The sequence below is a fragment of the Lissotriton helveticus genome, chromosome 11 (genome assembly GCF_964261635.1).
Source record: "Lissotriton helveticus chromosome 11, aLisHel1.1, whole genome shotgun sequence".
NCBI classification, from domain to species: domain Eukaryota; kingdom Metazoa; phylum Chordata; class Amphibia; order Caudata; family Salamandridae; genus Lissotriton; species Lissotriton helveticus.
In genome coordinates this window covers 174,423,860-174,568,038 of record NC_136072.1, presented here as the reverse complement: position 1 = coordinate 174,568,038, position 144,179 = coordinate 174,423,860, and the positions used below count along the sequence as shown (strand labels likewise).

Genomic DNA, 144,179 nt, shown 5'->3' with positions numbered 1-144,179 from the left:
AGGGGGTGGTGATGAACAGAGTGTCTGAATTAAGCAGACCACTCTTACCCAGTCCAAAGATCAGGGCTTGATCCATCACCGTTATTTAGCTCACTGCCCCATCCCAGCTCAGAACCTGGCTATCTGCAAATTAGTCTGTCCCTGGCCCAGTGCATCATGGGAACAGGGCAGACCAAACTACCAAGCCAATTCTTCACCAGAAAGGAGACAAGCTTCCGGGGACCGGTTTCTGCCATTTCAGGCGTCGTCGGCCCGGCTTGCTTGAATCCTGATGGAGCAGTGAGCAAGGGACTCATGTCTGAGTATACCCTGCCACACCTATAGTGGCCAAAAACGATTCAGAAAAGGGGGTGGTGATGAACAGAGTGTCTGAATTAAGCAGACCACTCTTACCCAGTCCAAAGATCAGGGCTTGATCCATCACCGTTATTTAGCTCACTGCCCCATCCCAGCTCAGAACCTGGCTATATGCAAATTAGTCTGTCCCTGGCCCAGTGCATCATGGGAACAGGGCAGACCAAACTACCAAGCCAATTCTTCACCAGAAAGGAGACAAGCTTCCGGGGACCGGTTTCTGCCATTTCAGGCGTCGTCGGCCCGAATTGCTTGAATCCTGATGGAGCAGTGAGCAAGGGACTCATGTCTGAGTATACCCTGCCACACCTATAGTGGCCAAAACGATTCAGAAAAGGGGTGGTGATGAACAGAGTGTCTGAATTAAGCAGACCACTCTTACCCAGTCCAAAGATCAGGGCTTGATCCATCACCGTTATTTAGCTCACTGCCCCATCCCAGCTCAGAACCTGGCTATATGCAAATTAGTCTGTTCCTGGCCCAGTGCATCATGGGAACAGAGCAGACCAAACTACCAAGCCAATTCTTCACCAGGGTAAGAGTATTCTGCTTAATTCAGAAACTCTGTCCATCACCACCCCCTTTTCTGAATCGTTTTGTCCACCATAAGCGTGGAAGGGTATACTCATATGTGAGTCCCTTGCTCATTGCACCATCAGGATTCAAGCAAGCCGGGCCGATGACGGCTGTAATGCCAGAAACCGGTCCCCGGAAGCTTGTTTCCTTCCCAGTGAAAGAATTGGCTTGGTAGTTTGGTTTGCCCTGTTCCCATGATGCACTGGGACAGGGACAGACTAATTTGCATGTAGCCAGGTTCTGAGCTGGGATGGTGCAGTGAGCTAAAAAACGGTGATGGATCAAGCCCTGATCTGTTGACTGGGTAAGAGTATTCTGCTTAATTCAGAAACTCTGTCCATCACCACCCCCTTTTCTGAATCGTTTTGTTCACCATAAGCGTGGAAGGGTATACTTAGATGTGAGTCCCTTGCTCATTGCACCATCAGGATTCAAGCAAGCCGGGCCGATGACGGCTGTAATGCCAGAAACCGGTCCCCGGAAGCTTGTTTACTTCCCAGTGAAAGAATTGGCTTGGTAGTTTGGTTTGCCCTGTTCCCATGATGCACTGGGACAGGGACAGACTAATTTGCATGTAGCCAGGTTCTGAGCTGGGATGGTGCAGTGAGCTAAAAAACGGTGATGGATCAAGCCCTGATCTGTTGACTGGGTAAGAGTATTCTGCTTAATTCAGAAACTCTGTCCATCACCACCCCCTTTTCTGAATCGTTTTGTCCACCATAAGCGTGGAAGGGTATACTCAGATGTGAGTCCCTTGCTCATTGCACCATCGGGATTCAAGCAAGCCGGGCCGATGACGGCTGTAATGCCAGAAACCGGTCCCAGGAAGCTTGTTTCCTTCCCAGTGAAAGAATTGGCTTGGTAGTTTGGTTTGCCCTGTTCCCATGATGCACTGGGACAGGGACAGACTAATTTGCATGTAGCCAGGTTCTGAGCTGGGATGGTGCAGTGAGCTAAAAAACGGTGATGGATCAAGCCCTGATCTGTTGACTGGGTAAGAGTATTCTGCTTAATTCAGAAACTCTGTCCATCACCACCCCCTTTTCTGAATCGTTTTGTCCACCATAAGCGTGGAAGGGTATACTCAGATGTGAGTCCCTTGCTCATTGCACCATCAGGATTCAAGCAAGCCGGGCCGATGACGGCTGTAATGCCAGAAACCGGTCCCCGGAAGCTTGTTTCCTTCCCAGTGAAAGAATTGGCTTGGTAGTTTGGTTTGCCCTGTTCCCATGATGCACTGGGACAGGGACAGACTAATTTGCATGTAGCCAGGTTCTGAGCTGGGATGGTGCAGTGAGCTAAAAAACGGTGATGGATCAAGCCCTGATCTGTTGACTGGGTAAGAGTATTCTGCTTAATTCAGAAACTCTGTCCATCACCACCCCCTTTTCTGAATCGTTTTGTCCACCATAAGCGTGGAAGGGTATACTCAGATGTGAGTCCCTTGCTCATTGCACCATCAGGATTCAAGCAAGCCGGGCCGATGACGGCTGTAATGCCAGAAACCGGTCCCCGGAAGCTTGTTTCCTTCCCAGTGAAAGAATTGGCTTGGTAGTTTGGTTTGCCCTGTTCCCATGATGCACTGGGACAGGGACAGACTAATTTGCATGTAGCCAGGTTCTGAGCTGGGATGGTGCAGTGAGCTAAAAAACGGTGATGGATCAAGCCCTGATCTGTTGACTGGGTAAGAGTATTCTGCTTAATTCAGAAACTCTGTCCATCACCACCCCCTTTTCTGAATCGTTTTGTCCACCATAAGCGTGGAAGGGTATACTCAGATGTGAGTCCCTTGCTCATTGCACCATCAGGATTCAAGCAAGCCGGGCCGATGACGGCTGTAATGCCAGAAACCGGTCCCCGGAAGCTTGTTTCCTTCCCAGTGAAAGAATTGGCTTGGTAGTTTGGTTTGCCCTGTTCCCATGATGCACTGGGACAGGGACAGACTAATTTGCATGTAGCCAGGTTCTGAGCTGGGATGGTGCAGTGAGCTAAAAAACGGTGATGGATCAAGCCCTGATCTGTTGACTGGGTAAGAGTACTCTGTTTAATTCAGAGACTCTGTCCATCACCACCCCTTGTTGTAAATGACTGGGTAAGAGTATTCTGCTTAATTCAGAAACTCTGTCCATCACCACCCCCTTTTCTGAATCGTTTTGTCCACCATAAGCGTGGAAGGGTATACTCAGATGTGAGTCCCTTGCTCATTGCACCATCAGGATTCAAGCAAGCCGGGCCGATGACGGCTGTAATGCCAGAAACCGGTCCCCGGAAGCTTGTTTCCTTCCCAGTGAAAGAATTGGCTTGGTAGTTTGGTTTGCCCTGTTCCCATGATGCACTGGGACAGGGACAGACTAATTTGCATGTAGCCAGTTTCTGAGCTGGGATGGTGCAGTGAGCTAAAAAACGGTGATGGATCAAGCCCTAATCTGTTGACTGGGTAAGAGTATTCTGCTTAATTCAGAAACTCTGTCCATCACCACCCCCTTTTCTGAATCGTTTTGTCCACCATAAGCGTGGAAGGGTATACTCAGATGTGAGTCCCTTGCTCATTGCACCATCAGGATTCAAGCAAGCCGGGCCGATGACGGCTGTAATGCCAGAAACCGGTCCCCGGAAGCTTGTTTCCTTCCCAGTGAAAGAATTGGCTTGGTAGTTTGGTTTGCCCTGTTCCCATGATGCACTGGGACAGGGACAGACTAATTTGCATGTAGCCAGGTTCTGAACTGGGATGGTGCAGTGAGCTAAAAAACGGTGATGGATCAAGCCCTGATCTGTTGACTGGGTAAGAGTATTCTGCTTAATTCAGAAACTCTGTCCATCACCACCCCCTTTTCTGAATCGTTTTGTCCACCATAAGCGTGGAAGGGTATACTCAGATGTGAGTCCCTTGCTCATTGCACCATCAGGATTCAAGCAAGCCGGGCCGATGACGGCTGTAATGCCAGACACCGGTCCCCGGAAGCTTGTTTCCTTCCCAGTGAAAGAATTGGCTTGGTAGTTTGGTTTGCCCTGTTCCCATGATGCACTGGGACAGGGACAGACTAATTTGCATGTAGCCAGGTTCTGAGCTGGGATGGTGCGGTGAGCTAAAAAACGGTGATGGATCAAGCCCTGATCTGTTGACTGGGTAAGAGTATTCTGCTTAATTCAGAAACTCTGTCCATCACCACCCCCTTTTCTGAACCATAAGTAATCCAGGCAGGTCCAGTGACAGAAGAAGAGAATAGGCGTGTGGAGACAGTAACACATTAAATAGCAACAGCCCACTGCTCCAAATATGCTTTGTGTTTGTCACGCTTAGTCTAATGAAAAACTGTCATCCAAATACCCAAATAGCAAAGCTGTCTGGTCTTGATTCAGTCTCATGCCTTTTTTGCTACTTTACTACTTTTCGAGCCTCTTTATCTCAATCTTGCAGTTTGAAGTGAGAAAAGAAAGTAATATGAGTGCATGTATTAAGAAGAACGAGAGGGGGGCGGAGCTAGCCAGCAATGGAGATGGCCGCTTGAGCCATCGGCTCCTCCGCCGCATCTCACATCCTGCTAAAATATCCTGAATCGCCAGTGCCAACCTGCCTGCAAACACTGGCAAATCATGCCGGAACATTGGGGGCACACGAGGAACGATCCGTATTTCGAGCCGATGGCGGGAGGCCCTCCTGAGGGCCCGGGCAGGCTCCGGACCGGGATCGACTGCTACGCTCCTCCCCGGGCTCTGAAGCCGACGATAGGCCTGCGCTGGTGAGCCCCACGGCGCCGTCGCCCGGGGGTGCCTGAACGTTGGGATACCTGGCCTGGAGCTGTAAAGAGAGCAAGAGGCGCCCCTGGTGAGGAATTTTGGGAAAGGGGACCGGACTGTGTGCGCCACACGGGCCCGTTACACCAGATTGAGCGCAGCGCCTAATTCAGCCCCGAATCCATTTTGCCCTCTGGGCCTTCGACACACGGCGGCACCGGCGGAAGGGGACCCCAGAGGAGCCGCGGCGAAAACACTACGCCTGCATATATGGGCCCTGTCTGAACACTCAAGACCAAGTGGGGGGCGAAGTGGATACATCGGCCCTGCGCTGAAGGGAGGAGACGTGCTCCTCCCCGACCCCCGTCCTTAGCCCACAGATCCTGTCACCTGTCCTGATTTTCCGCCACACGTCATTGTCTGTGAACAGTTTTGCAACCCAATGGAGCAGTCCCGACAGTGTGGAGTGGGGTAATTTTGAGGTCTGATCTTGCAACCTGGGTACGGTCCGTTGACCTTTCGGCATCTTTTAGACCGCTTTGTAACCCATTTGCTGCCCGGTTTCGTACTGAGGGTGAGGAGAGGTGTGCCGCCCCGGGCGGCTTGGCGGAGGTCCCGGATCCGGAGACCTAGTGTTCGCCTCGCCGGTGCCCTTGGGTTGGTGCTCGTCGCACAACGACTGCACGTTGACGATCTATCCTTCGCGGTTCATCCCTGCTCCGCCTCACCATCCCCCCCGGAGTGAGAGGCTCTCCGTGGGGATTCCTATGCCGGCTGTTGTGCGAAACATGGCGGGGCGGATTGAGTGCGGCCTGACGCTACGAGCTGTGCTGGCAGCCCTCGAGGCACTTCTAGTGACGACGGATGCCTGGGCCTGTAAATTGATATCGGCGGCAGACGGCATTCGACAATTGGAACCGGACCCTGATTCCTCGCACGGGACTCGATGGCCTACCCTATTTCCGACAGACACCCCAGCGGCGCATTTAGACCCTGTGCACGGAGATGTTGTTACCCCCACAGAAGTGGAACCGCTTGATCATGCTGCGTTCTGTGTATCGACTGTGGGGTTTGATTCTTTGGTCTCGCTATCAGTGGACCCTCTAACTGCTATTCCCATTCTGGTGACTACGTATCGAGATTGTGGACTGAGTTGGATTTTGTCGCACCCCCTTCCCGGCTGGCTCACCAAGATGGCGGAGGAGGGGATGCCGGACCGTTCAGTCGTGGAGGAATTTCGTCGGCATCGGCCATGTACTTTGGGGTTTGCCATCTATCCTTCAACTAACAGACTGTATTTCGGCGCCTGCTATGTATCTTTTGACACTTTGTGGAGAGAGTCCTTCTTGTCAGGAGGGGACAACACGCTTGATCGAAGGGGACAAGGCTGAGACTGTTGTATTGGGTTTACTATAGTGGCTTGATCGGGGGCGGGATTTGCTTCCTCGGGTTGTCGGAGTGTGGGCGGGGTTTACTGTTTCCTCCAGTGAGATCTCCTCTTGTGTCTTGCATGATGGCACCTACCTATGGGGATTCTTGTTGCGGCGGGGGGGAGAGTCCGGGATTGCGTATAATACTATCCCCCTCCCTTCCTATTTTTAGGATCGGGACTTAATCGTCTCTTATATTTCTTTTCTCTCTATATTTCGGGTTTTAGTTACTTGGGGCGACAGGCACGCTGCTAGGGGGGTAGGCCGCAGTCACCTGCAGGGGTGCAGGGTGGGGGGTTGGGGGTGGGGATTTTTGTTTTGCCTTTATTCTTTTCTATGGCCTTTTTCTTTTTCGTTCTCTTCCTTTTCTTTCTCTTGTTTCCTATTTCTTGGGTCAGAGTTGTGGGTTCATTTTTGTGTTTATAATTGATCCTTCTTTCTCTGTGCCAACATTTCTATTGTACTATCTGTATCGTTGGGCGGGCGCTTAACCTGTGCGGACTGTGATTGAATGCTTTCTTATCCTGAATCATATGCCTTAGCGTCATTATTTTAACTGCGATCGTTCTCATTGTGGTTGTCTTTCTACTTGGCACGCCCTTCGTATGATGATGTATTAATGTATGGCACCTGATCCTTCATTTCTCATATTATAAAATGGAGCCTTTTGCATATTTTATTTCAGTTGGTGCACTCGATGGCATGTTCTTACTCGAATCTATGGGCTTCCGCTTCACGGGCTGCTGAGTCGTGCTAACTTACTGTGGCGGAACCTAATTAGCGGCCGGCCCTGGTGGTTGTAGGCCCATCTTTGTACTTGATTGACGTGACAATAAAGGCTTTATAAAAAAAAAAAAAAAAAAAGAAGAAGAAGGAGAAGGGAGAGATAACCAGCCACTCACCAGGGCTTGAAACTGGAGGTAAGCACTCTGGGTTTGAGCATATGAAAAGAAACAACTACTCTCTTCTTCATCCTCATTTACCCTCATGCCCTGCTTGAGGCGAAGTGCATTTTGTGACTCCCGACTCCGGAAGGAACAGAAACATGGCCAACCACTGTAAGACTTTAAGATAAAGCCACATGGGGGCGTGGCTATCAGCCAAACATGGCGGCTGCTTAATGTAGGAGCTCTGCAAGCGAAGCTGCATTTTTAAGCCATCCGATCAAAATATCCGACACAAGTCTGCCCCCAGTGGCAGACCCCGAGAGGAGGAAGCAGCCTGCACCATCCGGTCCAAACCCGACACGCGACCGACACCGGGAGCCGCAGTTACGGCGGAGCCAACCTGAGGCCTGCCGTGCAGAGAACGGCACCGATCTCCAGTGCTCCAGAGGCCGGGCGGAAGTGAGGGTAGGGTGGACGCAGATAGCGGAAGTGGACCCAGCCTCCGGAGGCCTCAAATAAAAACCCACCAGCGGACCTTTTGCGGGTGGACAGGGCGGTGAGAGGACGTCTTCGGCACCGTGCTTTCAGCTCCAGACAGGGCAGAACACAGCCGCGATCCCGGAGGGCACTGACGCAGGGAGCAGACGGACCAACAAAGCGCTCCCCGCGGTACATTGTGCACCGCGTGCACGCGTCCCTGAGAAAAGCGAGACACTGCCGCTCTGGGGGGGGGGGGATCGCCGTAGAAGTGGGGGTCGCCCGTTTGCCTCCATAAAACGGCTGCGCGACCAAGCGCTGCTGAAGTTGATCGTGCTGCTCGCCTTGGCCTCCATTGCCCGCGTGACTGCAATTAGGAAGGGTTCCGTCGAGCGTTGGGGACAGAATAGGATCCTGCACCTGACCAGAGTGTGGAGAGGAGCCGGCCGCGACTGTCGGAGTGACGAACGTCGGACCCCGCAACCACGGCACTATAGCACTGACCCGGAGGGAAGGGGAACCGAATCCTACATGTAAGCAGTGTGTGGAAAGGCGTGGGCAGAGGATCACAGCTGACAGAGGGCCGAACATCAGACACCACAGGCGGTGAGTCAAGCCACTATAGCACTGACCCTGAAGCACGGGGGAACAGTCAACCGCCCCCAACCCCCCTGGGAGTGTAATAAAGGCGAATCCCGTGGCACCTCCCCTATAACACCGCAGTACTCGTACAGCAGGGCACTGAAACGGAGGGACACACGGAAGGTACTAACCGGCAGCATAACACAACCTGCATTCGTCAGCAGCAATTTTTACTGGCGCCCCCCCCCTGTGACAGCCGCGTGGCAGTGACCCCCCGGTGGCCCTGGGACTACCATACCATCGCCCCGTCACAGACCACGTCCGTGTAACACCGCTCTCCAAGGGCATAAGCGTGGAGTGAGAAGGACAGTAGTGTCAGTGACGATAATCGCCATGTCGGGCAGAGGCCCACGAAACACATCGACGCAGTCAAAGCTGGAGAAATATGCTTACGACAAGCACAACCCGCCTTTGACGGAGGGGCGCACCCCCACGGGAAAAGGTCAGGATACAGACGGAACCAAGAAGGTGACGCTGGAGGACATCATGAAAACGTTATCCAACGTACAGACGACGGTGGGGTCAATCTCCACAGACGTGAATCTACTGCGGGCAGATTTTCACAAAATGTCTGAACGAGTGGCGCAGGTTGAAGTGGTGGCAAAATCCCTGGTGGAAGACACCTCGGAGCTACAACAGGCCATGGAACGGATGGAAGCAGTGACAAGAAAACTGCAGGAGAAGCTGGATGATCAGGAAGGGCGTTCGAGGAGGAACAATGTGCGCATTCTTGGAATACCAGAATCAGAAGGCAAGAGAGCAATTGACCTCTATGTAGAGGAGCTAATAAAAACTACCTTGCAGCCCAAAGGCCTGTCACAATTCTTCTCGGTAGAGAGAGCACATAGGGTGCCCGGGGGAGTTCCGAAACCAGGCGCTGCACCGCGCCCAGTACTAGCCCGCTTGTTCAATTTCAGGGATAGAGATGCAATACTTCAAGCTGCGAGAGTCTCACCGCCCATCAAAATCCAAAACTCAACGCTGGCCTTTTTCCCAGACTATATGGCTGAGGTTGCCCGACGCCGTAAAACATTCCTTGAAGTCAAAAAAGCGCTGCAAGCAAAAGAACTTCCGTACTCCATGCTGTTCCCGGCAAAACTGCGAGTCGTGGCTGACGTACGGGCATGGTTCTTTGATACACCTGAAGCAGCTCAGGACTGGCTAGAGGGCTGGCGACAGGTGGGGGCGCCTCGCCGCAACAAGGGACAGCGGAATCAACATGGAGGGACGCCCACAGAGACACAAACGTCAGGATCGGGACATCTGGAACAGACATCGGAAGCAGAGTCAGACGACGGCAGGCAACGGCAAGAATAACGTGGCCCGCGACTCTATAGCTCGGAAGGAAATCTTCTCCTGTAGCGAGCAGGCTGCCCTTGTACTCCACAGCGGGGGACGCTGGAAGGGACAGACATGACCGCCGCTGCATGAGACTCCAAACCCCCGCAAGCAAGTACAATGGGTTGGGGAAGGATAGAGCACTCTGCAAAGTTGGGGAGGCGGGCGGTTCTATGTCCGCTGAGCAGGGAGGCAGGGAGGGGGGTAGGGGGGGAAGTTTAATTGTTTTGGTTCAAGATCTACACGTGGAAACACACTATGTCAAAGAGAGCACACTCACATCTCAAAGGAACTCGACATGCAGGCAGGGAGCTACCACCACACTACCTTATGTCAGATCACCCACAACCCGCCGCCCTTGACGGCATGACACGCCACAATACGGTCCCCCCTTCTCAAATTACTCACTTGGAATGTGCGAGGTCTAAGAGACAAAATTAAGAGAGGGTTGGTGTTAAGAGCAATCAAGCGACAAGGCACTGGTTTTGCTCCAGGAATCGCACCTTACGGGGAAGGCGTGCCGAGCGCTTGATAGACGGGGCTATAAAATGATAGCACACTCAGAATTCACCTCTGGCTCAAGAGGGACAGGTATGCTGGTTAAAAAGACCTCTCCTTTCATTGTCCTACAACACAAATATAGACGACCAGGGTCGTTTCGCGGCGGTCCATGGGCAATGGGAAGGCCGACTTTTGAATGTAGTGTCAGTCTACATACCGCCAGCCCTCCACTCGACTGCGCTGTCAGCACTGGGAGAATTTCTGTTGACTCTCCCGCAGGGAGACACTATCATTGGGGGAGACTTCAATTCCATAATAGATCCGACACTTGACTCATTTCCCATACGGACACGTGCACCCGGACCCTCCAGAATCTCAGGATTTCTGGAGGCGATGGGACTAGCGGACCTCTGGAGATACAAACACCCCACAGCGAAACAATACACATACCATTCACCAGTCCATAATAGTCTATCTCGAATAGACTATTTCTTGGGGTTAGCAATGTACTGAGTTGCATCTACACCGTTGACATGCTACCCAGAGGCATATCTGATCACTCTCCAGTGGTAATGACCCTCTCCAGTTGGGAAAAGACACGAAAGCGAGTTTACCCCATATATCCCACATATTTCACGGTCCCTAAAATAAGAAAAAAGCTTAGGATAACAACCACCCATTACTGTACTGAGAACGAATCATCTGTAGAGTCTACCGCAACCTTATGGGATGCTTATAAAACAGTCTTGCGAGGACAGGCAATTGCTATCATTTCGGAACACAAACACATGTACCGACGGGAACTCTCAAAACTAGAACTGGCACTCCACTCAGCGAACACTGCACACATGACGGACCCCACACCAGACTCCGCACACGCGTTAAAACTATGTCAGCAGCAATATCAGGACCATCTCACAACGCAAGTCGTTGACAATATCAACAATACGGCCCATAGAATCTATGACATTGGCGACAAGGCAGGGAAAATGCTGGCATGGCTGGACAAGAGAGGAGGGAGTGCCAGGGGCATACAACAATTGCATGACCGGGATGGACAGCTGCGGTCACACCCTGAAGATATAGTAAACATATTAGCAGAACATTTCCAAGCAGTTTACACCCCAGAGAGGGAGGTAACAGAACAGGTGGCAAAGGATTCCCTAAATCACATAACATTGCCAACGCTTCCACCGGAAGCGGTGCTGGAGCTGGAGGCAGAGTTGACAATAGAAGAAATACAACCGGCGATCACGGCAATACAATCATGAAAGGCTCTGGGCCCGAACGGGATCCCCATAGAGTGGTACAAGTTAATGTCAGACAAACTCAGTGGACCATTGTTAACAATGTATACTGAGAGTTTAGAGAAGGCGGAACTACCGCTGGAGCAACGCACTGCAACAATCGTAGCCATACCGAAACCCAGTAAACCCCCGGCGGACTTTTCGTCCTATCGTCCAATCTCCCTTCTCAACGCAGAAGCTAAAATTCTTGCGAAATTATTGGCTAATAGACTAATGACTCATCTCCCCCTTCTGATTCACCCTGACCAATCGGGCTTTATGCCTAACAGAAGCACGGCACTAAATCTCAGACGGGTGCATGGGATCGTGGCGGGCGCTCCTTCTTTGTCGGAACCGGCCGTAATACTCTCTTTAGAGGCCAAAATGGCATTCGACATGGTGGAATGGGAGTACCTATTCGCAGTTCTATCACATATGAGATTTGGCCCCAAATACATTGCTTAGATCCGCCTTTTGTACACTAACCCGGTGGCGCAAGTGACCGCTAATGGTCACATATCACATGCATTCCCATTGGCGAGGGGCACCCGACAGGGCTGCCCCCTGTCCCCATTGCTATTTGCCTTGGTGCTGGAGCCACTGGCGATACTGCTTAGATCGACGCCGCTACTGAAAGGAATTGGCTGGCGTTAAGGCTGGAAAGACAGAGTTTCGCTCTACGCAGACGACATGTTGATCTATTTAACAGACCCGGACAGGGGCATCCCAGCACTTTTAACACTTTGTGACACACATGGGCACACATCTGGCTACACCTTGAATTGGTCAAAATCGGTGATCTATGTTCTAAAAGGGCCGCAGCCTTCGCTGACGGCGGATTGTCCACTAATGATAACTACAGACTCCTTCAAATACCTAGGCATATACATCACAAATAGTACGGTGGACTTCTTCGACAAAAATCTAAAACCTCCCCTGGAGCGGCTGCGTGCCGACGTAAAACATTGGGCGGCCTTGCCGTTGACCCTGCTTGGCCGAGCTGCTCTCTATATAATGATGGCTCTTCCTAGATTCTTATACGCCCTAGAGAACACCCCTTATCAGGTTCCACCGCGATACTTCCAACAGGTCACAGCGTTGCTCTCTAATTTACTGTGGAATACCAGACCGGCACGCATCGCTCATATCAAACTGAACAAAAGCTGGTATGAAGGGGGCATTGCACTGCCGAACCTGCAACTATATTACTGGGCCCCACAGCTCAAGATAATAAACCAGTGGGTGCACGCGTCACAGGAAGAACCAGCCTATAGGGCAGACAGGGCGCAATTAGGAACAGACAACATGCTGGCCGTTCTTTACAACAAACACCAGGTGACAAAGCTGATAGGACCCACGAGGCACACGACCGCGCTGTGGCACACAGCGCAGGCGAAACTGGGCTGGAGAGGAAAGATCACCAAACTCACACCACTCTGGGACACTAAGACGCTGGGGCGACTGCGCCGGAGTAAGGGGTTTACACAGTGGGACAACATCGGCATATCCACGGTGGAAGACCTATGGGACAAGGGTACTGTGATTCCATTCACCCTGTTACAACAACAATATGACCTGGGACCAAACGAAATTTACAGATATGTGCAAATCAGGCATGCATTACTCCAAGCAATACCGGTAGACACCGACGTACCGGAATCCTCACCACTGGAGGACAGACTACTCACTGATTACATACAACACAGCGCAACTTCACTTACATATCGGAAACTACTCAACAACATACCAGACCCTACACTGAAATTGAGAGAGCGATGGACAGAAGAGGCTGGAGAAATAGATGACTCAGAATGGAATGAGGCACTGGCATCCCCGAGGGAGGTGGGAATCTCAGCCAAATTTAGATTAGTGCAACTTAAGATCTTACACCGCATATACTATACTAGGCCCATGCTCAACAAATTACATAGAGCACCGCACCCGTATTGCCTACGTGGTTGTGACGAAGAGGGCACACTGCTCCACACACTCTGGGATTGCCCACTTATAGCTGAATACTGGCGTCAGGTGATGCGCACTCTGTCACAGGCTCTTAATATTTCCCTGGTACCAGAACCACACAAATGTTTATTAAATATATGGGACCCGACAGACTTGTCTAGACACGGACACATATGGGGCACACTAGCCATAATGGTGGCGAAACGGGACATCGCTCAGAAATGGGGCGCACCTGACCTTCCTACAGTGTCACAGTGGTGCAGAAACATGGACTCGCTTATGTTTACAGAACGGGCGGTGTACGTGCTAAGAGCATGCCCCCGTAAATGGAACAGAATTTGGTCTGCTTGGAATACCTATAGAGGAGACATATGTGACCCGTTGCCAGAAGATGAAAGTGTCAGCTCAGACGAAGGGGGGAGGGGGACTAGAAAAAGAATAGAAGGAGAATAGCTGAGGGAGGGAACATTGTGAGGCCGCATTTGAAATAGAATGTCTAACACCCCAGTCTTCCTGCACTTGTGTGTCAATATGTGTGTTATCAAGGACGTGGTGTTAATCAACGTAAAAGTTTGCTATCTTGAACCTAAGTTGCAAGTTGGATATAAAAATAAAAAACTAGACCTTCGACCTGACCGCATAGTGATTTGCATGCTACTGTGTAACATAGATATTATTACGCCGCCGGGCCCCAGGGTTGTCGGCTAAATGGCTGTGTACTTCCCCAGAGACATTGGAGAGCTAACGTAAACATCGCGACCGGCCCACGGGGTTGTAGGCCTCAAGCTGTGTTTTAACTGAATGCACAATAAAGGTCTTTTTAAAAATAAATAAATAAATAAATAAAGCCACACAGTGACTGGCCATGTTCTGTGGTAGTCCTACCCCACACTCCCTTTTGGTTGCGGGTCGGTGAAGAAAGGCCACCCTAAACTGTCATGAACACAACACAACCAGTCAGCGTGCTGCTCCCATGCTGTTTTGAGAAGTAAACAGCATAAGAGCAATGCAAGGGTTCGTTGGAGCAGTTAAAACCAGCACTCCAAAGGAGACAGGGGAAGCTGTGCTGTGTTCTCCCTGGTTCCTTATCAGCACTGGTTCAGGAGAGGTAATGTGACCATGTTGGGCAGGCCAAACTAAGGGATCTATTTACAAGTCCCAATCACCACCACAATGTCACTTTTTGTGATGTTGTGGTGGCGATAGGGGCTTAGCCTAATTTATAGGGCAGCATTAAGCCGCTTCACATGGCCTAACGCTGCCTTGTAAATATGCACCCTTTCACACTGTATTTAGCGTGAAAGAGGAGGGCAATGGGTGTTGCAGTGGGCCTACAACCGCAACACCCATTTATTTTGACGGTGCCCCTTATTTACAAGAGTGGCGTAAATAGGAAGCGGCGCCAAAATTAGGACCAGGGAAAACCTGGTCTTTAGCAGGTGAAACGAGAGAAATGCTTAATTACTCCTTGTTTTTACTGTTTCGATGTGTGCTGCACAAAGCAGCACACATAAAAACAGCAAAACACTAATGATTGTTTATGTGCAGCGCTTGTCCCTCCATGCACATAAACAATCCCCAGAAAATGACTTTTTGCAACTTCTATATGTGCTGCATTAAGCAGCACACATAAAGGTTACAAAACGCCATTTAAAGATTTTTTTATGTGCAGGAAGGGAGATCTTCCTGCACATAAACAATCTTATCCCCAATGCAGAAAGGGTGGCTGCGTTGGGACTAGGCTGATAAATTTAGCGCCAGCGCAGGTGAAATTGCAGGGCTGCACCATGTTGTTGTAAATATGGTGCAGCCCCTGCTTTTCTGAAGTGGCGGAGCGTGGCGTTAAGCCAAGGAGGTTAACACCACACTGCACCAATTAATTGTAAATATGCCCCTAAGAAACATGTCTAACCCAACATGCGAACTTCACATAATACCTGCTGTCTGCTAAGCAGCAGGATTACCCACGCCCCACCCTGCGCTTACACAAGAGCATCACAACTCCATGCTATGGTAAGTAAATGGTGACTTTTTTAATGAATCAGTCAGAGAGCACAAGCACTGTAGCTCTGGTTATCAGTGGTAAAGTGCAGAAAGTCCTAATGCCAACAAAAACAAATGTCAGCAAATAGCAGGGGAGAAAGCAAAATGTTTGGGCAAGGACGACACCAGAGGCTGACAGGTCTAACTCTCAGTACGATTGTATTATAGTGCTGCACCTGATGCTGTGCTTGTTTTACATTTGGTGTCTATTATTCTCCACTGTACCTATTGCTTTATGTTTTATTATGAGGTGTAATAAAGATAAGCCAAATATTTTAGTAGTTTTACCTGGAGAGTATTTCATGTTTTTCTAATCAGATGTAAACACAAGTAAAGCTTAACTCTCAACTAAAAATTATGGCCATGAAAAACAATTATTTGACCTTGCAAGCAAGATCCCATTTAAAAACAAAACGAAGAAAATGAAATCATTTTGAAAGTTGAAAGTATTAGATAAAGTGTTGCGAAATATTTGACAGCCTTTGGTTTTAAAGGGGATTTTGTTAAAATATGATAACTGAAATTCTTCTATTTTTTAAAGAACTACTTCAGTATGTTAAGGTTTTTAAAACAGTATGGAAAATGGTATGTAAAATATTCTACATATTTGTGAGGATTATGTAAATTTACAGAAAGTAGTTATAATGTTTATGTTTTGTAGGCGCTTAAGAAGTGAGGTAAAAGTTCCAAAAAGTTTGATAGACTTTTTCAAAAGTTGTACAGAGTTAAAAAATGTTCAGGATTACTGAAATTGCTCCATTCTCTAAGTAAAAAGTTCTTACATATTTTTAGATATTTCGTTACTAAAATAGAGATGGGCAATTATAATTTAGTTGGGTTTCTTTTAAGTCAGATTCCTTAATACGTTTTTACAAATTATGCAAAAGCTTAAAGCAAGATGGTGTTGATCATTTTTTCAGTTTTGTAAAATGATTTGGAATTTTTAATTGAAGTAGACAACCTTACGTAAATCCATAAATAAACAGAATTTTTAAGTTAACATTTCCATCATTGTTGTACGAGTATTCTCAGCTTGCATGAATTTATAGAGTTGATAGCAAAGACACACCACACAGACAATCTGCACATTATCTCAATTGTATAGGCCAAGAGAGTATTCTTATTACAGGATTTCTTGTAGCTGCCTTCCAACTAGTATTCCCTTTCGCCCCATCCATGAATTGGAAATGCTGTTCCTTTTTCTGACAACCAGTTTAACACATGCACATTCTTACACCTAACAACAAAAGAGACACAGGCTAGGCATTAGAAAGCACCCATTGGAGAAAAAAATATAAGTACCACAAGAAATATCTACTCCACTTCACCAGTTAGTGCCTAGCTCAAACCCTAACAAGATGTACTACGAGTAAGAGTAAAGATTAATATTTGGACCTTCTTTCAAACTGCAGAATAAATGTACAGTTTTGCCATTGAAAGAGACCCAGTAAGCTCTCATACCTACCTCAAAAGGCTACCAGTGATTGTTTTTAACCCATTGACTGCGGTGTGAATTCCGCCGTGGTGTGGGTGATTTAATGAGTTGGCGTGTTTCGGACTGCCCCCGGCTGTCTTCTGCACACGCCCACTGTGACGTCGGATGGCCGGGGGCCATCCGACGCACCAAACGGGATAACGGACAAGTTACTTACCTTTAGTAATGCCTAATGTGGTAGAGACCTGATCTAGCCGCTGATTCCTTACCTTAGAATATCCCAGGCGTGAGGCTGAATCTGGCAGACTTTTGCTAGGGCAGTACCCTTGCGTGCCGATAGGTGGCGTCGGTCAGCACCACATGACACTGTCGGCGGCGTCCATGCCGGAAGTGATGCCTGGGTCACGTATATGGGTGCCACCTCGGCGCGCTGATGTCAGTTACTTTTCAAGACTTTCCCCACTAGACGCGTGGAACCAAGAAGTACACTGACAGTGGTGTGTTTAGAACAACTAGGGCCCTGAAAGGGATCAGCCCTGACCCTAAAAATCTGTCCACAGTGCAGGGAAGATGGTTGGGCCGGTAAGTAATCTGCGGCTAGATCATGACTTTACCCGATAAGGCATTCCCAAAGGTAAGTAACTAGTCCATCTGATAGAGACATCTAGCCGCAGATTACTTACCTTAGAATAGATACCAAAGGAATGCCATCCCTGGAGGAGGAACTGTGGACACATTTAGACCAGGAAGTCCTGCAGGATGGAGCGGACTTGACTGTCCAGGCAGTTGTGCTTAGTGAACATGTGCTGTGATGCCCACATCGCTGCCTGACAAATGTCAAGGACTGGAGCACCACGTTGCAAAGCTGTGGTCGCAGCCTTAGCTCTGGTGGAATGAGCTATTAAGCCTTCAGAACCATGAACTCCAAATCAATCGTCTGTTTGAGATAGGAGTCAGAGGTACCACCCCTAAGCTCCTTAGATCCTTTCTCACAGACAGAGTTCAATTCTTGGAATGTAATGTTCATAGGTCAACATCCTTTACTCTACCCTGTGGTGTACCACAATGATCAGCACCGAGTTCAACTCTTTTTTATCTCTATGTTACTCCTTTAGCCTAACTGATCAAACGTTTTGGTTTCTCAGTTGTCTCATGCGCTGACGACACCCAGATTGTAGTGTCAGTCACAGAAGATCTTGACAGAACTGCAGAATGTTTTCACAACTGCATGTTACAGATCGGTAGTTGGATGTCCAACAATTGTCTGAAGTTAAGATCAGACAAAACCGAGGTGCTACTTTTTGGCAATCGCCCATCATTTTCGTCCCTCTATTGGTGGCCTCAGGAAATGGGTGCTCTTCCAACTCCTGTTCCCAAAGTGAAAAATTTGAGAATCCAATTTGATGAAAAGATTTCCTTTGTGGCACACGCTAATGCCATCACCTCCTCGTGTTTCTTTATGTTTCAATCACTTAGGAAGGTTTTCCCCTTCATTCCTTTGGACCTATTCAAAGCTGTGATTACTGCACTAGTCTTTCTAAAATAGACTATTGCAATGGGCTCTTTCTGACTGCTCAGTAGAAAGATCTGGACAAGCTCCAAATGGTTCAAAATGCAACAGCCAGACTGGTTCTAGAGATACTACATCAATCGGTCTTCAATTTTCTCCCCTTATTTTATTGGCTCCCGGTAAGAAAGCGGGTAATTTTCAAGTCTCTGTGCATAGTCTTTAAGGCCCTTCATCTTAAAGGTCCAGAATCCTTCAGACATCTCTTTCAACAGTACACCCCTTCCAGGACTCTACGATCTTCCTCCCAGGACAATTTGATCATACCTAAATTCAAAACAGCCACTTGTGTAGGTAAGAGCTGTGCAGTGGCTACTGTCAAAATTTGGAACTCGATGCCTCTGAAACTGAAAACCTCAAAAAATCTGTCTATCTTTCATAAGGTTCTTAAAACCTGGCTGTTTAATAATTAGCTCAGCACCTATTTTGTTTTCTCTACTCTACACCAGACGTTTATTCTATCCATCACCCTTTCCTACCCACTGAGAGTCAGAGCCTAAACAGATTCAGGTAGTAGTGTGCTTTAGAAATCCTAATTTAATTTCATTTCAGAAGTCTGTTTCTTGGCCAGAGCAGAGTACATTTTGATGCAAAGGATGACCCATCACGGGATAGTCCTTTTCTACAACACACAACCTTTCTATAATCCAATGTAACCCACGAAGATTTGGTCGTCCACCCAGAACTCTTTAGTGCGGTCAAAGTAGAATGGCAATGCCCCTTTTGGGTCCAGGCAGTGGAGTTGCTCCTCCTCTTTCGATGCAGAGGAGCATAGAAAGTGGGCAGGGTGACTGATTGCCCCACATAGAATGGTGTTACCACTTTTGGTAAGAAAGAGGCCCTAGCGCAAAGCACCACCTTATCAGGGAAGATGGTCAGGTAAGGAGGCTTGGATGACAGAGCCTGCAATTTGCTCACCCTCCGGACAGAAGTTATTGCCACCAAAAAGGCTGTTTTGATGGAAAGCAGCCAGAGGGGGCAGTTGTGCAGAGGTTTAATTGGCGCTCAGATCAGGAATGTGAGAACCAAATTAAGGTCCCACTGAGGCATGGTGACTGGGGCAAGTGGGAACATATGTACAAGCCCCTTAAGAAATCTGTTTACAATAGGGAATTTAAATATAGAGGGTTGGTCTGGCAGCCTCAAGAAGGCAGATGAGGCTGAAAGGTACCATTTAAGAGAGCCCAGATCAGAGCCCTGCTGGGCAAGGATCAAAATAAAGAGAAGGACTTGAGCGAGGGAAGCAGAAAGAAGGTCAATACACCTTTCTGTACAATATTTTACACATTTCTGCCATCGGCAGGCGTACAGGGTCTTGGTAGAGGAATGCCTGGCTGCCAAAATCATAGAAAAGACTTTGGGAGGAAGGTCGAATGCTGTCAACTGCCGCCACTCAAGCTCCACACAGGAAGGTGTGGAGTTGACAGGTTCAGGTGGAGGACCCCCCCCCCGCTGCTGCGACAGAAGTTCCTCCCGAAGGGGCAGCCGGATCAGAGAATCGATGCTCCATTTTAGAAGCCAGGGATACCAGACTCTTTGTGCCCAGTCCGGAGCCAAAAGAATGACTTGGGCCCGGTTGTTCCTGATCTTTTTGAGCATGCTGAACAAGAGTCGTATGGGCGGAAAGGCATACAGGAGGCTTCAGTTCCACTCAAGACGAAAAAGGGTTACTGAGCGAGTGCCGCCTTGGAAATTCCAGCACGCAAAACTGCTGACATTGCGAGTTGTCAGCGGCGGCAAACAGATCTAACCAAGGCTCTCTCCACTTCTGAAAGAGACTTTGCACCACATTGGATGGAGACATCATTCATGATCCGCTAGGCATCGATGGCTAAGTTTGTTTTCCCTGGCGTTTAGGGAACCTGCCAGGTGTTAAACCACCACGGATATGCCCTGCAGTTCGAGCTGTGTCCAAAGATGCAGGGCCTATTGACAAAGGGCCCAGGAGACCACCCCACCCTGTTTGTTGCAGTACCACATGGCAGTGGTGTTGTCTGTGAACACCTGAACCAGCTTTCCCTTGATGGAAGGGAGAAAAGCTTTCAGCAAGTTGATATGGCATCCGGATTCCGCCACAGACCAGAGTCCTCTGACCTCCACTTCTCCCATATGGTCATCCCATCCCAGGAGTGACGCATCTGTCACTAATGTGTTATATGGTTGGGGAAGAGAGAGGGGCCTGCCTCTGACTCAATCGCGGCTGGTTAGCTACCACTGCAGATCCTGTGCAGTCCCCTCAAGATCTGGACCATATCAGAGAGATTCCCCTGATGCTGTGCTTACTGGAACTTCAGGTCCCATTGTAGAGCTCACATGTGCCATCTGCCATGTGTCAGTAGCAGGATTCAGGAGGCCATGAGGCACAGCAGCAGTCAGTCTCACCAAAACCCAGGATAGAGGCTGAAACACTGTTATCATAGCCTGAATATCCTGGACTCTCCGCTCGGGAGGATAGGCCCAAAACTGCACTGTGTTCAGAACAGCTCCAATGAAAGTGAGCATTTGAGAAGGAGACAGGTGTGACTTCGGTATGTAGATGGTGAACCCCACCAAAAGCAGGAGATTTGCTGTAGTCTGAAGGTGGGAGAGGACAGTCTAGGGCGAACTCAACTTCAACAGTCATTTGTTGAGATAAGGGAAGACTGGCACCTCTGATCTGCAACCACCGCCATCACTTTGGTGAACATCCGAGGGGCACTAGTAAGGCCAAAGGGGAGCACTATGAACTGTAAATTCTTGTGGCTACCGTGTACCGCAGGTAGCGTTGACGGGCAGGCATGACAGGAATGTGAAAAATAGGCGTCTTGCAGGTCCAACGCTACAAAGAAGACCTGAGCCAGAGTGAGCATTTTGAACTTTTCCTTTTCAGTAAGTAGTTGAGGGCTTAGAGATCTAGAATAGGACAAATGCCCTTGTCCTTCTTTGGGACCAGAAAGTAGAGGGAATAGCAACCACAGCCTACTTCTGGTGCCAGGACCCTCTATGGCTCCCTTCACCAAGAGAGTCCTGGCTTCCTCCTGAAGTAAGTTCAGGTGGTCCTCCATCACTGGTCATAAGTCGGAGGCATGGAGAGGGGTAGTCTTGAAGGGGGGGGAGTCGCCCCATCGGATTATCTGAAGAAACCACTTGTCCAGTGTGATGTGTTGACAGTGGTGGAGGTGATGGCTGATCATGCCACCAACCGGCCCCCCATGATCTCGAAGGTTTAAAGGCTGCAAGGGGAGGAGTAGACTGAGTGGCCCTCTTGCCACCTGACTCACGCCTGAAAGGAGCTTTGCCCACAGCCGTGCAGAGGTTTCTGAACTTGTGCAGTCTTGTGTCTGGGATATTGCTGGCACGGCTGAAAGCCCTGTCTGTGTCCATAAAAGTGGCAAAAATCAGATGGGGTACGGGTGCGAACTGAGAGGCCCAAGGACTTGGCTAAAGCCTGCAAATACTTACAGCGCTCCACAGCCATGTCTGCCTGGTCGCCGAAGAGACGAATGCCATTAAAGGGCATGTCCATAAGGAAAACCTGTACATAGCCAGAAAAGCTAGAAGTTCTAAGCGGGGAATGGCGTCGAATGGCCACTGTCGATGACATTATTCTGCCCAGTAAGTCGGTGATGTCAAGCCCACAACAAATAGTGAACTTTGCCACATATCTGCCATCTGATACCGCTTGGGAGAGAATGGCCCGGGTCTCTTCCAGGGCCTGTGGCAGCATCCGTGCAACCGTTTCCCACAAGAACTGGGTGTAAAGGCTGAATAGGCATGCTTTGTTCATCAACCGAAATGGTGAAAGAAAAAATCTTCTAACCCCAACTATCCCATCTCTTGGATTCCCTGTTTGGGGTGCAGAAGGAAAAGCAACGTTGGTAAGGAATTTCAGGTCACCCAGGGCAGGGGAATGCTACTAGGCAACTATCCTATTCAAAGGGGGTCCCCATGCCTGGATTGGAACTGGTTCCCAGAGGGGCATCAGTCAAAGCTTTGTTGAAAGGCAGTAGGGGTTCCTAGGAGGAGACACCAGCTGCAGGACCTCTGTCAATATGTTCATCTTGACTTCCAACGAGAGGAGCTGAAGGTCCAGGACCCCGGCTACCCTTCTCAGTACCATAGCGTTTGAGGCTTCCTCCTCTGTAGCCACGGTTGGGGGAGAAAACAGGCCAGTATCTAGGGATGTATCCAGCCCACTGACCTCAACCAATTTCTTACAACTGTCTATTTAATGCTCAGGCTGGTCTTGTAAAGGGTCCAGTGACCCCTCTCAAACTTCCCCTTGGTGTATGTGGGTCATTTTTTGGGGGACCACCAGATTTTCCCTGGTGGTCCCAAATAGGAAAATAAGGATGTTTGACCGTCCACCCTCAATAAAAAAGACAAACGGTCTAAGCCACTTAAACTAACAGGCCAATGTTTTTGGAGCCATCTGTCTAATGGTTTAGCTGGAAGAACCAGCAGAGGCTCCGCAGCCAGAAACATGACAGTTCACCATAGAGTGGGAGAACCAAGAGTTTGGCGGACTGGGTACTGGTGGAGTACCCTGTCCAACAAACTCTCACCAAGGCCCTTTGTCTTTTCACCAATTTTGTCTAACTCTTATTTTTGCCTCTTCGCCGAAACAATTTGCAATTCTTTTTTATATTTAATCTGACAACACTTACAATATGGTTCTGGTCTGTGTTCCTTGCCTAGGATTAATATGGAAATGCTTGAATGCAGTTTTGCTCTTTAGCCTTTCCCTCAAGACTACGTATCTCGATGGATCTAGTTCAGAGTACAGCCATCTGATCAATCTTTAGACTATTGCTGTAATGTCATACTGGAATTTAAATGGTTGAGGCAGACGTTTTTAGTTGAAGGGCAGGTTTTTCACACAGGACTCTGCAGCTACTTTGATATGTGGTAATTGTTTTATTTCATGTTTTGAACTTAGGTTATAGCCACAGTCTCCCAGCTCCTGCTAGTGTTCCATCCTTTCTCCAACTGTAGTCAGTTGCCGGGCTTCACACAGCACACAGACGACATTCTGTTGATCATCACATTCTCACAGATGCACACTCAATCCATGAATCACATACACATACATTTATTACACCAGTCATGTAAATTTATGTTACTATTTCTTATGCGCTGTATCTGCTCCACATAAGTGAAAATACCGTAATGAATTTACTGAGGTTGGAGCTTCAGCTAACAACGTATGAATGAGCTACATGAATTATTGCTGAAGACCACTATCAGTCAACTACATTTTGTCAGCATGCAAGTGAGCCGCAAAATCTCAGTTGAAAGCTACTTTTCATCTAAGTGACATAGACAAATTTACAACAAAGAATTATTAAAAATACACAATCCATTGTTATATTCAGTGTCACTGCAAGATACTTGTGGATGGCATTATGTTGCATTGTTTGAATTTAGATAATCATAGTTTGGATTTAAAGCATCCTATAACTATTGTCATTTATGCAAAAACGACTCAGAGTTGGTGATGCACATTTTATGTCTCTACCTAAAGCTTTTAAAGCTTTTGATGAAACATCGCAAGACGTTGGCACTACTGTTCAAGGATGAAGGATGTCTTTAACTTTTGGCAACTTCTCAAATTTTCTTTGATCAGTGCAGACCTTCAAATGGCTTCTTGCATAGTGAAATTTATGGATATTGCGATGAATCATATTTCCTCAGTTTCCATCCAGTTTAAATAAATTGTAATAGCATTACGGGTACCATTTTTTAATACTCATAGACTCTTTCAGTCCTACTGAAATGATTTTTAGGAGAATTTTATGGTGTATGACCATGACATGTTTTTCCGTAAGCCCATTTCTCCGCGCAGCTGTCGGTTCACGTAGCACCATGCCTTTCTAAAACAAATCAGTTTTATTCATGCTTTATCCATGGTGTATTCCTCTATGGGTTTTCTGGTCTTTGTAATTGGCGGGCAGTGCTTAATTTGAGCCGGTGGTTTCCTGTGCTGGGCACCAACACTTAACTGTCAGCACTGGTATCTATAACAGTCTGCCACACGGTGGTGCTGTTTTTTTAATCCAGAGACGAGCACAACAACTGTTGTTGATTAATTCAGTATACATTAAGAATGACTAATACTTGCTGCCTAAGTCATTCTTTTAACTGTGGGTGCAAAAATTGTCAGAATTGTAACACTTGTAAGAGTGTGACTTATTAGTTATGCTGTTACTGTAATTAACAGCAGCAATGGGCAGTGCAAGCAGAAGTGGCCTGCTGACTAGACCTCTGGCACTTATATTTTTACAAAGTAAACACTGTTGGAGGTTAATTGATCTTGCACTTCAGCACTTTCCAGTTTTAATATATTTTACGTACCCTGTTGAGCTTTTCAGTAGAACGGCAAATTAGTTTGTTTTTTATTGTTGTATATTTTATTTTATTGTATGTATACTTTTAAGGTTGTTTGTCAACCGAAACAAAGTTTAATAAACTGAAATTGAACATCATTATTGCTCCCAATATTTTACAATTTAATTTTTAAGGATTTCCTTTGCTAATTATCAATATTTTTCCTTGTACATGTATGGTGAAAATGCTATAAAAGGACATAAAAGGCACATATTAGAAATTCAGGTCTAAATTCCTCGACCAGTGTAAACAAGAGTCTGCACAGGGAAGGATATTATATTATCATCACAGTCTGTCAGTTCTCACCCCGTAGACTGCAATAAGTAAACCTGTCTAAATTTCCTGGATAAAAGGCCCAGAAAAAATGCAAAACGTGCAGAATTCAATGTGTTAAAATTAATTGTGCATTTTATGTCTCATGTTCATGTTGAAAATTTAGAGCAGGAGGTATCTGCTTCACAATTGAGGAGTCAGTAACTGAACAATGTTTTGCGACCACGAAGCACTTATACAATCCTTTCCAACTCCTAAATAGAAGGGGATACCTTTCTCACACCCCTTCCTATTTGTAATTTTGAAATGGTCACAAGTGGCGTTTTACAAGTTGGGAAATCTTTTCTGATGCATAAAATGACATTGTATAATGTAAAAAGTCCTTTTGAGTTGATTCAACATCTGCTCCCAAGAACCACTATTTCACACACTTCTAGTAATATCCATCAATGTTTTACAAGACCATTGAAATAAAAAACTAATTCATGGTTTAAAAATAGGGGTATTTATTATTTTGTTACAAGTGATGGGCCTAAGAGTTTGTGGAACGCATTGTAAACATGATGTTGGTATTGTATCAACACACATCTCCATTTTAGACACTAGTTGTATTATTTTTCTGTATCTTGCTGGGTTGAACACGTTGCTTAACTGACAAAAACAACTCAAAGATGGTGTTGTTTATCGGCCTTCAGAAACATATATATCCTAATTGTGAGCCTAAGCATATGCGATCCCAAAAGCAAAGGTAAAATGAAATATTTTGATTAATCTTATTTTTAAAAACTTCAGCAGCTCAACTAAATTTGAGCACAACTGAGAAGACTCTTATTTTTCAAATGTCATTTTGTAGTGTCTCAAATAATGAGACTATGCAAACATGGATGTGCTGTATTTGGGGCACAACATTTTGTTCTCAATATGACAGTTTAATTTACTTAGGACCTGGAGCTACAGGAGCTGGAAGAGGCATTTCATTATCGTTTGATAACAAGGAATCAATGAGAGACACATAATTCTTGGCTTCTCCAGGGCAGAGATTCGATGCTGAAGATTTTTCAGGAAAAGGAAGAATAGTCGGCTCGCCAAATGGATTCTTTGGTACAGATGGCATTGGTTTTGGTTGCATTTTAGTTGGACCTGCTTTCTTGGGTAACCACGGACGAGCCACAGGCCTGACTTCACCTGCATGTCCTGGTTGATCTGGGAAGACTGGCAATACAACAGGCTTTCCTGCAGCAGAGGAATCATCCTTTCCAGAAGACTTGGCAGAACTGGAAGCGTCATCTATAGAGGGGAGAATTTTAACAACTCCAATAGTTTTAGGTGGTCCTGGGACATTTTGAGCATCAGGCGATGAGTGGTGGTGATGCTCATGCTCATGCAGATGTTGGTGGTGATGGTCATGTTCATGATCGTGTGTGTGGTTGTGATGATGATTGTGGTCATGGTGATGAGTGTGTTCATGGTGATGTGCATGGTCATGGTGATGTGGATGGTCATGGTGATGTGAACTGTCATGGTGATGCGTGTGGTTGTGAGCATGACCATGTTCATGGTCATGCGTGTTGTTGTGGTCATGCCCATGGTCATGTTGTTCATGACTGTGGTCATGGTGATGTGTATGTTGATGTGCATGCTCATGGTGATGTGCATGGTCATGGTGATGCGTGTGGTTGTGATCATGACCGTGGTCATGATGGTCATGACTGTGGCCATGGTGATGTGTGTGGTTATGATCATGACTGTGGTCATGTTGTTCATGGCTGTGGTCATGGTGATGTGTATGTTCATGGTGATGTGCATGGTCATGGTGATGTGCATGGTCATGGTGATGTGTATGGTCATGGTGATGCGTGTGGTTGTGATCATGACCGTGGTCATGTTGGTCATGACTGTGGCCATGGTGATGTGTGTGGTCATGATCATGACCGTGGTCATGTTGTTCATGGCTGTGGTCATGGTGATGTGCATGGTCATGGTGATGCGTGTGGTTGTGATCATCACCGTGGTCATGATGGTCATGACTGTGGCCATGGTGATGTGTGTGGTTATGATCATGACCGTGGTCATGTTGTTCATGGCTGTGGTCATGGTGATGTGTATGTTCATGGTGATGTGCATGCTCATGGTGATGTGCATGGTCATGGTGATGCGTGTGGTTGTGATCATGACCGTGGTCATGTTGGTCATGACCGTGGCCATGGTGATGTGTGTGGTCATGATCATGACCGTGGTCATGTTGTTCATGGCTGTGGTCATGGTGATGTGTGTTGTTATGATCATGTGCGTGGTCATGTCTGTGATCATGCTTGTGGCCATGGTCATGATGATGATGATGCTGTCCGTGAGAGTCCTTGTGATCATGATGATTATGCTCTTCTTCACTCTCTTTGTGTTTTTGCTCTTCAGTTACAGCAGCCTGAAAAGAGAACATTTTAATTTCAAACAAACATTTGATAAATACTACAACAATTAACTTCTTAACAAGTAAACAACTGAGTATTCCAGCTTTGTGTTAGTAGGGCACTATAACATTTATATAAATTGCACAAGCATATTTTGGTTGCTGGGCATGGTGGACATTAAAAAAATTCAATACAATTGGAATTGTGCTCAGGTGATTTGAGAAAGGTTAGGCAGAATGGTGCTCTTGCTGGTGAGACCTTCCCAATAGTGGTGAGAGTCATATCTAACCTGTTTCTTTCATATATTTTTTCCTCTTGAACACCAACATAACTGCATTGAAAATAGTCAGTCCACATGAAACTGGTCAGCATTGGCTCTATATGTTAAAGCCAAAATGCATCTTCTCACCCTCTGTCTCCTGATTACTTTAAAAATGTATGCTGAATGAAATACATCTTCATTGCCTAATTTTGTTAGCTTAGCCGCTTTGCAAAATCCAATTGCACAAAGATGCAGCTAACTATTGACTTGGGACTCCATTTCCCCAACACTAAGCATCCTCCCATTTAATCTTCTGATCGTAAAAAATAGATTACCTATAATTTAATATCTTGAATATAGTGAATAAGAACATGTGTCGAAGAGAAATATGCATCATTGATAAGATGGGAAAGGGAAAGAAGACTTGGGATTACATCTAATACACATGCAAACTTAATTCAATCAACTCTACTAAAGATGTTTACATTTTACGTGTTTATTGATTTCAGTGTCACCACAGATGAAGAATACCGCTGTCTTCTGATATTTCTGGACTTCTCAATTGCCTTCAACACCATCAACCATTCAAACCTCATCCGCACCTAGAGGTATCTAATGGGATTTACTGACAATGTCCCTTACTGGTTCTCATCCTATCTTTCCAATCAAAAGTAGTTTATTCACATGGGCACTTCTATGTTTCAAAACATTCCTATCATCTCTATCATCTGTGGAGTTCCACAGGGCTCCGTACTATTTACTGTCATCTTCAGAGTCTAAGTGGAGCCCCTTGGAGCTCTACTCACAGATAATAGCACCAAGATTCATAAATATGATGATACACAATGCTCCCAGCAAGTCTCCTCTGCTTCAGACAAACAGTTCCTCAAATACTGCCTACATCACTGCCTACACCCACCTGAAGTTCAGCTCAGCCAAGACAGAATTCCTGCTACTTGTCAAAAACAATAAGCAAGAAATAATACAAACCTGGTTTAATGACATGAACCTTGACAGCTTTGAACACCAAGTTTTACAGATTGGCCTGCCAAAAAAACAAAGATTGCCTTCTACCAGGTCTTTCTTCTAAATAAATGTAAACTGTTTCTTTCCGAAAAGATGCTTTGAGCTGCTGAACATAGCCATTAAGGCAAGCAACCTTGCTTATTTTGTGGGCAAGCTCACATACACTAGTGGCTCTCTGAAAAGCCAGGCCACCATCAGACTGGAAACTAAGAAGAATTAAAAAGAAAAAAAAACAAGGCATGTTGCCTTGTTTTTGTCTTTATTTTACACTTCTTAGTCCTCCATTTAGTATGCACCCACAATCTGAAACAACTTCTCTGTATCCATAAGGGACACCCAACATTGCCCCAATTAAGGAAAGAGTTGAAAACACTACATCACAATGAGGTAATAATGCAATAACCAGCTACATTCCGTATAACTCATTTGACCCTGTACATCACTCTGCTGCTTTTTGGCTGGGATCATGCTATACAAATTCCACAGACATAAATATAGTGTATGGAAACAGGTTGAAGTTAGAAAAGGATTAAATAAAATCATTTTAGAAAACAGGTTTTATTTTTCTGGAATTTCTTTCTCTCACTTCATGTGTGTGTGTGTATGTGTGTGTGTATATTATTATATTTGGCTATAGCACCGGAGTATTTATGGTTAGCTATGACTTTCCACTGAAAAAAGGTTTTTGAACCTTGGTGACAATTGACAAAACTGCATGTATTACCCAATGGTGTTTTCCACTGTGTAGTTATAGTCTGGTCAGACTTTCAATAAGAAGGGCATTTATATTTTTCTAATACCTTTGAGCTGTTTGACAAATCTTCACGAACTTAAAAATAATTGTTTATCCACCACGCCTACTTCCTATAAAGTCGGGGTGACCTATCTAGCAGGGGCCAAAAAAGTGTAGTCCTTAATCGCAATGTTCACATGCAACTTCCATAGGGATTTTTGGACAGTGATACAGAAAACAATTGCTAAACGGAATTAAACAAAATTTGACAGAAATTTTAAACTTGCTATAAATCTGTTCAGCCGTTTTTGAGAAATAATGATTAAAAACAGAGATATCTAGTGCTGCGGTACAACTGCGGGAGTCCAGCAGTACCGGAATTCAAAATAAAGCTTCCTTATTGGCTAGTCCCCCAGCACTGACACAGGTCTCACAGAGCTCTGATTGGATGGTTGGAACATGAAGAGAAATGTTGCAACCGCTATAATTTGAAAAACCATGTAACAGAGGAAGATTCCCTCACCCCCTAGACTCTGTGGCTGAGTCCCAAATTGAACCCCATTGGGGCGAAAATTGTTTTAAAAAATTTGGTAGTCACAGTCCAGCGGTACACCCATGGGAGCCAGGGTGGCTGCCTGTGGTCCTGCAAGAGTGTGGTGGTACTGGTGGAAAAAAAGCGAACGTGGGTTAGAAGTCCGTGGGGCATTATTGTAGTCTGCCCACTGGAGGTTGGCCCGCAGAGGGTTATACTTAACTGACCTAAGTATAACTTGCACTGCTAAGGTGCACAGCTTATGACCTCGCACATTACATCACTGATGACATCTGGAATCTATGGCTGTGTAATTTATATTTAGGTGGCTAATGTATAACTGTTTTTTTTATACTGCTTTTTATTACTAGAAAACCTAAGTATAACTACTTTAACCTTTGTGTTTTCACATTATGCTTGTCTTAAGTTCTTTTGACCAATCTCATTGTATCCTACATTAGCTATTTATTTTCTTCCCCTAACAGACCCTCCAATTTTCCCAGACCTGCTCAAAGCATTTTTGTTACTCAGCATTTACATCTGATATTGCACTTTCTATTATTTCCCCTTTGTTCCTATTAATTATGCTTAAATAGATTTGACTTTTGATGGTCTGGCTTCACAGTGCAGCTGTTGTCAGACAATTATGTGAGCATCATTAGAGAGGGGTTTGGGCTCTTCCCAGATGTTGGCAGTCAGGAGTACATGCTTTGATTGGACAGAAGCTATGTGCTCCTCCTTAAAAAAAAAGAGTAGACTTTCACACAGCTGTGATCATTTTGTTTATTTATACAGCTGTCTGAGCTTGAACTTTCAGGGGCACTCACATGAAATAGTTCCCCTATTAAAGTGTCTAAGATAACCAGATAATGTATTGCGTTTTCTCTGGCAGCAACATTGATGAGAGTAGGGCAGTCATTAACCTGCATAAATATTTTGGTCTGGCTTGACTGCATATGCCACCTGACCTTCTAACCTACACTAGTATTATTCTACAGTTCTTTGCTTCCAGAAAAATATATATAAATTCCCATACTATTTACTTGTAATGCTTCAAAATACCATACGTCACTTGAGCACAGAGTACAGAGCACTTATTTTTGGAAATTGTAGTATTACATGAATTCAATACAAATTTTATATAATGACCAGGTTTTGCTAAAAGTCTGTTCGCTGTGTTATTGGTATCATTCTTAATATTTAGCAACCTTCACTGGTTATCCTTAATCCTAAAGTCAATCTGGAATCTTTCTTTTTGTCATTGGTCATATTACCATATAGCACTCCTTTGAGGCAAGGCCTATTTGCATTGCCAATGCTTGTTGGAATGTGTAGCCAGATTCACAGAGACAGTATTTCCTTTCTATAAACTCTTTTTCCCAGTTCAAACAGTTGTCTGATTACAGGTACAGATAAGAGTGCAAAATGACAAATGTTTGTTAATAGCCACAAAGTTCCAACCAATAGTGTTCGTGTCATTTTGATTGCTTTTGTCGTCCCACCACTCTTACTTTCCCTGGAAATGCTTAGCACTATGGTGTAACTCACTGGAAAGCAATCAAAAGTTGCTGTCAGTAAAGCCAGGCATTATCCTAATCCAACATCACCCACAATATATTAGCGCAAAAATGAAAGAATGTGCCTGCACTGAGTTGCTGGTGCATCATAACGTAAACTGTAATGTAAGTGATTTGAAGGTAAACCCCCACAATATTTTGCAAGCAGAAACCAATAGCAAGGCTATAAAGTGTTTTATAAAATTTAAAATACTCCATTATAACAGAGAACATGCAAAATGCTTGGCCTTCAAGACTAACACTCAACAGACAGAGGTCTGAGACACCAGGAGTTAGAGGAGATTACAATGGAAAAGTGAATTAGGAGTGCACCGGGATTGTTTTTTGGTTGCTAAGGGCCCAGTAGACAGGCCTGATTCATCTGGATAGGGATTCCATAAACAGCTCTAAAACAATGTATGCCAGCTTTAGTAACGAGTGAGTGCATTTTTTATATAATATGCCTGCTTAGTCAGGGAACAGCAAAAACATTAATTTTCTTAGATCACAGTGTTAAAACTTGTGTCACCAGTTGGCAGAGGTATGCACCCAGTCCAAGTAGAGACCAAAAACCTAGTCAGGGTAAGTCACAGCACCATCCCAAATTATCCTGCTCTCGCCCTCTGGTAGCTTGGTGCAGAGTAGGCAGGCTTAACTTAGTACGGAATGTGTAAAGTGTTTGGGCAATAACTAATACAACAACACAGTAAATACACCACAAAAAGACTCCACAATGGTTTAGAAAAATAGAGAATATTTATCCAAGTAAAACAAGACAAATATGATCCTAATCCATCAAGTAGAAGTCGAGATAATAAATGTTGAAGAAATAAATGCAATAAACGCTTAGAAGCAGGCAGGCAAAAAACTTTTTCAAGCTGCAAGGGACTGTTGCAAATCCGAAGTTCAGGCCGACTGTGATGGAGCACAGGCTGGCTACAGGCACCCACTTGGGCCCGCTGAACACAGAACCTTGGATCCTGGGGCTCAGTCTGCATGGTGAGGCTTTGCATTGTCTGGCGTCGGTTACGGTGAGGCTTTGTGGGGCTTTGCACTGCTTCGTGTCGGATTTGGCAGCAACTCAGCTGCATAACCCACTTCTTAGGCCCAGAACATGGAGGGGGCACCTCAGGCAAGAGTAGGACTCACAGATGGCAGAGTCCAAAGGCACCAGCAGAACTGCAGGAAGTATTTTGGGTCCCTGAGGCTTCAGAAACCGGAGGCAAGCTAACAAGCCTTTGGAGATCACTTTGGAGGGAAGGCAGAGTTCAACTCTCCTTTCAGCAGAGTAAGGGAGCAGCAGGCAGCTGGGCAACTAGCCCGAAAACAGTCCTTCCAGAAAAGCATTCTTGTTGAGTCCTTTGAGGAGCCCGGCAATCCACTGACAGCAGTTCAGTTCAAGATCCAGGAGTGTCTTTCTTGATGGGGTCAGATGCCCAGTACCTATACCCAAATATGCATTTGATGTGAGGGAAACTTTAAAGAGTGAGTTTGAAGTGCACTAGTATCACTTTCAATCCAGCCTTCATTCCGGACTACCACTGGAGGATTATCTGTCCTTTGTTTTGGGTCAGGCCACTACCATTTGAATTAAAAGGGTGAGCCCCTTCCTCCCATATGCCCAGGAAGACCCATCAGAGTGCAAATGAATGTAGATGGGTGCTAAATCACATCCAGCCCTTCCGGTGTCTGTGACTATCTAGAAGGAATGCACAAAGGGAACTGTTGCCCAGACAGGTATTACAGACGGGCTCTAAGGCACACATAACAGTGGGACCAGAGAAATGTCCACTTAAAAGTGGCATTTCTAAAATAGTAATGCTAAATTCAACTTCACCAGGAAAGATAATTTATTATTACCATTCCAAATATATGAAACATGAAAAGGCTACTCCTTTTTGATGGGGAAATACAGCTTAAAGGAATTCCCAATGCTAGACTATGAGAAGAGTAGGCCTCACAGCAGTGAAACAATTTTAGATGTTTGTCACTACTAGGACAGTCCATACTAATATAATAAAGAGAGAGACCAAACCTTTGAGGCGGGTAAGCTCCGGAACCACTGCGCCAACCGGAACACCGAATGCAGCATTGGAAAGGTGAGGCAAAGCAGATGGACATAGGCTATACTCCAGCGCAAAATGTAGTTTGGAAGGGACAAAGCACGTTGTGGGACAAAGTAGTCCGTTGGATGTAGCACCACCTCTGAGGTGGGCGTGTGCGTTCAGCATTACGTTACGTTTGAAGCGTGAGAATAGCATCACACACGCTAAACTTCTGCGCCGAGCAGGTACACACGCTGAACGTCGGCACCTTAATCAGTGGATGCAGCGGGCAGAAACTAAGTGCGATGCCACAAAGGAGAAGCAAGGACGACTGAGTCACGGAACTGTGAGGTGCGCAGGACCCGAAAATGGAAAGCGTCCCCATGTGAGCCACCATTGCAGACACACGCTGAACGTCGGCCCATTAATCAGCGGATGCAGCAGGCAGAGACGTAGTGCGATGCCACAAAGGAGAAGCAAGGATGAGTGAGGCACGAAACTGTGAGGTGCGCAGGACCCGAAAATGGAAAACGTGCCCAGGTGAGCCACCATTGCAGACTTCTGTTTCATACCCGGACAACGTCGGGACGGGCCGCTAGTTAAGATATAAAAGTACTGCATGTCCTACCTTTTACTTACATAGCACCCTGCCTTATGGGTTACCAATGCCCTTCCCTAGGGGTGACGTATTTGTAATAAAAGGGAGATTTAGGCTTGGCAAGTAGTTCCAAATGGCAAGTCAAAGTGGCAGTAAACTGCACACACAGGCCCTGCAATGGGGTCCTGAGACATGGTTAAGGGGCTACTTATGTCAGTGGGACAATCAGTGCTGCAGGCCCACTCATAGTATTCAATTTATGGGCCCTGGGCACATGTAGTGCACTTTACTAGGGACTTATAAATACATTTAGTATGCCAATTGGGTATGAGCCAATGTTACCATGTTTAGGAGAGAGAGCACAAGCACGTATGCACTTGTTAGCAGTGGTAAAGGGTGCAGAGTCCTAAAGCCAGCAAAACGAGTACAGAAAAATGGAGGGAGGCAGGCAAAAAGTCAGAGGAAGACCACTCTAAGGCTGTCAGGTCTAACAGACAGGATTTTACTGCACCTTACTTCTTGCCTCCTTAAGCAGATTGTTGCCTGTGACAAGTTACTTGGCAAAACAACACAGATTTTTCAATCTGTTTGGTGATGCATGGGACTTGTACACGAGTAAAATGTGTTTAATTAGAATTAGAAATGGTACAAAGTACATGTCAAATATAGTCACTACAGACTACCCACCCCAGTCCTTATCACTGGTCCTCCTTGTATTGGCATTATCATGCTGTGCAGAGAATGCAAACTATTAACATACTCTGTTAAATAGGAGAGACACAAGTACACAAGCATTGGTGTCTCTTTCTGGATCAGGAAATTGCCATAGGGATGTGGGCTGTGTGTTTTTATTGTGCTTCACATAGTCTTGTAAAGTCGAAAAGCTTCAGACTACTACAAATGCCCCTGATGTACAAATGTAATGATTGCACAGAGGTTGAAAGCTGTCCTTCCAATTTATGTATCAGTTACCACCCCACCATGCCAGATCTGCCAGATCAATTGATACATACCTTGTTAACTCGCAATTTAGAAGGAAAGTCCTTAAGACGCCCCATAGAAACTGTTATATACAATTTGAAAAAGGTTTCCTGAATTGCAAAATGAGGTCAGGGCATCAGACAAAGTGATTTAGAAGTCACAAAAATCTATCATTCAAGATTTGCAACTGCTAAATCACTTGGTACAACAGGTCCTTAATGCTGTCTTGACAGTTTTAGTATCAGGTTTTCTATTTCTCATAAAGCATGCACAACTGAAAGGCTACTCTTGGTCTACTATATGTGTTGCTGCTCAACAGCACCCCTCAAGTGTTGTTATATTTACTAAAATAAGTAATGTGTATTCTATAAGGGCTGTTGAATTCATTATGCACATGGTTCTAATGTAATAGAATGCATCTGTGCCAAACATTCTGTGACTTTTGGGGCATTTATTGGTGTGGCAGTGCTTAATTTGTAAATAAAATACATTTTAAAAAGTGTGAGGGTTCCAAAGTTTTTGTGAGAAGACCACCAGCCACTGTCACTGCTGGCAAGGCCCACTTCCTCCAAGGTACCAGCCCACTGCTGGTGTGGGTGCTGCCCACAACCTTTGGCGTTAGGCCACCCTTGACTGCTAATGGTTAAAAGAGGAGGATAATATGAAGGGGTGATTTTGCTTCATTTTAGAGGCTCGCATTTTGTGCTTGTAGTTCACACAATAGATCAAACGTATTTGATTTAAAAAAAAAGTAGTTAAAATGCTGCCAATAGCGTAATCTGAGCAACAGGAAAATTGAGAAAAATCAAATACTTTTAATGGAAACATTTTAACGATGGGTGGAGACTTTTCCCAAAAATATTTTGCAAGAAGAGCAAATCAATGCACTTTAAAGGATTAGGATGATATGCGTGTTGGTCCATTAATTAGTGAGTGTTTGCTAACCAATTAGGGCTACACTGGGCTTGCATTTGTTGGAAGAAGGTGGATGCCTCTGTCATACAGTCTAACTGGTTAGTGGTAGGCACATAAACTCCTCTGAGCTTAATTGCTGCTACGTGACACCGGACCCCGCCTGGAAGGGATTGGCATTACCAGAGAATCACCTAGTGTAAGAAACTGGCCATTAAACAAACAAAAAAATGTCTGTTGTAAGGAACGTGTTGATCTTGAATACAGTGTAGGGAAAATTGTTATATAGGTGGGAAAATACCTCCCTGCCATACAATATAGGATATTGCAAGTCTCCTTGGAGTTTGTGACCATATAAACAAACCAAACACCGGTTTCCTTTATAAGGATATTCAACTCCGACTTTCAATATCCTTATAATACATTAGGGGGTATTTTATTCCTTAATACACATGCTCAAACTATAGCCCTTCCCACAAACCATTTATATCCTTGGTGTGGTGCTCTTTTATATGAAAGAGATAGAATGTTTTTAAACAAAGAATAAATTGGAATCTCTGACGTGAAAAGGAAACATGATACAAAATTAGTTAGATCTTTGAATGAGGTTGCTACAAGTCACATTAAAAAAATAAAAAACAATGTAGCTCAGGATGCACAGAAATATGAAGAGAGATTTTATCTTTACTATAACTATTCGATGCGTAGAAAAATAATGATATTGCCATAAACATCTTCTTTCATCTAGAAAAACCTGAGTGAGAGTAGGAAAAGCCAGGTTTTCTTTTCACTGTTCAAACTGCAGCTTTAATGATTCTGTATGACTCCCTTTCCCTTCAGCTGCTGGTTCTGGCAGCAGGCGCTGTGACATTAGAACTCAACTAAACTAAGGGGCTCATTATGATGGTTGTCGGACGAGCATCCAGCCGCCATCCAGTCAGGAAAGGGACCAGCCGCCAGGGAGTCGGCGGTCCCGCCAGGGAGATTATGATCCGACCGCTGTGGAGGCTGTCGAAACATGCCTCTTAGCATTGAGACGTGTTCTCACCGGAAAAAAGGGTGCAGCAGAAGCCTCACTGCTATGAGGCATGCGTGTGTACATCCCTGCACCATGTGGGAGGCACCATGCGGTGCCTGCCACATGGTGCATGGATGTTCAGGGGTGCTCTATAGGGGCCCCAAGGCACCATACCAGAGGTCTAGGGGGAAAGGGGTGCACTCTAGGGCCCCCACAAAGTCACTTTCCACCTGCTATTTCATGGCGGTAAAATCAATGTATAGATATGACAAGCAAAATACTTTCATGCACTGGGGATTTGCATCTAGCGTTTGCTTTCATCATCTATCCAATACTTTCCATGTCTTATAGAGGGGAACATATTATTTTGCCATGTTGGAAATCAAAAATGGTCTCCTCAACTTTAAGACAGAATATAAAAACATGTCATGCCTTTAGTCTTTCTGAAGGGAAGACCCACAGCAGACTTGTCAACATCTGGGCATCATTCTGCAATTTGCCTGCATTGAGTAGATATGCTCCAGTACTATGATTAAGCGTTTCTGTTTTCAGTTCTTATTTGTTGTGAATTCTAGTGAGTTTTTTTCAGTTTTTTCCAATGTTTTCAAAAACTGAATAAACAAGTGGTTGTCAGTGTTTATTCTTTTTTGCTCTGTACATAATCACTGGGATGGTGTTTTTCCAGTGTTAATAAATCAATTTGCTTTTATTTTCTTCTCTCTCCTCATTCAACCCTTTTTGTAAAATATTTTTACATTCTTAAGGCAACACATATATTATTCATTATCCCTCTGAGCTACAGTACAGGCTTGATCTGTGTTGTGTTAACTATCTAGCTCAATCTGATAAAAAAGAGTGCCTGCTGGCGAACACCGTACCGTAGGTTCAAAGATGTCACATGAGACGGACACATGCTGTATCCCAGGACCTTCCCTTTCAGCATTCATCACCGAGCCTTTGCAGAATCCAGTGTGCTGCAAAAAAAGAGTTACACTATTGGAGATAAGCACATAATACTTGCAGCATGACTTGTAGAATTAATAAACATTAATACATTAAAGAGGGCGTATGAGGGAAATATTTACTGACCTTGCATTGTTATAAGCCCCAAGCTCAGTGAAAAACAATGTATAACAACGGGTCAAGAAACAGAGAAAAAAGCCATCAAAACAACTATGTGCTATTATGAGGATACAATCCATGAATCCAAAGTATACATGGTGAAAAATATGTTCCCATCAGATACCCGTCCTGTACCACCCTACATCATTTGGGATCCTTCACCAGAAGGAAGTGGAATAAATTCCACTTTGGATTAGGTAGATTGTGTCCTAATCATGTTTGAAGGATGCAATGATGGAATAATGTAAACTATATTGGTATCAGGGGGTAAAAATTTAATTAGCAGTGCAGAAGATGCTATGTGCAGGCTACAGCTCAGGTACAAATGGAGCACCGCTCTGTCCGTCGGTACTCCTCGCCTCCGTCTTGGCTGACAGCCAAGACGGAGGCGAGGAGTACCGACGGACAGAGCGGTGCTCCATTTGTAACTGAGCTGTAGCCGGGTGAGGTGGAGAGTTCATTCCCCAGATTTTGGGTGATATGATTTAATCACTACAAACACTATTACCAGCAGTAGCATTTTATTGTGAAGGTCCTGATGAAGCAGACAGGCATCGTGTGAGCCTAAAAAATCTGCAGAAACATGTCGACCTAGATTACACCTAAGTAGTTATTTGTTAACACTACTTTGCACTGTTTTTTACCCTTGGGTGTGGGTAGGATCCTATTAAAAGTCTCTCTTTCCACTCCTACAACCCAATATTATTTCACTTATTCACATGCTGCACATAGCATCTTCTGCACTGCTAATTAAATTTTTACCCCCTGATACCAATATAGTTTACATTATTCCATCATTGCATCCTTCAAACATGATTAGGACACAATCTACCTAATCCAAAGTGGAATTTATTCCACTTCCTTCTGGTGAAGGATCCCAAATGATGTAGGGTGGTACAGGACGGGTATCTGATGGGAACATATTTTTCACCATGTATACTTTGGATTCATGGATTGTATCCTCATAATAGCACATAGTTGTTTTGATGGCTGAATTAATAAACATGCCATATCTTAAGAATTGATTTAGATGAAAAAAATTGCACTATCATGTCACAGAAAGGAGGAAAGGAGAGGACAGGGGTTTAACTTGTGTACTGTTGACTAATTTTACATGTTGTTCTTTCATGTTTAAAGTTGTGCAAATGCCCATGTGAGACTGTATCACCAGTTCCCTGTGGCAAATCTGTATTTTCCCACAATCCTTACATTTTTAGTAACCAAAAAACAAACACTATAATTTAGTAAAACAAGAATCATTTGCAAAATGCAATGAGGCAGTTATTTCTAAGAGTTTTGGCTTGTCGAAGGGGCGATTAAACTACGCAGGGCACACCAAATTCATCTACCTTGTGCTTCCTCTTTTATAAAGTACAAATCGCCCATCAGAAGAAATAGCATGACACATGCAGTCGAATCTGGCTCTGGGTAATGTAAATAATAATGTATTTATGTATATGAGGTAGTTTGCATAACCCAAACTAGGGCTGGAGGTACTTACGTTAGTTGTCACATACTTCTGAAGAATTGCACATTTGAATTGTACAAAAGGAAACATGCAACCTTTTATTATTTTAATTTTTGAATATTTTTATTAATATTTCGGGTTTATAAGCATTGAATTGTGTGTGGAAGTTATGGTTTGCATGGCTGTTGTGCAAATTATGGATTGTGATTGTAACCATGACTTGCACATTTCAGTATTTTTTCAGTTTCAATTCATAACTATAACGGTACTCTCACATGATTTTAAGTGAATTTCTAAGATTTTTTTAAACTATGTTAAGGTGTTATAATCAAAGTTAACCATAACTTCACGTTAACCTTTTTTTGTGTGATGCACACCATGCCCCAATTATGACTGACTCCCCGTGTTGAGTATTACAACCACGAAATTTGCTTTCCAGTTGCGTCCAGTCAATCACATTTAGGTCTGCGGTGCTGGCTTTGGTTTCACAGTCCCGAAATGGACAAAGAGACAAAAACCTATACTGTCAAATCAGAGTTGGATTTTTTTTTACATTTAGATCTGTGCATGGTCCACAAACTTATGTTTAAGTACCATTCACAGATTAAAGGTCCATTTATCTCTTACTTGTTAGACAGCTTGGCTCAAATTGAGTTCTATAGAATCACTTTTGCGAAGATAGTTACTCAAAAACTCTTGAACTGATTTAAATCAAACCAAGCACATGCATATATGCATAAACCTCTCCCTAAATCCCAGTCTATGTGATACTTGTTCAGAGGCGCATGCTCTTGCCACTGGTGCTTGTATGCACACAGAGGAGTCACTCTCTATTACAATATCAATACTTCCACTAACCATATTAAGGATGATTTGGGAGAAAAAGCAAAATAGCTATCTTGTCTCTTCTAGTAACGGTTAAGGAATTGGCATTGTAATCATGGTTCACAGTGAAAATAACTTATGTAAAAAGGAACCTTCCATATTCTGGTTTTCTGAACACCCATATTTTTTGTGGTATGGTGGATAATGCTCCTGTGATTTTTTTAAGACCTTGTTATCAATGCAGTCTCCTTTTTTACATGCATTCCTTATGTGGCGAATGTGCTTCTAAATATTCATTCAAATAAACTTTGTTTTCCAGGGACTTTATTACCTCACTTCTAAATAGTTCACTGAAATGAGAAGCAATTGGACACACATTTCCAAACTCCTGTCATACAAAGTAGTGACAGCACCGATTCTTTAGAAACTTCAGACTTTCAAGTGCGGTACGAGGAATGCCAGAGGTTCACGAGGGAGTTGGAAGCTCCATCCGTTACTTGGACCGCCTCCAAAGTGCGCCTCAAGCTGCTTCCACCTGGGGGTCGAATGAACTCTCCCAGGCTGTTCCAACCCTGACTGCCACCAACCTTATTAGTTCAGCAGCTGCAATATAGCTGATGATTCTGTCCTAAGGTATTTCAATAACCGTGCTTGACTGTACTTCCTTGAAGAGATTTAGCTTGCTAATTTTATGTCTTCGTGTACTTGCATGCTCCTCACTCCCTAAAAGACTCTTTCTGCCCTCCCATACATGAATCTTAAATAACATTTGGATGGACCTCTTGACACACTCCTTGGCAAGAGCACCATTCTGCAGAGAAAGACTTGCACTCCACAGTATTTAAAGTTTTTGAAGGGTCTTACCCCAGTTGGTTTTCACCTTCCAACCAGGAACAACTCCCACCTAGGATGCCTGCCTTTGATGAAATGAACTGGAAATCAGGTGTGCTACAGGCCAGATGATGGGCAAAGTACCCAGGGGCCACACATGATGTGAGGCAGGAGACAAGCAAGAGACAAGCAGGGAACAAGCATGTGGATGAAGAGCGAGGCGCTCACCACACTCACCATGTTTTGCCTCTTCTGCAGTCCTGTGATAGCGCGTCTCATTGGCCTGATCTGCCAAGTGAGTCGTCTAAAGAGTGGATAGCAGGATTGTGGAGACACAGCCCTGGGAAGCTTCCTTCTCATAGGATCACCAATAGCTTGAAGTACTAAGTTTCTAAAGAACAGGTACTGTTCTCCCTCTGACATCTAATGAAGCGACTCTCACGAAACACTTCAGCGAGAATGCAAATACCTGGCAAAACTGTAAGGGGCAATAAAGGCCATAACCATACAGCAACTATGTCAATGCAGAGGATTAGCACTTTGGAAGAAGTGCAACAGATCATCTCCCCAGACTATACACCTCAGGTGATGAAGTTTCAGGAACTGACGGCATCGTGAAACCAGGCAGCCACTGCCGAAGGATCTAATGGAGCAGAGCCATCTTGCCCCTCCACTCTGGAGCGGTCTCCCAATCTACTCGATCTTGGAAGTGAGGGACAGGCATTAGCTCTGGGTGATAGTCCAACAGTATACCCTAACCTGGAAAATGACCTTGATACAACCTGGCTTGATAATCCACTATCTACAAAGGGGCTACTATCGTACTCATATTCTTGTCTGATGGGCCTAGGGGATCGCAAATGTAAAGGTAGGCCTTAGATTCAGCATATGTGCATTGTAGGATATACAATATTAAAAAGGACTTGAAATGCCAGCACCATGTTTCAGTAGCTCAATCCAATACCCCAAACACTATAGCTCCTCAGGTGATGTCTGGTAATCCTCCAGAGACAAGCAAAAACCCGGCTAGCGACTTTCCAATCCTACGGTCTCCCAGTGCATCATCTCCAGTTCCATTAACACTTCCAGCCCGGAAACCACCAATCAAGGTGATACTGCATCAAATCCTAGGTGAACTCAGATAGATGAAAGTCTCAAAGGAGGAAGCCCACAAAAAAGACAAACAAGTAATTGGGCCTGATCAACACCAATATCCAGTTTCTTACTTCAAGTGTGTCTGAGGTGGAACACAGAGTCTCGGACTTGGAGGATTTTAGGCACAAACAAGACACTACAACTTCTAAGATCCAATTATAGCTGGCGGAACTTCAACTGAAGCTAGACAATGGCGAAAACAGATCTTGCCATTCTAATTTGAGATTTGTAGGAATTCCCGAGGGTCAAGAAAATGGTCAGGCAGTCATTAAGCTAATCTCAGCACTTATCAGCAATCAGGTGTGTAGAGAAATGGCAACAAAAGAAATGGACCTTACAATCACCCAGGCAAACCATATCCCAGAAGTTCAACCCTCCAATGCTGAATACCCATGTACTATTCTGGTGATCCTCTCCCTCACCAACGACCCCGCCACCGCCAGAACCAGCCTACACGAAGGGATGAAAGATGTCGCCGACTGGATGAAGAACAGCCGCCTGAAACTGAACTCAGACAAGACAGAAGTCCTCATCCTGGGATCATCACCCACCGCCTGGGACGACTCCTGGTGGCCCCCCGCCCTGGGCACCACTCCCAAGCCAACGGACCACGCACGCAACCTGGGCTTCATCCTGGACTCCTCCCTCTCGATGACCAGACAAGTCAACGCCGTAACATCATCATGCTTCAATACCCTGCGCATGCTACGCAAGATCTTCCGATGGATCCCCACCGATACCAGGAAGACGGTCACCCAGGCACTCGTCACCAGCCGACTCGACTACGGAAACACCCTCTACGCCGGAACCACAGCCAAACTTCAGAAAAGACTCCAACGCATCCAAAACGCCTCCGCACGTGTCATCCTGGACATTCGCCGACGCAGCCACATCTCCGACCACCTGAGAGACCTGTACTGGCTCCCCGTCAGCAAGAGGATCACGTTCAGACTCCTCACCCACGCACACAAAGCTCTACACGACCTGGGCCCCAAGTACCTCAACAACCGCCTGACTTTCTACACGCCCACCCGCCTGCTACGATCGACCAACCTCGCCCTCGCCACCGTTCCGCGCATCTGCAGAGCCACCACCGGAGGAAGATCCTTCTCCTACCTGGCAGCCAAGTCATGGAACTCCCTCCCCACCCACCTTCGGTGAACCCAGGACCATCTCGCCATCAGGAAGCAACTCAAGACCTGGCTTTTCGAGCAGTAATCGGACCCCTCCCCCCAGCGCCTTGAGACCCGCCCGAGTGAGTAGCGCGCTATACAAATGCTATGATTGATTGATTGATTGATTGATCTTTGGCTATTTTGTATCAAAGAATGGATCCTGTCTCAAGCTATCAAGAACAAATATGCAAATATTGGCTGTGTGGTGGTGCAGGGACTTTATAGGGTTGATTGATGTAAAATCAAGAAACCCAAAATGGAAGGATGCGCATTCTTGCATCTAGCCCCTCTCCACTGGAATCGGTTGCCGGATGAGTTGCCGCAGCCTGGAACAATTTAAGAAGCTATTAAAAACCTGGCTGTTCTAAAGCCGTAATTCCTGTCCTAGCCGCTTGCTCTGTGCCGCCAAAAACATTGAGAGATCCCTGTTGGGATGATTTGTTGTGTGATACAAGTCTTAAATATTAATAAATAATAATAATTGATGATTACAAGAGTCAAGGGGCACCTGCGGTCGTTCTTCAGCAGTCCAAGCTAAAAATCCTCCAGCGGGTCAATCACGTATTTTTCGTTCAGTTGACCAGACTAAAGATTTTTTTTCCGGAGATCTGGGGGGGGATGGGAGGCTTGGCGGTACAAATTGATGTAATATTTTTCTTTGGTACTGAACGGCAGCAGTCCACCCCGTTCCAGCAAAAGCCCATGTGATTTCATTATAGGTTAGTCAGCCTGCAACTACCCTTGTTTGTAGTCTCACGAGTGCCATGTAAGGGCACTCTTTCAGGGGGAAAGGGTGTGGGGGGTGAGTGGGCACCCAAGGGTTAGTAGGCCAATGCTTTTGAGGGAGCCTAGGATGCGTTGGGCTTCAGGACCAGCATGCGTGGTGGGGATTGGGTCACCCTTGGTGAGGAAAATTTAGGTAGAGATGTCCAGGTGTTCATCGTCTTTTTGCTTAGTATATGGTTACAATTTGCTGTTGCCCATCAGGGGTTGCAAGTGCCCAGGGTGGAAGCCATTTATGATCTTCCTCCTAAGATGGAGGAATCCAGTGGGATATCTTTAGGGCAGTACATTGGGAAGTGTTAGAGGGGGCAGGTTAAGCCAGTAGAAGCTACCTTTCCATAAATGTTTGGTCTCTTAGTTGTTTGGTAGTATTGTGTAACGCCAATGGTATCAACAATCAAGTTAAGTTTAAGTTTAGGTTCATACTGGATTGGTTTAAGGCTTCCACATTAGGCTCTTACTAGAGACGTATCTCAATACACTCGCTAAATTACCCAAGATTCCAAGATTTATTTTACACACATCCTACACGTCAGCCAGCACAGCAGCCAGGGGGGTTGGCAATTTTAATTTCACGAGATTTCCCAGTTAAAGTGCAGCAGGTGGTTAGAGATCCTAAAGCCAGGCGGATATCGGTAAGTTTGAGGGTTCAGAACCAACTGATTTGTCTTGTTAGCTTCTTTGGCCCAACTAAGGATGATGTAACCCCTCTTAGTGAAGTCTACAACATCCTACTCCCATTGAATTGGTTACTATTAGTAAATGGGGGCGACTTCAACATTACTCAGGATGTCAGTCTGGACTCTTCACGCAGTAACAAACAGAAAATTAAATCAAGGGCTTCACGTTTTTTAGCTAAAATAATTTGTGATTTTGCTTTAATTGACCCTTGGCAAGTAGGTGACTCACAGACGCAAGAATATACCTGTTTATCAAAATGTTTTAATTTGGCCTCAATAATTGATTTCTTCTTAGTATCCCACACTTTTCAGACCACTCAGTCCCTTTGATAGACAATAGTGAATGACAACCGCGCCGATCGACCATGATGGTCGCTTGATGAATCGCTGCTAACAAAGGATGGCTGGCTCATGGTTATGGGAACAGCCCTAGATGATTTCTTTTCAGGAAATATAGGTCCAGCTTCCACCTTGCAGTATGGGGGGTCAGTAAAGCCTATATTAGGGGTGAGGCGATTTCCTTCAAGGCCCAAATCAGTAAGCTAAGAAGTGAAAAGACACTAGCTTTGCAGCTTAAATTTGATCAAGCAATGCTTGCTCACTCTACACTCCAATCTCGAGCTTCATGGGCTAGAGTCGCACAAGCGAGCCAATGCTTCAGAGATCATTTAATGTTCCTGGAACTCGTCAACCAAAAAACATGTTTCCAGAAGTACTACGAAGAGAGTGAGCATGCCGGGTGGTTCTTGGCCTGGTCTGTTAAGGAATAATGGCACTGTTAAAACATTTTATGACGAGGCTAAGAACCAAATGGGGGATCAACCTGATCAAATTGACAGTGTATTGGAACATTACACTAACCTGTATACTTCCATTTGTAAAACCACAGAGGTACAAACAGGGGAGTATTTGTGATCAATTGAGTTGCCTTTGCTCAGTGGGTAGCTTCGAGATGTTGCTATAGCGCCTGTAAGGATTGCAGGTTGGTTCCACAGGAGCGTCAGGAATCCGAAGAATAGTCCGCAGCCTTCCCCCACGGTCTTCCGACTCTATCAAGCACTAGAGTACGAGAGACACGCCAGGGGAAAACAGGGAGACAAAACAAGGAAAGATGGGGGGGAAACAAAGATGGTCGATGGTGATCTCCAGTAGTGGATGCTGGGTGATTCAATGAAGGGAACCGGATAACAGGTAGGCTGTAATGAAAAGAGGGAATGAACACTCTAGCTATAACCCAATAACTGGAATACTCTAACATACAATTACATAAAACCTATCACATACCCCAGGTTCTTAACGTGTCGCTGATTTAACATATGAAGTCGTAAACAAGGATCAGCGTCTGGAGCTGGGATAGGGATGACACAATAGGTATATGAGCAATTGCAGACTAAATACTGTAAATAACAATATGGTCTAGTTAGTCCCCTTCTTACTTCAATGGTTATGTAACAGGCCTTGAAGAAACATTCACTACTGTATGGCAAGCAAAGAACCTTCAGCCCACTTCTTCTGCTGATGTTTATGACCATCTATGAAAATCAAAACGGAATATATAATATTTACATGAGAGCCAATAGTGATAAAAGGAGTGGTAGCGCATAAGCGCTCTTACCGTGATTCCCTGTAGCGTAGAATATATGCACCCACCCTGATCCACGCAAGTATACCACCAAATGCCAGGGAAGGGAAAATCCAGTATTCAAGTCAAGCGAATCGAAGAGAACCTGGTATCAGGGGACGTAGAAGGAAGAGAGGAAGGGGGCAGGAGTAACAAAGCACTAACTAACTAACTAAGCGGGAAACACAGGAGGAATAGTGGCAATACCTACACCGGACAGCGGAGCACAAGCCCGGCTGTCGGATGTAGCACACTTGAACAGGGAGAAAAGAAAAGATGAGTCCCACCGGATGGCGGAGCAAAACCCGGCCGCCGGGCAAGACTCAAGGGCCAGCGGGGATAAGGAAAGGTTCACGCTAAGTACCGTGAACGAACTACCTTAGCGGGGAGCAAGGCTGAGCCCAGCCGGATGGCGGAGCTAAACCCGGCCGCCGGGCGAGGCTCAAGGGCAAATGGAAAATAGGCGTCTAAAGTGTACGCCCGAAGGCAGCGAATAGCTGCGACTTGAATGCTTAGAAACGAAGCCCGCACAAGAGCGCGGGGGCCGAATACGCTAAGCACTAAACAAACAGGAAGATCCAACAGGAAAGGCGGAAGTCAGGCAACAGGATACAGACGGATCCGGAAACAAAGGGAGCTTGACGCAAGAACGTGAAGCGTCGCTCCTTGTTTCCCGGTGCATTAAATAGCCCACTTCTTAAAGGGACCGTGTAGGGGAGTCCCGAAGCATGACAGTACACTCCCTCCACAATGCTCCCCTCCTGGTTTGGGCTTGTCAGGATATTTTTGATTAAACACTCTCAACAATCTAGGTGCATGGATATTGGACTAGGGTTCCCACGTGCGTTCTTCCACACCATAACCCTTCCAATGAACCAAGTATTGCAATGTGTTTCTTACTCTCCGGGAATCTAGGATGGCCTCCACCTCATACTCTTCTGAATCCTGCGGAGTAACAGGGGCAGGTCTTATAGGAACTTTAGTCCCAGGCTAAACTGGTTTGAGTAGTGACACATGGAAGACTGGATGGATCTTAAATGAGGGAGGAAGGATGAGTCTTATGGCAACAGGATTGATCACCTTCTCCACCCTGTAGGGACTTATGTATTTGGGGTTAAACTTGCGTGGACCCCCCAGCGTAATGTATTTAGTGGAGAGCCAGACCTCATCTCCTGGTGTGTAAATAGGTTCCAATCTCCTGTGTAGGTTTGCCCCTTCGGTGTATCTCACCTTTGCCATTTCAAGACTCTCTAATGCTCTCTTCTGTACTTCGTGTAGTCTTTCTACCCTGTCTGAAGCAGCAGGGGTTTGACAATCAGTAGGAACACCGGAGGGTAACAACCTGGGATGATAACCATATGTGCAAAAGAAAGGAGAGATTTTGAGGGAGGAGTGTGTACTGTAGTTGTAAGAGATTTCAGCTAACCAGACTGACTCATCCCAATCCTCCAGAGTTTGCAACATCTGATTCCTTATGTACTGTTCAAAACACTGGTTAACCCTCTCTGTTTGCCCGTCTGACTGTGGATGGTGACTGGAAGACAAACGGACATCTATGTGGAGTAAGGAACATAAACTCCTCCAGAATCTTGATACAAATTGTGCCCCTCTATCGGACACCAGAACAGTAGGAAAACCATGCAGTCGAACTATTTGTTGCATGAATATGGATGCCAGTTCTACTGCAGTAGGTAGCCCCTTTAAAGGCACAAAATGAGCCATCTTAGTGAATAGGTCTACTACCACTAACAATGTATTGTTCTTCAGCTTTGTGAGCGGTAATTCCACTATAAAATCAAGGGACACTGTATGCCAAGGACCAGAAGGAGAGGGTAATGGCATGAGAAGGCCCACAGGATTGAGAAGTGACACCTTGGTCTGAGCACATACAAAACATGTCTTCACGAATTGTTCAATGTCTTTCAGCATAGTAGGCCACCAAAAACGGTCACGCACTGCCTCTGTGGTTCTTTTAATCCCTGGATGACCTGCTACCGGATGAGAATGGTACCACTTCAGAACTTTTTCCTGCAACTCCCTTGAAGGCAACACCACTCCCCCTTGTACCCGTACCAGTCCTCTTCTCAGAGACATTTCCTGTGCCCCTACCACTTGCATCATGTCTACCGAGGCTTGACTGGTTCTGACCTGTGTTAGGAAGTCATCCTCGTTCTGTATGGTTCCTATGATATTAGTTCTGGGAATGATATTGGTCTGCTCAATGGGGCCTGAAGGGATATCAAAACCCAATCGTGACAGGGCATCCGCCTTGCCATTTTTCCTCCCCGGTCTATATTGGACAGTGAAGTCGAATTCACTAAAATATTGTGACCAACGTAACTGTCTCATAGATAGTGCCTTGGCTGATTTGAGGTATTGGAGGTTGCGATGGTCCGTATATACTACAGCAGGATACCTAGCCCCCAAGAGATACTGCCTCCACTCCTCAAATGCTTTCTTGATGGCTAAAAGTTCCTTGTCCCCTACGGCATAGTTGTATTCAGCAGGGGTGAACTTATGTGAGTAGTAGGCAACTGGATGGCACTCGCCAGTCACTGCATCCGCTTGGGACAGCACACCTCCCACAGCCACTTGAGAAGCATCCACTTCCACTACAAAGGGCAATGCAGGATCTGGATAGCGCAAGACAGGAGCACTAGTGAACGCCTTCTTCAGGAGTCGAAAGGAAAGATCTGCCTCATTAGACCACACAAAGGGAACACCTTTCTTTAAAAGAGCTGTAACAGGTGATACCAATGCCGAGAAATCACGGATGAACCGTCGATAAAAGTTGGCTAGACCCAAAAAGCTCTGGATCTCCTTTACTGAACGAGGAGCAGGCCATGCTAGAACAGCCTCCACCTTGGAGGTATCCATACTAAGACCTCTAGGGGAAACAACATATCCCAAAAAGGGAACCTCCTTGGTGTGAAAAGTACACTTGTCTAGCTACAATACAGATGATTTTCAAACAAACGTTCCAATACGTTGCGTACATGTAGTTGGTGTTCAGTCAAGGTAGAAGAAAATATTAACAAATCATCTATGTAGGCTATTACGTAAACTTCAAGCATGTCTTTCAGTACTTCATTAATGAAGAATTGAAACGCCGCAGGGGCATTACATAGACCAAAGGGCATCACAAGATACTCAAAGAGACCGTATTTGGTGCAAAAGGCCGTCTTCCATTCGTCTCCCTCCTTGACCCGCACCAGATGGTAAGCCCCACGTAAGTCTAACTTAGTGAAATATTGGGCATTGCGTATCTTATCAAGGAGAGAGGCGATGAGAGGTAGAGGGTAACGGTTCTTTATGGTGACATCGTTTAACTTCCGATAATCAATGCAGCATCGCAGACCCCCTTCTCGTTTCGGAATAAAAAATAAAGAAGAGGAGGCCGGGGACCGAGATTGTCGGATAAACCCTTTTTTAAGCATGGAATCCAGATAGTCTCTTAGATAGACATTCTCCTTTTCCGTAAGGGCGTAGACTCTGCTGCAAGGAATCCTAGCTCCTGCCTCGAGGTCAATACGGCAGTCATAAACCCTGTGTGGGGGGAGAACCTCTGCTTCCTTGGCATCAAAGACTGCCTGTAGGTCTTGATAACAGGGTGGTAAGGCAGGACTAGACGTACCACTGTCGCTATCTATACGTAATTCTTCTGCGGCTTCCCCTACTATGGGTAGAGGAACGACAGAAGGAAACGTCACTGTAGAAGTTTCCCAATTGATAATAGGGTTTTGAGACCTCAACCACGGAATACCCAACAGCACCGGAAATTGAGGTGAACAGATTAAATCAAACATCACTTCTTCGTGGTGATCAGGAGCTATAGTCATGTGAAGTGGAGTGGTACGTTGGGTTACGGGGCCGGAAATAAGAGAACTGCCATCAATAGTGGTGACGGTACTGGCTATCTCCTTCCTTGTATAGGTTATCATATTCTCTTTTGCCCACTCTTGATCCATATAGTTTCCTGAAGCCCCAGAATCAATCATTACTAATACATGTAAACCAAGTGCACCTTGAGTCAAATGTGCTGAGATGTATAAATGATTTGTAGGAGTCGTGCTAAGGTCAGAGGAAGAGACTGTAAGACCGGATCTACCTGGGTTCCTCGTCTCACAAGAACCCAGGCTTCCTAGTTTCCCGAAAACTTGGATTGCGTGGGCTTGGGCTTTACCGGACACTCTCTCAAAAAATGACCTGCTTTACCACAATAGAGGCAAAGCCTAAGAGTTCTCCTCCTCTGTCTTTCTTCTGGAGTTAAAGGCCCTCTAACTATACCTATCTGCATAGGTTCACTGTCGTCACTAGGTTTCTCAGGAGCGCTCTTCTTCTCCTTAGTGACAGCATATCTGTACTCATGCTTCCCTCTCTCTTTCTTTCTTTCTTGGAAGCGATGATCTATCTTTACTACTAAATCAATCAATGCCGGACAGGAGGTGGGGAGGTCGACTATTTGGGATAGCGCGTCCTTCAACTCATCCCGCAAACCTCTGTAAAATATGGTACTCTGTTTTACTTCAGGCCAGTCGGATTCAACCACTAAGCTGCGGAATTTAGTTATATAAGACACTAAATCTTGAGTACCTTGTTTGAGGTCTAGTAACTCAGTATCCGCTGAATGAGTATACATATGTCTGTCGAACAGTTTGCGAAATTCTCGCAGAAAAGACGGGTAGCTATGTAATAAAGGGTCATCCCTGTCTACTAATGGAATAGCCCAGTCAGCTGCTGACCCACTGAGGTATGATATCACAAAAGCTATCTTGGCCTAGTCTGAGGGAAAACAGGCGGCTTTGCATAAAAAATGTAATTGGCATTGGCTAAGGAAGGCAGCGCATCGTGCTGCGTCTCCTGTAAACCTCTCAGGGGGTGCCAGAGGAATAATAGGGGGAGTGGTTACTTGTACCACTGGCGTTCCTCCACCTGTAGCCCCCGAAGGTTGGTGCCTCTGCATGGTGTCTACCCTTGCCATTAGAGTTTGTGTCTCTACCTGCAGACTACCTAACATACCCGCTAAATCTGCCAAAGTTACTGCTTCGAGATCCATGACGCTTGGGCAGAACGCACCACGTGGGCTTCACGTTCTGTAAGGATTGCAGGTTGGTTCCACAGGAGCGTCAGGAATCCGAAGAATAGTCCGCAGCCTTCCCCCACGGTCTTCCGACTCTATCAAGCACTAGAGTACGAGAGACACGCCAGGGGAAAACAGGGAGACAAAACAAGGAAAGATGGGGGGGAAACAAAGATGGTCGATGGTGATCTCCAGTAGTGGATGCTGGGTGATTCAATGAAGGGAACCGGATACCAGGTAGGCTGTAATGAAAAGAGGGAATAAACACTCTAGCTATAACCCAATAACTGGAATACTCTAACATACAATTACATAAAACCTATCACATACCCCAGGTTCTTAACGTGTCGCTGATTTAACATATGAAGTCGTAAACAAGGATCAGCGTCTGGAGCTGGGATAGGGATGACACAATAGGTATATGAGCAATTGCAGACTAAATACTGTAAATAACAATATGGTCTAGTTAGTCCCCTTCTTACTTCAATGGTTATGTAACAGGCCTTGAAGAAACATTCACTACTGTATGGCAAGCAAAGAACCTTCAGCCCACTTCTTCTGCTGATGTTTATGACCATCTATGAAAATCAAAACGGAATATATAATATTTACATGAGAGCCAATAGTGATAAAAGGAGTGGTAGCGCATAAGCGCTCTTACCGTGATTCCCTGTAGCGTAGAATATATGCACCCACCCTGATCCACGCAAGTATACCACCAAATGCCAGGGAAGGGAAAATCCAGTATTCAAGTCAAGCGAATCGAAGAGAACCTGGTATCAGGGGACGTAGAAGGAAGAGAGGAAGGGGGCAGGAGTAACAAAGCACTAACTAACTAACTAAGCGGGAAACACAGGAGGAATAGTGGCAATACCTACACCGGACAGCGGAGCACAAGCCCGGCTGTCGGATGCAGCACACTTGAACAGGGAGAAAAGAAAAGATGAGTCCCACCGGATGGCGGAGCAAAACCCGGCCGCCGGGCAAGACTCAAGGGCCAGCGGGGATAAGGAAAGGTTCACGCTAAGTACCGTGAACGAACTACCTTAGCGGGGAGCAAGGCTGAGCCCAGCCGGATGGCGGAGCTAAACCCGGCCGCCGGGCGAGGCTCAAGGGCAAATGGAAAATAGGCGTCTAAAGTGTACGCCCGAAGGCAGCGAATAGCTGCGACTTGAATGCTTAGAAACGAAGCCCGCACAAGAGCGCGGGGGCCGAATACGCTAAGCACTAAACAAACAGGAAGATCCAACAGGAAAGGCGGAAGTCAGGCAACAGGATACAGACGGATCCGGAAACAAAGGGAGCTTGACGCAAGAACGTGAAGCGTCGCTCCTTGTTTCCCGGTGCATTAAATAGCCCACTTCTTAAAGGGACCGTGTAGGGGAGTCCCGAAGCATGACAGCGCCCATTACAATTTCTGAAGTGAAAGAGGCTATCAAAACATTGGCAAAATGCAAAGCAAGCAGTAGTGATGTTCTACCTGCTGAAATTTATAAGCTGTTTATAGCCCAGAAAGCTGAATTTTGAGAACCTCTATTCAATGAACTCTGGATAGATATGAAAAGCCTAGCTCTTTTATGGAGGCAGTAATTATCAGCATACTAAAGAAGGATAAACCACCGGATAAGCCTGGCTCCTATTGTCCAATCAGTTTATTGAATTGTGACTACAAGCTCTTCGTGAAAATCATACCTTCCAGGATAGTTCACTTAGCACAAAGGATGGTCCACAGTGACCAAAGAGGATACCTACCTGCAAGAACCATCTCATCAAACACCAACTTACTGCTGCAGACAGTAGAATACTTTTCAAGCAACAAGATCAAGGCAGCCATCATCATGCCCGATGCCGAAAAGGCCATTGATCTAGTGCAATGGGAGGTACTGTCTGCTGTCATACTTCATTTTGGCTTCGCCTTGAAATTGGTTGGATTACTGGAAAGTCTACATAGTAAGGCAGAGGCAAAAGCTGTAGTCTACTAGAAAATGGTAGGCTCTGTGGCCACTAGAAGAGGCACACGGCAGGGATGCCCTATGTCCCCGGTCTATTTGCCCTTTCAATGAACTTTTGGCAGCTGCATTGCAGAAAGATGCTATGGTTAGGCTCCCCCTGCAAGGATCATCTAATATTAAGCTCTTCTCGGACGACATTAAACATTATTTGGCTGAAAAAGGAGCAGAACATTTCTAAAGCATTTGTCAAAATCCAGACTTTTATGGCCATCGGGGGCTATAAAATAAACCATACTAAATATCAGGCCCTTCTGTTTAATTGCCCCACCTCAAGTTCACTTGTAATGAGGCCACATTACTCTGACACTCACCCCATTAGGTATCTGGGCATCTATGTCTTTTTTAACTTTGCAGACTCATATTAATTAAACTATATTGCCCCCCCTTAACAAGGTACGTGATCTGCTACTGCAATGGCAATCCCTGCTCCTGACAAACATTGGCCGAACTTCATTAATTAAAATGTTGACTCCTCTGTTGTTTCTTTTTATTTTTTCTAATGTTATGATTAAAGTTCATTAATCCCATTTTAGTGAGCTAGATCAAGAACTACGCCACTTCCTGTGCCATGGGTAGAAGGCTTGCACTAGTTTGATGTCTATGCAACTTAGTATCGAAGATGGGTGCTGGCGCTCCCGCATATCATAAAATATTACCAAGCTGCTTTCCGCGATTGGATTAGTCAGGCTGTAACACCAAGTAAACTGCCAAATGGCTTCTACCTCCAGGAAATGCTCCGAGAAGCTGATAATCGGATCCCCATCTTTTTAAAAATTCCCAAGCTCCAGAAGCCTACTAGGTGTAAGTTTCCACATATGCCGATCATCAGATACACTAAACTTAAAGAGGAGTTCCACTCTCCCCAATTCCATACTTGTATGCGTATAAGAGAATGTGCCCTGTTAGGTCTACGGTTGGAGATTAGTGCTATAAGGGGTTCAGAAAAAATGGGCTTCATTAGATTTAGCGAGTTCATGTTGGCTGGGACAATGAATTCTTGGGAGCAGCTGATAGCAGGCAACCCCGTGATACCCTCCGAATTAACTTTCTCATTCCTCCATATCAATCACTCTACAAGGAATATTCAGTCGGCAACCAATTTGCTAGCAGCAAGTATCAGTCAAGTTTATTTCATCAGCGGGTTGTCAGGAGTTGGCAACTGGTAAAGTATGCTTCATCAGCAACTGCTGCTTTGACCAACATTGAGGTTGTAAGATTGAACAGCAAACCTGGGCATGTATAATCTAATGGCCCATAAAGCCACCAGGGGCGCAATTTACAAAAGAATAGCCTTTTATTCTAAGTGGGTGCTCTATTACACATCTTTTCGTATCCGAAAAATGCTTCCCTCTAGCTCAGTGGTGTCTTTTAGATATGATCACAAGAAAGGGGATTGGCTTCACATATATTCCAAGCCTAAGACCTCCCGGGCAAATTGGTAGCATATACGAGACGGTCTCTTAAGGTCAGATATTGGATTCAATGGGGGGTCCCAGTCGTGTTTTTATTAGCCCTGCATTTTGCGTCCGTGCATTATAATCATTGTGATAAATTCATGTAATTGTAACAAGGTATGAATATGCATAGGGAATCTGCTTGGCTTTTTCCACTCAGAAAAGCCGAGGGGAGGGGATATATTTAGTTAATCGAGGATGGAAGAATACATCTTAACGTGTTGCTGTATTTAATTTATTGTGTACTTGTTCGGATTGTAGTATGAAATCTGTATTTGTGGTAATGCTTTTTTAAGGGACTTTTCTCTACCTGATCAATAACATTTTTTTTTTTTAAGTAGTGACAGAAATTAAAATATTCATAAAATATGCACTTACCCCAAATTCACAGCTGAGGGGTTTACACTTGGAGATATCAGCAACAGGTGTATCTTTGGTGCAGTCTGTCTCCTTGACTGTAAATTCCACAAAGTAAGAGGCTCCCACAACCCACTGCAATGGGTAAATAAAAGTAATCAATTCAGAATAAGTACTAACTACCATCAAAATGTATATATGCGATGTTCACGTTCTCATTCAATCTAGTACTATAGGATATTTATTAGGGATTGGGTGATAGAATACAAAGCACAAGGCAAAATAAGGAGATGTGATTCCAAAGCATGATCCAAGGATGTAGCCCACAATTAGCTTATTGAGAGATGTAACTACAAAGCACAATTGCAAGGTTGTAGCTTGGGAGAAGCTTACTGGAAGAAATGACTTTAAAGCACATTACAAGTACATAGGTTGGGAGTTGAATAGGGAGAAGTGTCTACAAAGCACAGTGCAAAGATATAGCTCAATAGAAGCTTAATAGGAGGTGACTATGAAGCACAATGCAAGGATAGAACTCAGGAGAAATGTATTGAGAGAATGGACTACAAAGGCCAAAGCAAGAAGACAATTTGGGAGAAGCTTACTGAGAGAAGTAACTACAAGCCACAATGCAAGGATATATTTGCAACAACTTGCTGGGAGGTGTGACTTTTGATTCACTAGGTAATCAAAGACACTCAGGGCCCGATTCACAAAGGCAATCTGTGACAAATGTCTAACTTTACGACTTTTGGAATTCACAGAGGTCATTTACAAGTCGTATCTTTAGGTCTGCAGTTGGGCCAGAATCTCCGGCTTGGGCCATACTTGCCGCACCTGGGCCGTACTCTCTGGCTCAGGCGTACTCTCCGGCTCGGGCCGGATAAAAAGTTGTGCTCCCCTTAATGTTAACTGTACTGTTGACACAACAGTTAACACTGCGGGGAGTGCAAATTGTGGACTGCATGTACCATGATGGAAAATAGCAAACTTTTCTGGGATATGATGTAGTGTCCGGCCACACCCATTTCCCTGCCCAAACTGGATTTCAAGACCTCCTCTACCATTTATCACACGTTCCAAATGTTCCTTTTTGTAAAAATACCATTCTGGCCCATTTATTACACTTCATCTGGCCCGTGTTCCCATCTAATATTCAGGAATAGTGTCCAGTGTTTTTAGTATTGTACCGAAGCAGCAGATATTTAATATTACTGAAAATAATCTCTGTGACATACATTTCGCATATGTGAGGTCCTCTTTTCATATAAAAGAAACTTTTAGGGATGTTTCAAGAAACTTTTAGGGATGTTTCATGAAACATAAAGACAACATTTCTCTGTTGTCTTGAAAGAGACTCTCACACATCACCCACATTAAGAATAAATTCAAGGAAAACGGTATTTAAAACTATCTTTCATCAGGGCAAGACTTTGTGACTCTTCAGAACAGAGCTGGCTCTAACAGGGTGCCCCCTGGAAGGCTGGGGCCTTGGGCTGAAGCCCACTTTGCCCATGCCTTAGAACGTCTCTGTTCGCCTTTAAGTTTCAATCATTTAGTTGTCCCAGCCTGACACATGCTGCCTTACCTGCATGGAAGTTCGCGTGATGATGTCAAGGGAAAAGTACTTTGTGAGGTTGCTCTCCTGGTTGAACTTGTCAAGGCTTATTTGAGCAGCCTCTCGAAACTTGGGGTTGTCCTGCGAGCTCGGAATCGGGCAGTCGGGGCACATCATTTGAATCCGCCTTCGCGGCACTATTTGAAAGGAAGCAACAAAAGCCACTTATATATTTTTTACTACTACCAGGCAAACATTTGAATGAGGGGAACAATGGGGCTGTGCACTGGATTGACTGTTTAGATATTAACAGAAGGCATTAATCACTGATAGTTGCCAATGAATGTGGCAATTGTACAAGTGCTGCACAATATGTTAGTTAAATCTGATATACACAAGGAGAACAAGACGAAACCATAAACCTTCTACTGCTGTACACCAAGGGCACAAATCCTGCATCAATTTTCTACTGGAAACCGACTCTTAAGACTGACAATAGCTAGATTTACTCTTATCGGGTAGCCACAAAAAAGGCACCTAGTAGATGTAAAGGCATTTATTACTGTTTAATTCCAAGACTGCATACAATTCCGCAGTAATAATCCCATGCAAGTTTGTAGGCATCCAAAAACTATTCTACAACTCTTTCCCACCGTGCAAATGGTTAGACATCGGGTCCAGCAAAGGCCTGGAATAAATCTCCTTCCATTATGGAAATGCATCAAACTTCTGTGGGGTATGCAAAGGGGGTCCTACATAAATAAAAATGTTTTCACCATCAAATCAAAAGAGAAAAACAACCAATGGCAAAGCCAATAGGTCTGGCCTTGGCAAACCTGCAGTGTTTTTATTGGAAAAAAACATTCAATAGGCAATAGAAGCTAAAAAGTAATAATATATAAAAAATCCTCCCGGGCACTGCAGGACTGGCTATCCAGACTCAAGTCAGCTACTGGAACAGTCTTCCATCAACCGTTATGGGAAAGATTGCCCTTTGGTGGTCCTACCATGTTTGTTCCAATTTTTTGTGAATCTTCCGGTGATTATCCCCCAGATAGTTTCCAGGGGCCACCCACCACATGATGCTGCGGGTCATGATATTGGGTACTGGGAGACGGCGGATTGCACTGACCAAGCTCTACCTCCCAAATGATCATGGCAGACTCTGCGCCAGACCATCTATAGCATATTACTACTAGGCCCAGCTGCAATGGCACGCACGGTCTAGCAGGGCATCATCTTGCAGAAACATGCCTCACAATAAATCAGATACATTCGGGGCACCACACAATGCACTTTTCCAATATACTAAAGGGCTCCTGAAGTGCACTATACACCTAGAGGTCACACACACCTCCCAGTGATGGTATGCGGCAATTCCTCCTATCTTGTCCTACTAGCATCGGGACCTTCAACACTGGATACAAGCTGAAAGACGTGTCCTGCAGGGTCAGAAGAAACTGGGTCTCTGTTGAGTACCTATTGCAAACCTCTGGGTCATCCTGGTTCTTGCCCACAAAGCCTTGATCGCCAATGGTGACCTTCCACCATGAGGGATTGCTCACCCCGTGCTGGGACATGGCCGACACCCCAGGTGGCTCTCTCCTGCCTCCCCACCTCCTTTCGTTAGGGCCCACTTTAAGTCTGGAACTTTTCACTTCCCACGCCCACGTGGTGCACTGATAATACGAAATAGTCTGACCTTGCCCAACCCCACACCACACAATTTTGATTACTCCACAAAAGCACTCTACCCAAAACTTTTCCTTGAAGAAGCAATGTATCCCCAAACCCCCCCATCCACCGGCAGTATACATTCTGATATTGATGCACTGTTCCTTATACTGTACACAGTTGTTTAATTATACCATAAGCACAATGTGTAACTTTCTTGTTAGTATTTTCTGTTGCATTTCTAAAAAACCCTAAACAAATATTTCTAAGAAACAAATATGTAAATGTGACGTCTAAAGGTGGTACACATATGTCTGCAGGAAAATAGAGAAAAGAGACCCATAACAAAAATATGTACAGAACCAGCATGTTATGTTATGTTACTAATATTTGTATTGCGCACAGCTACTCAAAGAGTGTCCCGGCTCATGCCCAGTAAGGTTGTGAACAGACACAGGGTATCAAGCTAGTTGAGGAGGAAGGTCTTCAGATCCTGAAGAGCACGTAACTCTAGTGGGAGTTGGTTCCAGGCTTCAGCAGCCATAAGAGAAAGGGAGCTGCCACCTAATCTTTGTCGACTGACCCTAGGAGTACATGCCATATGGGTTGTAGAAGAGTGCAACTGCCTAGAAGGGGCATAGAAACTGAAACGCTTTCTCAAGAACTCCGTGCCAAGCCCATGGAGGGCTGCATGAGCCATGTCCAAGGACTTAAATTTCACCCTCTCTTTCACCGGCGACCAATGAAAGCTACGCAGGTGTTGCCTAACGTTGACGCTCTTAGGGAGGTTCAGAAGAGTTCTGGCTGCGGCATTCTGAACAACCTGAAGTTTATTCATTAGAAAGCCGAGCAGACCAACATACAGCGCATTGGCATAGTCAATGTGCGATGTGATCATGGCAAGGGTAGCCATTTCCCTTGCTGAAAGCAGGGGTAGAGGAAGAAATTTCTTTAGTGCTCTCAAGATGCCGAAGCACATTCTTGTTGGCTTATTAATCTCTGGGCCAAAGCACAGCTTTTCATCAAATCAGATCCCTAACGGAGTGCCAGAACAGAGGAGGGAAGTTACCAAAGAAAAGAATCTTGGTGACATAAAAGCAGAATGAAATAAAAATTGGTCTATCAGCCCAGCAATTTCATTGAAGTGGATTACTTTCAGGCAGATGAACAAAGGATATATATATCTACTACATCTGGCGGTCACAGGAAGTATTCCAGAGACGGAGCAAACTGGAGTTTCATCAACAGAAATACTTACAGTCCGCCCAATTCTAAATGGGCCACACGACTTGGCAGTTTGCAGATAGGGTAGTCTGTTATGTTTGCAACGGAGTACCCTCTCCACCAAAACTCAAAATCAGGCCCTGAATTTTTACACAAGATATTTAGGCCACAACATTCTGATTCCCACACACTGGCTCTCAGCAAGGCCAGCTATGCTGCAAAAACGGGCTGTAACAAAAACGGCCCCCCAGGGGTCTAAAACCGGCCCCCACCCGTGCGGCGCACCGGGGGATTGCCCGGTGCCCGCTGTGGCCAGTCCGGCCCTGGCTCTCAGTCTAGAGTTGTCAATCTGACACTGGACTCCCTTTACACAGGTGTTATATTCCACAGTATGTTTTCCTTGCAGGATACCATGCAGTGCTCATATCTTGCTCCACTATCAGCCCCATCTTTAGTGATGTACCTTGATGCAGGGTGCAGTCATAGTTATACAGGTGAACAATCCTTCTGGGCCTGTTAATGTGCATTGTTGCTTTGCATTTCCCATAAACCTGCAAAATAAAACACCGGAATCATTCCAATTATTACATATATACACCATTATCATATAGAATGGCAATTAGAGAAAAGCTCATGTATTTACTAAATATTTGTAACTGTTTTAATAGTTTGTACTGTGCTTTTATGATTTCTATTGCAAATCGAATACAGAAAATGTGATTGATAGTAAACATTTAATGAATTAAACAGTTCGAAAAGATGAGAATCTGAAAAGGTTTGATTATAACCTTATCACATTAAAACTTTAAGGTGGATATCGTTGCAACACTTTATGTTGTCAAAATCTGCTGCCTCACATACAAGAAAGTAATGACCGCTACACTGCCTTACCCTGCAGGAAAACATGCAATCAACTCAATCCGCTTCCATAACACTTGAAACCAACATGGCACCAGAATCAAAGTAATACAGTGCAGAAGAGAAAAAAAATCTTATTTCAAACTAGGCCCCAGGATTTGGGACACCATTCTTCTCAACATCAGGCTTGCTCCATGCTTGTCCTTAGAGAAAACTGCAAACTCACCACATCAAAAGAAAACTCACTTCCCTCTTTATGAAACGACTGTGTCCTCTAGCTCCCTGACCTTATCAAGTCAGAACATCTCTGTGAAATTGTGTTTTTAGATTGTTTTTGGCTGCCATTATTACAGTAGGCACTATCAGGCTGCCATTCACTCTAACAGCTTGTGTGCTTTAATCCCTAAATTTAAGATTAAATTGGTGAAGCCCAACAGGCTTTTTTTGATGTTTACATAAGGCCAGAGGTAAAGGTCTGCAGTAAGTGCACAAGTGGTGTAAAATTTAAATATTGCATGTGAGTTTCACTGTATATCTGCACTGCCCATGTATGTGACTCCAAACACATGGCTTCTGGTTCACGGTTGTCCTCACTGGCTGCAGTTTCAAACTCGGCAGCAACGCATGTGAGACAACAATGCTCTTCCATGTAGAAACAAAATAATACATACATTAAATAGGTCACTCCTAAGTGTGCCTTGTAGACCACAATGCTGAGTGCTCGATGTTTAATGTCAGCCCTAAGTGTTCTGTGTAAGCCACAAAGCTGGGTTTGAATGGTTAAAAGTGGAGAATGGTAAATGTTAAGAAAAGTATGCTCCTACCGTGAAAAGATACAAAATGTATACATAAATGTGGCATTCTGTTCTGGAGAAGCCTGGTTGTGATTAAACTTTTTTGTTTCAGAATGCGGGCAAAGGAAATAACAATCTCCAACTTTCATCAACCATTCTGGTTATATTTCTCTTATAAGCCCATTCCTGAAACATTCCCTACTTTCTTGTGTAGATCTCGGCTGCGTCCTAGCTGGATCTGATATATATATATATATATATATATATATATATATATATATATATATATATATATATATATATATATATATATATATATAATGCAGCCTGTTAACTAGCAAGGCGAAATGCATGACTTTGACAACAACCACTAAGCATATCAATTAATTGCACCTAATTGCATCTTTTCTGTATTTCCTGAATATTTACTACAATATTTGACTGCCAGAAACATATTCCATGCACATTAATTATCGAAAAAGAATGTATGTGTATATCTGTCATATAAACTAGACTTAATTTGGCTGGCCACTAAAGGTGGTGGGCACTGTCCCACATTTGTGGGGATTGGAAATTATTTTTCATCATCAGACATTGATTGATGCAGAGCAAGAAAAAGTAAGGTGTATAAGGGGGGGAATGAGGTCAAGGCAAAATGTCAGAAACAGTAACAAAGGGATGAAGAAGATCCTGCGATAGATAGAGAGACATGAGATCGAGAGACATGAACCTGTGGTAGAGAGACATGGACTGTAGGGGACATAAGAAAGAGGGATGTGGTGGAATGGAAATCCAAACTAAGCAGACTTGGAATTCTGTTATTCAGCAGGGTCAGCTGAGGGAATGATGAAATGTTGTGGTCCCTCGCACTTATTTTGTATTACAAATTAAGCACTGGTCACGTGTCCCATATTGATCCATGTATTACACATGGTTTATTGACTAGTTGGAAATTCTCATTTTCCACAGAGCAGTGATAAGGAAAACAATTATTTAATGGGCATACAAATCTCTGCCTTATGTTTTGAGCTGCTTGTTTCCTTTCAGCTGGTCATCAGCTCAAAACCCCTAGGATGCTGTAAATCTTGGCTAGTCCTGCAACCAACCCTGCACTCACATTATTGAAGGTCTTCGGGCTCGTAGAGTAAAATTTTATATAGATGACCTCATTCTCTGGATGAAACAAAAGAACAAGTTTGAACCACAAACCTAATGGCCCATTCTAAGATAGCCGTCTGATTTAGAAGAAGATCTGGGGAGAAATTCTCTGATCTCTGAAAGAAATGCTAAAATCATTCGGTGGAATTCCCTACACCATACTGCCTAACCTATAGTGGAAGAAGAAATTCTCTGATCTCTGAAAGAAATGCTCAAATCTAGAGGACAATAATTCGGTGGAATTCCCTACACCATACTGCCTTACCCTATAGTGGAAGAATGTTCATAGACTAATGCAAATCAGGTTCCAGGATGATACATGTTACATTTCCAACTGCTTCAATACAAAAATAGTTCAGCACAAAGTAATGCATTTTTAAGGTACAGGAAAAATGAAGGGTAGCGAGCCCCATCCATTAGGGGAAGGATCGTGCTGATATTAACAACAGAAACAACACACACCCCTCCCACATCCTCTCCAGTTCGTGTACTCAGAGAGGGGTGTCCTAAGGGAGAATTGGGGTTTGACATCAATAGTTGTTTCATTGCTTCCTCACAGCCACTGAAAAAGTGAACCTCCATTGACAGGAGAAAGAAAGAAAGAAAGAAAGAAAGAAAGAAAGAAAGAAAGAAAGAAAGAAAGAAAGAAAGAAAGAAAGAAAGAAAGAAAGAAAGAAAAAAAGAAAGAAAGAAGGAAAGAAGAGCTGATATTTGTCAACTGTCTGAAAACAACAAAAGTCTTCCCAAAAGGCATCTCCAGTCTATCTGCTACAGATATCTATGACACTTTTCAGTGAAATTCTGCAAAAAAACAATCTTCCTAAAACAGATAAACAGTCATTCTGCAGTGGTATATTCTGAAAAGAGTTACTAAGGCCCCGTGTAATTCCACATGACAGACATCTGTCTGTCCCTAGAGACATGCAGAGCCTTTTTCACCATTGCTAAAGAGCACTTAATTTGTAAAAGAAGAAGCCAAGACCCATCTTTTCCTAAGGAGTCCGGCGCCGCCGCTGCTGAATATTGGTGTTACAGAAGACCAAGGCAGTTTAATCTTTATTTTACCTCAGACTTCTTTCATACACCAATATATTCTCCCTGTCTATATATCACATTCTTGTTGGTTCATTTTCATCCTGTTATCTTCTTCCCTCTGTCTGTTTATCTTTCTCTTTCTCATTTTTTCCCTTTTTGCTATTGTCTCGCTCTTGTTCTGGCTCAAAGTCTAATGATTAAAAATAAGTCCCTCTCCACAAAAACGAATGGGGGTGGGTCCCTTCAACAATTACTGACTCAAATTCAGCCCTACTAAAGCCCTACAATGGACTAGGAGTCCCCTGTGTCTTGGGAGGGCTGTGTGTCTTCTGTACTCACCGCCTCGTGTAGAGGTTTCACTTCACAGCTCTCCCAGGAACGCTTGCTGAGCACATGGCAAACAGTCTCAAGGACATCCAAGGTCAGGTAGTATACAGTGCCGGCTGACTCCTGAAGGAACAGAGGAGATTCTAAGTTTCACATGGCATAGCATCAGAGAGGAATATTACCAAACAGAGGGCAATTCCCAATCCAGGTCCTTAAATATGTGAGTCAAAGAATAACAACAAAATACAAAATTATTCCTGGGCTGAATATTCCTTTGCGTTCAAGCTCAAATCAAATAATTCAAATGTACACCATTTATAAATTCCTGATCCTAACTCACAAAATACGGGACTGTATGAGCTGAAATGGAGTTACACCCCATAATTCTCTGACACTTGCTTAGAAATTCTGCAGTCAGGTGTGATGACTTGTGTGTGTTCCCACTGAATTGTTTGGTGAGTGGAACCGGCAAATGTGGTGAATACGCTGTATCTTCGTGTGTAGGGCCCGATGGTTCACAAAGATTTTGCTTTGCCACTTGGGGTACACGTGGGTGATTCTGAATTCTAGGTGTAAGCCAAGAGTAAGTTTGGAATTTTTCCCAGCTTACCCTTGGTATGAAGGATTCACTCAGGGGCACTAAAAGCCCATCTACTCATAAAACAAAATGCTTTTGAATCAGGACCTTCCCCACCTTTATCTGCACATCTAAGCCTACAACCACAGAAAGGTGCAACAATTCCTTGTTTGTGCAGATAGCATGGTGGAAATGAGATACTTGTTCTTGAAAAATTGTTTTACCTTAAAAAAGAAAGGATTAACAAAGACATGCTTTAATTATTTCTTTTTTTTTTTTTTTTTTTTCAGTTTAGTAAAGTTTTATTGAGTGTAAAAGAAATGATACATCATAATATAACAACAAGAGACATAGCAAAATCAATAGGAGATATTCAAGAGAGATAATGGGAAATTGAAGAGAAAAAGAAAGAAGATAAAAGAGAAGGGAAAAAGAGGAAAATAGAAAGAGAAAGGAAAGAAGGGGGGTTAAGGAGGGGGAGAAGAAGATAAGAAGTTAGAGAAAGGTAGCCAGGTAAGATCAGACTTAATTTTTGAGGCGACAGACGAAGAGGAAGCAATTGCAATTCTATGCTCATCACAAACAAAATTCCACCATGTCTGCACAGACAATTTAGAGTTATCCTTCCAGCAAGACAAGATTACTTTGAAACTTTTTGGTCCTCAGTTTGGAAATATTGCATGCGTATTTTTCACTTTTCTGAACCATTTTCACAGTTGCATATTTTTTTAGGCTCTATATCTGACGTTTTGGATTTACATGCTTTAATTATTTCTAATATGTTAACCCAAAACATCAGTGACCAGAGCACCTAAGAAGATGAAAATAAGAAGAAACATCTCTACACGGAGACCAAAACATTGTATTGAGGGCAGCTACATAAGTAACACCACACAATGTTATACTGCAAGAGCATACTTTTGGCATCATGAAATCAGCAACTCTTCCAGGCAGGCCTGTCACTGTTTCAAGCAGGCAGAGGATGGATTTCCCTTTGTCCACTGTCTCTCCTCTCCTCCTCACCTCAATGGCAGGACGAATATTTGGCAGATCTCAAGATCAGAGTAATAAGGGACGGATCCTGTGACTTCCAAGCAAAGCTCCATCCGAAATGTGTAACCATTGGTGAACCAGACTCAGATCTGATGTAGAATTAGGCATTCAGTTAACAAGTCCCCTAAATATTGCTTTTAATTTTGAACATAAATTGTAAAGACACACGTTTTACCTTTATCAGCAAAACGAAAACCAGTGAATTCAAAATTGGCCCAATCCAAGTTGGATCCTGCAGAAATCTGTCTCTTTGCTTAAAGACATGTCTATCTGAGGTATTCTTGGATAACTATTTCAAAAAAAGTACTAATTTCCATTAGGCCTAAATAAAGTTTTCTGAACCCTCCATTAAACAACCAAAACCTACCCTGAATTCCAATGTAGTAAGAAACACAGTCCTAATGACATTCTGTCAGTTGAATACACAATATTGGACAACTGGGTGAATCTCAAACTGCAGAAACACTTAGACACCTCCTATGAAAAATGACATCTACCTTTCATTGTGCCACCTGTATTGTAACATCTGACTGAGTTTTGATTTCTACTGTGGGTGGAGGCCTAGTCAAACTCACCCCGGCCAACTGCCCTGAAAAACCGGGTTCCTTTTTCCTACACTCGCTAGTGCTGTCGCAGTGTTTTGACTGTGTCACAGAAGCCTGCCGCAATGATTACTATGTAATACAAGGTTAGTACATGAAAGCTTGACCATCCAAGTTCGATGAAGTCCTTGTTATAAAAGTAAATGGCCCTATTTCCAGCTTTTGAAGGTATGGATGTAGATTTACACAGAATGTTGTTTCCCATTGTACACTTTGTTCAATTTTGCAACCAACATTTGTTCTTTTCTTCATACAGCCAATAGTTTAGTCCCTGAGAAATGCAGCAAGCATATTTACTTCCATTTTGCATCTGTAATCAATACTACTGCTCATTGTTTCATTCACCCTCTGCACTAGTCAATAGGCAGTGGAAGGGTTGATTGGTTATTCATCAATGACCCTCAACCATCCTCAAATGGTCGTTTCAAATTCTTATGCAGAAATTCTGGAAGGCGATGCAGGACTTGAACAGTGAGGTTGTGCATGTCTGATCAAATATTAGTCCTGGGTCAAAGTTGCAAACAGTGCAAATATGTAGGCGTGTTATCAGTGTGTACATTGATCTGTCAATGGTGAGTGACCGAGCTCAGGGCCACTCTTCTGTGTAAATAATTTATTGCCGGACTTGGTTAATGTGAGTGCCCCCAAGAGCATATAGTTGGCAAATAGACTTCCCCCCTTCAAAGTTGAGGACATGCACTCAAATATATGTAGGCTTTAAGTCAGTGAAACTGGGCGTAGGGGTGTCTGGTAACAACGCGCAAGTGGCTCGGCCATCGGTAGCTCACACTGATTTTTACTGATCACATCTCGCTATTGCAGGTAGCGAGTTAAAATCCTCCCTAAGACATAGTCAGCCTCCGATCCTTTCGAGGTCGATAAATTGAGCGTTATATATAAATTGCAATATGTAGTGCTACATGAAAAACAAGGGGCCCAATTCACAGAACTAACTTACGACAAAATCCTAAACTTACTTATTACGGTAGTCAAGGAATGCACTTACGACTGTCCTAAGTTCACGTCCGCACTCGGGCCGGAATTTCTGCCCCTGGAGTGTAAGCTCCACACCCGGAGGGGAATTTCCGCCATCGGGCCGGAATCACCGCTTTCAGGCCGCAATACCCACAATGCATCAGATATAGTCGATTAACACCAGATTGTGGGTATTCTGGCCCGGAAGCGGAGATTCCGGCCCGATGGTGGAAATTCCGCTCCAGGAGTGGAGCTCCCACTCCGGGTTTGGAGCTTACACTCCGGGTGCTGAAATTCCGGCCTGAGTGCGGATGTAAACTTAGGACAGTCATAAGTGCATTCTGTGAATACCATGAGTAGACAGTTTAGGATTTTGTCGTAAATTAGTTATGTGAATCGGGCCCAGGGTGTTGTTTATAAAGATGTGTGCTGGCTAGCAGTTGTCTCAGAATGCCAACTACCTGCAGCCTCACTAGCCCTTGAAATTGCCATGCTGGTTTTATTTAGGCTGGCAGGCCTATTACCATATTTAATAATGGGTGCCTTATTTTTATCAAAAGTGCGAAATGTTGTAGTTGAGGTGTTGTCAGTCATCCGGACTTTGAACCACGGGGTACATAATGACATAATTAAAGTGCCCAAAAGCACCTTCGTTTTAGCAAGATGGCAAAGGTATATTCATAAATGCCGCACCCATAATGTGCACATTTAATTGGCGGCGTAGGCAAGTTTGTTGAGGTTTCGGTTAGAAAACACATCTGCAGTCTCTCTGCATGAAACATGTTGGAATTGTATGCAAAATGCACTGATAAATTCAGTTCTCTGATTGGCTGAGCATGTAATGTACTTCGTAGCATGCAAAAACAATTACACCCGTGTCCGATGCGCTTCTGTGAACAGCACAATATTTGTTTTTGCCTTGATACTTGAAGGCCCTGCTACGAAAAATCTGCAACACTCCTTATAACGTTACCAAACGGCATCTGTTAGCTCTTTTTAGATAAAATAAGATGTAGCCCGGTTGGTCAATGAACCTGCTTTACAGTGCGTGTAAGTACGTGCAGTGCTTTAATTGGACAGGGTCTGTCCGGAACGGAGTACCTGCACTTCTTTGATTTGTTGTTAGGGTGAGTATCTGCACTTTTCAGCTCCAGCGCAATTCATTTAGTGGGACAGTACCAGCACTTCTGAGGAACAAATGGGTACCCAAGAATAGAGCGTACCAGCACTTCTCCATTTCCTCAAAGCACTGAGAATGTTAGGGTGAGTATCTGCACTTTTCAGCTCCAATGCAATTCATTTAATGGGACAGTACCAGCACTTTTGTGGAACAAATAGGTACCCAAGAATAGAGCGTACCAGCACTTCTCCATTTCCTCAAAGCACTGAGAATGTTATGGTATCTGCCCTTTTCAGCTCCAACGCAATTCATTTAATGGGACAGTTCCAGCAATTTTGAGGAACAAATAGGTACCCAGCGTACCAGCACTTCTCCATTTCCTTAAAGCACTGAGAACGAGTCACCGATATGAATACCACCATGGCCTACTCAATCTTTCATCACTGACAGTGACAAAAAGCAATACCATTAACTGGAAATAATTCAATTATAAAGTTATAGTTTGAGCTAACTCCCAAATCTAAACGTGGCACTTTAAGATGCACAAGGCCTATGTCCTAAAAGTAATGCATGCACTTTAACGTAATAACAGCCACTGAAAGCTTCCTGTCTGCAGCAGCCAATAGGGATGCATGAACTTGCCTGAAAGTGCTCCTGCACGTCGGAGATGCGGTACAGGCTGAAGACGTAGCCCTCCTTCCGGTCGGAATTGATCTGACGTAATGCCGTATCTGCCGCAATCCGCGCCATCGAATCATTGCACGGGAGGGAGTGCAGCGGCGTCGGGAGGGGGGCTGGGGACACGCACAAGCAGGACAGCAGCTGAGACGCCAGAGCGAGTAATGTGAGGGCCTTCATCCTCCCGAGCAGGAAGGACGGCGCCAGGGTACTCTGGTGAGCTTAGGGAACCACAGAGACTCCAGGCGGCGCACAGGTTATATATACGTTGACACCGCGCTGGAACGCCACTATGCAAGTAGTGGTGCCCATCACCTCTGACCCCTATACGTTGTAGCAAATAGAAAGTCAATGATTAGAAGTGGATTTTGGCTTTGCCAGCTCAACAACAAGAGTTAAAGAATAGACAGATGTAAACCCTTATTTGTGGCGTTGTGATGCAATTTGCGTGCAACCTGGTGGCTTTTATCCATGCACAGTGAAATTAATTAATTAATTTCCCCTTCTTCCCACAACTGCAAACTAAAATCATGTTGTTTTCAACTAGGGACCAGATTCACAAAGCCAAAGCTATTTGTGTCTGTCTGTGTAAGTTCTGCAACTCACAAATGATGCTTTGTCGCATTTTAAAGGTTTTAGTAACATAGATAGTAGATTTACTACAAAGAGCAGGGAGTGGATATTCAAGCACAGGAATGCTCTGAAAGTTTGTGAACAACCACAAGCAAACTATTGTGGGTGTTGACAAACTATTTTTCTAACCAATCCCACTCTGAAAAGGGTCACAGATTTATACCTGTAAATGGCGGGGGGGGATGATATGAATGTAAAAATACCATTCTTTATGTTGGTGCTGTAAAAGTGATTCCTACAAGGGGAAACAAAGATTCCCCCAGGGAACGAATAAGAGCAGAAAAAGAAGTGCAGTTGCACACCAGGGCAGGTTTTCTCCCATGCACAAGTGTATTCTATGTAAAATCACACACGTGGAAATGCCTCAGAACAATATTAGTGATATTTTACAAAACAGTGGTCCTTGATGAGGCTCAGTATTAATGGCGATACCAAAGGGGATGATGGACGGAGTGCTTGAGCAAATCAAACACTCACCCCCAGTCAACTGATCTGGGTTTAATCCATCATCATTCTTTAGCTCACTCCATCACCCCAGTTCAGACATATGCAAATCAGTCTGACCCTGTGCCTCTTGGGAACAGTCCAGCCCGAACTGCCAAGCCATGTCTTCCCTGGACCGGAAAAAAGCATCCTGGGACCAGTTTCGGATTCATAATCCTCATCAGCCAGGCTATCTTGAATCCAGTGGTAGAGCGAGCAAGGGACCCACGTCTGGGCATACCCTGCCAACTCAGGGCGAACAAAGCGATACCAAAGGGGATGATGGACGGAGTGCTTGAGCAAATCAAACACTCACCCCCAGTCAACTGATCTGGGTTTAATCCATCATCATTCTTTAGCTCACTCCATCACCCCAGTTCAGACATGGCCATATGCAAATCAGTCTGACCCTGTGCCTCTTGGATGGAATGGCATGGTGAGAAAAAGAAACGATGGATTTAGGCCCAGATCTCTGTACTGGGGTGAATGTATGACATTGTTCTGCATTCTGTCCATCACCTGTTGTTTTTTGCATTTGTCACCCCGAGTGGGATGGGTATGCTCAGACGTGAGACCCGTGTTCTCCATGCCACTGGAATCAAGCTATCCAGGCTGATGAGGGCTGAAAGCCCGAAACCGGTCCTTGGATGCTTGTTTCCAGTCCAGGGAGGACCTGGCTTGGCAGTTCGGGCTGGACTGTTCCCATGGGGCACAGGGTCAAGACTGATTTGCATATGGCTGGGTTTGAACTGGAATGGTATGGTGAGCAAAAAAACTATGAATTTAAGCCCAGATCTCTGTACTGGGGTGAATGTATGACATTGTTCTGCATTCTGTCCATCACCTGTTGTTTTTTTGCATTTGTCACCCCGAGTGGGACGGGTATGCTCAGACGTGAGTCCTGTGGTCCATGCCACTGGAATCAAGCTATCCAGCCTGATGAGGGCTGAAAGCCCGAAACCGGTCCTTGGATGCTTGTTTCCAGTCCAAAGAGGACTTGGCTTGGCAGTTCGGGCTGGACTGTTCCCATGGAGCACAGGGTCAAGACTGATTTGCATATGGGTGGGTTCAAACTGGAATGGCATGGTGAGCAAAAAAATGATGGATTTAGGCTCCGATCTCTGTACTGGGGTGAATGTATGACATTGATCTGCATTCTGTCCATCACCTGTTGTTTTTTTGCATTTGTCACCCCGAGTGGGACAGGTATGCTCAGACGTAAGTCCCGTGCTCTCCATGCCACTGGAATCAAGCTATCCAGGCTGATGAGGGCTGAAAGCCCGAAACCGGTCCTTGGATGCTTGTTTCCAGTCCAGGGAGGACCTGGCTTGGCAGTTCGGGCTGGACTGTTCCCATGGAGCACAGGATCAAGACTGATTTGCATTTGGCTGGGTTCAAACTGGAATATCATGGTGAGCAAAAAACGATGGATTTAGGCCCAGATCTCTGTACTGGGGTGAATGTATGACATTGTTCTGCATTCTGTCCATCATCTGTTGTTGTATTTTGCATCAGTATTAATGGCGACAATAAATATAGAATGAAATCAGTTCTACATAACCACTATCCAGCCAGATAGTAAGATTTAATCAGGAAACAATTATAAAGATTTTAAATGGCACACGAGTGAAGTGGGACTCATTCATCTAACCAACACATGGGAACAATTAACAAAAAAGACAAACAATTAGGTAAAACAAGGAGCTTGTTTGTAAATGTTAAGGGTTAAACAAGCGTGATCTTCAACAACAACAGCTACACATTACATTTGAATAAGTTTGTATGCAAGGTTTAAAAATGACTTTTAAACTATGCACACAAACTTATTCAAATGTAATGTGTAGCGGTTGTTGTTGATTATCACGCTTGTTTAACCCTTAACATTTACAAACAAGCTCCTTGTTTTACCTGATTGTTTGTCCTTTTAGGTCTTGTGCCTAGCGGTGCAGTGCGCAGCACGAGACATTTAGTAGCTAAAAATGGGGTTTAGGAGAGTGACCTAGGAATCGCACACGCTTGTACGTGTGCCTTTCATATTGTGTCCCTCTATTGGCCTTTGCGTGCATGTTTTTTAGCAAGACAGCACGCAATCGGCCAAAGACGTGCGCATAGCTCCGCCCACGGCCTATTGGTGTCTATTACGCGCACCAAAGGCCATGCGGTTGCAATTATTGTGCCCAGGCACGGGCTTGATAATCAAAACCACATGTTTCACTGTGGTGCGCGTGCACCACTAGCGGGCTTCTTTTTTTTTTTGGGATCCATTTCACTGGGAAGCAAGTAAATGACAGAAGCCGTGTTTCGTTCGGCGCCACTTTCACCCGATTTGTTTTTAATTGGTGTGGTTGGTTAAGAGATCCTGAGCTGAAAATAGGGTTCCATGCACTAAAGGCATGCTGGCGAAGTAAAAGGTCAGGTCAGGTCATCGGTCACCATAAATGTTGGGCTTTCACAATGTGTGTGTGTGTGGGGGAGGGGGGCGGATAGAGCCTGCAGCAGTACCTCTCAGTGAAAAGTAAACATCTCTGTTGGCACCAGGGCTGATCAAAGATGCCGGTTCCTTTATTGTAAGGATGCAGGAGGTAAAAGTGGGCATCCTTGCGGGGGTAGTATAGACAGGCTAGGGGAAGCAAAACGTCATGCCACCGAGTGCTGCCCTCCGTACCAGCTAGTGGACGGAGGAAGCTTACCGGAACACCTGCTGAGCGACCCTTTTTGTAAAGATGCAAGACCTATATTAGTACCAGGGGGGTGGTAAAGCAACTGGCGCCTTTACAGTATGGAGGCAGAGGTGAAAAGGGGCATGCTTGCGTGTTTAGGATGGACGCGGCTGAGGCGGCTTGCCCTATAGGTCAGGCTACCAAGTGGATGGAGAAGAGAATGCATTAGAGCATCAATGAAATGAAATCCATCTTTGGGGTCAAGGCACCGGCAGAAGGACGCGGCTGCTGTACCATAGGAAGCAGAGCGAGGGAGGGGAGCCGGTGCACGTACCTCACAGCCGTCCAGCGCGCTGAGCTGCTCGCAATCCACTCCTCTAGCACGAGCTGCTTCCGTAGCTAGCTCCTTGTGGTCGTACTTGACAGTCACTTTGCCCTGCTGGTGCACGGCGGCGGCAGCAGCCAGTGAGGGGTCCTCTTCATGCTCCTCTTCCAGGGGCACTTCTGTGAATTGCAAAAATGGAGATCTTCACCCATGCGAGTTTGCAAAACTGCGGGTGCATATGATCAAAGCCTCATTTACAATGTTTTGATGCGCGGCAGCATGACAAGCCTTCCTGCTTTGCTGCCGTGCATCAGAAGAAAAGGGCAGGAATACGCTGTATCTATAAGATACAACCCATACCTGTCCTTATCCCCTACACTGGTGCACAATGGGCTGCCATGCGCCAACGCAGACACTCATGTGCCATGGTGCAGGGTGTTTGCATTGTAGGGGTGATGTTTTTGTGCAGGAAGGGACAACTTCAAGCATTAAAACAATCACAAGTGGTGTTTTCTTCTTTCTATGTGTGCTGCAGAATGCAGCACCCATAGAAAAAGGAAATGCATGTAGAAATAAGGGTATTTCTCCTCGTTGCCTCTCCCTTATGCCTCCCCTGGGGAGGCATAGGAATCTGACGCATTCCTAGGTTTCTGAAACCTTGTAAATCTGGAAATGCGTCAAATTTCATGAGTGTTGCATAGGAACACCTACAGCAACACAGATGGAATACCCTGATGGAGCAGGGTTTCATAATAAAGAAACCTGCTCGAATTGATACCTACCTTGCGACTTTCGAGGAGGGACCCACATCGCCGCTCGCTGTGCTCTCAGGGAGCTTGCTGCTGCTCTGCCCACTGTCTGGTGCTCCTTGTGTTGCCTGCTGTCTCCCTTGCCGCCGCTGCCTACAAACATCCAAGGCGCGGCCGCTGTGCGGGGAGACTACTTGGCCCAGAAGCCCCAGCAGAACGTCGTGGGACACGCCCCCTTTGCGCCAGGTGGCGCTTTAAAAATCAGACTGACCTTCGGGGGAGCGGGAAATCTACCTTGCGACTTTCGAGGAGGGACCCACATCGCCGCTCGCTGTGCTCTCAGGGAGCTTGCTGCTGCTCTGCCCACTGTCTGGTGCTCCTTGTGTTGCCTGCTGTCTCCCCTGCCGCCGCTGCCTACAAACATCCAAGGTGCGGCCGCTGTGCGGGGAGACTACTTGGCCCAGAAGCCCCAGCAGAACGTCGTGGGACACGCCCCCTTTGCGCCAGGTGGCGCTTTAAAAATCAGACTGGCCTCGCGGGACGCGTGCGGGCGACGCCGGGAGAAGCCCGGGACAAGGGCGGGACAGTCTGCGACAGTCCGAGACTGGCCGTGACTGGACTGGGCCACTCCCTTTGTCTCACAAGTAAGGACAATATATTTATCTATTAATACCTTTCTTCCAGTGTGAATGCAAAGCGGAGTATTTCATTCTCGGTATATGACTTGTATGCTCTAGTTTCAGTGTCTTGGCATACTCATTTCTGCTTAAGCCAACACGTAATCTGATACTGTCTGCGATCCTATTGGGCCACTTATATGCCGGTGAAGTAAGAGTCTCTGTTTGCTAATTCCTCTTGCCAATCGGGATAAGCAACAACGCAGTGTTTAACATGCCAAAAAATATGTCAAAAAAGCTGCCTCCAGATAACACAAAAACCATAGACAACTATATGGTCCAGGTGGTTGCTAAAATTAATAACGAAAGGAGACAGTCACTGGGTCTAAGTCAGTCTCCCAATTTACAGCTACTAAGCCCAACCCAAAGTCCACAACAGACAGTTTCTACAGCGCTTGATGTCCCTACAGATCTGATAGATATTACGGTTCATTCGAGCCAAAATTATGCTGACCAAAACAGTCTCATCTTGGAGGATGTAGTAAATATAGTGCCATCAGATTTAGAAATCAATAAAGACTCTGATCATTAGATTACGGCCCACAATTCTGATGATCTTTCATCTCCCGAACAGGAAATTCCACCTGCGAGATCACGTAGAAAAACCCAGCAAAAACGGACAGCTCTACGCTCGGGAAATAGGAAAAAAGAGCAACACCCACGGGGAAAAATAAGATCAAAACCACCGAATATGGAGAGGACCACGACCATGATAAAAGCTACAGGGACGACGATCTGCTCCAGAAGATAGCTGACATTATAGACTTCAAAATTAAAACCATAATTAAACCTCTAGTTGCTAAGATCGACAAACTAAATGCCGAGGTAAAAAGAATGAGTGGTCTTCAGTCTAAGGCTGTGGATGGGGTTGACAAGCTAACAACTCTGGTAACAAAACCGGCACATCCAATTGAGAACAATGTGAGAAGTTCCACAGAAAAGGGGAGTGGGTTGACGCTCCCTGTTTGTGCAGTCCAAAATCCAACTAACTCTACCAACCAGCCCCTGGCTACTGACGGTGTACCACCAATAACAAGAATTCCGCCAATAATATGTCAGGAAACGGACCCCCTCCAATTTATTGAAGAAGCCTCTCCAGTGGTATTAGTGCTGGCTAACGTTCCTCCATCAATGGATGGCCAAATGGAATCGCCAGCATCTTTGTCCAGTAAGGCACTGCACTGGCTAACGGGAAACATGCAGATGGCACCAGGAGGCAAGCAACAGCTTGCATGCGAAATTAAGTCAGTGAAAAGGGTCGCTTGGATTGGGAATCGACCGAAAAAGTTTAAAGGAGACTGTGTTATAGTGACTTTTTCTCATCCGGCTATTCTACCCAATGTCTTAAATCATATTTTCCCCCCACAAAGAAGATCTGGGACTGTTGCCCCCCTCACTCTTAAATTTTTCTATGGGGAACAGCAAAACGTAACATTTCCCAAGACTCCCGGACCCGTGTGGGACATTGTGAGAAACAACAGAGGAATAAAGGTTCCACTTAATGAATGGGGTATGGCCCTAGGAAACAGATATGAAGCTCTATCAGGGCTAAATGACTGTGACTGACTGGGTAGATGTAATTCTACTTTCCTCACTCCCTCTGGTGTTCGAGCAGGGGGAGACTCGATAGCTCAGACAAATGTTGAGACAGCCGATACTCTGATAAATGTTAGTAACATACAGACCAATCTGGGCGCTACAAAAGATGATCATCACCCCATTGGCCAATCTGACCACATTGTTGAAAGTGATCAAAATGTAAATTTATCCCCAAATTTGATTGTAAGTGGGAATAATACAAATGAATATGATCTTCCCCAACAACATAGGGAGAGTCAATCTAGCAGTATGAAACCTAATAATGAAAATGTGCATGCTCAATTTATTTTAATGTCATGGAATGTTGCAGGTTTAAAAAGTAAAATTCCATCACAGGACTGGTTAACTTTCCTGGACTCGAAGGACATAATCCTTTTCCAGGAAACCTGGCAGCTAGATCCAGAACCTATTCAAGGCTATTTGCATTTTTATGTCTCAGCTATACCGAGTTTAAGGGGAAGGTCTAAGGGTGGCCTGGTGACATGGGTCAAACAGAACAGTGAATATTCAGCTCTTCAATTGGTTACTAACAGTCCTGATATATTGTTGGTTAAATTACAGCGACCCTATTGTAAGGATCTTTATATCTTTAATATTTACTCGAGGGGTTTACCAGGTGGCAAACCTACTGAGGCGGTTGATCAGCTAGATTCTCTTTTAAAACAATATTGTTTGAACGCTAATGCTATTGTTGGCGGTGATTGTTGTTTTGAACCACTTGATAACCAAGATGTAGATCTTACGATAGAAGAGGACTGTATCTGGGATATCCCTCAGCTTTCCTTAATACCTAATTAAGAAGTGGTCTGAGGCTGCACTACAATTAAAAGTCCTATGTGTAGAGTATGGGTTGCGGGCCACTAACGGAAGAACAGGCTCGGATAAACAGGGTGCCCCTACTTTTACCAATGGCACTTCACATAGTCGCATCGACTATATTTTGATTAACAAAGAGAACTGGGCTAGTGTTGATGATATGTAGATTGAGCCAAGGGTTGAAAGTGACCACGACCCATTAATTTTGACATTTAAATTGTTTGACCTATCGAAAGGAAATGATCTGAGAGAAAATGTTCAAGTAATTCTCTCAAATGATAATAGACGTATTAGATGGTCAAATTGTGCAACTGATGAGGAAAGCATAATAGCTATGAGGGACTTAACAACTCAGGCCATTAGAGAACTAAGGAGAAAATCCACTATGGACACTCCGACATCTGAAATAACTATGATCCATGATGAGTTTTTTAATAAATTGAAATCTTTTTTTGTTAAAAAAGTTACTAAAAAGCAGTGTAGGCCAATAAGGAAGGAAGATCAGTGGTACGACAAATCCTGTAGGGTTGCCTACAGGGCCCTATCCGATGCAGTAAAAACAAAAGATAAAAACAAGATAAGGGACGCCCGTGTCACGTATAAAAAAAATGCAAACTAGAGCAAAGGGGGACTGGGAGGAAGGCTACTGGAGGGATCTCCTAAAAGCTAGCAAAGAAAGGTCTATGACCTCCTTCTGGAACATTGTTAAATGGGGAAGGGGGGCTAAAAGAGGTGAACCCATGAACCACGTGTCACCAGAAGCATGGGTTTCCCATTACTCGACCCAGTTTGCTGCTGAGGATAGAGATGAAGAAGAGTGTATGGCTCCTGTAAACACCACTATGAGCCACCTACTCTTTACCAAAGCTGACGTCCTAAAAACCTTAAATAACATACCCAGAGCTAGAGCTCCAGGATTGGATTCTGTCCCTGCAGACTTGTTTATACACGATAAAGACCTATGGGCTACCTATATCCAGCTGCTAGCCAATGGTATCGCGAAGGGCTCACCCATTCCTGAGACTTGGAAGGGAGCCGAGATAATCCCCATCTTCAAAAAGGGGGCATGCTCGGATCCAGGTAATTATAGGCCTATTAGCCTGATCGCATGTATACAAAAAGTATTGGCGAGGCTCTTACTGCAACGCATCCATGGATGGATTGACGAACAGGACATATTGTCACCCTTACAAGCAGGTTTTCGTAGCCACACTAGCACTATTGATCAAGTTTTTAGATTTGTTTTAATATATTGGCGCGTTGTTCTTCTTGGGGGGGGATGCTTTTTGCAGCTTTTGTTGATTTAAAATCTGCATTTGATTTAGTCCCTCGCCCCAAGTTGTGGAATACCCTGCAAGAACAGGGTATTCCAAATGAAATTTTGTCCTTATTAATTAGAATGCACGAGAATAATTTTGCGCAAGTTCGCTGGAACCAGCAGGGCAGTGTTACCGATAAATTTCCTATTGAAAAGGGAGTACGCCAAGGATGTGTTTTAGCTCTAACGCTCTTCTCGCTATACATCGACAGGGTGATCAGGTACTTCGAACAACAACCTACAGATGCCCCAAAGTTGGCAGGAAGACTGATCCTCCTGTTGATGTTTGCGGATGACACCCTGCTGATATCTAAGACTCAACAGGGACTCCAGAGGGCCATTGGAGTTTTTGAATCGTTTTGTGCAGACCATGGTCTTGTTATTAATACAAGTAAAACAAAATTTATGGTCTTGCACAATCGAAGACACATCAGAGGGAAGGCTATTATGGACGGGGTCCAACTTGAACAGACCCAGGTCTTTAAGTACCTCGGTATTACCCTGTCTTATAATCTCGACTGGAAACAACACACTAACGAGCTAGCCACAAGGCATGCTCAATTGACAGGAGCCCTTATCAAGGAATTATTTTCCTCACATTCTAAACCTATTAGTCCGGTTTTAAAAATGTATAACGCAAAGGTTGGAGCGGCGGTTCTATATGGGGCAGAACTCTGGGGGCCTAGTAATCTCACAAAGTTGACGGTAGCACAAAATAAATTTCTCCGCAACATTACTGGCTTACCAATGTCAACCCCTTTGCTACCTCTAAATTATGATCTGGGATTTCACAGCTTCGAGGATATGGCCAGGTATAGATCAGTTGCCTACTGGAGGAGGTTATGGGTAACCCCAGAACTCTCTCAGTACGCACAAGGCTTCCTTGAGTTTAGAACCCAGGACACAAGACACAAAATAGTATGGATGAGAGAGGTAAAAACTATCTATAGGGCTATGGGATTATCTCAATTGTGGGATGACCCTGTAAATAATGTCTTCCCACCCAAAAAAATGCTTCGAGATTTGTATTGGAGCATGATTGAGACTAAGTGCTTTGGAAGTCGTATTGATCGATCTTTTACTAATGACTTCCTAGAACTCAAGCATGCACCGGCCCTAGAATCTTACTGGGATTGGATTACCATCCCAGGTGACCGGAAGAGGTACCACCAATTGAGGGTGGGGACACTACCATTAAATGCCCTAACTGAAAAATGGTATAAGAACCAAATTTCAAGGTGCCCCTTTTGCCCTGATCATAAGGAAAATATTGGACATGTGTTGTTTGCCTGTCCCGAATATAGTGCCCCCAGACGATCATGGCTAAACCCGATCTGTGCCCAGGTGGGCTTAAAATCCCTTGTTGTTGTAAAGCTTTTATTCGACATTTTGTCATAAAGCCAACAATTTAAAATACATTCGTATACATGATTTCTTAAAAGCAAATATCAGTTTCGAAAAATAACAGAAAAAGAATACAATATGTACATAGATCAAGTCCCAGGCAACATCACAATCTATTTACAATTTGCATGAGGATACATTGGTTATTTTATAGTTTGACATACAATTAAAATAATCTTCCAGTTAGAATTAATTACAAGACCGAGTATTAAAAGAATTTATAAACATAATATAAATAGGTAAAATGCCAGTATAAAAGATTAATATACTATATTTTTAGTCCATGTTTCTTCCTAATCAAGCAGACACTATAAAGATATCTACTGACTCCAAAGATAATCAGCTGAGAAGTTGAGGATCTGAGTAGTCTTTCAGCCTCACTGAACGATCTTATGCCCAGATTTTTACAAAGAGGTTTTATCCATTTCGTACGTTGTATTTTGTAAAGAGGACAAAAGAAAAGAATGTGGGCCTCATCTTCTTTTTGCATCAGTTCACACAACTTACAATATGAGTCAGTCCCCTTAGCGTTACCCCACCGACTGGTATTTGCATTTATCTGTAAAACCCCATATCTATATTGAAGATATACGGTTTTAGCCAATGGTGGTTCAACTTCATCCATGAATTGTTCAAATATGGGGGTATCCTTAAATTGCAGAAACTTTTGTGTCAACGAGCCAGTGACAAGTTCATGTACTCTACTGGACATGTAGTACCAATAAGCAGTTTTTACCTGTTCTTTGGAGTTAGTTTGCAAAACAGTTGGATTTTTCCAAAAGTGTGAGAGACCAATTTTTGTAAACCAAGTGGATATATGTCTAAACCACTTGATTGAGTTGAACGTGTCCAATTCCCTAATTTCCAATAAACCAGCTCTATAGTCAGCGAGTTCAGGGGTGGACCACAATCTCACCCAGTAGAGTAGTGGCCTCAACCAACATAAAAGATCTGTACGTTTTAGGTTGATGTCTAGGTAAACAGGCACCAAAGGCGTTCTTTGTGGTAGTCTTAATAGGCGCCTAAAGAACACGTTCTCGTCAGTATCAAATATCTTATTTGAGTAAGGCCCCCAAATCTCAGCCCCATACAGGGCTGCAGATTGTGCTTTTGCTTAAAATCAGCAAATGAGGCTGCTAGGATCTTAAGAACTGACACCTCCCAGCCTGTTGTTATAGCCATGTCGAAATTCCTCCACTGGATGTGGATAATTCGGGCACGTAAAATGAGCTTGGAGTAACCTTAGGGATAGCCATTATATCCTGCTATTCAAATTTGCACATTGTATTTAATAAGTGGCACCTTATGAATACTGCATAAGTAACTGATATATTTTGTATTGATGAATTTTGTTTTTATAACTGTTTTTATAATTGTTTTAATATTATATATTTAAAATATGTAAATATGTAAATAGGATGAGTTAGGTTGATATATTCTCTTTTAGATTAGACTGAAATGATTCAGTGTGGATATTGTATTCTTGTGGGGTGTGGGTGGCAACAAAAACAACTTTTAATTGTAAAATGTCTTTTTATGATTGAAAAAATATCGAATAAAGACTAATTTGAATTGAATTGATACCCCCATAATACGTACTAACAGTAAGTAATTGTAGAAAAATAACATACACCCAACATGAACACAAGGGAAATTTGCTTTGCGCATGCCTGAACTAACACTTAAATAAAATTATATTGTAATAATATTTGTGGTTTGAAAGAAACGAGAACTGTTACAAGACTAGGCTGCACGTGCATCAGTAATTTGCATGTTGCATCCTGCTTTGGAATAATAAATAATGCCACTTTTGCACAAATCTTATGCTAGGTAACATTAATGGGGAATAGTGCAAGGTGGGTAGTAAACAGTGAAGGTTTCATTATCACATCACAAATAAATAAATAAACATTTTCATTTACTTTAGTGTGCTGGATGAAACAGCCATCTTCCTAAAGTTGGCTAAAGTGGGAGGGGGTGATTCGAGGAGTGAGTCCGCTCTGTCAGAGGCAAGACAGACGCGCTGTGCACCGCAGATGACATGAATACGTTGAAGGCCAGAGTGATGAACGACTGCCAAATGATGTTCAAGTCGTGGGACCGGAGACACGTTCTGCAGATGATGTTAAAAACCATGAATGAAAAACTGCCTAATTGTAACATGTTTAGAAAACGTGAGAACGAGCTAAGAACTAAACCCGGGGAAAGAATGTGAAATAATAAATTAGCTGAAGTATTGGTGAAGTCACATTGGTGTGACAACGCCACCTCCTAAATCCACCAATCCCTTTGCGAGTTTTATGAAAGTTTGCAACAATTGTGGGACGGACATGTTAGTTTTAGGGTATACAGGGGTGGTGAATTCATATCGCCCGACGCCCGAGACATCTTGATTTTTTACGAGGGCAAGAGGTTTTAATTTCTATTTTGTCCGAAGGACAAGTAGAAAATCCCACAGTAATCCGATACACAGCTGTTGAACGCTGTTGTTCACATCCAGTTAATAAGTAGCTCGGAGCAGTTTATTGGCACTGAAAGGACGAATGCAAAAGATAGGGGCTGCACTTTCACTTTCCCCAGAGCAGAAGAACATGATGGAGCGAAGCTAAATCAACTACCTCTGACCCCAGCATGTACATCCTCAGCACTATCAGGCTCTCGTGTGGCTTGTGGGCCCCCTCCTGGTCCTTTCATTTAATTTGCGCATGAGACAAACATCGTGCTTCTGCAGCTCCAGAACACCTGCATGTAAGAGACTGCCTTTTCTGCCTCTTGGCCCCCGCTCTGACTTGAACTTGTGATCCCTGCCTTTTATTCTGTGCTTCACCCTTGGGCCTCTTACAGCCCCAAGATTCCTCCACATCCTCACCTCCCGGAACTACATAACTTACATCATCCAGGGCGTACATTACATCTCCTTGCTTTTCCCTTGGGGTTTCATGCAGGCCTCAGGCCCACACCTATTTCTGTGCGTGCACTTCGTCTCACTTTGTGCCGTCTGCAGGGGGCAGCGTAAACACGCAGTTGTAGCTGCTACTGCAGCTGTGGGGTTCTTGAAAGGCGTCTTTCATCTGCAGGTTTACAGACAAGGGCTAATTAATATGAAAGGGTGGGTGAGTGAGTTAAAGGGTGGATGGATAGATGCATGGATTAATGATTGATGTAAGAATGGGTGAGTGAAAGGATAGAAGGAATAATGCAAGGGTAAATGAATGGATGAGGTGAATGAGGATGGAGGGGTGAATGAGGATGGATGAGTGAAAGGATGGATGGCTGAATGGAAGGATGGATGGCTGAATGAAATGGTGGATTGATGGCTGAGAGAGGGCGGATGGATGAATGGATGGATGGATGGATGGATGGAGGATAGGTGGGTGGATGGAGGATACGTGGATAGGTGAGTGGATGGATGGATGGATAAGTGGGTGGCTCGGTGGACAGGTTGCTGGATGGATGGATAGATTGATGGATGGATGGATAGTGGAGTGAAAAAGCTGATGAGTGAAAGGGTAAATGGAGGGGGTTGAAAGGGTGGATGGGTGAGCAAAAGTACAGATTGATGGTGGGGTGGCTGTAAGGGAGGCTGGATATATGAGTAGAAAGGAGGGTGGATGGGGTGAAATGATGAATAGATGGATGAGTGAAAGGATGGATGGAAGATGAGTGCAAATATGGATGGATATCTGAGTGAAGAGGATGATGGGGTTAAAGCGTGGATGTATAAGTGAAAGGATGGATGGGTGAGTGAAAGGATGGATGGAGGGAGGGATGAATGAAAGGAAGGAGGAATGGATGAGTTTGATGGCTATATTTGGAGAAGGAAGGATCGGGTTGGAGAAGGGTGTCACAAGCCCCCCATTGTAGCAGCTACAGTGGGGGCGCAGCCCTTAATGGGCCTCTTCTGTCTACAACTCAGCAGACAAAGGCTGATAAGTAATGTGAAAGAGCAGGTGAGTGAGTGAAAGGATGGATGGATGTGTAGGTGAAAGGGTGGTTGGATGAGTGAGTGTAAGTGTGTCTGGCTAGATGGATGGATGAATGAATGAGTGAAAGGATGGGTGCAAGGATGGATGAGTGACAGGGATTGTGGATGGACGACGGATTTGATGAAGGAAAGAGTGGATGGATTAGTGAGAGAAAAGATGGATGAGTGGAAGGATGGATAAATGGATGGATGAGTGAAAGGGTGGGTGGATGGGTGAGAAAGAGGATGGGTGGTGACTGCAATAGATGGATGTATAGGTTTGGAGATGGTTGGGTAGGTTTAGATATGGGTGGGCGGACGGTTGGATGGAAAAACAGAATGGTGAAAGGCTGTTGGATGAAAGAATGAATGGATGACAATGTAAAGGTGAAATGGTAGATATCAGTGGGTGAATGAAAAGATGAATGGGTAGATGCTTGGATGGGAAAGACGAGAGCTTTTCTCGAGAGGGTTGCAATGGCTTTCTTCACTTGCTTGGTAGCATAAGAACTTTGGTTCAAAGTGGAGTGTATTTTAATTTTCTGCTTACGTACTTGGCCTGCACTATGTTCCTTACTCTACCTCGGCTTATCAGGTGAGCGTCGTGCTGTTTGCCAGCCAGTTCTTCCTAGACAGCCAGCTGTTTTTGTTCTCAAAAAGCCCACATTGCCACAGTAGATCCTGGCACTGAATAAAACAACTTTTTGTGCAGATATGCTCCTTGTAAAAGAGCAGATTGCTGTTACACACAGTGAAGTCAGCCGATAGATAGAGATAGCATTTGAATTAAAACAAAAGTTCTTGGTTAAAGCTCAATTGTTAAAGAAAGTCACAAAAGTGCACAATGATGTATGTCCTTGCATTAATGCAGATTTACGTCTTTCATGAATTCACATGAATTTCCTTAAGTAGGCCAGGAAATCATACCCTAGATAATATTTGTGAATTGCACTTTCACATGAGCAAATATGAATGTGTAGGTTTGCCACTGGGAAAATCTGTAGAGTGTTTACAAGTTCACTTTTCCTTGAACCACATTTTTCCCAGCCCTGAAAGAAATGTTACTACTGTCAGGAGTACATTTCCAACCTTTCTTAGTATTGGAAAGGATTAAAGAGCTGGTGAAAGCCCTCAAAACATGCAAGTTAGCAGGTTAGCATAGACTCGAACGAGCATTCTAACCCTGTAAATATTGCTTACTGCTACCTCCAACCCCTGCATGTAGACCTGCAGAAAGGATGCAAAATAAGGAATTTGATAGTTATCAAATACGTCTATACTATGAGCCTGACATAACCAGAGTGACGATTGTCAGAGCTCTTTTATAATGAGACTGCTGCCATTATTTGACGATGCACTATATGGCACCAAAGGGACAAGTGGATTTTGTTAAAGGACAAGCAGATTTATGAAGCTACCTGTCCCTTGGACAACTAGATATTTTATTAAATTCCACACCCCTGGTATAATTGGGATGCCTTTAGGGGTGGGTTTACGCTTAGGCTGGCAGGAGAGAAGAGGGGAGATGCGTCGCTATCCGTCGGTTTGCAGAGAGGCCTAGCTGTTCCTGACTTGTCCTGTTTCCTGTCTTCATCTTTGTTCCCTGATTCTATTTCGGGGAACCCGCACCATCTCCTATGCCGAGGGGGTGGTTTTCTACAGACCGTTAGGTTTATATTTAGTCTAACTTGTTCTCAATGTTTTTGCTTATGGTTGTATTTTGTCTCTGAAACTTTTGTCTCTCCACCTATCCACTCCGTCAATGATATATTAATATGTATTATTTAGATGAAACTATTGTCTCTTCATCTATCTCCTCCGTTAGGTGTATTATGTTTCGCATATATTTTCGCCGGAACTTTTGTCTCTTAATCTATCCAGTCCTTCATGCACAATGTCATTATTATAAGAAATGAGCCTGTATTCATTTAAATTTTGATGATCTCTCTACCTTTGTGAGTTCATTATTTGCATCTGTGACTGTATGTCATGAGCATTTCGCTAATAATTGAGATAAACTTCATCATGTACTTTACTGAGTGTCTATGATTATTTAGCTAACTAAAGGGTTAACTTAGATGGTACAATCATTATCATCACCTAGTCAACTAATTGGTCCATCGACCAAAGAAGGAAAGTTGATTAATTAACTTAGTAAGCATTACTAATGACAATATGCATGGTTTACAGAAAATAGATTATTGAGCATGAATAAATTGACATCAGGGATTCTGGGTGAATGTGTATGGGTCATTGTAGTATGATGTTATAGAGTACTGATCCCTGATCAATTATTGGTGTCGCGCTGGGACACCCACAGCAACACCGATGGAATGCCCCTTTCACGTAGAGTAATGCTTGAAAGGGTACCATATTTGCAAGTCCATAAAAAGCCACGCAAGTGGCTTTGTGTTGCCTTGTAAATATGGGCCAGGACGCTGCGCCACCGGAGGGTCATAAAAAGTCATGCTCCGTGGCGCAAGGGGCATTGTAAATGAGGCCCTCAATTTTTTTCAGACTCGCATTCCGAGTAATCCAACATGTAAATAAAGTGAATAAACAGAAATAGTTCAGAAGTCTTTTTTCCTGTGACCCATCACAAAAAGCTGATACATATCTCCAAAAATAATGATATTTAATGCTATTTGTACCACTCTACACAAAGTTTGTCTGCCTAGTCAAGCCTAGGTTACTTGTCATGCCACAGCAGACGTACTTCGGAATGATCAATAAAATACACTATTAAATTGTTCAGGTAATTTTAAAAGAGATCAAAAAGAGGTTCAAGGTTTAATTTCTATCTAAACCTCTTAAAAAATACAGTTTTCTTACTTTTTCAACAGCTCTTATTCCTAAGGCTAAGCGTTTTCCCAGTCCTAAGATGTTCCACATACTTGTGCAAACTTTTTATTTCTTTGTACTCTTTATTGCGATACCAATCCACCCGTAGGCCCATCGGTGTAGCCCTCGTCCACAAATCAGACTGTAATTTTGGCCCACGAAAAAAAGTTTGTGAGTACCCATGCTTTAAGTCAATGAAGCTGGGCTTGGGGGTGTCTGGTAACATTGCACAAGTGACCTGGCCTTCAGTAGCTCACAATGATTTTAACTGATTACATCTCATACAGAAAAGGTTGGAGACCCCTGCCTCAGCATGAACCATGCCACCAGGTAGGCATGTTACTCCTTTCATGTACTTGATTTCACAAGCCCACTCATGATGGCATTAGTGTACCTGATTACTCTAGTGAGCGCTTGAACTGGTGGCATCAGCATGCAGTCTGCAGACCACTGTAAAAAAAAAGCTGGTCTTGAGTGAGTATCGTGGCCACAGAAGCCTGTGCATTCAACAGTTTCCCCCTGAGATGGCCCAGTGAGGTAAACACTCATGATTTCATTCACTGTGATTTGCAGGTAGTGGGTTTAAATCCTACCTCAGGCATAGTCAGCCTTCGATCCTTTCAAGGTCGGTAAATTGATAGTTACAAAGTGTAATATGTAGCACTACATGAAAAACAATGTGTTGTTTATAATGATGTGTGCTGGTTAACAGTTGTGTCTGAATGCTAACTACTCCCAGCCTCACTAGCCATTGAAGCTGCCATGCTGGTTTTCCTTAGGCTGGCAGGCATATTACCAAATTTGATAGTGGGTAACTTTTTATTAATAGTGCAAAATATTCTAGTTATGTTATTGCGACTTATATAGCTTACTTACACCCGTGGGTGTCTTGGCGCTCCGGTTCTGCATCCCATGCCAGGACATCTAGCTTCTAAAAAACCATGTCTTGAGTTGTTTTCTAAACTCAAGAAGGGAGGGAATCATCCTAAGATGTATGGGAAGGGAGTTCCATTCCTTGAGTGTATTATAGCTGAAACTCCACCCACCCCAGTTCGTCTTTTTGATTCTAGCAGTGGGCATCAAATTGGCATTGGCCGATCGCAGAGGTCTATTTGGGGAATACCAGCTGAAAAGGTCCCAGAGAAATTTCAGACCTCCTCTGTGCAGGGCCTTAAATTCAACATGCTGACTGACTGGCAGCCAATGCAGATCCTGTATACTTGTCCTAACAGACTGATATTTGGGAGCATCCAGAACTAGTCTAGCTGCTGCTTTTTGTACCGCCTGCAGCCTTCTAAGTAGGTTGGATTGGAGGTTGATATGTAGACCATTACAGTAATCTAGTTTCAATAAAACCAGGGAGGTCACATCCACCTTTCTGGTGTTTTTTGGAATGAATGGGAGAATTTTTCCTAAGGTTTTAATGGTAAAATAAGAGGAAGACACCACCTTGGAGACCGGGACTTAAAGTTACGTTTCTCGTCTATAATGACACCACAATTCTTGGCTTTAACTACTGGTGTGGGAGGGGGGGCCAAGGGTGTCTCGCCACCAAGCTGGAGACCAAGGTAGAAAGAGGTTTTTAAACAAAACCACCTCAGTTTTGCTTGAATTCAACATCAAGCAGTGCCTACTCATCCAACTGCTCAGTGTGATCATGCAGTCACGTAGTTTGAGGGAGTGGTTAACATCCTTATCCACTGTTGAAATTACCAACTGGGTATCGTCTGCATAGAAAGTAGGAAGGAAGTTAAAACTTCTAATCAGTGGTGCAAGTTCAGAAATATAAATGTTAAAAAGCGTAGGGCTCAACGAGGAGCCCTGTGTAACCCCACAAGGCAGGATAAAAGGTGCTGACTCAAACTTGCCTAGGTGTACTGTTTGGGTTTTGTCTGATAAAAACGCTTTGGACCAGAAGAGCATGGTCCACCGTATCAAACGCTGCGGATAGGTCGAGCAGAATAAGAGCTGCTGACCCTCCGCCATCCAGTGTAGTTCAGGTGTGCTCAGTCATCCAGGCTTTGAACCATAGGGGACATAATGACATAATTCAATTGCACAAAAGGACCCTCATTTTAGCAAGATAGCAAAGGTATGTTTATAAATGCCGCACCCATAATGTGCACACTTTTGGCACCGTAGGCGAGTTTGTTGAGGCTTCGGAGGGAAAATATATTAGCAGTCTCTCTGCATGGAAACATGTTGGAAATGTATGCAAAAGGCACTGATAAATTCAGGTCTCTGATTGGTTGAGCATGTAATGTATTTCGTCACATGCAAAAGGAATTACACCCGTGTCCGATTCGCTTCTATGAACAGCACCATCCGTCTGTTTTTGCCTTGATACTTGAAGGCCCTGCTATGAAAAATCTGCAACACTGCTTATAAATAGGGTGACCAACGGTCTGTAAATTTCACGGACCGTCCGTAATTTGGACCTCATGTCCGTTGTCCGTGATGATCCCTTTTACAGAGGCCTTTTGTCTGTAATTGTGGGCCTTGCAGGGAGCAGAGCTGTTCCCCTACGAGAGGCATCAGCTCCCTGATGAGGCGGCCTCGCACTTGAAGCTATAGTTGTTGCTTTTTTATTTAATTTATGCAACTAACACCAATACTCATGGCTTGTAATAGGTCAAATGTTATAGGATGCAATGATAGTAGAAACAGCAAAATACCAGTCGGGCGGCACATTATGCTCAGCACACATATTTAGCTTAGGTGTTTTAAGCCACGTCCTTAATTACATCAGACACGCTTCTTGGAGAGACGGCCAATTTTTTTATCCCACTTAAAGTCCTGGAAACAATGCCATGTCACAGTCACCTCACGTCCTGTCACTGTGCATCATGCATTACTCATGACTTCCAAGTTTTCAGATTGCTTATGTGCAGGGGCATAGTGAACCCTCCCCCACCCCTTGTTTTAGGAACTACAGCCAGGGTGAAGTTCTTTATGGGCCTCTTCTGTCTGCAACTCAGAAGACAAAGGCTCAGCTCATAATTAATGTGAAAAGGTGGGTGAGTGAATACGTGAAGGAATGGGTAAATGGCTGGATGGGTTAGTGAAAGGATGAATGGATGAGTGAATAGGTGTATAATGAGAGAAAGGATGGATAGATGCGTGAGTGGAAGGAGAGATGAGGGTAAATAGATGGATGTATGGGTGAAAGGGTAGATGGATGGGTAAAAAGGAGGATGGATCAGTAAACGGATGGATGAATGAGTGAAAGGGTGGATGATGGGTGAGTGAATGGGTGGATGGTTGAGAGAAATGATGAATTGATGAGTGAAAGGGTGAATGAATGGATGGATGAGTAAAAGGGTGGATGTAAGGATGGACGAGTGAGTGAAAGGGGGCATAGCTGGACAAAAGGATGGATAAATGAGTGAAAGAGTAGATGGATGAGAGAAAGGATGGATGGATGAGTGAATGGATGGATGATTGATAGGGTCAATGGATGGATTCATGAGTGGATGAGTAAATGGATGAGTGGGTGGATGGGTGAGGAGTGGATAGAATGATGGGTGGCTAAGTGAAAGGGGAATGAGAGAGAAAGGGAGGATGGCTGGATGGATGAGTGAAAACATGGATGAATGATTGGCAGAATGGAGGAGGGAATGGGTGCATGGATGAGTGAAAAGAAGAATGTAAATATGGATGAGTGAAAGAATCCATACATGAGTGAAAGGGAGGGTGGAGAGTTGGAAGAAAGGATGGATGGATCATGAGTGAAATGTTGAATGGGTGGACGGATGAGTGACTGGGTGGATGTATGAGTAAGTGAAAGGATGGCTAGATGGGTAAAAGAGTAAATGGTTGGATTGATGGGTGGGTGGAAGACTGAAAGGATGGCTTGGGTGAAAGGGTAAATGGTTGGATGGATGAGTGAATTGATGGATGGGTGGAAGAGTGGATGGATGAGTGAAAGGATGTATTGGATGGCTGGATGATGGATGGATGAGTGAAAAGGTGGATGGAGGGATGGATGAGTGAAATGATGGATGGAAGGTTAGATATAGATATAGATAGGTTTGCAAATGGTTAAAAGGTTTGAATATGGATGGGCACACAGATGGAAGGGCAGAATGAATGGTGAAAGACTGAATGATGGATGAAAATTAATAGATGACAGAATGTACTTTTCAAATGGTGGATATCAGGGTTTTGATGGAAGGATGAATGGCTAGATCCTTGAACAGGAGAGCTCTTCTGGTGAGGGTTGTGATGATTTACTTTGCTTTCTTGGTACCATAAGAACTTTAGTTCAAAGTTGGAGGTATTTACGTTTCCTGGCTACTCCCTTGCCTATGTGTTACTCTTCTGTATTTGCTGTGTGCTCATGTGTGGGATCTACATATCATTCATATGACATTTTGAGTGACACCCAACTGCTACGTGATTGTTATATTAGTAATTGTAAAGGTTTGCATGTTTTGTTTTAGGTGTAAAATTTTAGGGAAAGCCTCATAGTGCCATGAGCTGTGCTTGAGATGTATATTGTGTTTGTAGTAATAGGCAAGGCGTCAAAAATAAACTATGTAAGCGTATCAACAGCGCCTTCTTTAAGAAAGCTGCAGGGAAAAGCACCTTTGTGACTTCCGTCAGCTAGTGCAACTCTCTGTGAAGCCCCCATAAGCAAAGTCAGATTCCATATTTTAAGTTTCACTTGCTGAAACACCCGTAATGCGTTCCCTATAGTGGGTTCATCACAGCAATCCTCCCTTAAGTTCACCTATGTGTGCCGCTTTATATCTCGCAATGGCACTCAGATATGAGATGCTAGTAACAAAGTCTATCCAAGCAGATCTTCCTGACCACTTCTCTCACCCATGAGGCACAGGGTCAAGACTGATTTGCATATAGCTGGGTCTGAACTGAGATGGTGAAGTGAGCTCAAGAATGATGATGGATTCAACCCAGATCTGTGACTGGGGGTGAGTGTCTGAAAAATGTCAGCGCTCCGTCCATCATCTCCTTGTGTTTGCTTTGTTCGCCCTAAGTTGGCAGGGTATGCCCAGACGTAGGTCCCTTGCCCACTTTGCCACTGGATTCAAGCTAGCCAGGCTATGATGGGTGTTACCCAGAAAACGGTCCCAGGATGCTTGTTTCGGGTTCAGGGAAGACTTGGCTTGGCAGTTCAGACTGGGCTGTTCCCATGAGGCACAGGGTCAAGACTGATTTGCATATAGATGGGTCTGAACTGAGGTGGGGAAGTGAGCTAACAAATGATGATGGATTCAACCAAGATCTGTGATTGGGGGTGAGTGTCTGAAAAGTTTCAGCGCTCTGTCCATCATCTCCTTGTGATTGCTTTGCTCGCCCTAAGTTGGCAGGGTATGCCCAGACGTGGGTCCTTGCTCACTTTGCCACTAGATTCAAGCTAGCCTTGCTGATGAAGGGTGTTACCCAGAAACCGGTCCCAGGATGCTTGTTTCTGGTTCAGGGAAGACCTGGCTTGGCAGTTCGGGCTGGACGGTTCCCATGAGGCACAGGGTCAAGACTGATTTGCACATAGCTGTGTCTGAACTGAGGTGGCAACGTAAGCTAAAGAATGATGATGGATTAAACCCAGATCTGTGATTGGGGGTGAGTTTCTGAAACGTTTCAGGGCTCTGTCCATCATCTCCTTGTGTTTGCTCACTTCTCTCACCAAACATGCCTGCTCAGTACCATGAGCTGTAAACAAAATATCAAACTGGACAACCCAGTGCAGTAACCATATAAATAGATTACCATATGAAATAGCACAAAAGATCTGCACAGTTGCGCAAAGTTGCACGCATACCAAAAAAACGTGAAGTGCACCAATATCTCAACCTAATATCAACTTATTTTGACTTGTATTTAAGTGGTTGTCTATTTACTTACTTTTATACTATCGCGCAGCTTCCTCTGATGTGTCTGTAAAACCTACCTTTGTACCGAAGTTTTGTCCTGAATTTTGACCTTCTGTCCTGAATTTTTATCCTTTGTCCTGAATATTTACACTTAACCTCCTGAATTTGCACCCATGCCAGTTGGTCACTCTACTTATAAAGTTATGAAAAGGAATCTATTAACTCTTTTCAGATAAAGAAGCCCGCTTGGTCAATGTACCTGCTTTACAGCATGTGCAGGTACAGGCAGTGCTTTAAATGGACAGGTAGTGGTACTGTCTGCAACACAGCACCTGCACTTCTTTGATTTGATAAGGAGACTCTGCATGTTTCAGCTATAGTGCAATACATTTAATGGGAGAGTACCAGCACTTCTGACAAACAAATAGGTACTCTATGAATAGAGAGTACCAGCACTGCTGCATTTTCATCTAAAGCACTGAGAACGAGTCACCGATATGAATAACGCCATGGACTACTCAATCTTTCATCATTGACAGTGACCAAAGCAATGCCATTTACTGCAAATAATTCAAGTAAAAATGTATAGTTTGAGCTAACTCTTTAAACGTGGCATTTTAAGATGCACAAGTCCTATGTCCAAAAAGTAATACATGCACTAAAACCTAATCACAGCCACGAAAGCCACCTGTCAGCATCAGCCAATAGGGATGGTTGCCGTGCTGCACAAACTTGCCTGAAAGTGCTCCTGCATGTCGGAGATGCGATACAGGCTGAAGACGTAGCCTTTCTTGCGGTCGGAATTGATCTGACGTAATGCCGTATCTGCCGCTATCCGCGCCATAGAATCATTGCACGGGAGGGATTGCAGCAGTGGCAACACTAATGCGACGGGCCCTATATCGCCTATCACTTCTACAATTGCTCATCTCTCTTGCTTATACATTAGTGATTGGACACTATTACCCCTAAACCACTTGCTAGCTAAAACAGCCACCGCCCTCAGTGCTGCCGAGGTGGCAGAATGCTACAAAAGTTTGAAAGTCCCCCAATTAATTTGCCTCTCTTTTTCCTTGGTAGTATGGGTCATCCTAAAGACAGATATGCCTTGATTAAATCAGCCTCTTTTTCTTATATGGATACGTTTTGTCAAACGTGAGACCCTTCTCTGGACAGACATTCCAAAGTTACTGAAGTAACACAGTTCTGTTACATTGTTCTATTTTTTTTGTCATAATCTTTTGATTCATCCTTTTTTACTCCTTTCACATCACTTAAGAACTTCTACGAGCACTCTCCTATGCACCTAGTAGAGCAACCTTGAAGCATTGATTGTATACTAAAGAACTTTTTCAGTATAATATATACATATAAAGAACTGATTTGATTTTCAAATAACGTGTCCAATTGTGTTTTCTTTCTCTCCCTCTGTCTTGCATATGGATTATGTTTGATGTAAGTACAATATTGAGTATTATTATATATCCTAGTCAATAGGACTGATTGTTTTTTGTATCAACACGTAACTTGTGTTGCAATTGCTCAATTTGCTCTAAAAATAAGTACGACCATCACTCAAAGTTACACTTTTTGAGGCTTTAGTGAGTTTACAGACTGTGCAGCCCCCACACGGGTAGTGTCCCGAGGGGATGTTACCAAGACTCTGTTGCTAATGGACCAGACGGTCCCTGAGGTTCGAAGCTCTTCGAAACGCAAATCATGCTGGTGCATTTTGTTGGGACCAACAGCCAGCATATGCCAATTGTTTTTAATTGAGCTTTCTAATTCTTGTGAACAGTGGGTCAGAAGTGGATACCACTGGAATAAATGAGTTGTTAGTGTTCCTGTTTTTTTCAAGAAGAGCACCCCAAGGGATATTAAAGGTCCTTTCACAAGCTTGGTTCACCACTTTTCTTGGGCATGCCTTTTCCTTCAGTTGCTCTGTTAACACCACAGAATGAGCGGCAAATGTTTCCACCTCAGTACCATTCCACCTGTACCTGAAGAACTGGCCCACAAGAAGATTATCTCTCAAGGCCCTAGGATGGAATGAGAAATAATGTAAGAGAGAGAATTCTTGTCCATTGGCTTTTGATGAACAGTTGTACAAACCCTTTGGTCCTTCGCCTTGATGTCAAGGTCAAAGTACACTACTGAGTCTCTGCTTATTGCCCACGTAAAGTGAAGACAATCGTCCAAACCATTGATCCAAATCAGAAACTGCATTAAAACCTCCTCACTACCAGATCAAATGCTAAGGGCATTGTCAATGTAATGTCTCCACAAGCACAGTTTTGGGGTTAGACTCATGAAAGATGCTATTCTCCTCAAACATATAAGAAGCTGTTCTCCTCAAACATATCTACGTAGATGCGTGCAAAACCTGGGCAAAAGTAGCCCCCATCGGAGTCCCTGATGTCTGTAGGAACAGTTGGTCTTTATAACTGAAGAAATTCCTTGTTAACCAGATCGATGCTATGCATTTTCCCCTCCTGTGCTGGGATTTGATCATTCCCATGTTTCATGACGAGCTGGGCTCGTCATGAGCGTGCGAGGAGGCTACCTCATGACGAGCCCAGCTCGTCATGAGCGTGGAAGGGGTTAAGGCTAATTCTATACATTTAAATGTGAATGTTTTGGGGGGTGTCATATAACCATTCCTGGGCCCCAAGAGCTCGCGAAGCTGCCGCCAACGTAGCATCTTGGGGAATGCTGGTGTACAGAGATTCAGGGCCTAATTATGATGTCAGTGGGTGGAACACAGACGGCAAGTCAGACCCACTGATATCTACCCCTGCGGTGTAATGTGGCGGGAGGAGGCATCAGGCATAGTGACCGTCTGCAGCACTTCAGACGGGCTGAAGGAGCCCGTCTGGGCATCCGAATGACAGCATAATCCCTTAATAACGATGGTTCTGCAGTTGGGATTATGATGTTGGTTTCCAACATCTATTCCATGTTGGACTTTCCGACATGGAAAGGCTGTCGGAAAGCCACATTGTGGACCCATAGCTGGGCCCCCTTTTCCTTGGCTCTCTGCAATGGGGCTGTGCCCCCCTCAATATCCCTGCACCATGTGGCAGGCACCGCATGGTGCCTACCACACAGTGCAGGGATGTTTGCAAACCTCCATTCTACAATGGAAGCTTGTGCTGCTGGCCTATTCCGCACAAGGTTCTATTGTAGAATGGATGTTTTCCACCACCCTATGGGTGGTCGCATCCAAATTGGGATGTCGTACCCGTCAACCTATGGTTGTGTGGTTTCTTTCCTGCAACTGTGTCATCTGCCCGACATTGTAAAAAGCCCTTATACGTCAAAAGTTATAATAAATTGTGTGGAGGGATCATATTCAATGTCCTGATTGACATTTTGCAAATTTGATATATCCCATACCGTGGCACGTTGATTGATGACTGCTTCTCTTAAGAAGAAATCTGTAAATTGGGATAATGGTTTGAGTAATGATTGAATGCCCAAGACTATAGGGCAACCAGGAGGCAGACGTTGGGGTTTATGTATTTTCATCAAGATGTAAAATGCTGGTGTTCTGGGTGAAGAATTCACCCAAAAATCTGCCTCTTTAGGAGTGATCCACTTTTTAGGTTTTGCTTGGCAATGCGTACGAAGTACGCATGCGCTAGCAAAATCTTATGTCTTGCAGTGGGGAACAGGGACTCGCCCCCTACTCGCCCCCTGCTCCCATTGGCTAGCTCCATAAATGGAGGCTAGCCATTGGGAGCCGGATCTGTCCGTCAAGGCCAGACCAGATTCGGGGGCGTTCCCGACATTTTTTCCCTCTCCGCCTCTGCGATGTCGTCATCGCGGCGGTGGGCGGAGTTTCATTTTTTTTTATTTGTTTGTTTTTCCCATTACGCGGCAGACCGCCGCTGGTGTGCGAACGGGGTAACATTCCAGGTGAGTGAGGTCACGCCTCACGTGCTGTTGTTTCGAGGTGAACAGTATGTAGATGAGAACCACAATATTTCTTTTAGACTCTAAAGCAACGAGGCCGATACCCGCAAGCTCCCACCGGGCTCCTCATTTTATGTTTTTTTGCCCATGTACATGTTAAAAAGCATGCTGAAATGCGTGTCTAGCCGACTAGCTGGAGAAACAACCCGTCTTTACGTGGGAGTTTGTGTTGTCATTTGCTGCTCTCACCACGTGTTGCCTCCTTGACTCCTCCTCTGTGCCCCCCCTCTTTGCTTGCATTGTCTGTAGGTGTGTGGCATGTGGTCGCGTTAAGTTAAACATTCACTCGTAGCTCTGGTCTGCGTGCTGTATGCCTCTGTGTTGTTTCCCCCTGTAGTGAAGACCCGCCGCTGGTGTGCGAACGGGGTAACATTCCAGGTGAGTGAGGTCACGCCTCACGTGCTGTTGTTTCGAGGTGAACAGTATGTAGATGAGAACCCCAATATTTCTTTTAGATTCTAAAGCAACGAGGCCGATACCCGCAAGCTCCCACCGGGCTCCTCATTTTATGTTTTTTTGCCCATGTACATGTTAAAAAGCATGCTGAAATGCGTGTCTAGCCGACTAGCTGGAGAAACAACCCGTCTTTACGTGGGAGTTTGTGTTGTCATTTGCTGCTCTCACCACGTGTTGCCTCCTTGACTCCTCCTCTGTGCCCCCCCTCGTTTGCTTGCATTGTCTGTAGGTGTGTGTCGTGTGGTCGCGTTCAGTTAAACATTCACTCGTAGCTCTGGTCTGCGTGCTGTATGCCTCTGTGTTGTTTCCCCCTGTAGTGAAGACCCGCCTCTGGTGTGCGAACGGGGTAACATTCCAGGTGAGTGAGGTCACGCCTCACGTGCTGTTGTTTCGAGGTGAACAGTATGTAGATGAGAACCCCAATATTTCTTTTAGATTCTAAAGCAACGAGGCCGATACCCGCAAGCTCCCACCGGGCTCCTCATTGTATGTTTTTTTGCCCATGTACATGTTAAAAAGCATGCTGAAATGCGTGTCTAGCCGACTAGCTGGAGAAACAACCCGTCTTTACGTGGGAGTTTGTGTTGTCATTTGCTGCTCTCACCACGTGTTGCCTCCTTGACTCCTCCTCTGTGCCCCCCCTCGTTTGCTTGCATTGTCTGTAGGTGTGTGGCGTGTGGTCGCGTTCAGTTAAACATTCACTCGTAGCTCTGGTCTGCGTGCTGTATGCCTCTGTGTTGTTTCCCCCTGTAGTGAAGACCCGCCGCTGGTGTGCGAACGGGGTAACATTCCAGGTGAGTGAGGTCACGCCTCACGTGCTGTTGTTTCGAGGTGAACAGTATGTAGATGAGAACCCCAATATTTCTTTTAGATTCTAAAGCAACGAGGCCGATACCCGCAAGCTCCCACCGGGCTCCTCATTTTATGTTTTTTTGCCCATGTACATGTTAAAAAGCATGCTGAAATGCGTGTCTAGCCGACTAGCTGGAGAAACAACCCGTCTTTACGTGGGAGTTTGTGTTGTCATTTGCTGCTCTCACCACGTGTTGCCTCCTTGACTCCTCCTCTGTGCCCCCCCTCGTTTGCTTGCATTGTCTGTAGGTGTGTGGCGTGTGGTCGCGTTCAGTTAAACATTCACTCGTAGCTCTGGTCTGCGTGCTGTATGCCTCTGTGTTGTTTCCCCCTGTAGTGAAGACTGGGCAGTCGGGTTTCACACTTTCATTAGTACTTGGCTTAAAGAATAAGGGAGAGTGTTTCTTTCGTCATAAAGCGCCTCTTTGCATTCCTCTTGACCTCTCTGCTTTTCTAGCTCCCTCGCGTCCTGTTTCTTCATCTGATGAGGTTTCTCAGGTGATGACGTGTGATGACGTCTGCGTAGGTGCTCACTGTGCTGAGAGTCGAAAGGCCCATTCTTTCAGGACCCTCTGGGTTCTCAGCACGTGCCCAGCAGACCGAGGGGGCGACGAAGGCCCCACGAGCCTGTGTGCACAGCTTCTGTCTACACCAGATTCCGAAGGGCTATGGAGATAGACCACCTTACTCTCTCCTCTCCCTCTCGCACTCCTTTCTTACACCATCACTCTCTCCTGCCCCTCTCACTTCTCTCAATATTTCCCTCTCACCAGCTTTCTTTACACGTGCCACTTCTCCTCCCTATGTCTCTCTCTCTCTCTCTTTCTCTCTCTCACCATCTGTTAGTCTATCCACACTGACACCCTCTCTCTGGCAGACTGTTCTTCTCTCTCATTGGCTGACCTCTGTCTCACTGATACTCCCCCCTTTCTCTCCCCTCTGTCTGTCACATGCTCTGTGACTCTCGCGCCATCTCTCGCCTATCACCCCCTGCTCTGACGGTCCCTACTCTCTCTCATTTCTCCTTTCCCTCCATCTTTCTCCTCTCTCTCTCTCTCTCTCGCCATCTGTTACTCCATCCCCACTAACACCCTCTCTCTGGCAGGCTGTTCGTCTCTCTCATTCGCTGCCCTCTGTCATACTGTCACGCCCCTCTCTCTCTCCTCTGTCTGTCACATGCTCTGTAACTTTCGCGCCATCTCTATCTAACCTATCACCCCCTGCTCTGTCGGTCCCTTCTCTCTCTCATTTCTCCTTTCCCTCCATCTTTCTCCTCTCTCTCCCTCTCTGGCTCTCTCTGTCTTTCTCGTCCTTTTCCTCTCTTTCCTCCTGCGCTCTCCCTCCATCTTTCTCTCTTGTTTTCTCTCTCTCTATCGTGGGCAGACATGGACGGAAAGCCAGACCCGTTGGCTTTCCCAATGCTCGGTTTTGTAATATTTGTTATATTACATTTTGAAACTTTTTGGTTGAACTCTATTCATTATTCCACATATGATGAAATATGCTGCAAGCGAATGCAAATGTAACTATGCAGGAAACGTACCGCACTCACAATCACACACGTCATTACAGTGGCCCCGAATGTAAGGTGCCTCGAAGGCTGTAGTAGCCAGGAGTGGCGCACGAGCGCCATCCATGACGTCCACGTGTTAGTGCGGGGTGCCGCGGAGCCGGTGGCATGTAGTGGGCCCCTGGGTGTCACCCTGGTATGTGCAGTAGGTGCACAGGTGTGGTTGCACGGCGCTCGAATCAGACTCTAGGCGCCTTGATGTCACATGGCATGTCCCAGCCTATCAACCTGTTGCGTCCTGTGCTTTGTTTTGCTGCAAATGTCACATTTGTTGAAAAAGGACCAGTGGTGTGCAAACTGTAGGCAATTTTCAGAGCGTGGGGAGCAGCCGTCAATGTTACATCACTGAAATGATCGTGAACAATCCAAGAATCACACTTAGAACACGAATGAGCCACGCCCACTCAGTATGAGAGGGATGGTTTGGGATTTTGGAGCATCCAGTCGCAAATCCATCACTAAAAGATGGCGCAGTAGCGCCCTGTCAATCACAGTGACGTACAGCACATTCTCCATTAAATTGGCCACTGACTTTCCATACAGTTTCACTGATAAAACTATACAGCAGACAAACGATCATTTGTGGAAAGCGTTTTTCAGCGAATATTTGTCATCTGTGCGTCACAAAGTAAAGAACTCTGAAGTCTGAATCGATTAAAATCTTTATTTCACTTCCGAATTACAAGTCCTTCATTTTTAGGTTTTGCTTGGCAATGCGTATGAAGTACGCATGTGCTAGCAAAATCTTATGTCTTGCAGTGGGGAACAGGGACTCGCCCCCTACTCGCCCCCTGCTCCCATTGGCTAGCTCCATAAATGGAGGCTAGCCATTGGGAGCCGGATCTGTCCGTCAAGGCCGGACCAGATTCGGGGGCGTTCCCGACATTTTTTCCCTCTCCGCCTCTGCGATGTCGTCATCGCGGCGGTGGGCGGAGTTTCGTTTTTTTTTATTTGTTTGTTTTTCCCATTACGCGGCAGACCGCCGCTGGTGTGCGAACGGGGTAACATTCCAGGTGAGTGAGGTCACGCCTCACGTGCTGTTGTTTCGAGGTGAACAGTATGTAGATGAGAACCACAATATTTCTTTTAGACTCTAAAGCAACAAGGCCGATACCCGCAAGCTCCCACCGGGCTCCTCATTTTATGTTTTTTTGCCCATGTACATGTTAAAAAGCATGCTGAAATGCGTGTCTAGCCGACTAGCTGGAGAAACAACCCGTCTTTACGTGGGAGTTTGTGTTGTCATTTGCTGCTCTCACCACGTGTTGCCTCCTTGACTCCTCCTCTGTGCCCCCCCTCTTTGCTTGCATTGTCTGTAGGTGTGTGGCGTGTGGTCGCGTTCAGTTAAACATTCACTCGTAGCTCTGGTCTGCGTGCTGTATGCCTCTGTGTTGTTTCCCCCTGTAGTGAAGACCCGCCGCTGGTGTGCGAACGGGGTAACATTCCAGGTGAGTGAGGTCACGCCTCACGTGCTGTTGTTTCGAGGTGAACAGTATGTAGATGAGAACCCCAATATTTCTTTTAGATTCTAAAGCAACGAGGCCGATACCCGCAAGCTCCCACGGGCTCCTCATTTTATGTTTTTTTGCCCATGTACATGTTAAAAAGCATGCTGAAATGCGTGTCTAGCCGACTAGCTGGAGAAACAACCCGTCTTTACGTGGGAGTTTGTGTTGTCATTTGCTGCTCTCACCACGTGTTGCCTCCTTGACTCCTCCTCTGTGCCCCCCCTCGTTTGCTTGCATTGTCTGTAGGTGTGTGGCGTGTGGTCGCGTTCAGTTAAACATTCACTCGTAGCTCTGGTCTGCGTGCTGTATGCCTCTGTGTTGTTTCCCCCTGTAGTGAAGACTGGGCAGTCGGGTTTCACACTTTCATTAGTACTTGGCTTAAAGAATAAGGGAGAGTGTTTCTTTCGTCATAAAGCGCCTCTTTGCATTCCTCTTGACCTCTCTGCTTTTCTAGCTCCCTCGCGTCCTGTTTCTTCGTCTGATGAGATTTCTCAGGTGATGACGTGTGATGACGTCTGCGTAGGTGCTCACTGTGCTGAGAGTCGAAAGGCCCATTCTTTCAGGACCCTCTGGGTTCTCAGCACGTGCCCAGCAGACCGAGGGGGCGACGAAGGCCCCACGAGCCTGTGTGCACAGCTTCTGTCTACACCAGATTCCGAAGGGCTATGGAGATAGACCACCTTACTCTCTCCTCTCCCTCTCGCACTCCTTTCTTACACCATCACTCTCTCCTGCCCCTCTCACTTCTCTCCATCTTTCCCTCTCACCAGCTTTCTTTACACGTGCCACTTCTCCTCCCTATGTCTCTCTCTCTCTCTCTTTCTCTCTCTCACCATCTGTTAGTCTATCCACACTGACACCCTCTCTCTGGCAGACTGTTCTTCTCTCTCATTGGCTGACCTCTGTCTCACTGATACTCCCCCCTTTCTCTCCCCTCTGTCTGTCACATGCTCTGTGACTCTCGCGCCATCTCTCGCCTATCACCCCCTGCTCTGACGGTCCCTACTCTCTCTCATTTCTCCTTTCCCTCCATCTTTCTCCTCTCTCTCTCTCTCTCTCGCCATCTGTTACTCCATCCCCACTAACACCCTCTCTCTGGCAGGCTGTTCGTCTCTCTCATTCGCTGCCCTCTGTCATACTGTCACGCCCCTCTCTCTCTCCTCTGTCTGTCACATGCTCTGTAACTTTCGCGCCATCTCTATCTAACCTATCACCCCCTGCTCTGTCGGTCCCTTCTCTCTCTCATTTCTCCTTTCCCTCCATCTTTCTCCTCTCTCTCCCTCTCTGGCTCTCTCTGTCTTTCTCGTCCTTTTCCTCTCTTTCCTCCTGCGCTCTCCCTCCATCTTTCTCTCTTGTTTTCTCTCTCTCTATCGTGGGCAGACATGGACGGAAAGCCAGACCCGTTGGCTTTCCCAATGCTCGGTTTTGTAATATTTGTTATATTACATTTTGAAACTTTTTGGTTGAACTCTATTCATTATTCCACATATGATGAAATATGCTGCAAGCGAATGCAAATGTAACTATGCAGGAAACGTACCGCACTCACAATCACACACGTCATTACAGTGGCCCCGAATGTAAGGTGCCTCGAAGGCTGTAGTAGCCAGGAGTGGCGCACGAGCGCCATCCATGACGTCCACGTGTTAGTGCGGGGTGCCGCGGAGCCGGTGGCATGTAGTGGGCCCCTGGGTGTCACCCTGGTATGTGCAGTAGGTGCACAGGTGTGGTTGCACGGCGCTCGAATCAGACTCTAGGCGCCTTGATGTCACATGGCATGTCCCAGCCTATCAACCTGTTGCGTCCTGTGCTTTGTTTTGCTGCAAATGTCACATTTGTTGAAAAAGGACCAGTGGTGTGCAAACTGTAGGCAATTTTCAGAGCGTGGGGAGCAGCCGTCAATGTTACATCACTGAAATGATCGTGAACAATCCAAGAATCACACTTAGAACACGAATGAGCCACGCCCACTCAGTATGAGAGGGATGGTTTGGGATTTTGGAGCATCCAGTCGCAAATCCATCACTAAAAGATGGCGCAGTAGCGCCCTGTCAATCACAGTGACGTACAGCACATTCTCCATTAAATTGGCCACTGACTTTCCATACAGTTTCACTGATAAAACTATACAGCAGACAAACGATCATTTGTGGAAAGCGTGTTTCAGCGAATATTTGTCATCTGTGCGTCACAAAGTAAAGAACTCAGAAGTCTGAATCGATTAAAATCTTTATTTCACTTCCGAATTACAAGTCCTTCATTTTTAGGTTTTGCTTGGCAATGCGTACTTCGTACGCATGCGCTAGCAAAATCTTATGTCTTGCAGTGGGGAACAGGGACTCGCCCCCTACTCGCCCCCTGCTCCCATTGGCTAGCTCCATAAATGGAGGCTAGCCATTGGGAGCCGGATCTGTCCGTCAAGGCCGGACCAGATTCGGGGGCGTTCCCGACATTTTTTCCCTCTCCACCTCTGCGATGTCGTCATCGCGGCGGTGGGCGGAGTTTCGTTTTTTTTTATTTGTTTGTTTTTCCCATTACGCGGCAGACCGCCGCTGGTGTGCGAACGGGGTAACATTCCAGGTGAGTGAGGTCACGCCTCACGTGCTGTTGTTTCGAGGTGAACAGTATGTAGATGAGAACCACAATATTTCTTTTAGACTCTAAAGCAACGAGGCCGATACCCGCAAGCTCCCACCGGGCTCCTCATTTTATGTTTTTTTGCCCATGTACATGTTAAAAAGCATGCTGAAATGTGTGTCTAGCCGACTAGCTGGAGAAACAACCCGTCTTTACGTGGGAGTTTGTGTTGTCATTTGCTGCTCTCACCACGTGTTGCCTCCTTGACTCCTCCTCTGTGCCCCCCCTCTTTGCTTGCATTGTCTGTAGGTGTGTGGCGTGTGGTCGCGTTCAGTTAAACATTCACTCGTAGCTCTGGTCTGCGTGCTGTATGCCTCTGTGTTGTTTCCCCCTGTAGTGAAGACCCGCCGCTGGTGTGCGAACGGGGTAACATTCCAGGTGAGTGAGGTCACGCCTCACGTGCTGTTGTTTCGAGGTGAACAGTATGTAGATGAGAACCCCAATATTTCTTTTAGATTCTAAAGCAACGAGGCCGATACCCGCAAGCTCCCACCGGGCTCCTCATTTTATGTTTTTTTGCCCATGTACATGTTAAAAAGCATGCTGAAATGCGTGTCTAGCCGACTAGCTGGAGAAACAACCCGTCTTTACGTGGGAGTTTGTGTTGTCATTTGCTGCTCTCACCACGTGTTGCCTCCTTGACTCCTCCTCTGTGCCCCCCCTCGTTTGCTTGCATTGTCTGTAGGTGTGTGGCGTGTGGTCGCGTTCAGTTAAACATTCACTCGTAGCTCTGGTCTGCGTGCTGTATGCCTCTGTGTTGTTTCCCCCTGTAGTGAAGACCCGCCGCTGGTGTGCGAACGGGGTAACATTCCAGGTGAGTGAGGTCACACCTCACGTGCTGTTGTTTCGAGGTGAACAGTATGTAGATGAGAACCCCAATATTTCTTTTAGATTCTAAAGCAACGAGGCCGATACCCGCAAGCTCCCACCGGGCTCCTCATTTTATGTTTTTTTGCCCATGTACATGTTAAAAAGCATGCTGAAATGCGTGTCTAGCCGACTAGCTGGAGAAACAACCCGTCTTTACGTGGGAGTTTGTGTTGTCATTTGCTGCTCTCACCACGTGTTGCCTCCTTGACTCCTCCTCTGTGCCCCCCCTCGTTTGCTTGCATTGTCTGTAGGTGTGTGGCGTGTGGTCGCGTTCAGTTAAACATTCACTCGTAGCTCTGGTCTGCGTGCTGTATGCCTCTGTGTTGTTTCCCCCTGTAGTGAAGACCCGCCGCTGGTGTGCGAACGGGGTAACATTCCAGGTGAGTGAGGTCACGCCTCACGTGCTGTTGTTTCGAGGTGAACAGTATGTAGATGAGAACCCCAATATTTCTTTTAGATTCTAAAGCAACGAGGCCGATACCCGCAAGCTCCCACCGGGCTCCTCATTTTATGTTTTTTTGCCCATGTACATGTTAAAAAGCATGCTGAAATGCGTGTCTAGCCGACTAGCTGGAGAAACAACCCGTCTTTACGTGGGAGTTTGTGTTGTCATTTGCTGCTCTCACCACGTGTTGCCTCCTTGACTCCTCCTCTGTGCCCCCCCTCGTTTGCTTGCATTGTCTGTAGGTGTGTGGCGTGTGGTCGCGTTCAGTTAAACATTCACTCGTAGCTCTGGTCTGCGTGCTGTATGCCTCTGTGTTGTTTCCCCCTGTAGTGAAGACTGGGCAGTCGGGTTTCACACTTTCATTAGTACTTGGCTTAAAGAATAAGGGAGAGTGTTTCTTTCGTCATAAAGCGCCTCTTTGCATTCCTCTTGACCTCTCTGCTTTTCTAGCTCCCTCGCGTCCTGTTTCTTCGTCTGATGAGATTTCTCAGGTGATGACGTGTGATGACGTCTGCGTAGGTGCTCACTGTGCTGAGAGTCGAAAGGCCCATTCTTTCAGGACCCTCTGGGTTCTCAGCACGTGCCCAGCAGACCGAGGGGGCGACGAAGGCCCCACGAGCCTGTGTGCACAGCTTCTGTCTACACCAGATTCCGAAGGGCTATGGAGATAGACCACCTTACTCTCTCCTCTCCCTCTCGCACTCCTTTCTTACACCATCACTCTCTCCTGCCCCTCTCACTTCTCTCCATCTTTCCCTCTCACCAGCTTTCTTTACACGTGCCACTTCTCCTCCCTATGTCTCTCTCTCTCTCTTTCTCTCTCTCACCATCTGTTAGTCTATCCACACTGACACCCTCTCTCTGGCAGACTGTTCTTCTCTCTCATTGGCTGACCTCTGTCTCACTGATACTCCCCCCTTTCTCTCCCCTCTGTCTGTCACATGCTCTGTGACTCTCGCGCCATCTCTCGCCTATCACCCCCTGCTCTGACGGTCCCTACTCTCTCTCATTTCTCCTTTCCCTCCATCTTTCTCCTCTCTCTCTCTCTCTCTCGCCATCTGTTACTCCATCCCCACTAACACCCTCTCTCTGGCAGGCTGTTCGTCTCTCTCATTCGCTGCCCTCTGTCATACTGTCACGCCCCTCTCTCTCTCCTCTGTCTGTCACATGCTCTGTAACTTTCGCGCCATCTCTATCTAACCTATCACCCCCTGCTCTGTCGGTCCCTTCTCTCTCTCATTTCTCCTTTCCCTCCATCTTTCTCCTCTCTCTCCCTCTCTGGCTCTCTCTGTCTTTCTCGTCCTTTTCCTCTCTTTCCTCCTGCGCTCTCCCTCCATCTTTCTCTCTTGTTTTCTCTCTCTCTATCGTGGGCAGACATGGACGGAAAGCCAGACCCGTTGGCTTTCCCAATGCTCGGTTTTGTAATATTTGTTATATTACATTTTGAAACTTTTTGGTTGAACTCTATTCATTATTCCACATATGATGAAATATGCTGCAAGCGAATGCAAATGTAACTATGCAGGAAACGTACCGCACTCACAATCACACACGTCATTACAGTGGCCCCGAATGTAAGGTGCCTCGAAGGCTGTAGTAGCCAGGAGTGGCGCACGAGCGCCATCCATGACGTCCACGTGTTAGTGCGGGGTGCCGCGGAGCCGGTGGCATGTAGTGGGCCCCTGGGTGTCACCCTGGTATGTGCAGTAGGTGCACAGGTGTGGTTGCACGGCGCTCGAATCAGACTCTAGGCGCCTTGATGTCACATGGCATGTCCCAGCCTATCAACCTGTTGCGTCCTGTGCTTTGTTTTGCTGCAAATGTCACATTTGTTGAAAAAGGACCAGTGGTGTGCAAACTGTAGGCAATTTTCAGAGCGTGGGGAGCAGCCGTCAATGTTACATCACTGAAATGATCGTGAACAATCCAAGAATCACACTTAGAACACGAATGAGCCACGCCCACTCAGTATGAGAGGGATGGTTTGGGATTTTGGAGCATCCAGTCGCAAATCCATCACTAAAAGATGGCGCAGTAGCGCCCTGTCAATCACAGTGACGTACAGCACATTCTCCATTAAATTGGCCACTGACTTTCCATACAGTTTCACTGATAAAACTATACAGCAGACAAACGATCATTTGTGGAAAGCGTGTTTCAGCGAATATTTGTCATCTGTGCGTCACAAAGTAAAGAACTCTGAAGTCTGAATCGATTAAAATCTTTATTTCACTTCCGAATTACAAGTCCTTCATTTTTAGGTTTTGCTTGGCAATGCGTACGAAGTACGCATGCGCTAGCAAAATCTTATGCTTTGCTATGTGGGGTCGGGTATCCGCCCCCTCCTCGCCCCCTCCTCCCATTGGCTAGCTCCATAAATGGAGGCTAGCCATTGGGAGCCGGATCTGTCTGTCAAGGCCGGACCAGATTCGGGGGCGTTCCCGAGATTTTTTCCCTCTCCGCCTCTGCGATGTCGCCATCGCGGCGGTGGGCGGAGTTTTGTTTTTTTTTAAATTTGTTTGTTTTTCCCATTACGCGGCCGACCGCCGCTGGAGGAAGTCGAGGTGAGTGCTGCCGTGCCCTCCCCCCTCCCGCTGTCTGTGAGCCCCCCCGCCCACCTCTCATGTCGTCTGTGCCGTTCTGCCCCCTCCCCATGTGTCCGTTCCGCTTTCCCCCTTCTCTCAGGTTCAGCATGCCCACCCCGTCATGTCGTCTGTGCCGTTCCGCCCCCTCCCCGTGTGTCCGTTCCGCTTTCCCCCTTCTCTCAGGTTCAGCATGCCCACCCCGTCGTGTTCTTTTATTTGTAGATCATCGTTGTGCCCATTTGTTAGCATCTCCTCACCCCTCCCTCTAAGCTTGATACCGCTATTCACGCCCCACGCTTTGTTTGTCACCCCACATCTTCGTCTCTCTCAGAGGTTGTAAACTGCCCCTTTTCTCAGCCTGCCATGCTCTAATTACCGTTTCTCAGGGCCATCCGCACTCCCAGCATGGAATCTTTCCCCCGCTCTCAGCCCGTCGCACCTTGCACCCTAATTCTCGTCATATAAATAATCTCACCCCGCTTTCAGGGATTCACCCATTAATTTCAGATAGTACCCTCTACTCCCTGTATTATTTATTCCTGCTTCAAGTGAACCCCCACCCTCCGTCTACAGCACCCCTATCAGCCTTCTTCTCTTTCTGACCGAGTCCACTTTTAACACCATCTGCCTGTTGTCTTAACATGTCACCCCTTTCTCCCACCAGTCTCCCACTCTCCTTTGCCCCTTCCATCTGTTGTATACGCCCCACATTTTCAGTCTGTCTTCTGCTTTGCACCCTCCCCCTCCGCCCCCCCTCCCCCTTTCCCACGTTAGTTCCTTCGTGGCTATAACGCCTGGGCGGCACCCCACGACCTAGCACTCACAGGGAGCAGCGTGACGTGTCACAGTGCTGCTTTACTCGATCATTTGTGTTCGTGGTGCGGGAGGACAGGCGTGTACACACAACAAAGTGTCCTGTTACCTGATACTTGCCTTGAGTGCTAACTCGTGAGCAACCTGCTGTCGGGAAGCTCTGCTTGACTCGTGGCCAGCAGAGGTGGCCGGGATTATCTGCCACGATATATTACACCTCTTGCGACAGTAGTATACTGCATTGTGCGTCCCTCAGACCTGGGTAGCCCGTAGCAGTGGGGGCAGGGGGGAGGCGTGCCACCATTATTGTTACATCACCTAAATCATAGGGATTTGGAAAATCCAAGTGTAGCAAAGCCAAGGAAAGCGTTTTCCTTTAGAGCCACGGTCCCTGGTTCGATCCGGGGTATTTGCTAACAGATAACACCTCCGTGGCATCTTTCTGGAAGGGGGGGGGGGGGAGTTGGTGTTGTTTACTCATTGCACAGGCCCTATGTATTTTACTCTCTAGGGTCTCGCAGTGTGTGGATGGGGGTTTGCAGCGTGTGGATGGGGGCTCGCAGTGTGTGGGGGGCTCGCAGTGTGAGGGGGTGCTCTGTGTGGGGGGGGGCTCGCAGTGTGTGGGGGGGCTCTGTGTGGGTGTGTGTGGGGGCTCTGTGTGGGTGTGTGTGGGGGGGCTCTGTGTGGGTGTGTGTGGGGGGGCTCTGTGTGGAGGGGCTCTGTGTGGGGGGGCTCTCTGTGGGTGTGTGTGTGTGGCATTTGCGAGAGATTAGGCTATTGCCATTGTAAATGACAATGCCATTTATTTATCTGTTTTCAAAACGAACACATAAATAAAAAAATTGTCATTTACAATGCCAATAGCTCTAACTTTTACAAAGGCAAAACCGTTGCATTGTAAATGCTTGTTGACTTTTGCATCTTCCACCATGGCGTTAATGATTCCCTGTTATTCCTCAGTACAGTCCCTCATGAGTGGTATATAGTAGATACGACCACCCCAAAAAACTTTGGACCTCTGCCTCATAGTCAAAGGCATTTAGAACCACTATTGCCCCACCCTTATCCGCCAACTTTATTATTATGCTGTAATTTTAATGTAGCGCTCTTACAGAAGCCCAGTCAGATTTAGACATATTTTGAAAGTGTTGGTTATGGGTGGACTGTTCAAGTGCAGTGATCTCAAGTACTCGTTGCTCAAATTCCATGACCTCAGGGCTTGTGGCGGAAGCAGGAGGACAAAAAATGAAATGTGGTGAAGATCGGTGGAAAACTCTGCAGGGGGGTCTTTGGGTTTATCCATAAAGAACTTATGAAGACTGATTTTCCGCATTGGTTCAAATAATTCCACCCTACATTTAAAAGGGTCATTATGGGGTGTGGGACCAAATCCCAAGCCCTTCTTCAGGACCTGGAGCTCTGTCTCAGACAAGTTATAATCAGATAGATTCACTACAATCAAGAGATTCGTTGTGGGCCTTTCCCTAACAAAGTATTGACAATAAAATGTCAAGATGCAAAAATATTGAGTTGGAAATATCTGTGTGCAAAAATATATTTGACAAGGATATACATTTTAAGGTAAGTAATATTGATTTTCAAAATATCTAAATTGTTAATATCGTTTACAAAAATATTGTTAATAATATTGTTTTAATTATTTTTATGTATTTTACTATATTTTAATTGTATCTCATAAATTGTTTGTATGATTATTGTTAATGTTTTTGAATATCGTTTGTGAATTTTTAGTTTTCAAATTTGATTTAATAGTTTTTTTTCATTTTTAGTACCGTAGCAGGTTGTGAGGTTTATAGGGGTAGAGGGTGGGAAGTAAATTAATTATAATTACTTAATAATAAATTGTTAATTGATCTAATGTTTTAATTGATAATTATCTATGGTAAATGTATAATTCTTCTTTTCATTAAGTTAACTTCTAGGTGCAGGTTGTGGTGTTTGCAGGGGTATAGGGTGGGAATTAAATCTCATAACTTATTCATAATTATTATTTTTTATTAATAATTATTGAATTGATATCTATGTACATTTTCTGTGGTTTTTGTATGGGTAAAGGGTGTGCAGGAAAGTAATTAATAATAATGAATGTTAATTTGTAACAATTATTTAATTGATAATTATGTAAATTGTGCAATTAAGATATTTTTAGGTTATCTATTAGGTGTGGGTTGTTGGGTTTGTAGAGGTAAAGGGCGGGAGGTTAATTAAGTACAATAAATGTATTAGTTAATTATTATTTATTGTATAATTGATACTGATGTATATTATGTAATTAAGATTTGTTTCAAATGTATATATTAAGTGCGGGTGGTTGGGTTTGTAGGGATAAAGGGTGGGCAGTTAAATGTAATTACTATTAATTAATATAAACTGTTGGATAATTATATAAAATGTGTAAATATAATTTTTTTAATATATTTTAGGTGTGTGTTCTGTAGTTTGTAGAGGTATAGGGTAGGAAGCTATATAAGTAATACATTTAAAAATGGGTAATTATTCTTTAAAAATTGTGGTATTTATTATGTTATGTGTTAATTGTGATATGCTTATTAATTGTAAATACCATTGTATTTGCATTATTTTGAGAATATAATGTGGTATTTTAATTATATTAATAATATTTGTATTAATTTATAATATCTATTAAACATTGTGATTCATATGTGATTTGTTTATTTTTTAAATGTATACATATAATTTTTATATTTAAATATTTATATTCAGTTGTTTAATATCGGTTTCAAAATATTTAACTTTTTTGAAGTGAACTAATCTGTCTCTAATGTTGCAATGACTGCAGTAGAAGTAGAACGTTTTTACACCTCTTGAGTTGAAACCCTACTGTTGCACTTATTGGAGTGGGAATAGTACATTTGACCTCTTTGCAATCCAACATTTTCCCTAATGTTGCTCAGACTGAAGTTGGAATATTGATGTTTACCCTTCCTGAGTACAACTCTTTCCCTACTATTGCACTGACTGGAGTGAGAATAGTAATTTTTCCCCATCTCAGTCCAGCGCTTTCCCTCCTGTTGGACAGATTGGAGTGGAAATAGTAAATTTTAGCCCTCCTGAGTCCAATGCTCTCCCTACTGTTGCACACACTGGAGAGGAATAGCACATTTTACCCATCTGCAATGCAACACTTTCCCTACTGTTGCACTGATTGGAGTGGGAATAGTACATTTCACCCATCCTGAGTCCAACCCTTCCGCTACTGTTGCACCGACTGGGTTGGGAATAGTAATTTTCTCCCCATCTTGGTCCAATGCTTTCCCCACTCTTGCACAGACTGGAGTGGGAATAGTAATTTTCACCCCTCCTCAATCCAACACTTTCCCTACTGTTGTACCGAATGTCGTGGGATTAGTATTTTTTACTTCTCCACCACTCTCCTTACTGTTGTATAGATTGGAGTGGGAATATTATATGTATTATTTTTTTAATTGTATAATTATGATATTTTTAAATAGTAATGTATTTATTATGTGATATATTTTTTGTAAAATTTAATTTTTTATATTTGTTTACTTTGGGTCATTAAATTGGTATGTTGTTTAATTTTTAAGTGTATTGAGGTATAGATATATATGCGTATATATATTACCTACTGGCGGTCGCCAGTAGGTATATATAGTTAGGATTTTTTCTCTATGGGTTTTTTGAAAATTCTATGTCTAATAACTTTGGCGTTTGTGGACGGAATTGGCTGAAATTTTCAGGAAAATGGCACATTTTGTTTCTGAGCAGCCCCTGAAAATTTTGGGGGGGTTCGTCAAGGGGGGGCCGAGAAAAAAGGGGGGTCCCAAAACGCGTTTTTCCCATGTTAATTTCCATAGGGCGGTTGGCCTCACTTTTAGCCCGAACGGCTGAATGGATTTGCACGAAACTTGGCAAAATTGTAGGGACTGGTAGCCCGATGTGCCTTTTGTAGGTCTCAATATATGTGCTTCAGTGGATTTTGAGAAATTAATGTTAAAAAAAAGATATATATCTGTAACAGCGGACTGGGCAGCGCTCCGCTACGCGTACTTTTCGCGCAACGGAGCTTTGTGAAGCGAAGCTGATTGGTTCTCCGGCGTCTGTCAACATTCCAAACAGTCCGTAGCGGCCGCCATCTTGTCTCTCGGTAGGATCGAGAGACAAGAGGAGGCCAAAGCGAAGGGGCAAATGACCATAAGGGGGCATAGTACATTGTCGCTCACCCCCTAGGTTTGATGTGGAGGTTTTAAAAGGGCCCCGCGGGGCAAAAAAAAATAAAAATAATAATAATCGAACAGCTGAATGGATTTGCACGAAACTTGGCAAAATTGTAGGGACTGGTAGCCCGATGTGCCTTTGCTAGATCTCAATATATGTGCTCCAGTGGATTTTGAGAAATTAACGTTAAAAAAAAGGTATATATCTGTAACAGCGCACCGCTTTGCGTACTTTTCGCGTGACGGAGCTTTGCGAAGCGAAGCTGATTGGCTCTCCGGTGTCTGTAAACATTCCAAACAGTCCGTAGCGGCCGCCATCTTGTCTCTCGGTAGGATCGAACAGCTGAATGGATTTGCACGAAACTTGGCAAAATTGTAGGGACTGGTAGCCCGATGTGCCTTTGCTAGGTCTCAATATATGTGCTTCAGTGCATTTTGAGAAATTAACGTTCAGAAACAAGATATATATCTGTAACAGCGCTCCGCTTCGCGGAGATAAAATTATATGTGTATTACCTAGCTGTTGCTAACACCAGTTAGCGACGGCTAGTAGAAGATAGCGACCATCTTGGGCCCCACTTTGCATGTGAGTGATATTTATCACTAATGACATGCAAAGTGGGCATGCCAAGATGTTAGCGACTGGAAACAGTCGCTAACATCGCTATCTCCTATTATCAACTTTTGGAAATATTCGAGATAAGGGCAAATATCTCCAAAAGCTACCACCTGCCCTGAGCAGTTCTTAGCCATGTTATCCAATGGGAGGTGGATAACATGGCTAAGAGCATTAGCTCGGTAATGCATGAATATCGCTGAGTTTTCAGCGATATTAATGCATTGCGGTCGTTTTTTATCGTATTTCCGATAAACCTTGATAATAGCAAGGTTTATCTGCGATAATTTCTGACGGTAAAAAAATCGTTGCTAAGCATCGTTAGGGATAAATATCGCTTAACTTTGGTAATATGCCCCAACGTCTGTTAACGTTCGATTCGAAGGAAATCAGGAAGTGTTGAAAAACCTTGTCTGCGCCATCTTGTCTTTTTTCAAATGCCACACTTTTGTCGTGCACGGCAGCCATTTTAGATGCCTTGACCAGACCCACTCTGTGCACGCTGTCGATCCTTAGCATGGCTCCCCACCCTCGCAAGCATCTCCCCCAGGCAGTGGTCACCCCCGCTCTCTGTCTTATGCATGGGTAATAAACCTCCCCCATCTGCGCTGCTGTTCCCTGAGAATCACACCCTGTGCCCGCCCGACACCTCCCTTTCGCCCTATTCACTACCGCACCCTCTGACACTCCTTTTCCTCTGTGTCCGATTGTCCAGGCTGGTCCTAGGGTATCAGCTAGCCCTGCAGATGTAGTTTATGGCCACAGCTGTAAAGAATCACCCCTCTTCAAAGGAGTTATAGTAGATCAAGGCCCACACTCGATGAGATCCGTCACAGCAGAAGCGTTGCTATTATCTGAAAACCATCCTGTATTGTGATTGGGGAGGGGACCGAGCCTGAAGCGGAAGATTCCAGGGATGACTGTTTGTACATCAAAGTTTTTACAATTATGTGTCACATTAAAAATATATAGCACTCCGACAAAGTAGTAAGATTATAAAACTTTAATAATTTATAAATATATACAAGAAAACAAAAATAGTAATAACATATAAACATTTTTAGGGAAAAACAACGAAGTAGCGGTCGGCTGTGCGAATAGTCCCAACGCAGCACAACGTCCAGATTTCCGGCGTGGGGCGTCGCGGGGGGTGGGTCATCAGTAGCAAACTGTTGTGCGAATAGTTCCAAGGCAGCAGAACGCGCCGAAATCTAGATGACACGAAAGTGATGTCTAGTAAGTTGCCACCCAGCAAATAACGGCATGGGGCGTCGCGGGGGGTGGGTCATCAGTAGCAAACTGTTGCGCGAATAGTTCCAAGGCAGCAGAACGATGGCACCAAGGTGATGTCCAGTAAGTTGCCGCACTGGTTTTGGTATCCTACAATGCTGCTCCGAATAACGGCGTGGAGCGCCCCGGGGGAGGCGGCGTGAACGGGCCTCTCCAGGTGGAGTGTCATCTGTTGTAGTGGGGCGCCCCTTTACCGTTTCAGTTGCCATTCCGTCCGTTTTTGGTCCACTGTGTCAAAAGCCGCAATTCAGCTGAGTTGCGCCCACTCTTGCGGTGCAGCGATAGGCGGCTGTCACAGGACTCTCAAAATGGCGGCAGGCTGTTTCCTTTTTGGGCCTGGTCCACTGAAATGGCCCTGGGACACCTTGGAAATCGGACGCTTGTCTGCTAGGTCTTGGACCCCATTCTCGAAAGCGTCCCCTCCGCCTTGAGAATTCATCAAAAGTTTTGGGGGCTCCGACTCCTGCAGGCTTCTGGTGGGGAGCGGCTGCCATGATTGCTCGCGGAATTACCACGACTGAGCTACGAGATGGTGGTGCTTTCATGCTGACGCCAGCTTCAGTCTGAAACATCCAGAAACAAGGTGGGGCTTTCATCGTTTGGGAAAAAAAAAAAGTTTTCATCCTATGAAAAGTGTTGTTTTTAGGTCACATGATCAAGCCTTCCATCATTAGGAAACCAAAAGTAAAATGAACCAATGAAAAGTTTTATAAACAAGTCACATGACCTGTTATGCGGCATAGGGTGTAAAATGCGGAGAAAATACGTTGGCACGTGAGGCGGCGTCAGTAGCGGACCGATGTGCGAATAGGCCGAAGGCAACACAACGCGCCAAGATCCGGATGGCACCGAGGTGGTGTCCAGCAAGTTGCAGCACTGGTGTGGCCATCCTACAATGCTGAAAGTCGGCGTGGGGCGCCCCGTTGGCCTGTGAGTTTGCGTCAGTAGCGGACCGATGTGCGAATAGGCCGAAGGCAGCACAACGCGCCAAGATCCGGATGGCACCGAGGTGGTGTCTAGTAAGTTGCCGCACTGTTATGGATATCCAACAATGCTGAAAGTCGGCGTGGGGCGCCCCGTTGGCCTGTGAGTTTGCGTCAGTAGCGGACCGATGTGCGAATAGGCCGAAGGCAGCACAACGCGCCAAGATCCGGATGGCACCGAGGTGGTGTCTAGTAAGTTGCCGCACTGGTGTGGCCATCCAACAATGCTGAAAGTCGGCGTGGGGCGCCCCGTTGGCCTGTGAGTTTGCGTCAGTAGCGGACCGATGTGCGAATAGGCCGAAGGCAGCACAACGCGCCAAGATCCGGATGGCACCGAGGTGGTGTCTAGTAAGTTGCCGCACTGGTGTGGCCATCCTACAATGCTGAAAGTCGGCGTGGGGCGCCCCGTTGGCCTGTGAGTTTGCGTCAGTAGCGGACCGATGTGCGAATAGGCCGAAGGCAGCACAACGCGCCAAGATCCGGATGGCACCGAGGTGGTGTCTAGTAAGTTGCCGCACTGGTGTGGCCATCCTACAATGCTGAAAGTCGGCGTGGGGCGCCCCGTTGGCCTGTGAGATGGCGTCAGTAGCGGACCGATGTGCGAATGGGGCCAAAGGCAGCGCAACAATATTTTCTGATTTGAAGACACCACAAGGCGCTGAGATGCCAAGATCCGGATGGCACCGAGGTGGTGTCTAGCAAGTTGTGGCACTGGTTTGGCCATCGTACAATGGTAAAAGTCGGCGTGGGGCGCCCTGTTGGCCTGTGAGATGGTGTCAGTAGCGGACTGATGTGTGAATGGGGCCAAAGGCAGCGCAACAATATTTTCTACTATATTTTCGGAGTAGAAGACACCACAAGGCGCTGAGATGCCAAGATCCGGATGGCACCGAGGTGATGTGTAAGTTGCGGACCGATGTGCGAATGGGGCCAAAGGCAGCTCAACAATATTTTCTGAAGAGAATACACCACAAGGCGCTGAGATGCCAAGATCCGGATGGCACCGAGGTGATGTCTAAGTTGCGGACCGATGTGCGAATGGGGCCAAAGGTAGCGTAACAAGATTTTCTGTATGGAAGATACCACTAGGCGTTGAGATGCCAAGATTCGGATGGCACCGAGGTGATGTCTAGCAAGTTGTGCCACTGGTGTGGCCATCGTACAATGGTAAAAGTCGGCGTGGGGCGCCCTATTGGCCTGTGAGATGGTGTCAGTAGCGGACTGATGTGCGAATGGGGCCAAAGGCAGCGCAACAATATTTTCTGACTGACACCACAAGGCGCTGAGATGCCAAGATCCGGATGGCATCGAGGTGATGTCTAAGTTGCGGACTGATGTGCGAATGGGGCCAAAGGCAGCGTAACAATATTTTCTGTATGGAAGATACCACTAGGCGTTGAGATGCCAAGATTCGGATGGCACCGAGGTGATGTCTAGCAAGTTGGTGTGGTCATCCTACAATGCTGAAACTCGGCGTGGGTCACCCCATTAGCCTGTGAGATGGCGTCAGTAGCGGACCGATGTGCGAATAGGCCGAAGGCAGCACAACGCGCCAAGATCCGGATGTCACCGTGGTGGTTTCATAGTTGAGAGGCACTTCATCTGCAGTGGGGCGCCGAGATCCGGATGGCACCGAGGTGATGTCTAGCAAGTTGCTGTACTGGTGTGGTCATCCTACAATGCTGAAATGTAGTGGGGCGCCCATTTACCGTTTCAGTTGCCATTCAGCTGAGTTTCGGCTGCTCTTGATGCTACAGCGACAGGCGGCTGCAAGAGGACTCTCAAAATGGCGGCCTGTTCTTTGGATTTGGGCCTGGTCCACTAAAATGGCCCTGGGACACCTTAGAACTCGGACGCTCGATTTTTTTTTCCTTTCCTGTACATGCAAAAAAAGGTAAATGCCCGGTATGTTACACGCTTCATCTGCCACGATGAACTCTCCAGAGGAACCGAAAAAATATATAGTTGTGGTAACTATACCATGCATCGTCATATGGAGAGGTGGCACCAATTAATTATAGTGCTGCATAAAAGAGAGATTTGGAGGAGAACCACTGACCTGCTAGTACATTCATCAAAGAAGTGGCACTGAGAGCTTCAGAGGCAAGGGAAACGGTCCCAAATATTTAGAAGAACTTTGGAAAGATTAAAATGACATGTTTAGATTGTGGTAAATTAATTTCATGTGGGCAGATGAGTGTTACTCTAATAAATACAGCATATGAACATCATCATAGTCGATGGTTGGTAGAGACATTTTGACTATATCCTGGACCTGCCCGTCCTCGCCCAAAATGGCGCCGGAATAAATGGGACTCGTAACTCCTTGTTGTGTACTGGTTGCAGAACCTTGAAATCACGAGATACGTATGCAGTTTTGAAGCACATGGCGGGCGGGGACGAGAATTGATTGAATATTTCGACATCCCTATTGATATTAAGTTCTGATGTGTTATTGATTACTGTACTGTTGAAAATTCGAATTAACGTCACCCATGGTACTTGCCCGCAAATGTATATCTAGATAATTTTATTGTAACTGGCCCTGTCGTATTTTAATTATAAAATGTACGTCCACCGATTCCGTAACTGTTAGACACCTTAGTTTTTGCAACCTAATGGCCCGCCCGTTACGTTCCTCTACAGTGTAAATGTCTATTCATCATATACGATTACAGTTTGCTCCGTGGCAGGCCCACGTGGTTATAGGCTCGTATTTGTATAATGAAATTTTCACAATAAAGGTTTTTAAAAGAAAACATGGTAGTAGTGTATACATTGGTAAAGTTTTTAATAATAGTCACTGTTTTAGAATCATTAAAAGGCAAGTGAAATAAAGCAGACCAATTACATGAAGGGTAAAAGGTATAATACGAAGGAACGCAGTAAAGATAAATGGTCAAGGGCTGTTGTGTTTTCTATTCCTGCAACATAAAGTGATCGATAAGAATCTCATATTCAGGCGTATCGGCGACTAAGACAGCAGGTCGACCCTCTTTTGCTCAACGGCTCCGTCATGGGACGAAGAAACGCTCTTTTTCTCGAAAAAAGAATATATTTTACTTGCAGGACAGTTGTAAAATTTCCGGGAAAGTACATTAGCCTGGAACATTATAACATATATTTAAGAGAAAATAATGTTCGGAAGTAATTAAAAGCGTAATTTTTAGGTGATATGACCAAGGCTTTCATCATTAGAATAAGAAAAGTAAAATGAACCAATGAAAAGTTTTATTAACAAGTCACATGACTTGTTATGCTTACGTTACGCGCTGCGCGCCCCGGATGACTTCCGGATGCGCTAACGCGGCGCGTCATATGACGCATTACGCGACAACGCAGGTCCAGAATATAGTCAAAATGTCTCCACCAACCAGCGGTCGAAACACAACCCCTTTCAGCAGGCTAAATAGTTCTGTTAAATGACAACAGAAGGGACAGGCAACAAGAACCATCAGTCAAAGAGGGGAGGGCTAGTTCTTCTCTACCGGGTTACATTGGGGCGCTACCGGAACTGATCGAATTGGTAGTCTACAGTGTTTCTGGATGTTTCAGACCGAAGCTGGGGTTAGCATGAGAGCAGCACCATTTCGTAGCTCCGTTGTGGCCATTCCGCAACCAATCATGGCAGCCGCTCTTTATCGTTATTTTGGGCGGGGTGGGTGGCGGAGCCGAGCTGTTTTGCAGCCATCATTGTGTGGAGTTCAGTTCATCTCACTAGTTTTGTATTTGTCATGAGGGGTTGTTCCTAATGTTTCTATTTTAGCGAGGTCAAAAAGAGATCCCATTAGTGGCCTACTGATTTTTCTCGATTCCTTTTCTTTTTTTTTACACGATTTTTCGTTATCTGCAAAGACTAAACAGAGTATTGCGACTCTGTGTTTGTTTGTAAATAGAGAATGAACCAAAGAGAACTAATTCTAAAACAGTAAATACTTGGATAACAATCAATCAAATGGAGAGAGAAGCAGGCACGACGGATTACAACGGGGGCAAAGGCCTGCGTTAACTACCTTTCACTATCTGCAAAGAGAGAGTACTCCTAATAGAAATGAGGGGGGGGGGCACCATTCAAAGCAGATCAGTGTGCATAAACACGAAAATGTTTTCACTTACCACGTACTTGACATTCGACAGCTTATGATATTTGCTATTAAAAAACCATTGAAATTCACTGAAAAAACCATAGGTTATAGACCATATATAGTTAGGAATTAGCATTTACAAAACCTTGAAAATTCACTGAAAAAACCATAGGTTGAGATGTCATCAGTGATGTCACTGACCATGTCATGAATGATGTAATATGTGACATGATCAGCAGTGGATTGCGGGTGCGCGATATATAGTTAGTGCAACTAACTATATATGGAATTTCAATGGTTTTGTGTGAGTAAAATAAGGTTTTTTAAATGCTAATTCCTAACTATATATGGTCTATAACCTATGGTTTTTTCAGTGAATATATATATATATATATATATATATATATATTTATTTGTTATATTAAACTTTAATAACAATTGGGAAATTATAATATAAATGTAAATTATTTTATTATTTTTGAATTATATATATATGTGTGTAAATAAGCGTACACATATATATTTGATGTTTGATATTTATATATATATATATATATATATATATATGTATATATATAAAATGTTTTTTTAAACGATATTAGTGGCAATATTTTTTTCCACTATTTTTATTATTTACATTATAAGCATAGGAAAACTATATTTATGGGTTTGATATTTTTGACATAATATTTTTGTATCATGATATTGTTGTTGATATTATGTCAGTGAACCATTCAAGGAGAGTTGTTTTGCCAGGTTAAATCCTGCCTGCCTCGGCCTCTGCCTCTCCTACGGCCTCTTCCTAGATTTCACCCCGCTGATCCTGTCTCAGAAAAGTCCTCAAAAGGGTGCCTAAATCCTTGGGTTGTCAAGTCTCTGGAACGAAATGTTCCCTGATGTTGTTCAAGGTGGACTGCTGGTCGCCAGAACCCTTTTCTTCACTGCTGGTGTTATCAAACGTCCAGTTCTGAGGCGTGCATTTCCTGTAGAATCTTCCAGTTTTTTGCTTATTATCATTTTGTTTGGAGCTTGTTTCTACCTGATTGTAATTATTCTCAACATACGGGAATGCCTACTCATGGGAGAACCTGTCCAAGTTCCTCTTGAGGCCCCTTATTTTCTGGTTGATAATATAGGTTTGTACTCAGAAAGGTCAGCCTGGATATGTGCCAGTTGTTCCTTGGCATCTGAAATGGTTGAATTGTTTCTAAGAGTTTTCTCAAGGTCAAAGATCTCCTTTAGAAGCTCCTCACTAAGGCGCTTAGCCATATTAATTAATGAGGATTATCCAATCTCTTGTGCACTTGTTGGCTATAAATCTCCAGTCCAGCTGGAACTGCCTACAAGCAAAAAGATTTTTGGCTACTTCCTTACCAACAGACGCAGGCGCAGCGCTTGCGCGTAAATATTTTGCAATCATTGCCTCATGGAGGGCAATGTGTATCTGGTGTTTTTTAGACTAGGATAGTTTCTCCCACTCATCCCTAGCTGGAGCCCCTGCCAGCAATCTAGTGTCGGGTAATCGTGAAGGCCAAGCTAGAATTTGTGCTATCTGGTGACCTGTGAAATCCAGACAGTTCTTATTAGGCCTGGGGGGTGAACTCTGCTCCGTTTGCAGAGATTTCTGCACTCCGTCGAGCTCGCAGAGTGCAGAAAACTACGCTTTGCGTAGTACAGTGGAATTTTTTCCCCCGCTCGCAAACAGTAAGTTCGTGAGCTGCTGCTCGGGTAGAATTTCTACCTGAGCGGCAGGAAGACCAGCACGAACATCAGTTCGCACTACACTCTGCCACTTGCTGAACTTCACAGAGTTGTTTTGTAACTTTGCGGAGTTCTGCGTAGCAAATCTCTGCGAACTATGCCCAGGCTTAGTTCTTATCTATATCTCTAGTCGTTTAGGGGTTATCAGCTGTGAGAAAAGAATTATTTGGAAAGTAGCGCTGTCCGTGAACAAAGTAAAAGGTTCCGGGGACTACCACTCTTGTAAAAGTTGCATTGTTCACCTAGTTATTTCCTCACCTGGCAAAACACACTCAGGAGATGGGGAGAAGCTTCCCCAGCTCCTGAGGGTGTTCTGATTGTTTCTTCGAAAAGACGTTCAGCGCACATGCCGCGCTGACGTCATTTAGGAGAAACTGAAACTCAGTTTCAGATTCACTGCCTCAGTGCTCAGGGGTCCATCTCTACCCCCTGAGCGCTGACGCAGACGGGAGAGGTATCACTGGAAAGGGGAGAATCTCCCCGCTGGAGGGTGATCCCCAAGTGGGTATCCACCCACTATGCACCTGGGAGGGGGGAGCGGCCCCTTGGGTAAGAGCTTTTACTCCCCCCCCCCATTATTTTGGGCATATTCAGTCTTTCTGTCCTCCCCGGGGGCAGAAAGCGCACTAGGCATCAGGTATTATTTTTAGGGCATATTTAGTGGTGGGGCTGACTGGGATGGGCATGCCATTGACCCCACCCCACCCGAATTCCACAGTAGTTCTGCCCCATGGAAGGTGGATGGGGGCAATAGCCCCCAATCTGCCCCCTGTGGGACAGAAAGCACACTAGGCACCAGGGAATTCTTTTAGGGCATATTTAGGGGTGGGGCTGCCCGAGATTGCATGCCAATACCCCCCAAATTCTACAGTTTTTCTGCCCCCTCTGGAAGGAATATGGGGGCAATATCCCCCGATCAGATCCCCGGGAGGGGCAGAAAGCACACTAGGCACCAGGGATTTTTTAAATAATGTATATAGGGGTGGGGGCTGCCCAAAATGGGCACGTCAATGCCCCCACCCCCCAAAAAATTCCACAGTCTTTATGCACCCCCCAGGAGGCAGATGGGGGCAATGCCCCGATAAGCCCCCCGGGGGGGCAGAAAGCACACTAGGCCCAGGTTATTATTATGTATGGAGGGCTGGGGGCTGTCCGAAATGGGTATGCCAATGCCCCCAACCCACCCAAAAAAATTCCACAGTATGTCTGCACCCCCAGGAGGCAGATGGGAGCAATAGCCCTTGATCTGCCCCCAGGGGGAAGAAAGCCCACTAGGCACCAGAGATTGTTTTGGTTTTTATACATAGGGGTGCGAGCTGCCCAAAATGTGCATGCCAATGCCCTCATCCCCCCAAAAAATGTCACTGTATTTCTGCACCCCAGGAAGCAGATGGGGACAATAGCCACTGATCTGCCCCCTGGGTTGGCAGAAAACCCACTCGGCACCAGGGATGATGTTTTTTTATACGTAGAGGTGGGGGCTGCCCAGAATGGGCATGCTGATGCCCACACACCCAAAAAAGTATTTCTGCCCCCCTTGGGATTTTTACGTTCCCCTAGATGTCTGCAGGCCAGAGACCGAAAATACGAGTGTCCACCAGTGTTCCCTGTAAGGTGCACCTGCGCGTGCTCCTCTGTGACCCCGAGTGCTCAGTGTCCTGTGTGAAGTAAGCACGCACAGCACATCCCAGGAGAACATTCACACCACCACTTTTAAAACATGAGCAGCACGAAAAACTGTAATTTCCTGGTTGCCAGATACCTGTGCACAAGTTCCATAGCAAGTGGTTCCTGCACTTGCTGCATTTCTTTCTTAATGGAGCGAGGCTGTGGGCTGTTTGTAGGCCTTTGTGAAAATATTTGTTAATTGCAGCACCGTCATGTGCTGCAATTAACATAAATATTTTCACAGTGGCCTCCAATTGGGCCATTGCAATTGACAGGAATACTTTCACAAATGCCCACCATGAAGAAAAGAAATGCAGCAAGTCCAAAATACTTTGAATTGATGCATTTCTTTCTCATAGCTACCAATGTTTATTTGTGAGTGTAAGTGTAATTATGACTGACATTCAAGAACTTTGAGTGACACTTTCTCATGAGTAAAATCAAGCAGTGAAGACAAGGGAAACATAACAATATAAGAAACCACACCCATTTAAGCAATGAGGAATTCTAAGAAGATCTTAAAGCTGTTAAAATCACATGAAATTGCATGGCTTCCTGTTAGTTGGGATGTGAGTGAAGGAAAATGGGCTCTGTAAGATGACAGCAAAGACACATAAGGTGGAAATGCAAGGTTTGCAGGTAAGGGCTGCAAGAGCTTTTAAATCTCACCCCTAACAGAGGCCACAATCAAAACCATCGAAAAGAACATATTCTCTCATAGCTACCAATTTTTTAGATTGCTTATATTTCACATTTCCATGGTTTCTGTGTACTTAGGTGTGACACAAGTGACAGATGTTTGACAGGGGGAGATTTACCAACAAGTCCCACAACACAGTACAGCCCCCTGCGAGGCTGCACGACCGGGAGGGAGCAGGAGAGCACCATATCTCCAGATATGACTCTCTCCTCCCCTTCCCTTGCATCAGCGGTGATTACAGTACACACCTTAGCGCCATAGCGCTAGGGTGGTGCATCAGTCTAGCATATGTTTTGTACAGGAAGGTTACCCTTCCTGTACAAAATACAATTCCCAGACACAATGCAAAGTATTTCCCAGTTTGTAAGCATGCTGCACTGTGCAGCACACATACAAAGTTGGAAAAGGAAGGAGAAACGATAGCATTTCTCCTTCTATGCGCCTACTTGAAAAGGGCACATTTCTCTCACTCTAAACCTAATCTACTTTATGTAGTAAATTTGGTTTAGCTTGAGAAACCTTGGTTGGTTGCATGGAAACACCCATGCTCCACCCTTGGTATGCCCCCATTGTGCAAAGTAATGCGAAGCAGCGCTATGCGCTGCTTGGCATGACTTCTCTGTTATTTCCAGCGCTAAACAATTTTAGCGCTGGAAAGTAAATAAGTAAAAAATGATTTTGCTCCGTTTGCATCACTTTTGTGAAGCAAACACGGCTCAAAATCTTAGTAAATCTCCCACTTAGGGGCCTATTCGAATGTTGGTCGGACCTAAGTCCGTCCGACATCGGGCAGGAGCTGTAACCGACTAACCTGCTGTCGTTGGTTACAGCCCTGGTAGTACGATGCGACCGAACAGGGTTCGGTCGCATTCGTATACCTTACAATGCAAGCATGTTGCATGCATTACTGAAAGTAGGGGTGCAGTTCATCCCTGCACCCTGTGGCCAGCACCCCAAGGTGCCTGCCACCGGGTGCGGGGATCAACATAGAGGCACCATAGGTGCCCCCTGGCCGCCATCTGGCGGCCACACACCCATGGTGGCCCCCAGAGACAGCCTCCGACTGCCTTTTTAGTGCTGGACAGACCGGCACGAAAAGGCAGTGAAAAGCTGCCATCGTACTCCCTCGGTCGCACAGAGGCGACCGGGGGAGTACTGGAGGATTTCTGGACGGCGGACGGGCTCTCCGAGCCTGTCGTCCGCAATCCGGAAATCCGATTCGGATTCCTTCCTGACTGAGCCCATTGGAATGGCTCGGTCGGGAAGGAATCTGGCCGGGACTGACCGATTCAGTCGGAAGGGCCCATTAGTGTGACATTTTCTCGAGAGTGAAACCAAGCGATGAAGTGCATGGAAAGAAAGGAATATCGGAAATTACACCCTCTCGATCAATAAGACCTACAATATCTTGAAACTGCTTCAAAACCCCTGAGATGGAAAGTTAAGATACGGATATGATTTGTGTGCCCAGAAGATATAAAAGGAAAGAAATCATCCTAAAACATCTCATACCCTCCATGCCTTTGCACTTCATTGCACCGTAATGCAGCTAAGCACATCCTGCTGAAATCAAATGAACACCCGACAGATATTTTTATGTTGCGGACGGTACAAAAATAAGCAAAATCAGCCGGAATTTTTACATTTTATCTGTACATACTATAAAGAACAAATACAAGTCAAAGTCAAAGTCAAATGATCTTTATTCGGATTATCAATACATCCATAAAAGTACATACAAGATAAAATACATTAAAAACAATTTAAAAACATATATATAGATGGAAAACAGATTTATCAAGTTGGGTTTAAGTAGCATATGTCATAAAGTGCGAAGTGCATGTTATACAGTACAAAATGCATACTAAAGGGAGAAACAATGGTCTATTAACAAATTTAGACACAAAATTCAGATTATGTACTCCCGAAATAAACATTTATATCAAAATAGATATACAACTAAATCAGTAGGCAATTTACAAAAATAATTAAGTGCAGAAAAGTGCAACAGATACCATAATACTGATATCAGTTATCCAAACTCCATGCATGCCCTCGATTTCACACATCTTTTTATAAAACAACTCACAATATATATATAACTTCGTCGGTATGCAACACTTGGAGGAATTTTAATGCGAGATTAAAGTCTCTAAGATTATATTTACAAAGGATCGGCCTTAAGTATTTACAGGTGTACAATTTGTAATAGCTACAAAAGAAGAAATAGTGCAATAAACTTTGTTTTCCGCCCTGAGAGCAGGGGCAATCCAATTCTTCTAGTTTTTTATTATAGCCAAGGGGGAAGCTAAGCAAATTAACTATGCTTCCATCGCGAAACCTGAACAAAAGGCTCCGATTCCACTTTCCTATAGGTATTGACAAGTATCTATAAAAATTATTCAAATTATCACAACTAGAGTCAATAATAAGCTGATATCTAATAACAGCAGGTTTAATAGACTCAGATCTCAGTCGATCCTCTTTATATAGGTCTAGTAAAGCCCGTTTAATGCTATTCTTATGAGCGGGTACAATAGAATTCGGGGAACTAAACAAAGAACCTTGACCCACGCTCTGCAGGCTATTCTTGACTGCATTTAACCAAGGTATGTGATGGAAACTATCGCTTAACAAACAGTCAGATATTATACTGCGCGTTAAGGACGCTGCTGGATTTAACCATACCTTGATCCAGAAAAGAGCAGGCCTAGACCTAATAAAATCAGCAATATAAGACAATCTCAGTTCGTTGTGACAAATAAATGTAGAGGCGCACAGGACTCCCCCCAGCACCCTCCTACAAAATCTATTTTCCTCCGACTGGAGACCCGTGCTTTTGCAGTAACCCCACACTTCTGCTCCATATGTCCCAGTTGGCCGACATTGAGTACGGTATATGTTAAGTAGGGGTGTAACAACATTGGCCAGTTTCGGTTTTCGGAGGGATAAGATTGAATTGATTGATTTGCCAATTTTATTTCTCGCTTGTGCAGCATGTGGCTGCCATGAACCTGAGTTGGAGAATAACAACCCTAAATAGGGAAAAGTGCTAGTGCATTTTAAAATATTGTCTCCGGATTTAATTGATGTAATATTGTACTTTTTTGGTCCGCAGTTCATGATGAAGGATTTTTTAAAATTGGTATTTAAACCAAGATCGGACATAAACGCAACAAACCCAGAAATTAAGATGCGTAAAGCATTCGGGGTACGCCCCATTAGTACTGCGTCATCCGCATAAAGTAAAGTAGTAATGGGGGAACCATTTATAATTGGGACGTCCTTAGTAATCCTACTCAAAGTGCTACTCAACCCATTAATATATAAAATAAAAAGCAGGGGGGCGAGTACGCAGCCCTGTCTAACTCCTCTGCTAATAAAAACATCATTGGACAGATCGCCATCATTATTGATCCGTACTCTCGCTTTTAAGTCCCTATGTAACTCAGAAAGAAAATACACCAGTGAGTCATCCAAACCATATTCGAGCAAAAGTGACCACAACCTAGAACGATTAACAAAATCAAATGCAGAACTCAGATCCATGAAACCTAAATAAAGAGGGGATTTTTTAACGATAATGTATTTAGCCATAATCAGGTTTAAATTTAGACACTGTTCAACTGTGCCTACTTGGCTTCTAAATCCCAGTTGACTGCAATGAAGAACATTGTTTTCTTCAGCCCAATTCCTTATCCTTTTGAAGATTACCCTACCGAGGACCTTTAACGTGTTATCGATCAGTCAAATCGGACGGTAGCAGGCGGGGTCCGACCTGTCACCTTTTTTAAATATTGGTACGATTACACTATTCGACCAGGATTTAGGAATTGTGCTTTCACGCAGGTTATTAAATAAGTTGCATAGAAGAGGGGCCCAGAAATTAATTTCTGATTTAATCTGGTCAATAGAAAGACCGTCGGGGCCGGGTGCTTTATTACTTGCACTATCAATTATCGCGTCCTCAACCTCCATTAATGAAAAGGTCAGAGGTTCGGCGCTATTAAATAGGGGGGCAATTACTAGAGAGGTGGCTGATATTGCGTAAATTTGAGAGAAATGCTCAACCCACGCCTCACCAGCTATGTTGCAGTTAATTGGGTTAATGCTAGAGCCAAAAGATCTTAATAACTTCACTTCTCTCCAAAAGCCTGCTGTGTCCTTTAGCGTGGCAGTACGTGTAAGAGATTCCCAGTGATTAGTCACCAGAGCCTCAGATCTAGTGTATAGGGCAATTTTATATTTTGATCTTAGATCTCTCACCAATCTCGCATCCCTAGGGTTGGTTTTTAAAGCAACCCTCAGGTCCCTATTGGCCTTGGAGCATGAAGAATCAAACCAACGGGGACCATGAACTATATTCTGCCTTGCGGGTTTAGAGGATTCTGTTTTAATGGCCCCACATAAGTTGCCAAAAGCTTCAGCCACAACACTACTGGGACTCGTGTGTGACAGACAAGTCTCTACTACCTCAGGATATTTTCTAATTACTCTAGCTAGAATATCTTTATTGTCTACCCCTTTCCACACTAGTCTTAATCTATCGGTAGAAAGTGCCAGATTTTTTGGCCCACACTCTAACTTTGCTGCAACCTTCATGGTCTGTGGATTATGTAAATGTATTCTAAGCGGATAGTGGTCACTATAGGCGGAACAGATGACTTCTGCTTTTAAAATTATGTCGCTTAATGATGGGCATATAAATATATAGTCTATCGTGGATGCACAACCATGACCCACAAAAGTAGGTGTAGTTATGTAATTTGCACTTGAACCCACAACTTCCATTACATTCAATAGGTCACGAGAGGCTAAATGATTTTTCAACTCTTCACCGTTTTTACATGGTGGGCTGCTACGATATATATGGGCATTAAAATCCCCTCCGATGCAAATACCATCGAAGGGCCCATACTTATGCCCTTCAATAATGTCGTCAATAAAAGTAAACAAGGAAATAAAATTATCATTAGGATGAGTTACAAAATTATTATTATAAAAATTAATAATGCACAGTTTCAGTCTATTAAAATACTTAATGGCCATAAAACAGTTGCCTAAAGTAGGAATCAGTTTGGTTTGCACCCCTGATTTTATTTTGGACCAGATGGATAGGCCCCCGCTAGGCCTACCCATATGAGAGGGGGAGGCTTTTGAATTATAACAGCAAAAACCCTCCATAGAAGGTGACGCGGTGCACCAAGTTTCATGTAACATCAATATATCACAGTTATTGTCAACCCAATTTAGCCATTCTTTGATTTTCAATTTCGATTTTAGTCCCGCTATATTCCAGCTTACAAGAGATATTACGGAATCCAAGGTCATTTGTTTAGAAATCGAAATTTTTTGACTCATAACAGGTCGAAGTGAATGTTGAGAGACAACCTGAGATGCGGGAATTGGTGACAAAGATGGTACAACAGAGTTAGGCAAAGATGGTCAGTCTTGCAGATCTAAGTCAGACAAAGGAGCAAATCTATTGAACATCTTAAAAGGAAATGGGGCCGGTTGAAATTGCATAGCCGGTTGCTGAAAATACATAGGTGATGGGTGAAAGGGCATTGGTTGTGGTTGAAATTGCATAGGGGGAGGCCGGGGGTGTCTTGCCATTTGTCTGTAGAAATAACACAAAGGTAACATGGTGGCAACAGTAGAAATGGCAGAGCAATTGCTGTTTCTGTTAAGAAGGTTTCTCACAGTCCCTGGGTCATGAAAGTTAAGAACTATGCAATCGCCTTCTTTATCTTTGGTTAAAGGCCCGACCCAAGAAACCCTACGGACCGATAAAATCTCTCTAGAGATATCATAACCAACGCCTTTATGTTTAGTCAGCCAGTCTACACATTTGTTTCTCAATTGCACCCATGATTCCCCCTGGCCCTCCCTCAGCTGTGGTACACCTGCAAGAACCAAAACATAGGGGCAAGCATCAGGAGGCAGGTGTAATGCTGGCCCCTGATGTTTAAAGGATTTGTTTGACCCTTGTTTACCAATAACCTCACTATTATTCACAACAGTTGAACTTGGAGCTGTTGTTGGTTGGGTAAAACCATTCTTGTTGTTCAAAGCAGTATTGGTATAATTGGCAACAAGGGGGGTTGTAGTTTTTCTTGGGGCGGGTGTAGGGGTAGGCCTAGTAGTTGATTCAGGGTTTATCAAATGTGGCCCTCCATCACTAGATCTTATTGGAATTGTAGGAGGAGCAGTGGGCGGCGGTAAAGTTCCAGGGATACTCACAATCCCATTCAGGAGAGTAGTAGTTTCCTGTTTCTTTACTGACAAGATATTATTTACAGATTCCAATTCTTTTATAAGACGATCAGCCCTGATTTGGTCCAGGATGACAGACCCCTTCTTTTTTGTTTCTCCGTTTTTGACCAAATTGTCTAATCTATCAAGTCTTTTAAAAACATTATTAAACTGACTGATCATTTGCTTTTCTATCCGGTTAAAAATAGTATCCACTATGGTTTCTATAAGGTTCACATTCTGTCTTGAAAGATTATAGTTGTCTCCCATTAGTGTTGTTTGGGTCCAGACAGTGTTAAAGTTCTCACTCGAGTGAATAGTAGATGCGGCAGAGTTACTGCCCATATCTGCTTGATCTTTATCCTCCGTAGGAACATTTTGCGCCCCTGTAGATTTATGTTTATTCCATAAACTTTGAGGTGTGGGCTGATTTTTAAGGATTGACGATTGTTTCCTTTTATTAGTACTTTGCTTAGTGGTGCCTCTTTTACGTTTTTCTCCTCCCTGTTTATTGCTACTAGATTCCAAACTATCCAGGGTATGAACCTCATCCGGAGAAGCTATTATGATAGTAGGAACATTTTCATTTAGCAAGACTGCAGGGGATGGAGATATAAGTGCCGGCTTTAAGGCGATAGCTGCCGGTGGTGCGGAGGCAAAATCCTGTGCTATAAAGGTGACAGTGTTTTCGTCATCCAGGACAGTGGGCACATTAACAGGAGGATGTGTGATGGCTTAACAACAATAACTGCAGGGGTTAAGTGCATATTCCCATTAGTGCTACTTGTACTGTTTGTTGTTATACTCGATGTATAGTTGGTGGAAAATGGACCCATAGAGAACCTCCTCTCAGTCTCCACAATCTCATTAAAGGCTGTATCTATCAGTGTCTCGAAGGATGTAATGAGGGAGACGGAGGTATCAACACCCTGGGTAGAAACATCAGCATTATTGACGGTAGGCGTATGATCGCCCATTTTAATATCCAAGTACAGTGCTCACCTAAGGGGGGATATCTTAGGGACGTGGCCCGACCCGTCCCTGGTCGTCCCCGGACGGCCACAGACGGCCCGCCCTCTGCCCAGGCTCAGCCCGGCGACGCCCGCGCGCGTCCCGCGACGCGGAGGGAGCGTCCTGTTTTAATAGCGCCTCCGGGCGCGCAGCGGCAGGAAGTGGCCGGAAGTGACCGCTAAGCCCTCTGGGAGCTGTAGTCTCCAGCCGCCGCCTGCCGCGATGGAGTGGAGCGGCAGCGGCGAGACCACAGCGTCAGGGCCCCAGAAGCGGTGATGTCCAGCAACAGTGACAGCAGTGTCAGGTAAGGGCTCCCAGTCCGTTAGGCTGCAGGCAAGAATGACCCCCGCTCCACCGAGGGAGCGTCCTGTTTTAATAGCGCCTCCGGGCGCGCAGCGGCAGGAAGTGGCCGGAAGTGACCGCTAAGCCCTCTGGGAGCTGTAGTCTCCAGCCGCCGCCTGTCGCGATGGAGTGGAGCGGCAGCGGCGAGACCACAGCGTCAGGGCCCCAGAAGCGGTGATGTCCAGCAACAGTGACAGCAGTGTCAGGTAAGGGTTCCCAGTCCGTTAGGCTGCAGGCAAGAATGACCCCAAATGACCCCAAATACAAAATAGAAAGCCCTCCGTAAGGCTCGGATCCGGAGAGCTTTCCAGACGAAACCTGCTCCGGGAGTACGAGCGAGCATGGTGCATCCGTAAGCATACGGACTCGATTTGCTCGGACTTCCATTGAACTCTATGGGAGCCTGCGTACAGACGCATACACAGGCTCCCATAGCAAAAAAAAAGGGGTGGGTGTGGAAAAGCATTCACCCTGTGGCGGACACCCCATGGTGATGCCACACTGTGCATGATTGGATCAGGGGGACCCATGGGCACCCCCGTGACAGATTCAGAGAGCCCGGGTGAAGGGCCCTAAGAGTGAACATATACAGAAATGGCAAGTAACAAATGAATAAATTCAATGTTGTTTTCAATCCTGTTTAGGATCAGGTCCAGGCCTTTGCAGACTCTTTTAATTACAACTAATGACCACATTTTTTCTGGAAAAGGTATCAACCCTAGGGTGAGTTACCTGACTGCTGCTTTCCACTTGTACCTCAGAGCAACTTTGATTTCAGTCTTGAGCTTCGATATGTTTTGGTGCTTCAGCCGGGAAGGAAAGAAAACGTCTACAGCTGCAATTTAAAATGTGTCAGAGCGCCTGGAGAGCCACAGGTAGTTCTTCCCAGGAGTTTCTCGCTATGAATCCCAGCAGGTTTTGCTTCTGACTGTGCCCCATGCATGCTGTTTTGTGGGTGCCTAGCACCCGCCCAAGCAGCAGCAATTCATTCTAGGGTAAGGCTAGTAAAATGAAAAATATCCTGCACAGTCTCAGTCACCGATGCTGACAACACTGTGAAGTCTGGTAAGCATGCACACAGTACATTGCCACTGAGGCCCCAAGAGGACTATATGACACCAATCCCACACTCTCTCTGTGCCTGCATCCAGCACCACAATCAGAAAAACAATGTTTAATTTGCCCACCACTTAGCGCATATTTGTAGCTCAGTTCTTACTGTGGATTGTGTTATTCAGTAATTGTTACCACCCCCTTTTGTACCGCTTTGGCCGCCACCAGTGTGGCAGGGTATGCTCAGACGTGAGTCCCTTGCTCACTTTGCCACTGGATTCAAGCAAGCCGGGCTGAAGACGGCTGGAATGTGGGCTGGACTGTTCCCATGAGGCACAGGGTCAGACTGATTTGCATATAGCCATGTCTGAACTGGGGTGGCAGAGTGGGCTAAAGAACGGTGATGGATCAAACCCAGATCTTTTGACTGGGTGTGAGTGTTTGATTAGTTCAGATGCTCCGTCCATCACCACCCCCTTTTGTACCACCCCCTTTTTTACCACCCCCTTTTGTACCGCTTTGGCCGCCATAAGTGTGGCAGGGTATGCTCAGACGTGAGTACCTTGCTCACTTTGCCACTGGATTCAAGCAAGCCGGGCTGAAGACGGCTGGAATGCCAGAAACCGGTCCTCGGAAGCTTGTTTCCGGTCCAGGGAAGGCATGGCTTGGCAGTTCGGGCTGGACTGTTCCCATGAGGCACAGGGTCAGACTGATTTGCATATAGCCATGTCTGAACTGGGGTGGCAGAGTGGGCTAAAGAACGGTGATGGATCAAACCCAGATCTTTTGACTGGGTGTGAGTGTTTGATTAGTTCAGATGCTCCGTCCATCACCACCCCCTTTTGTACTACTTATTCAGTAATTGTGTCAAAGGAGGTTGTATTCGGCTAAATGTTAACATTTGGTGCTAGAATAAACACCAGGTAATTCACCAACTTCTGTTGTAAAGTTTATAGCGGCGATAGCAAGTCGGGGGTACTAAAGTACCCTGTGTATGGCTTACGGCTTTGATGTTCCTCATAGGCAGCCGGGAACATCCAAAGAAAGAATATTGCGCTCTTTCCAAAAATTAAATCAATTTGTTTGTGACTGTTATACAGTGACTGACAGTGGCTTTTGGTTATACTTACTGTGTTCATTCTGTAGTTCTTCTTCCCCTCGGCAGCGTGACTCTCCACTGGTTACAACTTGTCCTCTCACCGCTGTCTCCTGACTGAAAGATGCAGCAGTGCACTCTCCCTCGCCCAGTGGACTCAAGTCGGCCGTCCCAGGCTGCTTGGAAATAATTTGCTGGCATGGCCAATTATTTAGCTCCTCTGCCCCGTGACAGAGCGGGTGGCCTGGACAGGTCTGAGCACCATCATTCTTTACACATCGTGCTTTTGGACTTGCTGCATTTCTTTTCGGTAACACGTAAGTTAGAAATCTCTGCTTAGCTTTATTGTGTAGCCCGGCTGGTATGGCTGATATTTTGCTGCTTCTTTCAGTCTCTGCATTCAGATATATAATACACCAATTAACTTTAGACCTACAGCAGTAAAATCTTATGATGGTACCACCATTGAAGTCTTGTGTTTTTCTAAACCTGCAGTGTACTTGCCTGTGTAACCAATTTGTGTCATGGCGTGTGTATACAAATTGCAAACCTGCCTTAAGACCCTTAACATGGCGCTGTACATGTGGAAATGCAACGTCTTTTCACTTTTTTATGCAAAGGTTTGGAGTGATATTTGGCACTGCATCCAAATGCGCGGTCTGGTTCCTGGCACCCATTGCCCTGGCATCAGCGCACAAAGACCCTACCCTGTCGCACACAGAGGAAAACAAATTAGAGGGAACATTGGTATCCACATATCTATCACAAAACTACCTTGTTTTTGTAGGGGGTCACCTGCGTTTTTGGTCCCAGGCTCAGCGGCTATCTCGGGAGAGCTACCAAAACTAGACACCTAGGGGAGTCCAGGGTGGTTGGGCATGCGTGGATCTCCCAACATTTTCCTACACAGAATCCCCTGCAAACCTCAAATTTGGCTAATGAAATCATATTTTCTTCAGTTTTCTGTGAGGGAAAGTTGTGGGATCACCAGGCCGCCACAAATATCCTACCACCCAGCGTTCCCCCCCTGTCTCCTGATAAAAATAATACCCCACTCGTGTGGGTAGGCCTAGTGCCCGTGACAGGAAACACCCAAAACTTGCTGTGGGGACTTCAAAAGTATCGATTGGAAAACGACCTGGTTTTGCGAGGGAGTCACCTGCGTTTTTAGTCCTGGGCTAAGCGGCCATCTAGGGAAACCTACCAAACCCAGACATTTGTGAAAACGAGACACCCAGGGGAGTCCAGGGAGGTATGGCTGCCGTGGATTCCCTAATGCTTTCCTACCCAGAATCCCCTGCAAATCTCAAATTTAGCTGAAAAAAAATCACATTTTCCTCACATTTCTGTGATGGAAAGTTCTGGAATCTGCGTGCATCCACATTCTTCCACCCACCCAGCATTCCCCAAAGTCTCCCGATAAATTTGGTACATCACTTGTATGGCTGGCCTAAGTGCCGGCGGTAGGGAAGGGCCCACAACGTATTGTGGAGTTATCAAAATGATCTATCACAAAACGACCTGGGTTTTTGCCCCCGGGCTTGACGACCATCTAGGGAAACCTACCAAACCCAGAAATTTCTAAAAACTAGACACCCGGGGGAGTCCAGGGAGGTATGGCTTGCATGGATTCCCCAACATTTTCTTACCCAGAATCCCCTGCAAACCTCAAGTTTAGCTTTAAAAAAATCACATTTTCCTTACATTTCTGGCTGGGATCTCATTGCCAGAACCAATGTCCTACCACTCAGTGTTTCCCTCAGTCTCCCGAGTAAAATGATACCTCACTTGTGTGGGTGGGCCAAGGGGCTGCGACTGGAAAGGGTAAGAAACATAGGGATTGAGCGAATAGCACTGTGTATTCAAAGCACTATATTTTTTTTTAAAACTTTTTAAGCGATTCTGCATCTGCAGGGAAAAACAGAAACGTTCTTCTGCAGCACTTTTACCCAATTTTTCAAAAACAAATTAGCTGTACTTTGTCTAATTTCTGGGTCCCCTCCTGGGGAATCCCCAAAACCTGGTAACTGAAAAATTCCAATGATGTTGGAAGAAAAGGACGCACATTTGGTGTGAATACTTTATGTGAACAAAATGTTACATGGGCCTAATCACAAACTACCCCAAATAGCCAAAAAAAGGCTTAGCACGGGGTGGGGGGGGGGGGGGGTGGGGGGGTAGGGGGGAGGCCTAGCAGTGAAAGGGTTAAAAAGTTCTATACATACAATGTTTATATTGCTCAGACGGCCGAGCAACTGTTCAAACATATGACATGCAAAAGAGGGAATATACACCAAGGGCGACAACCACTCAAACACTTGAACAAAACCCCCTTGGCATACAGCCACGACTAATACACACGTGTCTCCTCACGGTTACTTGAGAACGTTTGACTGAAGAGAAGGCCATCTAGACGACAGTAAGAAACGGTCTGAGTACAATCAAATACTGTATCTGAATAATGTTCTTCAGACACAACCCCTTTTCTGTGTTAAATTCACTAAAAATTAAATCTAAATAATTTTCTTTTAAAAATGTCCCGGAGTCTCTTGTGGTTGGAGTGAGGTTCGAGCTGATGTCATTCCAAGGTTTAAGTCCCTACACCCTAGAGATCCAACTCCATGTTTCATTCTCTTGTGCGAACATAGTTTGATTAGGGGGGGGGGCAATAGGTTTTTGTAATTTGACATTTCCCACCTTACTGTTTCTTTGTGAAGCAGACTGCCTGCAGTAAACCTTTCTTGTTAGCAATGGGGGAACAGTTGTGTTTTAAGTTCACAATCGAATATATAATGTTTTAAATTCCTTCCAGGTAAAGTGAAAGCGAGTTCAAGAGCCCTGGAGGTCACCACTGAGAATGCACATCCTCTCTTTCCCCTAAGCACAAGGCATCCATTCTAGCTTGAAAGAAGAGGAAGTAAACTTTGAATAATGTCTCAAATTACCAGTTTAGCCACCAGCCAACTGAAAACCAATGAAGCTCAGCCAAGCCGTAAAAAATACTTGAATTCCATGGTTCTTTATGCTGATATACTGCTACATTTTTAAGTTTTTGTGTTACATTGATCAGGAAATGCCTGCCAACAACAGTTTGATTCTATACAGTTCTTTAGGGTTTGAGATATGCCCTGCCCTATTCCAAATCTAAAGACGTTTTTGTCCAATCTGAACTTGGAGTTACCCACTCTGAGCTGTGGAAGGCTTAGCAGGAGTCCCCCTCCCCCTAAAAAAGAGATCCCCAGAGGGGCAAAGTTGATTTACCTTGGCTTGATTTAATTATACCCTGTCAACCTATTCTTCCATCCCTGTGCTTATGTGCTTACCCTGAGAACAAATACAAACCTACTTAGCTTAAGAAGGAACTTGAAGACATGGCTCTTCCCTAACTAGGTGAGGTATAACTCACCTCCTCCATCTGCAGTTCTCTAGAGAAACCTCTGTGTAGACTGACAATTTGATAGCGGCAAGATGCCCACTGAGTGGACGCTACGCTCTACAAATGTTGACATAAATACAATTATGCAACTTTGCTCGTTTCATCACATTGCACCATATGTGTAGGCGTTTTAGCAAACAGAACCCGATGTGCCACCTTGGGCAAAACGGGCTAGGAGGCTCAGTCGTTTGAGGACAGCGTGTAGGCGGTGGTGAACTGGGCAACGCTTCAGTACTTGTACTCTCTGGTCTCCCCCTCCAACTCATCTCAGTTTCCAAATAGCACAAACAACACAGACAGGCAAAAGCTGGGATTTTGGACACCTGTGATGGGAGGTTTGATAGCCTTCTACTGGCAAGAAGTGGGGCACACTTTAAACATATGCTTGGCACCAAAAATGGTTTTGCGGGCCTCTCCCTTATATTTCCAGAATATTTAGGCCTGTAGAAAATGCTCAGTGTTTTGCTAAAGGTGAAATCTAGCATAATGTTTGATAGTGGGGTGGATATTAGTTCAAGATTTTTTTTTGCCAAAAGACATGTTCTCCTTGAACAAGACATTTTCTTCTCCAACCATTTTTTTGCTGACATCTCGCCGTACGTTTTGTGTGATGCATATGCTTGTAATGAAAAGATACTCAAGATACCGGCGAAATATATTTAATGTACTTTGTATAATTTTGTCAAAATTATGCATACTTTGGAAAAAAATATTTCACTGATATATGTGGTCAGGTTTAGGAGCACGCAGTGCAGCAACCAAAGTTGTGAAAAGGACTAAGTAGAACAGCGCCATATCTACTAACATATTGCATTGATTTTCTCTCTTCTGGCACTAACTGCGGCGGCTAGTGACATTTGAAAGTGGTGGGGTATAAAAGTTCCAAGTACCATGTGGAGATCAAGCATGGTGAGTGATTGAGCCCATCTGTCCTAAGGGTGGTTCAGGGAGGTTCTCCCTCCGAGAAATGTTTGAAAAAAGAGTGGGCAAATGGAGCATTTTCAAGCAAACTTGAGAAAGCAAGGTTAATAAAGCAATTGTTAAAGTGTAGTTATGACATTAATAAAGAGATGTCATATGATAATAACATAGGTAGCTTTAGTTAAATCATATCTAGAGCTTATCGTGCAGCCAAAGCTGTCAAAAACTAACAAAGGTTGCATTGGAATCTGGTTTACATCAACTCCCAAAGGAGGTAAAAATGGCATATAACATGCCACATAAACTGCATTAACTCACAAAACATCCTGCATAATTAGCCTTTTTCATGCCACATACTTTAGTCAACCATGACATAATTTCTTCCTGTAAAGCCACGCATTTCCAGCTACTTGGTTACCAATATGGAGAGTAGTGCTTTGTGTCAGAGAAAGTTGACTTAGACATAACATACTGCAGATATAGGAAATAAAAGCTGAAAATAAGTAAGTGGGAGATCCCCTAAGAGTAACATGGAGGAAGAGGTTAGTGGTTTATTTGTTAGTCCAGACAGGCAGGTGCCCTTTAATGGATGCCTCTGTAGCCCCTACTTGCTTCTGATTAGCCATTTTTAGCTCTGTTGGTCACCAGAGTATGCAATGCGGGGCTAATGCAGTGAGCGGCAATTATGTATTATGGTTCATATTAAATGGCAGCCAGATAAAAACAGAAGGCAGTATTCAAAAATAGCACCTAATGCTACACTGCAGACCTAATGACATGTTTCAAGGAGTAAAGTAAGGAGAGGATTGTCAGGGTAGTAAAAGTTACTGGAGCGAAAGCTTTGAACAACATGGATGAAAATTTTCTATAAATGCTCAATCTCTTACGCCGGCTCATCTGCAAAACGGAGTAACCTCTGACGGTATGATTTATTGAAGATTCTAAACAGAAGGGCTCTATGCCGGCACGCACCTCCATTCTGAGCTGTTCCATTACTTTTAATGAATAGCCCGACCAGTGAATATATTCAAAGTGACAAGGTGCAACGCCTTTCTGATACAGGAAAATGGCATGAAAAGCAAGTTACATCCGCAAGATGCAGCTCTAAGTGGGTGTGCACCAGGCAAAGAAGTCCAAGATACTCTTGTTGTAATGATGGCCGGCCATCCAGATTGACTCATTTACATACAACGAGGATCTTCCCGTCCGGGCTTGATTGAGGCCTGGGAATTACTGTTTGCATCCAGCGCAATACACTGGAGCATCTATTTGTCCTACCTATTCATGACTACCTTGACATTTTGCCTCGCTTTACTTAAGCCCTGATGAAGTTCTCCAAGAGAGAACGAAATGCTTTGGCTGAGCTGAATGTTCTATTACCATATAGGAAATACTGATTTGAAATAAAGACTTTTTTATCACAACAAGAGTATCTTGAACTTCTTTGCCTGGCGGACACCCACTTACAGTTGCAATCTCAGGATCTGGGACACAGAAGCATCTCGTAACGGCTGGTGCCAGGGTTTCATTGCGCAGAACTTTTTTGAATTAAGAAAACTTGGGTGAGGTGCAGAACCAATAGTCCGCAGTTGAAGCCTTGTTTTTTCAACATTCGCAAGATGCTGAGCAGGCGAGGCGCAGTGGCGTAACAAAACTTGAGGAGACCCCGCTGCAAGGTCCGTGGATGGGCCCCCTCCAGACTTAATGAAGAGCTCTTTGGCCGGAGGACTGTGCTGAGGGGGCCCCCTAGAGCTTTAGCCACCTCCACAGCGCGGGGGCTGCGGAGGCCTGTGTTACGCCTCTGGCACGATAGGGCATGTTCCTGACCCTGCGCATGCTCATCTTGGTTGAAACAACATTCTTTTTTAATCATAGTAGTATCAACTTGAAACAACTATGATTAAAAAATATTGTTGCATTTGATTCTATTTTTGGGACATGTCCGACTTTGAGAGGAAATACGGCCAGGCCAGAACACGAGTGAGTGACATTATTTAATATATTTATACATTGTCATATCCAAGCCTGAATGAGTCACTATTACTTAATCCGGTGTTTGTTTAGTTTCCTGCAAACTCGCTAACTTACCTGTGTGAAAGGAAGAACAAAGCAGCTTTTTAATTCATATCAATGCATGAGGCCTGTCTCTCTTCATTTCACATGAAAAGGAGAGAGAGAGAGAGACAGCCTCCTCTCACCCTTGCGCTGCGTCATGTGCACACACTGCCAGAGGCCCCAAGCAACTGTACCGCACTGCGTGTCTAAGCCAATCCGGATGCTGCTACTGCTGTTACAGCAGCGCCTGGATTGGGTGGGGCAGACAACCTCAACGCTCATTAGTGACCTAGGGGGCTGCAGCTATGAGTCACCCTCCGGCTCCAGTATGCACTAGTGGAGAAACTCTGAGCTGCCTCTAGTGTGCATGTCGGCCTGGCCAGAGAGAGACCGCAGTCCAACCCGTCACACTTGGGCCCAGGTATGCTCTGCTGGCTACTAATTCTGATGCTGTCAGTCTGTGACGTCAATAATATTGTTATGCTCCACCCCCTCAGATCTGTACTGGTTTCTCCAGGAGTCAGGACCAGTGTCAGGCCTTGGCACTTCCACCGGCCGAGCCGTGGCAGAATCAATGCAAAACACTTAAACAATGTGTTAGTAATCAATTCACATATAATTTAGGGAGCAAAAATATAACTGGGGCAACGCTCCAACGCCCTAATGGAAGCACTGCCCCCTGTGCATTGGGGCACTTCAGGCTGCCTTGTGCTAACACACACATGCACACCATAGTGCAAGGCTTTGTGCGTGATGTCAAGCATAGGTATTGTACAAGGAGGAGATCCATCCAGTACAAAATATTGTGTCATAGTTAACACGTCTGTAACTTTGTATGTGTGCTGTACAGAACAGCATAATTGCAAAATTAGAAAAGGTTTGAGAAAATAAATTATTTCTCTAACATTAGGTCTGCCTTGATTAGGTGTAAATTGATGGCTAAATTCCCTGTCTACAAATGATAGTAGATAGGGATTAGCATCAAAACCTACGAATGGTTCCATGGGAACGCCCATGTACCACCCATGGCACTTCTCCTTTACGCGCTACATAGTCAATTCCAAAACCAACACATTGCACCGCTTTCTAACCCTTTTGTGTTGCAAATCCGTGGCAAAGTGTTGATAAATTAGGCTCTAAGTGTTTATCATTTATACTTCACAGAAGCCATATGGGGGTAAGACGCCACTGCATACAAAACACCACCTGTCAAATGCATTTTAAATCCAACTAATATTCACACCAAATCACATGAGCTTGTGAACAATCATGAAAACATCCTCCCTAACTAGGTACACTGTCGCTTTTGTTTTCATACAGAGTTCAGACATAGCTAGGATCAAGGCAATATCCTATCTGAAGGTGCCTGGCAACAGCATACACTGATTTATAAAATAAATCTCCCAACAGCTTCATTTTTCTACCCCGTACTTATGTACACACCCATAGCCATTTCTAGCTTGGCTACACTTAAAAGTAATTTATTAAGCACCATTTTTTCTTCGTTTTGCAAATAATTGTTCTTAATGATTTTAAATAAGAATACGCTTCCTCATTTCCTTCAAAACCACATAATTCAAAACTCTGTAGACTGGAACATGTGCACACACAAAATAGAGCACAAAAAGTAGTCCCTCTGAAGACATGTCTTTGTAAGCAACATTTCGTTCTTATTTTCCAGACGTCAAATGATTTTTCACATAGCTTTACATATATTTTAGAAATCATTTTCGTGAACAGCTGAATTTGAAATAGAGGAATTAACACTTTTTATTTCAGTTTTGTGCAAGTGATCGGTTGTATGACGTTACAACGCATGCTTTTACCCTGCATGCTGTTATAATGCACATTTTTACCCCGACTTGCTGTTGGGGGTGCGCTGGATGTTGGAATAGTATAATTTACTATTCGAACTCCAGTGTGTACAACAGTAGGGAAGGTGTTGGAGTTAAATCCAACACCTTATACCCCCTGCAATAAGCCTTTTGCGTTGTAACGGCATGCGGGGTAAAAGCAAGTGGAGAAGTGTGGCTCACTGGTTAGAGGAGGCAGACCTGGAAGCAGAGGTCAGCCCGGGACCAGGGTTCAATTCCCAGCTCGGCGGGGTCTTGAGTCCTAAAATGTCCATGGACTCGACAATTCTCGCTCCGGTGCCTACTCAATTCACGGGTTCACACTCTGCGACTCTGGGCAATAGCTTGCTTAATCTCCACAACGGCCCCTCGCGGCGGGATGCCTGGCTTTCACCTTGCGGATACCCTGCCAGGGTTATCTCACAGGGGAATACCAGGACGGGTTCCCTAAGCAAGCGCTTAGAAACCGCTTGGTGATTTGCGCTATATAAATTCCTGTACATTTACATTTACAAGCATGTAACAGCTGTTTCCCCAAATGATTAGTGCACCGCATTCTTGTTCAATTCAGCTTCAGAGCTTGGTGAGAATCAGCTCAGTGGTGGATTTGTTGCTCGCTGATTGGCTGGGCCAGCCGAACAGGCCTTTTATTCCTTCAGGCATTTCCCCAATGGGCTGGAGGCCTTGGAGACCAGTTTTGAAGGCCCAGGGCCAATCCTGGTGCCTCTGTAACTTTCCCCAGCTCCCAGAGATAACTACAGCAGGCACAGAGAGGCTCCTAGAACGAGAGAAAGAGAGGGATGGAGAAGTTAGAGAGAAAGCGATCAGAGAGGGAGAAGAGCGAGATGGATGGATGGAAAGACAAGAGAATGTGTCAGGAGACCACGGGAGCGGGCTGATTTGTGCATATTTGCTAGGACTGATTTTGTTTCCCCAATCCAGCCCTGTTGATGGGTAGCACCCTCATGTGTCCTCAGTGATTTAAGTTCAGATCTCCTGTCACAGGTATGTTGGAGGATGCAATGCAAAGAATTCCACAAACTGAGGTTTAATGGCTTCTAACCAAATATTAGTCCTGAACCTCTTGCAAGCAATGCAAACAAACTGATGTTTCATCAGTGGACTCACGGGTGCATGGCTCTCCGTTGGCACTGTGGTTATTTGAACCATGTAAATGATTCACAGGAGGGCTTGCTTGGCTTTTGTGGGTGTCCCTGAGTCCACCCGAGCAATGGACTTTCCACCTCTGACTGTGAGCACGTTTCCACAACCCTATTTAAATTGTACCTGAGCCCATCCTGAAGCTGATGTTGACTACCCCATTGATTCATTGTGGATCGGTAAATACAACATGCAAATGATCACACAGTTTTAAACTGACTGAGGTAAGATTTGAGAGTAAACTTTCTAACTGCAGACATATTACTTTAGTCACTCAATGCCACCTACCTTCTTCAGCGGGTACATGGACCTGACAGTCTTCCCAAACGTTCCTCATAAAGAGTGCTTCATTCTAGTCTTTGAAGTTTCCAATACTTGGGGGTCTCAGTAATTCCGGGACATGGTATTTTCTGTAATACATGTGAGAATGGGTGTTTCTGTGAACATTCCTGTATCTTTTCAGCAGAGTAAATCTCAGTGTGAAACCCCACATTCCAATGTTCTAATAACTCCTGTTTGGCCCATTGGAATTAACAAACCACTCATAATTATATAGTTAAAAAAGCAATTACCCACCTAAGCCCCGGATACACCCATCAACCTGAAAAAAATTATACCGTACTTTAAAATAAAATTTACAATAACATACGTAATAAAAAAATTAAAAAACAATACAGTACAATAAAACAAAACAAAAACAATATTATTGAAAATTATATTTTGAACTTCAATATTGTTGTAAAAATGTAAAACATCAATGTACCAACCTACGATATTTTTGTCCAGAAACTGTTGTAGTCTCTATATTTTGACCACAGTATTATGGTGACACAGTATTTCTGAGTCGATATTTAAGGTGAGCACACAAAAACAAGCCTGCTAGCCTCTGTTGATGCACAGATCATGAACAGGGCAAATAGCATGCTGGCCAACCTGCTTAAAGCTTGTTTGTGTCAACATAATGTGACTTTAGCATACCATGCTGTAATACTGAGTCAATGTCTCTGCCTGGAACTATACCCAGACTGAAACTCTGGGGCTTACTTTGGGAAGTAAATTCCTTCCAGTTAACTGATGCCTGCTAGTTGCTCTAGCAATAAAACAATTTATATTGGTTCGGTTGGTTCGGTTGATAGCTTTATTTCGATATGCAGATATCATAAAAGCATTACACATGGGTATAAAACAGCACATCGTAAATACAAAAGAGACAAATTCAAGTTAAGAACACTATAAAAAAGAAGTACCAATAGTACAAATAATTTAGTTAAAAGAAGAATTAAATTGAAATAGAAAGTCTCTTCAAGCGAATCAGCCAAGCCCATTTTAAGAATTTCGCAACGCCACAAACTATTGGGGAAGAAGTGTCTGATAATAAAATGCGTAGCGCCACCATGTGCTGGCGCGTTCCCAGTTGTCTGCAAAGAGGTTTAAGCCAACGATTTCTTGGGCGGGAGTAATCAGGGCACTCAAAAAGGAAATGTGCCACCGTTTCACGCCTAGTGGAGCAAAGGGCG

General features: G+C 44.9%; 1 protein-coding gene across 1 annotated transcript; it reads right to left on the bottom strand.

The window, feature by feature from the left end:
• Positions 1 to 25,354: 25,354 nt before the first annotated feature.
• Positions 25,355 to 69,365, bottom strand: LOC144791762 (uncharacterized). Its single transcript, XM_078666529.1, has 7 exons — positions 69,104 to 69,365; positions 64,147 to 64,257; positions 60,426 to 60,513; positions 57,095 to 57,261; positions 55,528 to 55,641; positions 37,822 to 37,917; positions 25,355 to 27,294 (listed from the first exon to the last, which is right to left on the bottom strand). The coding sequence occupies exons 1-7, from the start codon at positions 69,317 to 69,319 to the stop codon at positions 25,807 to 25,809; spliced, it is 2,280 nt and encodes a 759-aa protein (XP_078522655.1). The 5' UTR covers positions 69,320 to 69,365; the 3' UTR covers positions 25,355 to 25,806.
• Positions 69,366 to 144,179: the final 74,814 nt, after the last annotated feature.

Excerpts from the sequence above, each read along its gene's own strand:
- LOC144791762 (XM_078666529.1), bottom strand. The coding sequence starts at position 69,319 with ATGAAGGCCCTCACATTACTCGCTCTGGCGTCTCAGCTGCTGTCCTGC. Across the intron at positions 60,514-64,146 it reads TGAAACCTCTACACGAGGCG|GTTTATGGGAAATGCAAAGC; the intron begins GTGAGTACAGAA and ends TTTATTTTGCAG. Across the intron at positions 37,918-55,527 it reads CCCTCAGCTGTGAATTTGGG|CACACTGGATTCTGCAAAGG; the intron begins GTAAGTGCATAT and ends CTTTTTTTGCAG.